The sequence below is a fragment of the Watersipora subatra genome, chromosome 3 (genome assembly GCF_963576615.1).
Source record: "Watersipora subatra chromosome 3, tzWatSuba1.1, whole genome shotgun sequence".
In the NCBI taxonomy this organism is placed as follows: domain Eukaryota; kingdom Metazoa; phylum Bryozoa; class Gymnolaemata; order Cheilostomatida; family Watersiporidae; genus Watersipora; species Watersipora subatra.
In genome coordinates this window covers 6,075,328-6,182,357 of record NC_088710.1, presented here as the reverse complement: position 1 = coordinate 6,182,357, position 107,030 = coordinate 6,075,328, and the positions used below count along the sequence as shown (strand labels likewise).

Genomic DNA, 107,030 nt, shown 5'->3' with positions numbered 1-107,030 from the left:
TAATCAACCTGGATTGTAGTGCGTAGTACGCGTGCCTGTCCACAAATCGATATATTCAAAAGTTGATTATTCATTTAAAAATAATACATTGACAATAGAACAATTTGACTTAACACTGATACGTAATCGCACTAATTTGATAATACGATAATTTATCTATTTACTACAAAAAGAGCGAATGTACCAAGCTTGCGAGAATGATCTAACGCAATTTTGAGGCATGAGATATTGATCTCTTGGGCAATTTGTCACCATTGGCCATACGCGCCTCTATTTGACATCATTGCCTGCAAGGTTGTTTCTAGCTTATAGACTTTTTTCGCTGAAAATAAACTCCGACGGAAAACGACCACCCCTCGTCGTACTCAAACGTTTTTGTTACTGCTCAATGTAACTTGCTAACATGGCCGGACGGGCAGCTGCTCCAACGGAGGGTTTGCTTGCAAAAGTTCGAAGGTTTAGAGATATAATAAAGTTCAATGGCGGTTTTAAAAAATCTATGGGAATCTTATATCGGTACAGTAAACTTAGTATTGAATATTTATTTTTTTGTTGTTCACCTGTTCATTTCTGGCATACATATTTGGCTATTTGAACCAAAAATGTTGCAACCACATTGCAGCTGCCTTTCAGAAGTGATATACATGCATACCTGCCAACTCTCGCGCATTGGGCGTGAGACTCACGCAATCACCCCAAAGAAAAAATGAAAATGCGTGAGATTTTTGCCCCAATCTCCACAATTTTATATATACTATCATTGATACATCAATTGCCCCAAAACCAAATCTCACGCATTGCCCCACTCTTGGGTTAGCAGGTCTGTATACATGTATATTGTAATATGTTTTTCTGCTAGTTATCAGTAGTTGTTTTTAATAGCAGTAATGTGAATGTAATAATAAATTTGGATAATGAGATGACACAGTGGGCGATCTATGTAGATTATTGTTCTTTCAAGTTAATCAAGCTTTTTGTATTGAAGTTATTATATGCCAAGAATTTATTACGTATATCTAAATTTATTGCGCATTCAGTTGCATAAAAATATTAATGAGCACATTCATCATTCCTGGAATCGGTTTTCTCTTTATCATAATAGCATTTGCCTTATCCATTTATTTTTCAACTTTCGTGTGAATTAACATCTCTTAGGGAGGTCCATGACGGAGTGATGGTATGATATGGTTGCCTTCTGCTCTATTCATTGTATTTGGAATACTGAGTTTTAGCTGACATACGTGAGCCGACCCTAATGAGATTAGGTGTATCGAGGCGAGTTCACTACTGTAAGCCGAATCGGGTGTTTCGGATTGAGCGGATTTACTAAGGCATACTTATTATTGAGACAAATTATCATAGGTCTGATGCTAAACCAACTTTTTTCATCCATCAGTACATTTTAATTCTGATAGCAACCAACAGCAAACAAACTAGCTCAGGTAACTCCCGAACTTGCTCCCAACAAAGACAAACATCAACATCTCTTATCTACTTACAATGAAATGGTCAACCATTAAAGTACAAATGTTGTAAGCTAGCCTACAGAGAGAGGTTAAGCATTGTGTCACACAGTAGATGTGGTGACACCCCGAGTTCTTATATATGACCCCTTGTGAGGGTCTATCAAGAGAAGACTCAAACTTTTCATTAGATGTTGTCTTTATTGCAAGTGACTAATGAATAAATGAAGCCAGCAGCATGTCAGTCCTTATATACTAAAAACATGATTCCAGTAATTTCCAGAAAAACAGCATTATTAGTCAGTTGCTAAAAATAGAATATTGCGTAATAACTGAGTAAGTGAACTGTGTTAATAAATAAATAGTATGACTCAACCATGGATTGCGCAATACTACATCAGCCATTTAACTATTGCGCAAAATGCATGTACAAAGTTAGCAGTTTGATGCAGATTATATTGACACATTTTTCTGCTTCTTTTAATTTTTCATAAAGAGACTAATTGATGAGATCTTTATTTACAGCTTCATATCTTTACTAAATACAGTAGACACTCCCTTAGCCTTTGCTTTTATAACGTAAATTCTACATAACTTAAACAATTTATGTAGTGAAGTTTCTGCTTCGGACTACATAAAAAATTCCATATATAGGCCAAATGTAAAATGTCAAAATAGAGCATGAACATGTTACATAAACATGTCAAAATGAGAACAAATAGCCTTGCAGTTATCCAGAAATACTTGAAGGCGATCAATTTGTGCAGGTGTTAGAGTGTCGGTATACCAAACTGCATGTCATGAGTTGTAGCCGCATCGAAAGCTAGCTTTTTTTCCTAATGTTGAAACCACCCGACGGATAGACGGACGATCAGACAGACGCCTCTATTATTGCGTATAAAAAAGAAACTTTTTTCATTTTAGACAAAATATTATTCATTATTTTTCTTTTGCAAAATAGATCGTGCTGTCTAGAAAAAATGGAAAATTAGTGTAAATGAACATTGAAGGTTTCTGCTCTCCCACCTTATTGTAAAATAAGTTTAATCATGGACCACAAACCAACTGAAAGTGATAAAGAAAATGAGAAAAGTTGTTGATACAAACCAATATTCCTACAGTTACTGTACAGTCATTAAATTAAAAAAACTGAGTCTAGTTTTTTCCTTCTTGAAAGGCCAAAAGGGTGAGTTTGGGAAGATTGTAGAACGGATTAGGCATTTTACATATATGTTACTGTTTTTATAACGTAAAATCCTTATAACGTAAAGGTTTCCAGAATAAATTATTTATGCTTTAGGAGCGTCTACTGTAGATCCAATCTGCAAGTCCATATATATTGTAAATAGATCTTTCTTTATCTGCAAGTCTATCTGTCACCAATAGATGATTTACCTTCACCTCATATATTTCAAAAACACATGGCTGAATGCATAAGGAGAACGTAAAGTCCCAAATGAAAACCCACCTGTATATATATCGTTATTTTTACATGGTTGAATGCATAAGGAGAATGTAAAGTCCCAAATGAAAACCCACCTGTATATATATCGTTATTTTTACATGGTTGAATGCATAAGGAGAATGTAAAGTCCCAAATGAAAACCCACCTGTATATATATCGTTATTTTTTCACACAGCATTTAGATTAATCAAGACTGCTGGACCAATCAGTGAATGACATCAAATTAATTAGTAATCTTCGAATTGAATATAGGATTTTCTCACCGAGTTCGCGGCGATCAGTAGTTTGTCTGTTTCTCATCTTCTCTGTTACCTTGTGAGTTTTGAACCGTCAGAGCCTTTGCTATTTGCAATTGACATCGGCTGGCCTTTACGCTGACAAAAACCCACTGTTAATGCATGTAAAGCTTTGATTATGAATCCATTATATGATTTGTCTATACACTGGAAATGGTTTTAACCCAGAATTACATCAAGTTGATATATTAATCCGAATATGTCAACATATATAGTTCTAGATGAATGCCCAGCACTGCACGGGTAATAAAATAATTCTCCAATGAATTTGAGTAACCTACCTGCTACACTAGTAGTCTAAATCTTTACTATAATAAGAGCTGGGTCTATGTTGAATGCCCGGTTTATCAAGCCAGCTTAATAATCGTTACGTTATGCGTAATGATTAAGTGTGCTAGTAATAACCAATAGGATTTTCCCAAGCGCTTTGAGCTTGTGTCTTTGAACCGATGTAGATAGTATTTGCACCATTGTTCTTTGAAAAGGCCAGTTGGACACGTAGTCTAGTGGTTTAGTACGCATGTCTGCGGGCATGGAGGTTCTAAGTGGAAATCCAGAACAATGCGGAGTTTTCATATATCTAAAACTTTATCGTTATTACTGGACAGACGAACGACAGACAGTCAAACAATGAGATTTATATATATATACGTATTCACTCAATTTTATTTACTCAAGTTGAGCTTCTAAAAACACCCAAAGCATCTGTATTTCTCACAAAGTCGTTCTTGCTTCAGCTAGCTTTTTTAATCTAGCTTAACTTAGCTTTCTAATCATAAAATGTTTTGGCGTCTTTTAGTTTAAAAAATAGGTGTGTATCGCTGTTTAGCGACCTAGTTAAAATATAGCTCACTTTTTATTTTATCTTCCTGTTTGGTTTCAGTTCGAGAATTTCTAGTGGTGTGTTTGTGAGGAGTCCATTTGAATCTGTTGTGTTATTGTATCTCTTCTTGATGCTTTTGTCTATTTTAAATCTACTTCATTTCCTTCGTATACCATATTAATCTTGTAAATTGAACAACCAAATAAACGGGCATGAACAAGTATCTATATCTTATACAGGACAGATGAACTCAAGATCGGAGAGCTGGTAGGAGAAGACAAATATGGAAACAAGTACTACAGGAATGATGAGTACTTCATGGGTTTGTATTCTGCATCTGCTTCGGGGTCGAGGGTTTCATACATTAATTCCATTAGTTCGTCCGCAAACTTTTCGCTTGAGGGTGTTCACTTCGTCGGGGGTTTGCTTGTCTTAACAGCTATTTGTTTTTACGTACATATATATTAATAGAACCTCTGCGATTGCTGTATATAGCCAAGTTACAGACATCTTTTGCTTATCAGAATACAGATATGTTGCTATCAAGCCTAAAATTTAGAGTGTTTAATTATTTTTAAAGCAGGAAAATGTGTAATTGTTTGATTTATAAAACAAATGTTTGCCATATAGGCTTATATAGACTATTTTATGAATCCTAAACAGACTGAATCCTCTAGTTTTCGACTGAATCGTTTCTAGTTTATTCATTTAAATAAATTAAAGTAAAACTTAAATAAACTGGAAGCTTCTTAAAGGTTGACTTGCAACAAAATTCACATTACCGATATTTGATATGAAAAGATTCTTACTCTGTTGTGTTGTAGGTGCAAAATATGTGGAAAGATGATTTCAAGCTCTTAAAAGCTCAAAAACGAACAGAAAATCGCAGCCACACGAGACCGCCGTAGTTTGGATTCTCTTTCCAAAACGGCTCAAATGTGATGTAGTTGTGAGAGATGGCTTCTGTTTACACTTTCTTGCAACCTCATTCGTCAAAACATTTTCACAAATATACTTCACGCATTCAATAAAACTATGTCTATTGTTCTTACGCGTCTATTTTATCGTCATTGTAATGCTGTCACTTTTAGCAGCGATATCTTATAACTTACCGTAAAAATTCGTTTAATTTTTTAGCCTTAGCTTGAAGGAGTACATATCATTGTCTGATAATCATGGCGAGCCTGTTGGTCACTTGTGATAATTGACAAGTGCTGCAGAAATCATTTCCGAAGTATTGGGTCACATGATCAGATTACGACTTGCCGATTAGACCAGGCCGAAACAAAACTGTAAAGTAGCGAGCATCTATATTTGATACGGGGTCTTCGGTAAAACCCGAAGTGTTTGTCATAAACTAGTTCTACGATAAGTTTTATATTGAGCTTTCTATTGGCCTTTCAATTCACGTAAGAACATACGTGACAAGACGATAACCAAATTTCATGGTTACGTCATTGAAATAAAGAGATTCCAATCTACGGCGGCTTTTCGTTTTTGAGCTTTTAAGAGCTTGTAATCACATTTCCACATATTTGGCACTTACAACATAACAGAGTAAGACATGGTGAATCTTTTGATACCAAATAACTGTAATGTGAATTTTGTTGCAAGTCAACCTTTAAGTATTCATCTCAACAGTCTCATTTTGAAAATGCACTCTTATCACTTCCTTGGTTTAATTGAACCATTAAAAATACAGTCTGTAAGTTTTCAAAATAAGCTTGTTTTATGACTTTTATTACAACAAAAGAATAGAGAATCCGGTTATTTTAAATAAGGAATAACCGTATTCTTAATTTGTATTAAGAATGCGGTTATTCCGCGAACAGTGATATCGCGTGATATTATTCAGTGATATTCAAAAGATTCTCAAATTTATCTACTTTACAAGCAATATCCAGTTTGAATTCAACATTGGGCTCTGGACGTGGTAGCCATCTTTGTCAATTTAATTTGAATTTAAAACTAAAAAGTTTTTTTTTTCTTGTCAGATTACCAATAAACTTATGTAATCAACGACAGTAGAGGAGTTGCCTACACAATGTGGTGAATAGGAATATGCATGTATATATTCAGCAGTTTATTAGTCAGTGAACTAAGTGTGTTTTCAGCACAGCAATAGCCTTGGATATAAGAATTTAGGTTCTACGTGTGCGCCCGCAAGTGCTTCCTCACAAGAATGGTTACCACTTTGAAAGATGGTGCTGCTATAAATATTGTTTTCTTCATAAACAGCCCCTTCTTCTGCACCTGCCTTGAGCCAGTAATTCAGCTTACACTGATTGTTGTATGCAGACATGACTTGTTTGAGTGTCTTATAATTGTTCTGTAGCGAGGAACAAGTGGGTTGTGTTCAATAAAAACATTGGAGTCAACTACAACGCCTCACAGATTCCTCCTGAATGGTACGTGTCTACGCATTGGCAGTTTTTTGTTCATTGCGCTGCCTTTGGCTGTGATAAATTGTACTTTGGTTATTATGCTATTAAAAGGTTTTTACGCTGCTTCTGTTTTTGTCATTTGCGTATGTTGCTATCAGAAAGCATCAGAGTTTGATAGCATGCTTTAGGTTTGATTATGTCAGCTACTTGCCTTTCTGGTCCTACGCAGAGTATACGTCTGTCATAATTTGATAGAAATTTTTACCATGAACATGTGAAACGGAATTTGGTAATGTGAGTTCCTCTTTTCGTAACCAGTTTCGTACATTTTTAATTGCCGTGTTTGTGATTTTTTCTTGATTCACAGTGTAAGACTTGCCCAAAATGAGCACACATTAGTCTGTTAGAACATCAATTTAAAGCAATAAATTTGATGTTACAGCTTTAATTAATTCCAGACAAGGCTTGTGGCTTTTTTAAATATGTAGCCGTGTGTGTATTCATATTGGCTCGTGTTTTCTATTACTCAGTGTCAATGCCAGTAGTGGTGGTGGCACAACTCCCAATAAATTGCTGTCTGTGTCTTAGTAGCAGTACTAGTATTAAAAAGCAGTGAGTACATGTAAGCTTTGGTGGCTGCCTTAAAACTTTCATTTAGAAAGAAGTCTGAGCGACTTGAATAGAAATATGTTCATAGCTCGAGTATGATTGCAGGCATCGCTGGATGACGGATATGACAGACACTCCACCCTCTGTTCAGCCTCTTACCGAGCATAAATGGATGGGAGAGTATAGAGAGAATTTCACAGGCACCAAGAAACAATATGTGCCATACAGTACAACCCAGCCTAAGATTCAGTCCTGGCAACCAAAGAACACATGACCTGTTTATTTTCCTTCACTTTAGTATTTATGTCTCAGAGGTCCTTGGAACTTTACTGTGGAAGAACTTTACTCATTCTGTGGAAGTGTCTTGACTGTATGGTACTCATGTGTGTTGATGTCCATTGTGTATGTTTGTAAAATTCTATTGATAGTTGATAGCCGTTCAAAAGGATAAATACATTCTCTAGTAAAGGAGTTATCTTCTTTCATAAGAGAAGATTGATTTTCAAGTTTCCGTAGCAACCACACAGAAAAGAATCAGGCTATTGTTACTGTACTAAGACACAAACATAGCGTGTAGGTTTTGATAAGCAATCCAATAGCTGTACCCTTGGTAGTTTAGCTGAATCCTGAGCAAACTGCAACAGTATAAGAACAGCAGTGAGAGAAAATGGCCCAAACGGTACCAATACGGACGAATAAATTAGACCATTGTATTTTGAAATTGTCATGCATCTGTAATATCTGGACTAACAGCGCTAGATGTTAATAGAAAATAGAAAGACACTTTCAAATTTCTCACTTATAGATTGGTAACATCAATGGCGCTGGCAATACAGACTGAATTATTTTAGCTGTTCTGCATCAGAGAAAGGGGTTTTGCATACTGCATGCAGGTTTGTGATAATTACCACGCATATAGTAGCACAATCAGTGTTTCCTTCAGTATGTATGGCCATGCATTAAGCCAACTAGTGGTTGCGATCATCAATCACTTAGGTGCATTGAGAAAACACTTTAAAATGTGTGTGTTTTTATTGTTTGCAAAATGGATTAAGTGTCAATGTAGCAAAAAATGGAGTTGTTTGCACAATTAGATAATTTATATTTGCTGATTCTTTGCATTTGATTTTTGAAGGCTATATGATGGGTATTGTTAAGTTGCTTGTAGTATGTATTATATATGAGACAGGCAAGAGTTCAGGATGTGTCTGTTTGACTAAACAACAACTGAACACAAAGTACTAACAGCTATGCAGAATAATGACAGGACAATAGACTATAGCGGTATTAGTTGCGCAAATATGTAAAATATAGCTCCTGCGAATTACAACAAGTGATGATTTTATAACAGGTATACACAATGATTTGATGCGTGTTTTCTCTGACAAACTAGACAACGTTCTACTCAGCAATATATCAAAGGTCTACTAAAGCCAGAGCTCTGGAGCAACTGTAGGTAGCATAGTTCATTGTTTCAGCACCAGCAAAACTCTCAACTAATGTCATTTCTATACAAAACTGCCATTGAACAATTCATTTTTTTTATTAACTCCCCCAAATTGAAGCTTAGACTAAATAAAAACCTGATATTTTCTTACCTTTTCATTCAAAGATGTAATATATAAGGAGCCCAGACAAATAGAAACTTTCTGAACAAAACATAACACCAGGATTGAACTGCTATCAGATGTTGGCATAGCTCCTTGTGATAAACCTAATCTACTAGATGAAGGTTAGTAGAAGGCTAGTAGAAGAAGATGTTGGGTCTTGCTGTCGATTTAAATATATTCCTTACAGAATCAGTGAACCATTCAGAAGAACCAGAACCATTCTGCATTCAACACAACCAACTTTCAAGCTGTGTATATTACACAGCAGCTTGCCATTTTACTTCTAATATTGCAATTCTCCTATTGCAGAGGAGAGATATAAACATATAATCTTTTCCTTTCATTATTGCTGTTTGTTGTACATAATAACATTCAGTACATTACAGCTACCATTGCAGCTACCCTATTGTACTGCAGTGCCATTTGACTGCCAATATTGCATTTCTCAACCAGCAGCACCCTTTTTTTCCAATATCACTTTGGTCGTGGGCTGTATGATAGAGGAATTTGTAGTTGTAAGTATGTCTATAGCTACGTGTAAGTACATGTATGTTTTTTTAAATGTTTGTATGTAAATATATATATATATATATATATATATATATATATATATATATATATATATATATATGTGTATAAATATATATATATATATAAAAGTTATACTTATACACATTAGTAAAAAGAGTGCTCAATGTTTTGAGTAAAAACAGGGCTGATATAAAACTATGTGTACTAAAAAACTACAAGCTTTGTTGAAACATTTTATTACTTAAAGTTTCGTGCGTTAGGCTTGCACTCTTCAGATAAAATGTTAAAAATAATCCGCTAGCAGTAATGTTGTATAAAAGCTAAAGGCCAGAGTCTTAAGTAATACTGTTTCTTAGCAGGTATTTACTGGCATGACGGCGACTGGATAACATTTCGTTGCGCTTATTGAAGGTGGCTAATTGAGGCTTGCATATTATGTAATACTTCTCCCATTTACAGAGTTCGCATTTCTTAGTGGTAGGGCTATAAGATCTTGCAGTTTTTAAGATTGACCATTTGATGTTGTGGTCTAGTCCACTATCCTTTAGTTGCCATATATGTATATTTACTTAGCTCTGTGGCATTCCTCTTTGATGAATGGTTGAAGGAAGCCCTATGATTGGTATATCTAGTCTTGAAAGTATTTTGTGTCAAGCCGACGTATGTCTCTTCTGTTCTGTTGTTGGTGGTGACTGATGCTTGGTATAATACATTCTCTGTTAGGCACTTGCCTTCCATAGGGCAGCTGGCTTTATTTCTACAGTTACATGTCCTGGAGTTGTCATCATCACGAGTAGGTAATAACAAAGCTTTATTGTGAGCGTTGATCTGGCTTTTAATATTGGACATGCACCTATAGCTTAGTTTGATTGTGTTGGCATTAAATAGTTTATGCAATTTATGTCCAGGTGAAAATTCTGTTCTTATGATGTTCAGGAACTGCTTTCCTATGTTGGAGGCAACATTCATACTATATGGCGGGTTATACCTTATTATATTCCGTCTTCACTTTTGCTTGTTATTGGTGGTCTGGTCGGATTCTGGTGAATATGATAGTTTGTAGTCATACCCACTTTGTTGGAGTGCTTGTTGGTATGTGGGAGTTATTCTTTGGAAACAATCCTTACTTGAAGAGAGTGTTGACAATTTCTGATTTATTGCTCTAGGTATGTTCTTCAATATGCATGGTGGGTGGTTTGACCTTGCATGTACATAGATGGGTTTATCTGAAGGCTTTATATATGGTCTATATTCTCCATTTGTTAGGTTAGGTGTAACATCCAAGAAATTTACAACTTAAGCTTGTACTACACTTAAACTACAACTTGTAGGTTAAATAAGCGCAACGAAATGCTATCCAGTTGCAGTCATGCCAGTAAATACCTGCTAAGAAACAGTATTACTTAAGACTCTGGCTTTTAGCTTTTATACAACATTACTGCTAGTGGAATATTTACTTTTAACATTTTATCTGAAGAGTGCAAGCCTAACGCACGAAACTTTAAGTAATAAAATGTTTTAACAAAACTTGTAGTTTTTTAGTACACATAGTTTTATACATATATATAGATTTACATACAGACATTTAAAAAGACATACTTACACGTAGCTATAGACATACTTATGACTAGAAATTCCCTGTCATACAGCCCACGATCAAAGTGATATTGGAAAAAAGAACGGGTACTGCTGGTTGAGAAATGCAATATTAGCAGTCAAATTGCACTGCAGTGCAATAGGGTAGCTGCAATGGTAGCTGTAATGTACTGGATGTTATTATTTACAACAAACAGCAATAATGAAAGGAACAGATTATATGTTTATATCTCTCCTCTGCAATAAGAGAAATGCAATATTAGAAGTAAAATGGGAAGCTGCTGCGTAATATACACAGCTTGAAAGCTGGTTGTGTTGAATGCAGAATGTATATATATACATATATATATATATATATATCTATATATATATATATATATATCTATATATATATATATATATATATAAATTGTTTCCTCACCCCGGATACCCCGTATGGGTGGTAAATTCTGCTTTAACTCGGGTCTCCTACCAGAGACCTGGGAGTTTGAGCAGTCACCTCAAGATCTTAGCTGTTCCCAATAGCGCACTTTTTTGCAACTCACCTGAGTTGATTGTTGTTGGTATTTGGGCAAGCCACATTTTATGCGCTGGTGTTATTGCGCCCAGTGCCCCAATGACTACTGGGATTACAGTTGTTCTTACATTCCAGCATTTTTCAATCTCTTCTCCAAGAGGGAGATATTTCTCTACCTTTTCTTTTTCTTTACTGGCTATATTGTAGTCATTGGGTACTGCTACATCTATTATAGTAGCCCGCTTGTTCTCCTTGTCTACCACCACTATATCTGGTTGGTTTGCTAGAACATGCTTGTCAGTTCGGGTGTAGAAGTCCCAGAGGATCTTAGCGCGGTCATTTTCATTGACCTTACCAGGAGCTTCCCACCAGTGTTGTGGTTTACTAAGGCCATACTCATCACATAGACTTCTATACACAACACCTGCGACATGATTATGCCGCTCGGTGTATGCGTTTCCTGCTAGCTGCTTGCATCCACTGATGATGTGTTGGATGGTCTCAGGTGCATCTTTGCACAGTCTGCATCTAGGATCGTCTCTAGTGTGATAGATTTTCGTTTGGAGTTGCCTTGTTGGGAGAACTTGCTCCTGGGCTGCCATGATTAGCGACTCTGTATTGGCCGTTAGGTTTCCTTTGTTCAGCCACAGATATGTCTGGTGAAGATCGCCAACCTTAGATATTTGTTGGTAGTAAGCACCATGAAGAGGTTTCGTGTGCCAGTCAATTTCCTCATCATCAGGGCGTAGGTCCGTTGTAAGAGCAGCCGATTGAAATTCAGCTAGCAACTTATCTGAAATGGCCATGGAGGCTGCATATGCTTTGATGCTTTGCTCGTCCTCTTTTACTGTCTGCTGTACACTTTTGAGTCACCTACCGCCATCTTTCCTATCAAGATACAATCTAGTAGTATCAGATTTTGGGTGGAGTGCTCCATACATGGTCAGCAGTTTACGAGTTGCTGTATCTGTTTCTTTGATGGCTTTCTCAGTCCACTTTATTATGCCTGATGGATATCTTATTACTGGCAGTGCGTAGGTATTTATTGCCATGACTTGGTTCTTGGCATTGAGCTGGCTCCGTAAGACCTACCGAAGGCGTTTCTTGTATTCGGTAATGGCTTTGTGACGTACCTCGGCTTCGTGGTTGATGTTGCTTTGCATAATCCCCAAGTACTTGCACCCTTCTTCTATATCTTTGATGGTACCCTTTGGCATTCTCAGGCCATCTGTGAGCATAGAATGGCTTTTCTTAAGAATTAGCCTTTCACATTTCTCAATACCGAAGGTCATTCCGATGTCCTTGCTGTATACCTGAGTGAGGTGTATTAGCAAATCAATGTCCCTTTCTTTGTTAGCGTACAGCTTGATGTCATCCATGTAGAAGAGGTGGTTTATCTTGGTACCACTCTTAAACTGGTACCCATATTGAGTCTCCTCCAGCATATTGCTTAGAGGGTTTAGGCATATGCAGAAGAGCAGCAGTGATAAGGAGTCACCTTGATAGATGCCTCGCTTAATTTGTACACTCGCCAGCTTTTTGCCATTAGCCTCCAGTTCCGTCTTCCATTTGGTCATTGACATCTTGATGAATGCCACAAGAGCAGGGTGAACATTGTACATACTGAGGCACTCAAGTATCCAACTATGGAGAATTGAGTCATAGGCCTTTTTGTAGTCAATTCAAGCTATGGCAAGATTGGTTTGCCTTCTCCTGCTGTCTTGACAGACCGTCTGATCCACCAGTAACTGATGTTTGGTTCCTCGGGTGTTGCCCCCAATTCCTTTCTGAGCACTGGTCATATAGTGACTCATGTGCTCTTCCAGTTTGTCTGCAACTATTCCTGAGAGCAGTTTCCAAGTGGTGGGCAAGCACGTTATTGGTCAATAGTTTTTGGGAATCGGCCCCTGCTTTGGATCTTTTATCAGAAGTACAGTTCGTCCTTTGGTCAGCCATTCTAGATGGTCACCTTGTTCTATTAGGCATTCCATCTGCTTAGCCATTCTAGTGTGAAGTGATGTAAATTTCTTTAACCAGAAGGCTTGAATCATGTCATGGCCAGGTGCTGCCCAGTTCTTCATACGCTGCACTCTGCACTTGATGTCCTCTTTGCTGATGGTGAGTCCTTGCTGAGCCACAGTGTGTTGATGGCTCTCTTTAAGCCTCTTCAGCCAATTTGCAGTGGTGTTATGAGTAGTCTCTTTCTCCCAGAACTTTGAAGTGCTAGATCGGGGAGGCTCAGACATTGGCCTCTGCAGTTCACCTTTAAACTGGGAATACACTCTAGATGGATTATTGATGAACAGTTTGTTCATTCTTTTGTTATCCCGCTCTTTGGTGTACCGCTTCAGTCATGCCGAGAGTGCTATTAGCTGCTGTTTGGCAGATTCTAGAGCTTCTATTGTGGCTTCCCTTTTTGGACGCTCCAAACTGTGGTTAGATCTCTCCCTGAGCCTACTAACTTTCTTGCGCAAGTCCTTGATCTTATTTTGTAGCCTCAGCTGCCAGGATGGAATGGCTTGAAGCCTTGTTGGCGGTGGCTTAATACCCATCTCCTCCAAGATGACGGTTGCCGTACTGTAGATTAAGGCATTAGTATCACTGATTGATCCAGTTGAGATCGACTCCAGTGCCAAGTTAATGTCTTCTAACAGCTTCTTAGGTATGGCCTTGCTAACTCTTCGTAGTGGTACCCTGCTTCCATAATCATTAGCAGCTGACATCTTGTTGATGATAATTTCCACAAGCTCTCTCACCCTTGGGTCAAGGTCCAAGTGCATGTCTTCTTCAACCCGTGAGTCAACACATGATCGTGTATGTACAACACACACTGTGTGCATATCAACACACAGTGTGTGTTGATATGGACTCCTCATTGGTTGAGGTTACTTGGGTGAACTGTTCCTTAATTTCATCTACCTCATGTTCCGATATGAGGTGCCGCTTGATTATGTTACTTCTCTGAGCTACAAGTTGCTTAGCGGTTAGTGGTAATTCAGGGCGCATTTTTATCCACAGTTGAAGCATCCTTCCCATGTAGCCCCACTTTTGAGGTTCACTCATAAAGTAGCACTGCATGAGGTCTGTATTATCAGTCTGAGTCCATTTCATCCATTTTGAACCAGTAGCCCATTTTTCACTGCCTTGTCCTGGTTCAGCTACAGGCAGCGCGGACCTTGTTTGACCGGGCGACGTCCGAGCCGGCATGGCTTTGGTTATTGCACTCATCATAGAGGTTGTAGACATTATACAAGCAAGGGTCTTGTATAACGTCCACCAAAAAAGTGCAGTTGTTGGGGTTTGAACCGAGGACCTAATGATCACGGTCCCGATACCTTACCAACTGCACTATCTGTCCTGTATATATATATATATATATATATATATATATATATAAATATATATATATATATAAATATATATATATATATACATATATGTATATATATATATATGGTATATATATATACCATTTATATATATTAGATTACATATATATATCAGTATCGCGGAAGTTTGATCTCGGAATCTCCCATTCAATAGGCAAATATCTTACCAATTAAGCAACACAAGATTGTTGAACTCATTGGGCAATATATTTCGCTATGTGGATAGAAATACTCATTTGCGCAAGTCAATAAAGCTTGCTCTCACAGCTTTTATTAGTGAGTTTACTAACTAGCTTACTCAAATTAGCGATCGGCAATGTGGCAGGCTAATGGCAAGTGGAAAGCAGCTACATTATCTGTCACTGTTGATAGGCTGATTTTTAATACTCGTGCAATACCGGGCATTCCGCTAGTATGTCTATACGTATTTATGTAAATGTGTATATTCAGGTAAAACAGTAAAATGCAAGGTAAGACTTACATTAGTTGTAGCTGATGTATTTTAACTTAATTTTTCAAGCAATGAAAGCCAAAATGTGGAGCATGCCTGAGCACATGCATTAGTAAACGAAAACAAATTGAGCACATAGAAATAAACTGAAATGAACTCATGGATTAAAATCAAATTGAAATAAAAACGATTTATGATACATATATATCATAAACGTATTAAGTATTAATTCCTTTTCAGGCGTAACATGAGGTCAGATATATTAAATAAAACAAAGAAAAGTAATTCGGTTCAGACTCATCCTGCATCAAGTGCTGCACACTTGCATCTAACATTGATTCTTCCAGTTTACTATTGGCGATGGTCAATATTAGCTAGATAACTACAGTACGTACATAAATATATAATTAACAGATAAACATATGTAAGATAATATAAATACATGTATGTAGATTAATTACTTTATAAAAGTCAAAAGCATAGTAAAAAAACAGGAGCAGTCATGACTGAAGTCATAAAAATACAACAAATCCCACAAGGTAAAAACGAAATGGAAGTCCTAATAAATCCCAAGCTTTTTAATGAGAGAACAACTCCATAGCATGAACTTGTACAAGATAGGATGAGTTGCCAAGCACCCAATTTTGGCTTTTTTTCTGTGTACACCATTTGGTGGATATTCTTCATTACCAGTGGCTGAGTGCAGAGTTATCATGTCAAGGTCAGCACATCTTACAGAACTATGCATAGGGATTAATATAGTGCTTATGGTACTTTTTTTACCACAAAATTTTCTATGAAATACTTCTGGGTTGTTACTAACAATAGTATTGGATACCTCACAAACAGCAGATCTATTTCACTATTAAGTAATTCGGGAGGAAAAAAGAAAAAATCTTCAGCTAGGTCAAAAGCAAAATTGAATGCAATTTATCTTTTTTCCAATTTGAAAAAATTAACAATATTTCTACCTGGCTTTGCCAATGTTGATGCGAAGTGAAATGATTATGGCTTGATTTAGTCAAGCATTTAGCAAAGCTGTGGGAGTATCCATATGCCCAATTATGCTTGATCAGCTGACGAATAGCATCTGTTATGTAAAAAGAGCGATAGGGTAGCCAAATGTCCCTACTAGATAAACTAATGGTGCTTTTGCACTATCTATAAAATATGGCTGTCTTAGCTAGAGCTAGTCATTACCAGGTAATCAAGTGAACATGAGAGGTTTACAAGGAGTTCTGCTGGCAGTTTTCCTCAATGTTACCAGCCTTGTGGCTGGCTCCATTCTTCGTGAAGGACTCGGTGTAAAGCAAGTAAACATCTACAAAGCTCAAACTCGATACATATATGACTTGCTAGTTAAGGAGTGTTATTCCGACCTTCAGCAAAAACGAGGAGTCCGATTGGATGATTCAACTCGGGTTGAAATTCAAAAAGGCCTTTACGAGGAGTTGTTGCAAGAACTAGTTGATTGCAGAAAAAGCAAGGCAAAACTTCTATCGAAAGGGCATTCTTCAAACGAATACACAACAAAGGCTCTCCTCACCAAAGTGAACCCTCCCAAGGCTAATCCTATTAAGGTGAACCCTACCAAGGTCAACCCTACTGCAGTTAACCCTACCAAAACGAAGCCTACCAAAGCTTCTTCCGGTGCAGTGCATCCTACTCTGACTGGGTCTGTTCCAAAGGTGACTCAGCCTCTTCCAGAGTCCAGTTCAACTACTACTGGCCAACCTACTGTAACAGAAATCCAGCTCACACCATGTCAGCGAGCAGTCAATTACACAGAATCGTGGAGAAAAGATGACCAAGGATCTGACATCATGCCAGGAGGAGCGTATAATTGTGACCTTCACTCAAATGACACGGAATGGTTCAGATTTTCAGGAGCTGCCGGAAGACGAATGCTGAACACATGCCCCAAGTATCGGAGCTGTGGTACGGTAGTACCCTATTGGACAGACGAGAGAATGCCTAAATGGCTGCAGGTAGAGAAGACGATGACTGTGTACGGCGCCTGGCATGACAACTGCAAGCAAGCTGAAATTCAGGTGAAAGTGATGAGATGTTCAGAGGATGCTGACGATTTTATTTACAAAGCAACAGCGGACAGCCTCTTTCACAGTAATTGTTTCCGCGGTTTTTGTGGAATGGCCTAAAATGGAATGAGCTAATTTTAATAAAGTGTTAATCTAAAACTTGCTCCTAAAGTCTGAGTGTTTCATCAATAGTTTAGTTCAAGCCAAGACTAATAATTCACTGAAAGATAACATCTTGGCATCTGTTTGGCCCCCTCAGCATGGCTAACCTTCAAGGCTGATTGACTGTATGTCCTGATGACTTCCTACTCGGCACACTCTCTGCAGTCTCTATTCCAGCAGCATTGTTATCCTTACGTAAGATAGCATAGTTCACCATTTATTCATTGTTGCTTACCTTGTTGCCATGAATGGGTCTCTTTAGTAAAAATGGTACAAAGACAAGTGAACAGAAACTTGAGTGCGGCTACTTTGGCTTCTAATCAGTGTTTGCAAGCATGAATTATTGTTCAGCCTGTGCTCATATGTAACACATTCCCTGCTTTAGTCAGCTAGTTCACTAACTTGGATAACTGGTCTTTTTCTTTTCTCACCTAAGTGTGCATGCAGACAGGTGGTTTTTAGATAAACCACTATGGGGATCCCTCAAGCCGCTTTCTCAATCGTGTCAGGCTACTCTTGCAGTTTCGTCTATTCACATCTATTCTCCATCAACTGTAACAGTAAATTTTTTCATATTGTTTTGAAACAAATTAGAGCATTGCACAGCCCCTGTAGGTATATAAGTTGTCAAGTAGCTTATACTAGAGTCTAAAAAGGGCCAAGAGATGGCTAAGCACCATTTATGTTGTTTCTTGCACCTCGGTGTAGAAAAACAGCAAAACTGCATTTGGTCTATTACAGAAGGTTTATAAACCATTCTTGTTGGTTTTTTCGGCAAGACGGGTGGTTGAGAAAATTACTCCCTCTCTAGGTAATGAGCTATCAGAGTTGCAGGTAGTCAGTGCATCTGTAATTTTAATACAAAAGCTCAATCAAGTGGCTGATTTATCTACTCTTACAGAGATAGGTCTCTCAACTCCCATGAAGCTTGTATAATATAAAAACAAAGCTACTACACAAGATTTGCAAAAGTTTGTAGAGTTGGAGTTATCCCTTTCAGATAAATCTAAACATCTGGCAACATTAACATAGTGCATTTGTAGAATTGACCACCATCAAAAGTACTCAAGAGAAAAGATTTTCTGCTTATCCAGTTGTTTCTTTAGTTTATGACATTGCTAAAATTTTATATAGTACAGCGACTATTGACTCATACTCTTTAATAACTAACCAAATTCAGTATTTGTTATTCTGTCACATTATTTAATATATTCCAGTAAGAAGTAACTCCCCAAACTTTTACTTTTGCATTCAATTTAGGCTTATGGAAGCTAAATTTTTTTTAGAAACATCCATAAGTATATTTATTTATTACAATCAAGCCACTATGACAATGCCTCTTTCTATCAGCTAGAAAGCCAGATAGTTTATGAAGACGAAATTCTAGTGCAAATGGTTGGTCTCTACGTATTATCACACCAACAAATAGAAGAGTGAAGGAAAAAGATAAGACGAAGAAACACATGTACTTTACAAAACAGATGCGTAAGCTCAGAGAATTTCCCATTTTATCTCATAAATGTAAATATGCTTAGCTCAATTATCTCATATAGTTATGAACTCTCTGCTTAAGTGGGACCAACTATGAACAGACAAATCCTAATGCTTCCTCTTTCTCGTTTCTGCAACCTGGTTGGTCAATGATTTATTTGTATTTAATATTACAGTACTACACACAAGCCACTGCAGTGCTTTACTGTCAACAGTGAAGCACCTGCAGTGGCTGGTGCTTTTCTCAATTATCAAAATGGAGCATCTTAGTTAAATACAATGGGAAACCTTTTCCAGTTTTACCACGCATGCAAGATATTATAGCTATTAGATATTTTTGCATGTCATGTAAACTAATGTACGCTTAAAGGTTATGTTTTAAAGGAATATTTACTATTTCAACTCATGCATTTTAAGCTTGACAAGGCTAAGAAAAGAGTTTATTGTATAAGAATATAGGAACTTCAAAATCAGCAGCGCGACAGTTCAGTCAAACGCTCCACAGAATATGCAATAATATAAAAATAAAATGAGTGTCATACAGTTAGGCTGCAGATGGGTACAAGTGCAACTAACAGCAAACAAAGCGTATAAATATCTAAAGTGCTATCATTAAAACAAGACGAATTATCAATAAAACGATGTCGAGAGGTCAAATAGGCCAATTCAAAAATATGACTGAACACACAGAAGCATTGCATGCCCAACGAATGTAGACTCTGTTGTCTTCTATGAGTCACCTGCGGGTGTCTGATCTAAGCCAGATAATCCTCAAGCTACAGATAAACAAGTACTAAATAGTCAATACAGTCTCCGCGAGTAGAATTACTAAGATAACAAGTTGGTGTAATATTTCTAGACTACAGAAGTATTAGCGCGATTAGGAAGGGGGTATGGTGTAGCACCCGGTACAGGAGAAAAAGTGTTATTTGTGATGTATTAATGGAGCTATCTTCATATTCTAATATTCTCCAAGACATCCCCAGCCATCAGATGACTGTCCTTTTGCTTGCAACAGGTCTGGCAGCGTCTGAGTACCACTGCCTTACGTTAGCCAATGCCTCATTCAGCTTTTCACACCACTCTAGACGATCAATTTTGGTGTCCATACCAAACCAGTACCTGTAATTAGCACCAACACTTCTCCTAAATCACACATGTCAACTTGGCATGAGCGAACAAGATGTCAATGTGAGCTCAACCCATTCGCTGACATCTCACCGACAAGTCAATACAAATCGACACTAAAAGTAAATGCTCAAGACTGGTTTATGTTATTCTAGTAGCGATTGTTGATTTGGAGTTGTCTCACCCTGACAATGTGAATAAGTAATTTTTCTGCAAGGCTTCACAGCTCTGCGCTCTACCAGTATTTACAAAATTTAAGTTATATGTAGTCAATTACGGATTTACTGAAAGCGGGTAAACGAAGCTAATTTTATTATCACCCCTGATAACTCCCTCTTAGAAGCTCAGACTATTATCATACCATCTTAAACAATCATTCAAATGGGATGCGAGTTTCCACGATACACTACAACCTCAGGGGGTTACACAACCCCACCCGAACTATATTTACTCAATCATCCAGATAACATCATAGAATGCTCTTGGCAGAGTAAGACATGCGCAGTTTGCATTTTCTTTGTGTTTCGTTACCCTCCTTTACACATAAATTCCTACACAATCGCCTCCCCAGATTAACTCACACAGAGTAGTCCATACTGTTACCACATACACATTCAACTCTGGAATGCTGCCTAGACACTTAGTTGGTTTTATATTTTATGCACATTTTTGATAATACATGTAGAATAAACTACAACAATAATAGATATTTCTTACAAAAAAAAGGTTTACGGTTGTCACCAGAAGCAAGAGTAAAAACACAGGACGAATTAGAGTCGAATACCGAGATACCACAGTATAAGGACTATCTGTGGCATTCCACGTAGCAGGTACAAACAGGTGCTTTTAGTCTAAACTAGCGGCTAGTCATGACAACTTACTGGTCATACACGAGTCTATCCTTGACCTGTCTCCCATTGGCCACATCAGACTTTGTAGCAGGCCTGGTAATGACCAGCTCGATGGTGTTGGGGCGGGCGCATTTGTCCCGGGACACGAGACCAACAACTGATGTGACACAGTTTTTCAGTGCCAGCTCTCCAATTGGCTCCTGAAATCAGAATACATTATAAATAGATGAATAATCATTCATCTAAACATCCTATGTTTAGAGGAATGATGAGAACTACTACGGCCTCTTATTCACCAAATAAATGCATAAATGGGTCTGAATTGAACATAGTCAAACCTCTGCATACAATATTTTCAACATTTGGTATAAAGTCTGCGTAAATGTCTGTCTCGACATACAAAGTAATTTCGAAAAAATGACATCCAAAATCTCTTGAATCATTACAAGTTTGTCGGTAAATTTAAAACAATGCAGCAATAAAAATTGAATATAATGAAAAAATATATAAAACTGATGTTAATTTAGACTGTATCTGATGTAAGCTAGAGTAAGTACTACCACTTACTCTAATACTAAACTCATGATTTTACACTCAATTTCTCATATAATTCCATATAGAGCATTTGTTCTAACACTATACGTAATTACAGGAGATACGAATCATGGTTTGTCAAGTGCTGGAACAAAACACAATGTATCGCTATATGGATATTTTTTTCAACATATAAAATTTCGGTAAATTAAGAAAATATTTTTGCTTATAATTTAGTAGAGTTGCCCGATTTTAATATCGGAATCGGTGCTGATATGGGTGTTAAGTATCTGAATCGGCCGATATTTTTTTAAAAAATCGTAAACTTCAGATACTTTTTACAGAACAACTATTTAGCAGAAAACCGTATTTTAGCCTGCTATACTAATAAAAAATCATCAAGTGCAAGTTCCTTACTTTTACCTAATGAATTCCGAGCCTGTCACACAATCTATTTCACGTCTATGCCTGATAAACATCCACACAGCTGAGGAATCTTTTGGCTTTAGTCAGGACGTAATCACAAAGTGCAGTATTTCCCAATTACAGCGATATGATTTATTGCAGCCAATCATGAAAAAGAGAACAATGATGAGAAACAAGAATGCGCTGTGATATTTCTATTTACTAGCATTATGAAAGTAATTTAAGCAGTCGATACATAAAGTTATCTATCTCTCTCTTGATGCTGACGATATGATGTGTCATTTGTATCGCATAAAATAACCTCAGTGGCTTATCGGTACTGTATTTTTTTTCCATCATCTGTGGCAAACAAGTCCTTCTTCAGTACGACTGGCTACATCGATAGTGATAGAAAAAAGAAACGTCTCACTGAGAGCACTGAATCACTAACGGTAATCAAAAGAAACATTTATTTGCTGTAAACGTGTACAGGCGCAGCAGTTCGATCAGCAATAGAAGAGACTTCGTTATCACAGAGAAAGCTGTACCACTAACAGTAATTATCATTATTAATAACAAATTACAAGAAACATGGACTGTTTTGTTACTAGATGCACGGTATGTCAGTATGTGAATATATATACATGTATATCTTTTTCCATAAATACAAACAAATAAATACATCAATATTTATATTTTCTTTGCATTATATTTATATTTGCAATATATTCATAATAAAATGAGCAACTATCTATGCAACATAAAAGATCTGAATCGGATTATTTTTTAATAAGAATCGGTATATCGGATTGGTATCTGAATCGGCTGGTGAATTTAGAATCGGGGCATCTCTATAATTTAGTAAGTTGAGGTTTGACTGTATAAATAAATAATAGACTTCAAGACAACTTTGTAAGGAGTCGATGCTATGTGAAGGTTCTGTAGCCGTCAATATGAAGTCAACTGCAAGGAACTAGGCTCTTTACAGAACTTAGGCTTTCATTAACATTCGTCAACTCACCTAGTGAAACCAAACTTTAATCCCTATGGGACCATGAGAATACTGTAAATATGATAGCGCGTGGAAATATATCCCTTAGAGTAAACAACTCCGTTTTCAGAAAACTTCTGATATTAAAAGATAAACGAATATGTATTAAAAGAATACCATCTCATGGAAAGTTATTTATAGATTTTTAAGCTCCAGACCAGCTAGTAATTATGTTTTCTGTAATACGCTTGAATCAGAAAAAGCTGATTTGGCTACGACACGGAACTAAGGCTATTCAACACTAGCAATAGGTCTATACAAATATGTGACAGGTCGTGTCATTTTCAATACAAACGAGGTCAGATCACAAAATTGTTTTTTAGCCCAATGTAATAGAGAATTTTCTCAGCTTTTCAAAACTGTTTTCAGAATTGAAATTGAAGCAACTTAACCTGAGATACAGGTTTTTATCGAAGAAGGTGTTGGTCAATATGGTCAACACCACAAATTGAGAAAATTGTCTTTAAAGTTGATGGATTGAATTTTAAACAGTATTATTTGTTGACGTTTTGCAATGTCATAGCAACCGCACGCTACAGACATTATATTTTCATGAATGTTGAGATCTATAGGGAAGAGAACATGGCGAACGATATGAAATGGGTCCCGATGATGTCACTTCAACTCGAATACATAAAACAGTGAGGTCAAGGTCACATGTGTCATTGAAAAGGAGCACATTGATGCACAGTAAAGGAGTTACTACCAAATTGTGTTGCACATTTGCACATGATTATTTTGAGCATAAAATTGATGCAAATGTGTCAGTGTTAGAATAATAATCCAATGCACTCACAGAACTTTTACTGAAATGAATGCGTTAGCGTCTTTAGGGTAGACGATCCATGCTTCTGAGCCCGGGGAGACAATTTGAGATCAATGTTACTTGTTTAGTAGCTAAATTAGATTCAAATTAAAGCAAGTTAAAATTGATTAAAATATTATCAAAATAACATGAATATAATATAATAATATAATATCAATAAAAAAATAAACTACTAGCACTGCTGCTACTGTCTGAATGACGTTTACGTTTCCGTATCGGGGCGATAGAGCTAGCCTTAGTAGACTTTCTAGTAGTCTTTTTGGATTTTGCGGCGGTTGAGCTGTGATGTATTGAGTTGACGTATTGAGCTGTGATGGCTGTTGAATAGGCGCTGGGCACACAATATCTCTTTTGCTCTCATCACATAACTCTCTGATTTCTTTGAAAAGATATTGCTGACGTTCAACACTCAGACAAGGAGGCGGAATGATTTCAGGCCACCCTGACCTGGCTGACTCTGCAGACATAAGCTGTATATCTTCACTCTCCACGCTATTGGCATGCTTTTTTACTTGGACACTGCCTGCAGCAAAACAACGATTACTGCACACACTGTCTATTAGTATTACACTTACATGTATTGTACATCATTATTGAATTTCTCTATGTTGTACTTTCAAAGCCAAAATTCAGGATGGCAAAGAACACAAAACAAAGTAGGCCTATACCTAATCTTTCCACCGATTAGATAAACTGGTGGTAGCTCTTAATTCGGCTGATCTTTTTGCTTTTTGCATGAAAAAATCCACTTCAGTCCTTTATTGGAACAAGCACAATGCCATGATCATCCATGACAAGCTGGGTGCTGTTTAGGCGAGCCAAGCCAAGCCATTTACTACCTAATTAAATTAAACTCAGATTAAGTAACCAAGAACCTTTAGATAGTTTCTGTATAAATAGCGCATGCAAGATTTGAAAATTCTTACTTCACTAATTGACAAAATGAGAAACATACCTCACCTATATCAGAAAGAGAGGAACTCTGTTAGTTCTGTATTTCCTTTTTAGCAGGCCAAAGCAGTAATCGCAGCTGAATTTCGTGTGACCTGCGACGAGAAAATTCAGTTCAATCTCCTTGTACAGCCCGTTTGCAACGCGCCAAACCAAGTACTGTATTACTGCGTTGTTTTTATTCTGGCCATTAAAAAGGGTTTGATATACATAATTGTACCAATACATTTTCAATACAAACATGAAACTTCAAAACATTGGTTGTTGCTTGCATACCAACAGTTGTCAGCGTGGAACAAAGCTTTCTCTTCATCCAGGCAATAGGTTTCTAGATACTGATGAATATAAGATATGACGATGTTGGCTCCTTTTGTCGAACAAGCAGTCTCATCAATCAGATAATTCACTTGTGCAGGGAAGGTGTCACAGACCACTCCAAATAGCGCACACATCCGAGTGGTTTTGAAATAGAGTGGCCCAGGTTGCTGTGGGTTGGCAGGGTAGTGGACCTAAGAATTAAACAAAACGAAAATTTGTTGTTTTTCTATAGACATGCAAGTACATTGTACATTTACTATTCATATTTTATTTTTTAAATGTATATTTTTGCTTATAAATTTGATCGTTTTTATAATTCTTAATTAGCATTTGCAATTGCGAATTGTTAAAACTCAGCAATTTTTCAACTTAAAACACTACATTCATAGCTTTATACCTTGTAATAGTCGACTAACTAATGTTATAGTTTGGGCTGCGTGTGCGTTATTGACGAAAACATGAAATAAGATTTGCGTTTTGCAACAAACAATGTTTTAAAAAATGTTTTTGACCTACCTGCTGTGCATACTCAAATCCATAGTGAGCAACATGAGGTCCAGTCTAAGGAGTGTTGGTACCAAGCTTCGAACCTTCTGTTAGATACTGTCGTGACGACAGGATCTCTAAACTACGAACGTTATCAGTAAAACTTGGCGGAAAATTTCCATCTAATCCATCATTTTCAAGATCTAAATCGATCTTATTGTTTCGAAAAACACTATTACATGCTTCTCTACCCTGTAAATTTAAATAATCCACATCGACCTCCACAAATTCTTTCTAAAAGTCACCACCAACGATATCGCAGTTAGACATTTTAAAACACGATACATAGACTGGATAACCGGAAATGAATTTTCGCCATTTTTGTCGTCCTTAGCAACCACTTCAAAGTCTGCAAAACAGTCTAATAAAGCATCCTAGCGCATCATACGCCTCAGAAACTGATTCCTGACATATGATTCGCCCTAGAAAAGTCACGACCTCAAATTCCAAAAGTCTAAGCTGCATGGACCAGTTTCACTTTGAGAGCCTATTGCGCGCTATATGAAATGCCGCGTTTGTATTGAAAATGATACGCGCTGTCACATATGGCTACTCATCAGTTGTACAATTCTATAAAGCTAAGAAAAGGCCAGTTTGATGAAGATAGCCAGAACAAACAGCTAGAGACAAAATAATGCCAGCCCGGCAACAACATATCATTTTCAAGAGCCTAGTCATAGCTGTTCCAGACCTAGAGCCTACCTTTGTTTTCTCATCATCAGGGTATTTCCAGTAGTGTATGCAGTTGTTAGCGAGGACACACCATCTCCTATGCCATGCCCCAAATCCTCCCACATCCTCAAACATATTCTACAAACACGGCAGGCTACTGGACACCGACCTTACATAGTTAACAAATTTAAAAATCATTACGGAATGAAGGTTATAGAGTTATCTGTCACCCCTCCTTTAGACTGATATACTATTGTTCATCATTTTAATGAAACGATATGAAATATCTCCATGTTAACTGCTGTATAGACTTCCCGCCAATTTAGGGTACAGGAAATGAACACCTTCTCAAGCACTGACACGCAACAAGGCTAGCAAACTGAGAGACACTCAGACTGGTAAATTTTAATACTACACCAAGTTAATTCTAAAGAGACTGCGAATTTCCGGCAGAATGACTATTGATTCTAGTAATCAAAAAGTAGTAAAATACACAATCCTAACAGTGATACTTATAAATTCAGTGCAACACCCAACATTCGCACTAATATTAGTCTAACAAGCAACGTACGATGAAGCCCTTGAATACGATGTTGGCCTCCATGGTGCATCGCAGAGTCATATGCATGGTGCCGTGAAGTGGTGAAAGGTAGGGAACCCTTGACAACTTAAAAGATGTCTGATGTACAGAGTCCATAGTGAGCACAAGAGACGTGATGTGGGTGAAATTTGTAGTCCGTACACTTGATCCACTTCCTGATTGTGAAGCTTCTCTGCCTGCGGAATAATAACCCTTGTTTTCAAGAGAAAGCCCACACCCTTAAAAGGTTGTATAATACACTCCGACACCGGGATGCATACTACAGGCTAACTACTAGCGGTGTACTATTTAGACCCTCGAAGGACAATATTGAGGGGAAGGTTGCAGATCTGAAGACAAAGAAAACTGATGGATTTATTTAAGCGTTGCATTAGCCCGGACATGCTAAAGTAGCGCTGCAAGCAAAGACTTACCCCTTGATTTACCTAAAAGGACAACGTAATAAAATATGAGCCTTATCTCCCCTTCAATAATTCCTGTCTCAGTTGCAAGCAAGCAGTTGTTCATCGACAATGGGTAGCCACATGCAACAGCGAAACAATTAAATACCTACTTCGTGAGATGGAGGTCGACTTGTACTTCTTGTCTTTCTTAGCTGATTGTTTAGATGTCTCTCTACTGATTTGCTGTAATAGGAGAAAAGTTCTTGAGTATGATATGAGTTGACCTCAAATGAAGATGGATGCCCTCACATATTGCCATACCTAATTACATTATGTATAGGATATGACACAGACTCTTTCAACTACCATGCGACAAGTGCATAACATAGACATACCATGCCATAGACCTCTAGCTCATAGCGGAAGTCATTCATGATGTCATTGAGCTTGATTAGATTAGGAAAAGTGAGGGTTCCTCTCATGAGAGCATCGTGAGTAGACACCATCTGAGTGACAATGACCTGAGGCCCAGCTCTCACCATCAACAAGAAGTAATGCACGGTATCGTCTGTAACGAGCAGATGGTATCGCATACACCAAATAACTGCTCTCGACAGGCAGCCATTTTATTAAAACTAAATAAACACCTTCATGACCAACTGATTAAACTTTTCATGGCAAAGTAGCTGCCAAGACAACATCGATGTAAGTAAATGCATGAAAACTAGGAGTAGCCAACTCCGATGTCTCTGGTATGTCCCTCGTAGCACTAATAGCTACACTGCGAGAGACATACGGCTTCGCACTGAAACTAAATCTGGTACGCTTACTTAACGCTAACAGAATACGGTAGTCAAACTCATGGGTTTGTATGCTTCATAGCAGACCCATTCAAGGAGTGGATCAATTCAAGGAGTGGGTCCATTTAAGGAGTGGAGCCATTAAAGGAGTGGAGACGTTAAAGGAGTGGAGCCATTAGAGGAGTGGATCCATTAAAGGAGTGGAGTCATTAAAGGAGTGAATCCATTCAATGGGTACGGCCATTCAAGGAGTGGAGCCATTAAAGGAGTGGATCCATTCAAGGAGTGGATCCATTCAAGGAGTGGATCCATTCAAGGAGTGGAGCCATTCAAGGAGTGGGTCCATTCAAGGAGTGGATCCATTCAAGGAGTACGGCCATTCAAGGAGTGGAGCCATTCAAGGAGTGAATCCATTCAATGAGTAGGCCCATTCAATGAGTAGGCCCATTCAAGGAGTGGATCCATGCAAGGAGTGGGTCCATGCAGAGAGTACAGCTATTAAAGGAGTGGATCCATTCAAGGGGAGGAGCCATTTAAAGAGTGGATCCATTCAAGGAATGAGTCCAAATCAACAGTCAGCAACACAAAATACCAATCGAAGGATTAAATAAGATCTTATCAATATTAGTGATTAATGCTCCTGTACCTTCGGCAGTGCCTATCTTCTTTACGAAGTCATGTTTTAGAGGCAGCTGTATATTACTTATGGTGAGTGAGCCCTTCCCTTTCCTCTGTGGGTAGCCTTGAGGATTAGACTTAATCCTCTCTATCTCACACAGATACGCCTGCCTGCGCTGACACGCTATGAGCAGGAGACGGTTACACTCCACCTGTAGTAGAGTGTCAAGGGTAGCCTGATATGACTGTATCAGCTAACATACAAGCTCAATAATTATGGCAGAGCGTTGTATGAAATCATTGGTAGCCATATAGTTCCCATTGGTCACCACAGACATGTAAAATATGTATGTACTTTCGGCTCAGTCAAACATTTTCATCTATGCCATTTTATTTGAATGAAAAACAGAATTAAAGAACAATGAACCATGTTGATTGATATAAGGGCAGCACCTTGTATGGAAGATGAGGTAAAGATGTATAGATTTGGGTACCTGTTCGGTAGAACCAGCAAAGGAAGAACCTGTCTTGCAACACTGATTGAGAGCGTTGCTCGCTTGACCTATCACATTCTGCTCTTGCTTTACAAGCTCTTGCAGTTCCTACCAAACAGATACGAGATCGAAAAAAGCCCATGACGACTTTTCGATACACAAATGGTAAATAATACAACAAAGAATTTATTTTAAATAGGGTCATCGATCACTGACCTTGACCCGCCGACGCCTATCAGAGTCTGACAAACCAGTGGAACTTGAAGATGTTTCCTCACTCATTGCGCTGTCATCTGTATCGTAGACCGAATTTGTACGAAACGCATCAGCAGGAAGCCTCGCCACACTCTTGGTTTTCTGTCTAAAATGGAGCAGAGCATAGTGCCTATAACTAACCTTAGTAGTAGAGTATAGCCACTATAGCTAACCTTAGTAGTGGAGTATAGCCACTATAGCTAACCTTAGTAGTAGAGTAAAGCCACTATAGCTAACCTTAGCAGTTGTGTATAGCCACTATAACTAACCTTAGCAGTAGAGTATAGCCACTACAGCTAACCTTAGTAGAAGAGTAAAGCCACTATAGCTAACCTTAGCAGTAGACTATAGCCACTATAACTAACCTTAGCAGTAAAGTATAGCCACTATAGCTAACCTTAGTAGTAGAGTATAGCCACTATAACTAACCTTAGCAGTAGAGTATAGCCACTATAGCTAACCTTAGTAGTAAAGTATAGCAACTATAACTAACCTAAGCAGTAGAAAACTGTCAGAAATACTATAAGACAATTAGACATGCTTCACAAGCATCCTAATTCCTTAGACGAATCAAGTTTGCAGATTGCTCATTTCCGTGTTTGTTGGACAGATATTGGTGTAGAGGTAACGACTCAAGAAATTTCAACAGACTCTACCCGGTGATAAACATATACCTAAAGAACCTGAACCGATGCCCGCCCTGCTCGCATTTGGAAGGAGAGACTAGCACCAGTCTGGTCTACAATCTAGCTGAACCATCTTCCTATATACAGTCAAGCTACTACCTAAGTAGTTCTGTTGGTCTGTTTAAAACTCATATGCTGGAGCAAATATTTATATATCACTACACTGTAATTAGTCGATTCTTTCCACAGACCAAAGGTCTATATAAATATATAGTACTTTATTGGCAATAATTTCATTTCACAAATAGAAATGTTTTTCAAATTAGGCCATACAATAGTAAAACAAAAAAAAATCTACAAACAGAAAACAATCTACAATAACACTTTAATAAATACTTCAGATAATGACACGTATTTTAGGTGTCGAAAATGGTATTAGTTTCAATTTTACATAGCGAGTTGCAAAACTCTGATGGTGAGGTGGTAGTCAGTGGAGGTTTGACCATATACACAACCAGAGCAATAAGAACAACAAATAATCATCCCAACCTGTACTGGTCGATGCTGAACACGGCTCCTGGGCTGGCCTTGCTAGACGAGCGAGTCTGTCGTCGTGGAGACTCATCGATGCGTTTCGGGGGTTCCATCACAGGTTGGTGCCTAACAGGCTCAGGACTTATCTCATCATCGCTCATAGCTTCATCGAGGAAGTCAACGACATCTCGGCTGCATTCAGAATACTGCCCGCTGGCGACGAAATGGTAGCTGTAGGAGGAGACGGATGAGCCAATAGAGCTGCCACTTACCTGCCTCATGCCATCTACAAAATGAGAAAACAGAATGGCACGATGCATGACAGCATACAACTGTTCCACTTATTCCATTAAACCATCAGATAATATTAACACGAGTGACTGCATGACTATCAACTCTTACCAAAGCTATCAACACTACTCTCATCTCCCAGCCGTGGTATCTTGCTGGGAGAAACCCTATCATGGTCTACTGGAAACAACTTCATGTTGGGAGTCATCTCCTCATCGCTGCTTGAGTCATATCCGAGGGTAGGCAGTTTACAGCTGGATCTAAAATGAACTACAGCTTTTTACGCCAGACATGAGACACATCTTCTGGACGGTAAGCGAGCATCAACCAAGGAAGTTCCAAGACAGCGGCTAGTTTAAAAGGAGCAAGATGTTAAACTATCTCTTATCGCAAAAGATGTTACTGAATATAATAGTTCCCTGTTACATTTATAAGCAAACAAATGCACCAGTGCTCAATGAAGTACATTTGCCGCAAGGATATGAATAATATTGTTTAGGTGTACTATTAAAAACATCAATGGCTGCCACAGCAGGCACCGCAGCATCGTCTAACTACTATTGTCATTAGTGTAAACAAACTTGTCAAATTTGTTTAGACCACGAATGTAAGCGCCCGACTTCTTGTTGCTCATAGCCTGAGTATCTACGCCTATTCAGCATCGCTCAAACCTGGTTCACATGAAAATCACAGCCTAACATAACATATCTATCACCTTATAGTCAGTCACTGATCGCCACATAAATCGTAAAAAGAGCAACACAAAAACTTGCTTGTAAATGATCAACAACCAGTGGGAGCACATGCACACAACAAGAACAGAGGAAACAGAAAGTACTTGCTAACAAAACTAAATCTTTTATGTCACAACATCGCAGAAAGTTCTAGATTCAATAGACCATCGTACAATAACAGGTTCCATTCAAATAGCATTCATTATTGGGTGCTATCTCTACCTACCTTATTAACCAAGTTTTTTAACTAATATTGTTCTCTTCCCTTTTGAAAGGTTTAAAAAAGAATCACTGCAAATTTGAAGGGACAAGCTGTCTCGTTAAATCAAAACTTCAAGCGGTTTCTAACAGCTAATCGATATGATACAGGCACATGACAACTAAAACGACATATAGAACTAACCTTCGCTTAACCTTTTCACTTTGAGGTGAATTAGACCTCTGCCTTTCAACAGTTCTCATGGGGGACTTGAAGGAGACCTGCCTTTTGCTGGCCCTCTTCTCTTCGCCGCTGCTGCCAGCTGTCGCTGAAAGAATTAATACACTTCGCTATAGATTATAATTCCATTATCAGTTATGATGATGAAGGTGAAGCAAGAGTTGTCAAGGTAAACCTAAGAATAATCTACTTGATGGCCATGTAAGGGCATTCTGAGCGGAGTAGGTAAGAACAATGACTCACCATTATTGGATGAGCTGACAACAGGTACCTCTGAATCACTTGCAGTGAAGTACTGATCTTCTACAATGCGCGCACAAAAATGGGAAAACAAGAAGTAGATATTCTTAACTCTTTTGTTGTTATTTCATAATCTGCTCTGATAAGTGTCTCACTGGTAATTTATTCCTAATTTATCTCAGCCTCGGCTACAATTCTTCCATCACCACAACAATTGAAACAATAGATTCCAACTAACATTACTACTAATACGAGAAGCATCTGACTGCTTGTCTCTTATAATTCATATTAAAACTGCTAAAATCAAGTCTGCATCAAAAAAAGGAAGTCTTCGTGAAATTGCGTATTTCCTCTGGACAATACAACCCCCAAGTTCTCTAAATACTTGAACCTTTTCAAAAAGATTTCCTATGGATATTTCTGTGATTATGACAGCTCATTCTCGACACATAGTCAACTAACTGTTTCAACAATTTTAGTTGTATTTTTTGCCGTTACGTTTTGCTACAATTTACAAAAATAAAAAAAATTAAAATATTTTCGTATAGTAGAATGATCATGACGCAGCTACTGGTGATATAGATTCATGGCTGATCATACAATAAATTTAAAAACACCAGATTATCGATTGAGATCATCTCAGACTTCAATGAAATTTGTAACACTTGTATACACTCTGCAAATAGTTACCACCTACCAAGACTTTCAACGGAGGAAGCCAAAGGCTTCGCTACAGATATGTTTTCTTTGGCGGCAGGCATAGGCGACACCCCTGTCTCACTCTGCAGCAAACCGTTGTGATTGAATCTGTTCTGCAAGTTGCTCAGTTCGGCCTGTCGTGCCCTCCTGTCCTAAAAGGCAAACATTAAATATAAATCTCAAGGATATTTACTGAAGTCAGTCGAGCTCCCTACACGCATGTACATTAGTGCGGCGCAGGCAGGTAACAACGCATTTTATAGACTTTAAAGTGAACGCTCAACAAGTTAATGAGTAACAAAAATATTTGAAAATGAAAACAAACTGTTGAACCTCCGGTTTCTACAAAAAGGAAACTAACTTTTGAATCAAGGAAATATGTGTCAGTTAATCAGTTGCATTAGAGACAACGAGATTGCAAAACAAATGAAAAGCTCCGTCTGCTTAATAAAATAATATTTAATTATAAACCTCTTTACGGGAGCTTAGTCAGATGACCAAAGACAATGATAGGTCAAGTAATACAACCTGCGGACACTTCCGCTAGTTTGTCCAGCCATCGCCTACAACTCACTTTTTCAGCAGGATCATGAGCTTTCTCCTGGCCCTGCCTTAACTGGTCCTCAGCCTGTTGCTTCTGACAGGGTGTATCAGGCAACCTTGTAGCTGATCGAGTCCGGTACATGACTCTGTTGTGCTCAGTCGTCACCTTCTGTTGCTCAGCTATTTTCGCCTCCCATGCACACTTGCGAGCCGACATCGGTGCCTGCAATTCGAAAACAAATGAAACTATTTCAAATTGGAACAGAATTTAGCAAACCTCAATCAACCGCAACAAGCCAGCTCATGACAATTACGATACAAATTAGCTTTTTGGCTTTTAGATGACATAAATTCATCATGACGGCAAAATGCTAACTGAAGTAGCTTTAGTTTTTTACGATGATAAAAATAACAATCTAAAATAGTAACGACAATATCAAGCCAACTGCTTCCAAGTTTTCCCACAGATGTTGTTTTTTTTATACAGTATTGTTTTACTGGTCATGCCTGAAACTAGACACACTTTAGGAGTTTCAGAGAGAGAATTAACAGAACCAGACGTATCAATAATAACAAATCAAATGAATACATGGGAAACAATCTCTTAAAAGCCAGCCAGAAATTGTAATATAATATAACTACTTATTTAGTTCATTCAGAATATTTTCACACGTTCAGACTTTCAAAAAAAGTTTTGCAAATAAAAAAACAAACTAGCGGATTATTTTTAAATATGTTCATGTGAATCTCCACATTTACAACCTTGCAAAGCAAATCAGTTCATTGACAATTTCCCCTCCATAAATTCCTGTTTTGCAGTTCATAAAGAATTGATTTAATGTAAACACTCTACTCCATCATTAACTTAGCGGTAGTGAAAATAATTATAGACAACTGTGGAGTCTATGATTCTTTATAGACCACGACTTGTTCCTGCATTTTAGTACTGACAAGAGAGCATAACTTCACATATGAAGCTGTTGTCAGGAATGCACAATCAGCAACACAACATTTGCAATGTGCTCAGGGAATTCAAATACTGCACAGTACGTGCCCCACCTTGGTTTCAAGCCAACAACTCAAATCCATAACTAGATGGTACCCTGGTAAATGACTAAAGCGGAAAGGAATTTGACATTTTTGTTATGCAGGAAGGACTGCTAGCTTGCTGCCAGAGAATAATAAGCCAATGTAATATGAGAGAAGACACAAATGATGTGTGAAGATAATGAAAAGGGTTAGTGCATGCGAGGAGAAGCACCAACACCAAAAGTATTGTTTGTTACAGAGTATTGTGTGTTACAAGTCTGGGAAGGGGGAGCAAAGGCCATGCTTAAGTTATCCATGCCATCCTCTAGCTATATTTCCTACCTTGGTAAAAGCATCGTCTTGTTTCTGGAATGGTAAATACGTTATGACACCCAACAAATCTGGAAGCCATGTAATATGATAAACGCCAAATACATAGATATGAAAATGTAAAGGAGAAAAGAAACAACTCCACATCAACTACCATTTTCCATGCAAAGTGTAACTACAGCACTCACCCGTGACCACTCATTCTCTGCACTGGAATCTCTAGCTGCTGACTTATCGCTGTTACGAGCAGGTGTCTGTTCTGAGACAGCGCTACTAACTGGTTTCTGCCAAGGTGCTGAGACTACAAAGAACTTGCAATGACATTATCTTTGCTAAAGATGCTCTTATAAATGACATAAAACAAGTAAAGAATACAGATTCTGGCAACTCACTGAACCTACAAAGGATTTCCACACACTCTTTAACAACGGTAAAACACTTCAATAATTGGGAGACTGCTGCAGGTGCCAACTGGACAGTGGTGTGAACTAAGAATGCTCAATTTCATATGCATCCTTCCATCAGCAACTATATCAATTGTTTTTGACCAATATGTATAGCTATACCTATGCTAAGGCGACTTGTCTCTAAAACTGTTTAATCTATGTCATAGCAAAATTATCTATGCAAAACTGTTAAATCTATGTCACAGCAAAATTGTCTATGCAATCTGTACAGCAGCCCACTAATCTAAGAACAAAGGCTATGATATAGCAGACTCATCCGAGCAAGAACCAGGACTATGCTGCTGAACACTGACCTTGACAAGAGCAATTATTAAGCTGCTATATTCCAGGAGTAAACGTCTTTTCCACTAGTAACTATAGCAATGAATGCTAAAAAGAGCCTAGCCAACTGTATCTAGATAAAGAGAGGCTAACCTCCAGTCCTCTCCCTTTCGGGAGTAGGAGCAGCGCTACGGCTCCTTCTTCTTGACCTCCCTCTGGTATCTTGCTCAGGACGAAACTCGGCTGCCTTAGCTTGGCTACTGGCTGACCCAGCAGTGAAAGAGCCTACAATGAGAGAGATCACTATTGGACTTCATATTAGCAGTTGTTGAAGGCATCAACAGAGCTCGGGATCGAAAACCTATCATGACAGCTGCAAGTCTCTGAGCGTCATGACAGATAATTAATATAAGTAGACTACTAAGTCATGATTGGCTAAAAAAAATTTGATTTGCAAAAATAGCACAAAAAATAACGCAAATCTAAATATTTCCGTATCATGAAGTGATCTTAACGCAGGTACTGCTAGGTGATATATTCCTCTATGCCTCTCATTCCATCTCCAGATGCTCCACTCCCAAAGTAATACAATAGCAAGCAGAACAAAGTGGTCAAACCTTTAGTAGCAGAGCCAGGCACGACTGCCGGCGTGTTAGCTTTAGCTCCACGCAAGGGAGTTGCTTGTCTCAACGGGGTCAGTGCATCGCCTGCCCTCTTCTCCCACATAGAGAATCTATCTGACACAGCCTTTTGGGTTGGCTCATCATCCGAGTGTTTTCTGTTAGACTCAGACACCTGTGGTGTACTATCTTTGACCGTTGGGGGGTTGGCTGGCCTAACCAAAGAACCACCAGATAAATGACCAAAAATTTTTTACAACTAGCCTTCTGGTTTCACTCAAAACAAGCCAGAACTAAAAGATGGCACATGGCATGTTCTCCGAGCTGGTACACTACAGTGGAATCTCTAATAAAATTATTTCGTTGCGGAAATTTTATAAGTAGAAACTGTTTTAACCCTCTGAGGCCCCTTGTTGCACTGGTGCAACATAACTTTCAAAACTGAATAGAGCAACTACAAATGCTTTATAACCAAATATTATTCTCAAGTGGCTTCTTACATATCTTTATGTAAACCCAAACCCAAAATTGTTAGGATTTCATGATCGTGATGTCACCACATAACTCTAGAACATTCCGTGGAATTGAAAGTTGACCACATGTGAAGAAAGCAACTTTTTAGGCATGGATTTCTAGCTCTTTGAGGTAAGTTGGAATAACAAATTTTCTGTTTTGGGTACTATGTTGACCGTACTTTTACACACATAAAATGTTTTGGAAAAATAAATTTTGTTTTGCTATCTATATGAGCTCAAAATTTTTTGTGCAGGAGTGCAACATTGGGCTCTGCATAGCTAAGCTGCAAACCAAGGGATTAGTATGGGACATTTTAATTAGCCATTGTTAGGGCTAATGCTCTTCATTCTAGTTGTTGTGCATAATACTTAGTGTTGTAAAGATGGTAGTAGAGGCACACTGACTAACATTGAAGTACATGTAATATTACCAGGTTACCTTCACTGCTACTACCAGTACTTCTGCTATGATTGTAGTCATTCACTACCAAAGTAAATTGGTATTTCAAAATGATACAATACTATGGAATTAGTTCACTTGATATAGCATGATAGTTAGGTGTGTAGGCTTTCTGTTGGGCTATTTTAGGTGTTATATGAATGATATTGCAAAATAGATTGCCTTAGTTTGTAGATACAAAATTCATTCAAAGTCATAAGGAGCAGAGTTGATGAAACGAGTTTGCTAGACGAGCTCTGGAAAATGTGATCATGAATAGATGCCTTATAGAATGAATGTCTGTAAATAGAACCCAAAGAATGTCACTCTATAGATGAAATGATGAGTCAATACACTGGAAAGATTCGCCTTTGCCGACAATACATAAAGCGTAAGCCACATCCATGGCGCTTCAATATTTAGGGTCGAGCAAGAGTCAGTGGCATTTTGCATGACTTTGAAGTATACTAGGATGGTGATGGCAAGCGGTTGGAGTTGGGCTAAAATGCTGATATTGTATTCAAGCTCACATCTACTCTATAAGAGAACTGGAGGTACAAAATTTATGGAAACAACATGTTTATCGGTCTTCCCTTCATCCCTGAGCTAAATAAATATAGGATGTTTTATACAGGTACTTTTTGAACCAACAGGGTTCTTGAATGCAAGCTCAAAAATGAAAAATTCTTCAAACGAGAGGGCAGATGTTCCTATGACAACTATGTGGATGAGGTCAACAATGTGGTTGCTGTCAGATGGTGTGACAACAAAGCTGTCACCTTTCTCTGCTCATTGACTAGTGTACAGCCCCTTGCTCAAGCCAAACAGTGGGACAAGCCATCAAAAGAGCATTTCTTCTACAACACGTCTGCTATAATACAATCATATAAAAATATGACAGGGAGTGATTTATAGGATTCAATTTTAGCAAAGTTTTGTTTGGCTATGAAGAGTCGGTGATGGCATCTCTACTTGTATTGGGGTTTTTAGTGGTAGCAGTAATCAATACTTGGAATATCTACAGGCGAGATAGTCGCCTTCTCAAGCTACCAAAAAGTGAAATACTAAAAAGAAAATTTTAAGCTGAGGTTGCTGACAATCTCATCCATGACAATGCTGCTGCTAAACAAGGATGACCATCTGCAGCAGGTGATGCCAATCTATGACCTACAACAGCTGGAAAAAATAGAAGTTCGAAATTAAAAAAAACGCGAAGTTCCCTATTACATTTTTGCTCATTGTCCAGTAAAGGTTCCAAAGAGAGGTCAAGAAAACAAATACTACCAATTGTCAAAAATGTGAAATAGTTTCTGCTTTCTTGATGAAAAAAATTATTTACGTGCCTATCATTGCAAGCGAATGGAGAGCTAGAGTTACATTGAAACAGTTGATATTGCTCCAGTATTTAGTCCATCTGTACCAAACAGTGATGTAAACTGATATGCTTGTGATCTATGTATATAGTATATATATATAAATATATATACCTGTATATATATATATATATATTTATATATATATTTATACATATGTATAAATATTTATATATGCTATATATATCTATATATGTATGTATATATATAAATATATATATACATGTGTATGTATATGTACATGTATATATATAAATATATATACATGTGTATGTATATATGTACATGTATATGTATGTATATTGTATATATGTACATATAGGTATATTTTATAGATATGTATATGTAGATATGTAGATTTAACATTTATTCATTCAAAATAAAGATATTTTACTGGCTCAAATACTTCATAACATTATTGCCTGTTGCGGTAATTTATATAGCATTGAAGCCCAATGTTGCGTGAGTGCAACATTTAATATCTCAGGTTAAGGTAATAGTAGAAAATAGAAAAATTAGAAAAACACTCATACATGTATCTGGAGGCTATCCAAGAAGTTTGAAAATTTTCAGAGCAAAACTTCTGTGTGTGGGCCTCAGAGGGTTAACCATATAAATGCCATAATCCGTTCCAAGCAATTTTTAAGAAGGCAAGTAAGAAGATTTATTTACACCAACAGAAACTAACAAACTGCGCTATCATACAAAAAACTAACTTGAATTGTTAGAAACGAAATTTGTCCTACTTTGTATGCAATACATGATAACTCCAAATTGTGCAACTAATGAACCTAAAACTCTTGCCATTTACCAATTTTCTCTAGCACCTGAAACTGAGTGAGACGCAGTACACATCACACCCATAGGAAGCAAACAAGTAAAAATATGAAACAACAGCCAAAATACAAAAGACGTTCTTGCCTTTCGCATCAAACATCGTTCGTAAGTCAAATCAAAATTGCTACTAAAAGAGGCTTCGTAACTTGAAATTTTCTTATGCAAGGTCTTTTATAAGTAGAGATCCCACTGTAATTTCACAGCAATATGGCTCAAGCTATGCTAAACCTTGCTGCAACTTAATCTTAACCAATTTACAAATGAGTTACTCACATCTTAAATCTACCTGTTCTCACGATGACATTGGTGATTGATTACAGTGTTCCTGATATGAATTTGCCATGTCAGACGGCATTTGACAAGCTGACCAAACATGCTTTCAAGACAATATCTTCATCCTTCACTTAACATTGCAGGCTATCACGTATACTGTTGAGTAAAAATGCATACAGTACAGTGTAGACAACTCCAAAGATATGAGAGAAAGATGACCGATGGCCTATGTATACCTGGATGGAGTGACTTTAGCCTTAGATGAAGCCGAGCCAAAGGTGAAAGCGTCTGTAACACTGGAACTTATCTCTTTTTGTAACCGAGGTGATCGACGGTTGGAAGCTGGTGTTTCCTCCTACAAATAAGTACCGCAGTTAATGGCCAACTAGCCATATGCGTCTCTATGTTTACTGTTCTCATACATCCACCTACCCAGCTAAGAGTAAATAGTATCGGTACTATTTCTATCAGCAAAGAGCAGATAGAAATAGCACCGATACTTGCCCATACAGCATCTCTCCTCTGTAAGCCTACATTTCACCTTGACACAACACAAACAGATGTCTAATGGTGTACCGACAGGAGCGGATCACCACACTCAAAATTACCACGAGGCCAGTTGTTACATCAAGCTCGACAGAATCATCACAAAAAATGACAGGACGAGCATAGCTACTTTAGTCACATAAAAAATGAGAAAGATTAAGAGAGGATACATTCCCGGAAGGCAATAGAAGTTAGCAGTGAGCTAGTATATCATTACCTGGAAGGTACGCGGAGGTTTGGGGGGTTTACTGGCACCCGTAGAGCCAACGGGATCAACTGGATCAGTCACTTTTACAGGCTTCTTTTCTGGTGAGTCACTCCTACGAAAAAAAAAGAAACTCACTTCTATAAAGCATATAAAAATGTGAAGGATACAATACTGCATTAATCTTATATATTAATCTGGAGTAGCGGAATTCCTTATCCTGTTGAGATGTCGCTAGAATTTTTGCTAAAATGTTATTTCTAGCTTAATAATTCGTACAAATCGCTAAGCTTCATCGCTATATATAAATCTCAGTGTTCGTTTGTTATAGTTACAGCAATTAAGATCTAAGAACAAAAACCTGCTTCACAATGAAATTGAACTCAGAAACACCTGCTCTGCAGACAGGTGTACTATGCAATACACGACGCTGTCCTTGCCATACTATCGTGTAATTGTTCACATACTTACTGCGACTGCCGATCTGAGAGACCCTTACGTGTAACGATCACAAGCTGACTTCATGGCTATTATTATAGTAACGATTTACACTAGCTTAAGTTACTAGCTCAAGTTATTTAAATTCATTGGATAAACTCAGCCAACGACAACTACAATACCTGCTACTGCTTAGAGGCCATTTTTTATTACCCGTGCAACGCCAGACATTCACCTAGTACATGGAAACCTTTATTTGATCGCCGTGGCACTCTATTTTTCAACTTTTACCTTAAAGTGGCTCTTTAATGGAGGTGACATTCAAATAAAGGATGCGTTGTATTTTTCAAACACCTCGTCAGAATATTGAGAAAATATGTTTAACCCAGGGTTGGAAAAAACCAGTGGGAGTTGTTATGGGAAACAAGAGAGAAAACATATAGAAATTTCAGAATGAGTCTTAAATCAAACATGAATGATGAAATACAGAGCAGAAATCTTATCACATAAAGTGAATATTTTACATACAGCTCTATGTATAAGTAGGAACTTTAATCCCAGTGATTAGTCATGTGGTAGTGTAGAGCAGAGCATAATGTAGATGCATTGCTAGTGTTTGCAGCAGTGGCAGATGACTCAACTTCTATCGCCTGAATATTAGCATCACTGCCTAAATTGGTGTTTTCAGCTTGACATTTTGCTACGTGAGCTTTGAGCTTATCTGCGTGACCTCGCATTACGACAGCACACCTATTACGTTTTGCCTTAAAACCTTTCCCTTTCAAAACACAACAAACTTGATAAACTGAATTCTAACAATCCAACGACTTTGGCCCAATAAATGAAATATTAGTTTGCAAACTTGAAGCTTTTGTCCAAAAGGATCTCATTGTTTTAATTTCTAATAATAAGTAATCCTTTCTCACTGGCCAGACTTGAGAAAGTATTCATTCATTATTAGAGATGATGATTGGATTAGTATATTTCATATGGTTTTTATATTTCATCAGTAAAGAGATCATCATATCACTTGATAAAACCAATTGAAAATGAAATTCACTAATTCATTGTTGTGCTAGGATTTCATGTTGTTTCAACTTGAGCTCTGCCGTCAATTTACTACTGTGTCCTAAATAAACTTCCACAGCTGATAATTACATATAATTGAATTTCTACCGCACATGAACCACTAGGAGCTTAAAATATTATGTTTTTCACAAAAATAATGAAAAAACCATTTTTTTTGAGCTGGTTTAAGGGCGGAGTGCAAAATGATATGGCAATTTTTGAATTTTTTGTCAAATTTTCTATATTGCAGATTTATGAAGCACTGTAAGCAGTAAAATGTGCTCTCTCAAATGATATGCATTTTATTGACTTATGAAACTAAGGCAAAACTCTACAATAAGCTTGTTATTGACACCCTGTCATAATACAAACCGCAAGAAAACCGCAAAACTTCGACCCTTACGACCTCTTTATTTGCATAATAAATGGCACCTTTTCGGCCGATATCAAATGTAATCCATATACCAAATGAGAGCTCAACACCGATCTCTCCAATGGTACTGTTTACATTCACGTTCAATCAACCAATAAAGAGATAGAGCCTTTTTCTTCCCGCCAAAAGGAATCACGTTGAAGCAAATCAAACCAGCTGGTTTGATTTGCATCGGAGCTGCTTTTTTTATCAAATGAAATCGACGTATAATAAACATTGGCCAATGAAATGCCGGTGACGTAGGTAGCGATTGTAAACATCTCGATGCCAGCGGTTAGTTCATTCCTTTTGTCTCTGACCGAGGTCCTAGCTACGCACGTTTTACAAAGCTCTTACACACGTTCTACTTTTATATTTAGATTTACATTGAAGACATGGTGAAGTCATATTCAGCCATTGCGTTGGGAAGAAGAAAAGAAAACGAGTCTTTCCATCTAAAAAGACTGATGAAGAGGTTAGCATTATCGCTTTGCTATTTTTTATTAGTAATTTTTTCGATTCAATTTTTAGTTACTACGACTAGTTTTAATTCGGTACTAGAAATCTTTTCAGCTACTATCCCATTTCATTAGGCTAACCAAACGATTCACATAGTATCCATTAATAAATATTGGTTATGTATCGATGATACCGAGTTGATGTTATGCTATTCGATACAAAACATACACGTTGAAAGTTTTCTATTAGGCCTTTCTATCAGTGGTAAAGTTAGCTGTGGTGCTTCAGTATGCTGTATACATCGCAGAATATGAACCCAAGATGAATATGACATCTAAAATAAATATGCAAAAAATAATTATCTGCAACTAATAATTTCTAAACATAAATGTTTATTTGTAGAGAGTTGATGAGACCACAACACCGCCGAGCACATCTCTTCTCTCATCAGCACCATCCACATCTTGTGCTTCAGTTTGTGCTGATCCAGACTCTGTTGCTGCTTCAGATTCTGTCGCTGCTTCAGATTCTTCTGCTGCCGCTCCAGTTTCTGCTGCCGCTCCAGTTTCTGCGTCCAAGCGCAAGCTGGAGACTTTCAGGGAATATCCTGCTAGCTCTCCTATTTCTGCTGGTGCTGACACCGCTTCTGGTGATACCGCCGCAAGCAGTGTTAGGGCAAGCAGCTTTAGGGTAGTGAGTATGGAATTTTTATATAGCTTAGTTTCCCATATAGTGTGTTCCGTCTGTTGTAGTACTAATGTAGGGTTAGTTGAGACTGATAGGGTATATGGTAAGTCTAGTTTGTTTGAAGTAGCTTGTAATGATTGTAAGACCGTAGTTATGTCGCAGCACGCATCCCCGAGTGTGGTAAATGGTAGGGCTTATGATATAAACGATAGGTTTGTTTATTCTTGTAAGAGTAACGGGGTAGGTTATGAGCAGGCGTGTAGCTTTATTTCTGATTTAAATTTACCACTGCCTATCCACCGTACTTCATACTTCGCTAAGTTACGTAAGTTAGCTACTGCATGTTCTACGGCTTTAGAGGATCATTTTAGAATCATTAGGAGTATTGTAAAGGCAGCGTATCTAAAGCTTGAGGAACGTAGTACTGATGTAGATACTGTAGATATAGCTGTAAGTTACGACGGTACATGGCAGAAGCGTGGTCATACTTCACACAATGGTGTGTATGTCGCTATAGATGTTCTTACTGGATATGTTGTAGACTTTGAAGTGATGTCAAACTACTGCCGGGGATGTGAGAGAGGACCGAAGAAGGATGACAGTAATTACGACGAGTTTTGGACGAAACACCAAGATGCTTGTACGAAAAACCATGACGGCTCGAGCGGTGCTATGGAGAGAGAAGCAGCAAAGATCATCTGGTAGAGATCTACAACAGGGCCTTTACGATATACTGTTTTTCTTGGTGATGGTGACAGTGCAGCGTATGATGCGGTTTGTAGTCTGAATGTGTATGGTAATGTCAGCGTCAAGAAGGAGGAGTGCATAAATCATGTTGCTAAACGTTTGACGACTCATTTGAAAAAACTCAAAGTTTCATATAGTAAATCGGCGACGCCTATTTCCGGGAAAGGCAAGTTTACAGAAACCTTGATGGCATCTTTGCAATCTTATTATCGCAACGCCATCAGTCGGAATCCGGGTAACATTGATGAAATGAAAAGAGAAATTTTGGCCGCGCCGTATCACATCACGTCTGATGCCTCGCACCCGCAGCATGATTATTGCCCTTCTGACAGCTGGTGTTGGTATAAGAATCCCAGCATGTCACCTAGGAGACCTGACTTACCGAATGCGATGTTGAGTATGATCCTGCCTGTGTATGAGAGATTGTCGGACGAGAGATTGTTGGAGCGGTGTGCGAACGTGACTACGCAGAATGCGAATGAGTGTTTGAATGGGGAGATCTGGCGACGTTGCCCGAAGACCCAGTGGCATGGTAAGCGTGCGGTGACAGTGAGTGCGACGATGGCTGTGATGGTCTTCAATAGTGGTAGGACTGAAGTATTTAGGGTACAAAAGTATTTTGGTTTGCTTGTAGGTGAGAAGTCATTGCTGCATGCAAGAGCCAAAGATGAGCACAGAATCAAGAGAAAGATGGTCAGTAGCAGCCAGAGGAAGTCCAAAGTACGTCGCAGAGTTACTGAGCAACAAAGACAGCGGCAAAAAGAAGGAGTAACCTATGCAGCCGGAAAATTTGGTGCCCAATTCAAAGGTATGGTGAAGTGCTAGTTAGAGTATTATACATAGTAGTATTCAATAGTAGTCGACGGAAGTACATGTAAAAGTATTTAGAGGGCAAATGTATTTTGGTTTGGTTGTAGCTAAGAAGAAATAGTTGCATGCAAAATGAGCAGAGATTGAAGAGGAGCATCAGCAAATACAGAATAAGTTAACATCGTGGTAAGATTTACTTTCTCCTGCAAGTCATTCGCTTTTTCCTTATGAAAGATTCGAGGAAAAAGCCAATTGCTTGTAGCAGTAAGTCAACAGCACGTCGCAGAACTACTGAGCAACAGAGACAGTGGCATAAAGAGCAGAAGTTGAAGAGGGAATCGGTAAGGTTTACTTTCTTTCGCAGTGGCTCAGTTTTATACTCTTGAAAAGGTTGAGTAAGGTATTGAAGCACTGCGGAACTAAGTCAACAGCACGTCGCACAACTACTGAGCAACAGAGACAGCGGCATAAAGAGCAGAAGTTGAAGATAGCATCGGTAAAGTTTACTTTCTTTCGCAGTCACTTGGTTTTATACTCTTGAAAGTGTTGAGTATAGAATTGACGGGACTGCTGAAGTAGGCCAACAGCATGTCGCAGAATTGCTGAGCAACAGAGACAGTGGCATAAAGAGCAGAAGTTGAAGAGGGAATCGGTAAGGTTTACTTTCTTTCGCAGCGGCTCAGTTTCATACTCTTGAAAAGGTTGAGTAAGGCATTGAAGCACTGCGGAAGTAAGTCAACAGCACGTCGCACAACTACTGAGCAACAGAGACAGCGGCATAAAAAAAATTTTCAAAGTCGTTTTTCTCATATTTGTGCTTTTTCTGTGACTCCATCTGCTACCGGAGACTATAGAAAAGAGAAGACACGAGATATTGTCATGAGATTTTACTCGTATATTCAGATTTTTGTGTAGAGTCAGGTGATAGTAACAGATTTTGGCTAAAATCAGCACCTTCTTTGTTATTCAGTAAACTACAGGTCAGTCTTGTCATATCGATCGGCATAAATTTTTTTGTAGTCATTATCAAAATTCTGTTTCTATGGCTGCTAGGAGCACATTCTGAGCTTCAATTTGACACCAAGAACAAGCATTTTGGTGTAGCAGCTGATTCACAAAATCGTCAAACGTGAAGCTCTAAAAATGTTGATTTATATCTTATTGATCCATATCTCAAAAACTGCTGCATCAAACAATGATTTTTTGTGTGGTTGATAAGTACCTAGCTTCCAAACAGTGTGCAAAATTTCAGCTTTCTAAGTCCATTTTTAGCCAAAATAGGTTTTAAGCTGGATGGCCGATTTTCAAAGTCGTTTTTCTCAAATGTGCTTTCTCTGTGACTCCATATGCTACCGGAGACTATAGAAAGAAGATACGAGATATTGTCATGAGATTTTACTTGTATATTCAGATTTTTGTGTAGAATCAGGTGATAGTAACAGATTTTGGCTAAAATCAGCACCTTCTTTGTTATTCTGTAAATTACAGGTCACAGCCTCGCCATATCGATCGGCATAAATTTATTTGTTCAAAATTTTTTTTTGTAGTCGTTATCAAAATTCTGTTTCTATGGCTGCTAGAAGCACATTCTGAGCTTCAATTTGACACCAAGAACAAGCATTTTGGTGTAGCAGCTGATTCACAAAATCGTCAGATGTGAAGCTCTAAAAATGTGAAGATGTGAAGCTCTAAAAATGTTTATTTATATTTATTGATGGACATATCTCAAAAACTGCTGCATCAAACATAATGATTTTTTGTGTGGTTGATAAGTACCTAGCTTCCAAACAGTGTGCAAAATTTCAGCTTTCTAAGTCCATTTTTAGCCAAAATAGGTTTAAACCAAGCCAACCCTGGTTTAACCCTTTCACGGGCGAATTGAATGTCATCTATACTTTGCAGTCTCCTTCGAATGGTACGACATCAACCCTATTGTGTGCAAAAAATTCGCTAACTTTTCTCCAACTTGTCGTAGATCTCTAAATAAATATGCTCGGAGAAGCTAATACGTCTTTACCAGTTGACATCTAATGCTTGAAATTAACTTTTGATGATTTTATAGCCTGCATTAAAATTTGTTGGAGCTTTGAAGTTTTTTGTTTCAATTTAAATATTTATGTCTAATTTATATCTAAAAAGGTTGCATAAAAGCTCATTTCCCTCATCGATATGTTTATTACAGTTCACAGCCAAAACTGGCTTTTTATGGACAATAGAACAGGAGTTACGAGCGTCAATCCATTGTAAGCCGAGTTCAGATAACTGCCATTTATAAAAATTTACGCGATGCACTTTAGAATGCATGTATACACTTCTCACATGAATATATAGAAACCACGTGTAATCAAAATAGCCTCACAAATTTTAGCCTCAAAACGCGTAGTTGCACCAACTTCATCGGAAATGCGTAAACTTTTTTCACATAGGCCTACATTGAAGTATCAAGACCACTTTAAAAATGAACTACTATTAGCTTGCTATAGTTACTAATTATTTCTATGGTGTTGCCTTTAAAGTTTTAACGAAAAAACTGTAAAGACTTGGTGTTGAAAAATGGACATTGATACGAATAGAAAGAATTATTTGTTATTGTTGTAATCCCATCTTTACGGGTACCTTTTGTAGACACTTGTCTACTGATGACTTGCTATTATGGGTTCATAAAGATCAAGAATCTTAAATAGTGGCAGTCAAATAAAAGTGGTGTTCAAATAGAAGCGACGATTAGTTAAAGGGTGGAGCTCTTTTTCCCAATGCTTCTCCCGTAGCAACACTTAAATACAGGTGACGTTCATATAAAGGTGGCTTTCAAATACAGGTTTTACAGTAGTTGAGCCAACAGCTACTAGCTAGCCAGGCAACTAAACACAGGCAAACTTAATACAAGCATAGTTTGTAATTTGCAGTTGAGACTAACATAACTAAGGTAAAACAGAAAGTACGAGTAGACTTAACTGACACGGTAACCTTAAGAATACTTCACTCGCTTAATGTTTGAGTATATGACTGACTTAATGGACTTGACCCGTAACATACTTGACTGGCTGGGGATGAGATAGATCATCTTCCCAATTATTTATCTGAGCGGCAAGCATCTGTAGCCTCCCCTTCCTCGTAGCTGGTCTGTTCTCCTCTATGGGTGACGCAGCAACTTCATTTTCTATATAATTTAGAAAACGCAGAGTTGAGCCTTACTAATTTAAGTCGAATAAAGAGGACTCGGAGACTATCTAGCAATGATATCAAGCATTGTACCTCTGCATGATTCTATGGCGTATGCTCTTACCAAAGATTAGCATAAGTTGAAAGCAAGCAGCAGTTACAGCGGGTAGTTCAGCAGGAAAGTTGATCTATTAACTCTTTCACGACCAAATTAATTTCTTTACTTGGACATTATTACATACTCAGTAAATCCTAATACTTGACAAAGGTGACAATAAATTGTCACCACTTTTGAACCACACTGTCTATAAAAATATTTTGATACCAAGTTAATCAACATAATCTTTTACACCAGCTGATGCCATAAAAATACCACAGATGTGTTGCAAAATGAGGTTGAACATTATTTCAGCCATTTTTGCTATGAACGTGAGCGTGTCCGAGTCAGACGATTTATCAATGTTATTACAGCTTACAACAGTATTATTACTGGAAAAATTACACTCCCAGTACATAGTACTATTGTTCAATAAAAATTATCCAAAGACCCTAAATATAACATTAATAAAACCTTCGAAGTTGTAGTGTCTGACACGACTGGTCATGGCTAAGAAAAATTATGATAAAAAGTTTTTGCAAAGCAAAACTATGCTCAGGATAGGTTGCGAACATATTTTCTGTTGGCTTAACACATTCGGATACCGTACTTTTCAGACTATTAGCCGCTACTTTCTTCTGATGTTTTGAGCCATGCGGCTTATGTAAGGGTGCGGCTATTCTGTGGTTCTTTCTTTCACCCCTAGGACGCACTAACCGGAATCTTCGGTTAGCGCGCCTCTAGCACTAACCAAAGATCCCGGATAGTGCTAAAGGCGCACTAAACCTAGCTTCCACGGAAGCTAGGTTTAGTGCGCCTCTAGGAAGCTAGCTTCCTAGAGGCGCACTAAAGGAAGCTTCCAAGGAACCTAGCTTCCTTGGAAGCTAGGTTTGTTGGTCCTAAACCTAGGACCACCAAACCTAGCTTCCAAGTAGTTGGATTACAAGAGTGCACCACCACTCCCAGCTTTGTTTCGTTAGGCACTGAGTTAAAGAGCGTCGATTAATACCTACCAAAGTTGCTGCCGTGTTAAGAATCGCTGTCCCGAGTTCTGCGGCATATTAATTTTTTTATTATTGTTTTTTTAAATAAAGCAGATATAGCTTATATAAGAGTGTGGTTAATAGTCTGAAAAGTATGGTAATTGTTTTCTTTCATTTAAGTACAGATGTGATGGACTAATTAATGAACTACTCACTAATCAGAGAGGTTTTGCTTACTAAAGCTGCAGCATGTGGCTCTTGGCCATAAGCAAACGCTTTGTCGAGCCGTACTATGCGGCTCATGGTAGTGAAAGAGTTAATATAGAAAGGATAACTCCACCATTTAGTGACTAAATGTTTGATGAGATAAAGAGTGCAAAGAAATAGTCCGAGCTATAAGCGCTTCCAAGAAACAAAGATTGTCCAAAAGCAGAACTCATTTGCTTTATTAGCCAATTGGAACCAAGTCTTGTATGTGAATATATGAACAAACTAACATACCAACTACATAAGTTGGTTGAAACTACTAACTACATAAATGAACTTTGGCATACTGCCAAACCTCTACATACCAATTTTATTATCTTGTAAAAATATTTTGTATGACCAAATCAAAGTGTGTTGGAGCAAATATTATTATCAAAATTTACTTTACTTCAATTTGCTCCACAACTCAAATATTTAAAAATGAGCTAATAATATATAAATATATTAAAAAAATGTATTGTAAAAACTATGTAAAACTAAATGAACAAACGAACAAATTATACATACAAAACTAAAGAAATAATCGATAGAAAGAGGTTGTCGTTGTCATTTAGCCTTTACGTTAAAGAAGCCTAAATTGAGATCTAGTCTTGGTACTAGAGAAGTTGCATGGTGTGCAGATAGTCTAACTCAGACTATTTGAGCTATAGGATGACCTACTTGCATTTTTTATTTTCAAATTTGATATTCTCCACGCTTTACCTTTAATTATTATGTGCAACTTTTTAGCTTATTTCTGGCAATCCTTTTTTTTACATCAAACCACTTACTTTTTTATGTCATGATAACTACTAGACATTTTCATATATCATTTAAAGATGTCTGTTTTTTTTTAAAAATCATTTTTATTAATTAAAAACAATTCCTTTATCGGCACTTCTACCTCGCCAACTAGTCTTTGATATTTGTGATTTTCATACTATAAAAGGAAGGTATGAAACAACATTTGATACGATTTTAAAACCGTAAGGCAATGAAGGATAATTGTACTGCTAATGTACTGGTACACAAAACTGATGTTTCGAGAAACTTGCCAATCGGAAAATATTTTGGGTGTTGAGCCAAAGACTCACATTTTATGTTACATCTGAAAGAAATCTGTGTTAGAGTGATTTTAAATTTAACTGTGCGCTAATCGTCCAGTCAAGGTCATAAGATAGTCAACTGTATACAGAGAGAAAGAGAGTGTTGAACAAAAGAATAACGGAACAGGAGGCACAATGCTTGTTGTCAATGCTACTCATATACCTTTCGATTCAGATCTCTGTGACTGCGTGACTGACTCTAACTTGGGCGAAGACTTTCTTCTTTTCTCCTCGCAATCTACATTCATCATTACTTGGACAAGTATAAAATAACTCACTGACATCACCATTTCAATAGTAACACAGAGGCTGGGTGAGGACTGAGTAGTCAGCTCACATTTCGTGGACTCCATGCACTGACCAAAAATAGCCCAAATCCAAAAAAACAAAAAAGTAAGCAGATGAGATATATGCTATTCTATAAATTCAGAGCTATTTCCCGGTGCAATTAATGCAGGAATGCCCACCCAGTGCACTCCCTACATCACCATGTATAGAGGGATAGAGGGCTAATACTTTCATGGTCACCAGCGCATGAGGTGCCTAAGGAATGAATCACACCTGACTATAAGAGCTCAAAGCATCATTTCAAAGGTAAATTAAACACTGGCGGCAAATATACACACAACTAGAGTGAAAGAAGAGAGCATCAAATATTTGACACGTCGTCTAGTTTATAATCTAGCTAGCATTTGCGTATATCTTTAAGATGAGTATATCTTTTTAACAAACTTCAGTCAATCTCCTCTGCCCACCTACTTGAAAACTGGGAAGATTTCATATCGATGCTGCATTGGGCAATTACTGCAGTATGTTATGTTGGCATACCTCGGCCAATCAAGTCGAGCTAATCAGCTTGTACTCGCACCTTGCACATAGACTAGATGCAACAGTGCTAAACGTTTATAATGACCTACACTTAAAACGAATTTCAAAACATATCATGGAAGTTTTGATCAAATTACACGATATTCAACTCTACACCTATAGCTAAAACACCATTTCAATTAGTTCACAATGTTTCATGTTAATGTTTAAGAACGTTTAATACATTTTTGCCTATTGTGAAGTGCATATAACTGGGGCCAAGATCTACACAACGAAACAACTAATTTGCCCCACAGTGCCACAGCTTGTTGATTTGCTTACAAATCAATCGTTAGACCGCAAGGTCAGACAACCCTTATCATAGAGGGACAATATAAAACCTGTGCTACAGGTATATGTTTGTGATGATATTAGAATTTGTGTGAAGCCAATATTCAATTCTTTAGAGTTTCGACAAGTGATTTAGACCCATTGCTGAGCATGCTCTTGGCAAAAACCATGATAGATAAATTGGAGAACAAATTATTGCTGAGCCTGATGACAGCAACTCTAATTAAACACTTTACTTACCATTCTGTTTGACTGGTTCATCTGGTACATTTTCCACGCTAGTGTCCGTTTGTAGAGGGTTACGTTTCTTAGCCTGAGACTGCGGAGTCGACTGCTGAAATCTATTATGCAACTGCTCCCGCCTTTGTCTTGTTTTCTCCAAGAGTTTCTAAAAACACCCAGAGATACTTTTAAGTTACACTGTATGACTTACAATAGTGAAACCCTGTTGGCTATACTTTTTATTCAGAGTTTATTAAACGTACCTGAGTGAATGGGTCCATATCTGATGCCAATGAATATTCTATACGCTTTCAGTGAGAATCTAAAATATAAAAAATTAGTGCCTCAATATGTCGGTGTTCTCAATTTGTTACAACTTTGTTTAGGCTAACCAGAAAAGAGGTTAGTAAGTACACTTCGTAGTTTTCAGGGATTTAATGTTGTATTAGCTCATCATTGCTGGAATCAAACTTCAAATATAGCCTGAGATACATTGCTATAGACGTTTCAAATGATTTACAGATAAGTTGGTTAAAATTTGTTCCATTGTTTTCTAGAAATGTTTTTAAGGCTTTAAAAATGACTCAATTCAATTCTCATCAAAAAATTAACAATTCAATTCCGATTCTTTTGCATCATTTGTCGTGTAAGAATCGATTCAATTCACAATTCATTGCAAAATGCCACAATTTAATACTCTGTTCTTTAGCAATCCTAACTCCAATGACTCGGTTCAATTCTCTCAAATACACAAAATCAATTCTTTATCAATTGTTACTAAAAAAATGACAATAATCCGCAATCTCTCATTTAGCTACAAACATTAACTCAGTCTATCGACTGTTTGTTTAGCACATATCAACTATTTCGCTAGGGATTTTATTGCTTTTTCAGGTGGAATTAAGTCATGCCAACTATTTTTTGTTGGCATTTTTGCTGTAAAAGCAGATTTTGTCATATAACTTCAATTTAAAGTTTGTTATAATCAGCAAAAAATTATCCACAAGAATCAATGCATTTGAAAAACAAAAGGAATGTTTAATCTTTTTGTAGTTTAAAGACACTAAAAATATTTAACATTGCTTTTGTTGCTGCAAAAGTAAAACACTATTGCTTTTGCAGTTTGACCAAAACACAAACACATATCTACTATAACAATTTAGTAGTCAAACATATATTTAGTCTAATATTGAAGAATGTCACTAGAAGTAAATTTAGGCCAATGTTTACAATATTTTTTTCTTTCATCCTATACCGGAAATGAAACAAGATTGAAACCACAATTTTATGCTGTTTTGTGAGTAAAGGAAAAACTGCATAACTGGTTCGTTTTTGGCAACATAATAACCTAATTTCTTAAACCTAATGCGGCAAAGTTTTGGATGGATCTGTTAACACTGTAATCATTGTATAGGTACAACTGCGAGTCGCTATAAAGGCTGTTTGGCAGAACGAACAATATTCGCGAGCAGTTACAAAGCTTATAAATAGGCTTATTGTCTGTGCGCAGGCAAACCATAGAAACATACTATCCATCGTTTTTTGACACCATCAATTAGTTTGCACATGCGGTCGTTCACGATAAAGCCGCCATATTTGTAGAAAACGATCGTTCTTCTTTTATTTACTAGTACTTTTTGGTGTTGTTTTGATACGATAATAAAAAAATTGCAAACAAAAGCATCGTTTTTAAAAATTCATTGCAAAAGCTTTGTGTTTTTAACGATATAATTGTCTATAAAGATGGCCGACAAGGATAACATGACGTCACGAAAAAACGAAGCATATCCGTGCGTAGTACATATGTTATCGACCAGTAAAATATTTGGAGTGATATCAAGGTCTTGCGGGAATGCGTGTGGCTGACAACATGGGACTGATCTGACATCACTGCTCGTGATGGATTTTTTCTCAACGCAGTAATGATAAAGGGAAACATTGATGTATTTTGATTCGATTCGTTTTGCTAAATGAAAATCGAATAAATTCCTCCATAGTGACAGTAAAGACTCAATTAAATTCTTACTGATATAATTCTATGAGTCAATACAATTCTACAGTTAGTAAAAGATACTAGCGAATTGATTCAATTCAATTGTGAGCTGACCCTTGGGGCTTAGTCAAGCAAGCATGCTAACTCGAGTAACTATATTTGTTGTTTCCCTCTAAAGGCTGCGTAAACATAAGAGACTATAATTATTACTTATAGACAATAAACACGACTTTTGACTTAATATTTGAGGACATCTAGGCATGTCTTTCTGAGCAAAGCATAAAATTTAATTGACTCCATTAAATCTCAAGGTAGTAGAAGCTGATGACAAGGAGGTATTTGTTCTTAGAGTTGTAGGATTTACTATTAAATTTAAAACTACCGCAGCAAAATTGAACTAATGACTAAACAACCAGCGGTTAATGCAAACTGCTGCTCAGCCCGAACTAAGGATACAAACTCTTTACTAGTTTAGTTATATTTCTTCTATATATATTTCTATATATATTTCTTATACACAAGTTTGCTAAGTAAATTTTAGTCTATACGCTAAGTTTCAAAGAAGAGACACATTGAATTTTTTTGCAACACCTGCTAATGGTTCAGAGTAATAAAGAATGGTCCATCAAAGTGTTACAGGGTTTTAAAGGTTGACTTGCAATAAAATTCACATTACAGTTATTTGGAATCAAAAGATTCAACATGTCTTACTCTGTTGTGTTGTAGGTGCCAAATATGTGGAAATGTGATTATAAGCTCTTAAAAGCTCAAAAACGCAAAGCCGCCGTAGATTGAAATCTCTTTATTTCGATGACGTAGCCATGAAACTTAATTATTGTATTGTCACGTGATGTTCTCATGTGAATTGAAAGGCCAATAAAAGCTCAATATAAAACTTATCGTAGCACTAGTTTATGACAAACACTTCAGGTTTTACCAAAGACCCCGTATCAAATATAGATGCTCGCTACTTTACATTTTTGTTTCGGTTTGGTTTAATCGGCAAGTCGTAATCTGATCATGTGACCCAATACTTCGCAAATAATTTCAGCAGCACTTATTAAACAAATTTTTACGGCAAGTTATAGGATATCACTGCTAAAAGTGACAGCATTGCGATGACGATAAAACAGACGCGTAAGAACAATAGACATGGTTTTATTGAATGCGTGAAGTATATTTGTGAAAATATTTCGACGAATAAGGTTGCATGAAAGTGTAAACAGAAACCATCTCTCACAACTACGTCACATTTGAGCCATTTTGGAAAGAGAATCCAAACTACGGCGGTCTCGTGTGTCTGCGATTTTCTGTTCGTTTTTGAGATTTAAGAGCTTGTAATCACCTTTCCACATATTTTGCACCTACAACACAACAAAGTAAGACATGGTGAATCTTTTCATATCAAATAACTGTAATGAGAATTTTGTTGCAAGTCAACCTTAAAGTGAGTAGTATATAATCATTGCACGGTGGAACAGATGGGATCTCATGACCCAAGGGTCAAACAGTAAATTATTACCAATAAGAATTGTTTTTTTTAGCAACATTAGGATTATTCTACAAAATAGGCCAAGCTCTATGATGCTCAATTGATGGTAAAACTGCTACACAAAATATAGTTTATTAGGCTTCAACTAAATTAGCTACTCTATGCAAAATGACATGCTGTTGGTCGACAAACCCTCGTACAACCACTTCACTAATGTAACGTTGATAAACGTGGAACCAGTTAGTCTGTAGTTTCACTCCAAATTGAACAAACACTTCAACTGACAAAGTATAGAGCTCCTGGCACACCAGTGGGTCACATGCAGCTGGGAAAGGAATGTTCTAGCAGAAACTAAATGGTTACAGTACACCAATCGGCTGTTGCAACAGGCCTGCCAGCTCTCACGCATTAACGCCCGTGTCATGCAATTGCCCCTTTTACCCAAGGAAACCTGTTTTTTGCCCCAATTTCCAAATAGCCATATGGAGTTATGTTATTTTTCGCTGTGGTGTTTTTAAAGGATATGAAAATTTATCCCATTTATCAAATCCTCGCGTTTTTATTGTCCCCAAAATACTCTCACTCCTTTCTCCACTCCAGGGTTGGAAGGCCTGTGTTGCAAGCAAATATTACTTGCAAAGTAACAAACTTGTGTACACAGACTAACTAGTGCTTCTGAAAGAGAAAAAACTTCTGCAAATGCTACAAAGGATATGGCAACCGACAAGAAAATTAAGTGTTATGACCAAACCTGGCGTTGAACGTGGATATTTATACATAAACGTAACTTTAAAATCGATATTTTCAATGCTTACAAAGTCTTTGGGGTTTGAAACTTTTTATTTGATAGTAATACAAACCGAATGTTTTTATTACTCCCTTTAAGAGTTGCTAGGGTGAGCGAGTATATCCAACGCAGTAGTAGCCTAGTAGAGACGTAGAAGAAAACTTTGTTTCAAACACATAACAAAGCCTTTTCGTTTGAAATTTTTGCCATAGCTTACATTCAAACTATCACTCGTTCCTACCATACCAAAGTTGTGCAAAGCAGGCTTCAAAGAGTCAACAAACCGATGCCCTCTGACACAATTCGAACAAATATTAGTTACACAAGTGCCTTTTAATTTTAAAGTTATGGATCTCGATATGTTAACTACAAGCATTCTATTGAACCAATAGTGTACATATACTATCTTATAACAACCTGTTTTAACATTCGCTGACATAGTGTAACCAACAAAGCAAAACAAATTACTAAAACCATTCAATGCATAAACGAATCTTTGTTGCACAAAGTCGTTAGTAAAAATGGAAAAAATCGTTCAACTCGCGGTTGGACTACCAGAAAATTTTGCATTTACAAACTTTGTTTACGTGCAGCATCTAAATTCTTTTCATTCTACGCTACTTTGTGAGTATATATGCCTAAATCTCAATTGATAATCGTTCAGCATTATTACCATTTCGACGTATCCGGCGCATGGAATGTTTTTGGCATTTGAATATTCAGCGCCGTTGAGGGGGAATACTAGCCTGCTTTGTACCCTGTAAAATGCCGGTCTACCGGTAAAGTTTGCATAAAATCTCGACGTTCTAGTAGACGTGTATTTTAAGCTACATTTTAATCCGATTTTCATGCGAACGCACGTGGAACCTGCAATAACATCATTTCGCGTAGATTTAGTCTGCGGTGTAACTGTTCGGACTAGTAACATCTTGTATCGGAACGTACTACTTATTAAACTTCACTTCTTCGGTGCCATAGTAACTAATTTCATAATTGCGATTTGATCTATGTTTTTATTTAACATAATTAGCTTTATTAAATGGCAAAATATTTTTTCGTTGTAATATTTGTTACTTTGCTGGCTGTAAAACCTTCAACCAGTATTATTAACCACAAATTTTTCCGAGGCATCGATGGTGGACTCGAATGTGCAAGTAAGTTATAGATTTGTTTTAAAATAATTTTTTATTAAGATAATTTTGATTTTGCTAGTTTGAATAAGAGTTCTTTGTACGCAAGCAAAACTGGAACATAATAATCGTTCCCAAGCAACCAGGCCAGTTTGTGATATTAGAGATGGTCTATAAGAAGTACATCTATATCATTAAAGTATTATATTATTATAGTACCATTAAAGATTGCTCATATATATTAAAAGGAGAGGTGACTCTTCATTAATGAAAATGAAGTAAAATGAAACTGTTCATTGATAGATAGCAAAATCATAGATAGTTTTTGCTGCATTTGTTGTTAGTAGAAGGCAAGCCGAAATCACAGTTTTTTGCTTATTTGGATTCTCGGTTTTTTTGCTTATTTAAAATCACAAGCTTACATTAGATGATGTAACATCTAACCATACCCAAGATTTTCGTTCAGCAGCTTCAAAAGTATTTTGTGACAAATTTTTTTTCACATTCAATTGTTTTGTTAGAGTATATTAATGTATAGTGGTTAATAATAAATCAAGAATATGCATGGATTAACAAAAGTTGTAAACAGTGTTTAAACACATATAGGGTTGAAATATATTGATCATATGATGTCGATATGATATTTTAAGGCGTGATACACTCACAATTAAGGCATGGTACACACATAATTACAATACCCTTCAAGGCTTAAACAATTGTAACACTGTGATAACCACTATTTTGTCTCGCGGTTGCTCTCTTAATCCTTTCTTGGTTGTTATCAAGCCCACACTGATAAGTGATAAAAAGTAGATGCTACAAAGTTTGGGAAGCAATCGATTTTGCTATATACTTTAAATTTTTCTGAAAATGGTTTTAAAAAATGTATCGAAACATTTGCGTTAATTAGAAGGTGAAACTGCTTAATTTATAGTCCCGTATTTTCCTTTAACATGTTTTTCTTTTTTTGTTATAATTAAGCCTAGGGAATGTTTGCATAAGATATCAGTCACTTGGTGATGTGTTTTGATCTTTTAACGAAATTAATGCATGTAGTGAGGGTGGAGTAATTGCTTGATAGGTTATAGAAGCGATAGTTTGTTTTTTTTTCTTGGACTTTATGATTGTCTAAGCTATCCCATTTTTTTCTAGAGTGCTTTTTGTTGACCCACCACCTTATTGCTAAAAGTATAATTGTTAACCATTGTTATATTGAATATGTTAATAGATACTAAACCTACATCATTGCTCAAGCTGTCTTATGTCACTCATAATGGTTGACAGATTAATATTAGTGTGCTGACCCTAGAAGCAGCGTGCTGTCATATCATCTAGCGAGCGCAAACCTTATAAGCTGCTTTGTATCCTTAACTCATATGCACTCATGATGTCCAAAGGTTAGATCAGAGCTGATGCTCTGTGGTCTCGTATTACAAAGCGCTAATCAGGTTCAATGTTAACTGCAAGCCTCATTCTTTTGTGGTGGTCTTACAGCTTGTACAGTTCTGCTTGGACTTCTCGACCAACTGGCCGAGGTGAATAATCAGACAATAGTTGAGGCAGCAGATGCATTGTGTTTGAAGCTGCCAACGGAATTCCAGAAGCCATGTCAAACTGTGTCAGATATATTAGTACCGATCGTAGTTGAGATGTAAGTATCCGTTGCAGTAGGTAAATTTGTGACTGATTATTACCTGGTCTCCTTTCACTGTTAGCGCCTCGCTGCCTCTTGTCCTTGCTCTTACCCCCCACGAGTTCTGAGACTCGTCATCACTTTTAAAATTACCTACCGGTAAAGTGAAAAAGCCAAGAAAACAGTCGATTAATTGCTCTGTAAGCCTTTTCACAGTTTAGATAATTGTTGAAGTTTACTGCAATTACTTCTGTCTGAGCTTAAGTTGAACTCAGTCATCATCCATGTATGAAGTTAGAAATTGCTTGCTATGAAACTCTCAACTTCAGCTGATTGCATTTTATTTTGTGAAATTTTTATGAGCTCGTCGCCGCAAACATATCTTTTGGTTTTCATTCTTACTGTATCACTCTGTCCTAGTTATGGGACAGCTAAAGAAAAACTTTGCGATTTATTAGTAATTTCTTTGTGGTCTCGTCCTGTAATATTAAATCATAAACTTTTTTTTCTTATCGTCTCCCGCTAACACAATCACCTTTGTGCCGTTTATGTTGCTTACATTCAAAACTGCCTAGTTGTGACAAATTCTTAATTTTCTTCTATTTAGATCTGAAAGGACTACTATTATAGAGTCCAATGCATTATTGTATTTTAAGTGATTGTTTAAATTTGATGTCTAACCTAGATATTTTATACCTAAATATTTATCATTTACAATGTGTTGAAACAGTACTATCTACCAGCCCAGCTGCTAGAGTTGGCGGGTTACTATATAGGCTTGGCTCATTCCTAGACCTAGAACCTACATGCATCCAAGCAACTGTTGATAAGAGACAGCTCACTTGTTTACATTCATGCGCATTAAGGCTAATATGTCCCAAAGCTATCGGGTTCACTCTACTTGGCAAGTGTCCAAATTCCGATGGCAGTAAACCCATTGAAGACATTCATATGCATAAACAATAACAATAGAAAGTCCAGGCTGCAAACCCGCTGTAGTTTGATCTCACCTTATCATTCCTTCATGCTGTTTTTGTTTTACGGACATAATTTCGCATTTTGACACAGCCGCTGCACTTAATTGATTTTTATTCATGGAAACTTCTGGAACTGACTTAAGTATAATTTTGATGATCTGCCAACTTCTAAAGGTCAAAGAGTATAGTCAGAGATAAGTTTTGTTATCTGCTTTTGTTGGGAAGTTGTCTGCCCTGGAACCATTTTTGCAACATTACTTACAACATTAATTACCTCATGTCCTACCTCTTTAAATTAGATTTATTTTTTGATTCTTTGAGGCTTGAATATTCACAGATGAAAAGTATCTATTCACAGTATTTATGTTCATGGTATCTAGAGACATGTGGTCTGGCTCGTAGTCCTTGAGATTTTACTATGTCAACACTTTGTTAACTTGGTTTCCGTCATACAGTACTTCAAATGGTGTTTTCATTCAGGGTAAAACACAGGGTGAAGAGTAAATCCAAAGCAACCTTTGCATTTCTTTGACTTTTTATCCGAAGGTCTTTAAAGATGTCAGTAAATTTTATTAAAAAGTATTGGTATTTTTCTACAATTTGCGATTGCTTTTGATTTTTGTGATGATCTGATTGTCAAGATGTTTCAAGATTATACTCGATAAAACTTGATTGCAATTAAAACCCTCAGATCAAGCGAAAGTGCGATTATTTATGACATCTATATAGTTGCAAAGAGACGGAGAGAACAGAGACTGTAACACTGCAACCTGAATGCAATAGCTGATATGAACTAGCGCATTGATATCAACTAGCTCTCGCTACGCTTAACAACTGTCTTTTTTGCTCTTGTTTCCCTTCTGAGTGTTTTAACTGTGATCAAGTTTTGTCAATTTAATCTTATTACCTTCTGGCAGTCAGATTGCCTCAAGTATCAAAAACAATCTTTAAGATAGAAAAAATATCGATACATTCTGCCTATTAAAATTTTGTGCAAGACCATCTTTGATATGCAGAGAAAGCTCCCTCATCGCAACTGCCGAGGGAATCATCAGAAAGCATGGTTAGCGCTTGCATTAATACAATATCTTTAATCTATTGAGTTTTTAATTTAATTTAGGGAATTCTGATTGTTACAGGCTAGCGGAGAGTGCTAATCCGGATGATATTTGTCGAGGCCTTGCTCTTTGTTACACTAAAAAGGGAACACCACCGTGTGCCCTCTATAAGAAAACACTCAAGGTATATGTTTCGTTCATCTGATCCAGCTGCACCTACAGTTCAGGTGGCAGCGTATAATAATAATATTAGTCTTTGTCAGCACTCTGCTAGTGTAACTACTAGCTATCGATTATAAAATAACAGAACATTCATCATCATCTTGTAATGGTCTTCTAGTATTGATTTTTTATGGCTTCACTGGGGTTGATAATAATTAAAGAATGTGAGATTTAGTTGCTCAAGTCGGTGTGTTACGCAATATTAATAATTTATTATAACAATATATAATATGGAACTTATATTATAGCGTTATACAAAGCTAAAGTTAATTTGTTTCCATATAAATTCAGTTTAGTTTTAGTAATTTTTTGCTTTTATATAATTTTGTGATAGTAATAACTCATTTGCTTTTTATTCATCATACAATCACGTTTAATATTACAATATGTCTGTCGCCTGTCTCACCAGATCACTTGCCATTGAGCATTTTCAACCTGTCTCACCCTGTCAATTCCAGCTCCTTGTCACTTGTGACATCGTGTCGCCTTGTAATAACCTTCTCACCCATAATATTGTATTCGGTTTGTGCTGCACTTACTATAATAGACCCGTGAATAGACAAACAATTTCGTACGATGCAAGCTGCACCAGCAATACATCGATGTCGGTTGATTTATAGCAAATTGGCATTGCTTTTCAGCAACTGTATATTTTTTATCCGTTGGTGGTATCGCCTGACCACAAGGAGACACATTGCTCGTGTAACTGAAAAGACATAGCCTTGCTAAGTTCTCTGTTGATCATAAATTCAACTCACAAAATAGAAAGAGATATGTGACAATGTTTATTAAACATGTCTCTTGCTACAGATGTCCCTTGTTAAACTTGTTACATTATGGAACCAAGGCTATTTTACATCGGCTGATGGATTCGTGTTTCTTGACGTACAAGTATTACCTAACATTTATTTTTGTTATGCATTTCTGTTGATTCACAAATACGATTTAGCCTACTTCTGACGGGCTGAGGTTATATAATGGACATTTGTAATTAGGCCCACTTACAGTTACAAACCCGTGACAAATTCATGCTTGGCTCGTGCTGCAACCCCTACCCATAGTATACATAGCCTATCATTGTTGTCATAATATCCTTTGGTCATGGTAAAACGGTCATCTGTATTTTCCAGCTAGCCTAATTTTAGAGTGCACTCTATAAAACAGGAGATTTTGAGTCAGGAATAAATTCCTTGGCATTGCAAAGGAATGACAATTGTATTTCACTGACTATGATAGTCATTGTTGTCATGACTCATCTCATCTGGTTAATAGGATGTTGGTGATCTGGGTAATAGCATGCCACGATCATGAGAGGCTCACAGCTCTCGTGACCGCGGCTTGCTTTCTGATAAGTATTGGTTCCTTGAGTGTCCATCATATTACTAGCTGTCTTATTAAACCATAACTGTCACGAACAACTTTTATCGTATTTATTAGGTAAATCAGACACGCTGATTCCGATTTTGTACTCAAAATAAAGATTAGTCCACTAACCTTGAAAGTCATGTAGGCTTTTTTAAAGCGTTTCTATTATCTAAATCCAGCCTGTAAAATAATTTCAGTTTTTTATGAAAGGTATATAAACTATTTAAAATTGCTCGTAGCTTGTTACATGAGGTTTAAATGGGCTGGACGCCGAAAAAAATGAGCTCAAAAAGCGCGGTTTTATCACAAGCTAGCGTTGTTATCACACTTTTTTTAATATGCAATGCTAAATAGCTTATCTACCTTTCAGAAAAGACTGAGATTATTTTTAAGGCTGAATTTAGATATTAATGGATTTTAAAGCACCCATTTCTATTATTCTAAATCGGTCTAAACATTCCTATGTAACTTCTGTTCCTAAAAAGCTAAGTTACGTCACGTATTTATGGGCGAAGCTTGTTATGCCGATAGTGTTGTTTTCGAGACCGACATCAAAACGCTGTAAAAAAGCCTTCATTACTCTGAAGGTTAGTGGACTAATCTTTATTTTGAGTACAAAATCGGAATCAGCGTGTCTGATTTACCTAGTAAATACGATAAAAGTTGTTCGTGACAGTTATGGTTTAATGTCCACACTCTTTAAAATGGTACCAGTCTAATAGTAGGGATGACAACTTGCAGCATTGTCAATGTGAAATGTTTGCTAAATACGAGTTCCTCTATACTTGTAGTTTGATGCCAAAAGAATAGCGTACTATCAGAAGAGAACGAGGAAGCATCTGCTGCACAGGGTTAGTTATCTTCTTGGTTAAGGCTGACACACACTAGAGGCAGAACAAGTAACCTTGTCTTATTACTAGCATATATCTTGCAAAGCGCACAGGATGCGTCGAACATGAGTGTAATATTCTGTCCTCAACATTTATAAAAGTCAAATATATACAAATAGAAATAATTTTTTTTGAATAATTTTATTTGTGCAGCAACTGTTTTGCAAAATTGCGTTATAATAGTTTGTAGAGACTAAGCTTTTACTGTATATTAAACCGATTTCTACCAATCATTCTGGATTTGGTTTGAAAAATTGTTTTTTGGTGAACAGTTAGCGGATCATGACAAAGCGTTAGGCAAAAATATCCAACAAGCAAATGGGTCGCGATCTTGGTAAGTCGGGTGAAGTCGTATTGAATTTGCGTAATAGCGATTGCAAGTTAGTAAACTCAATTCCACGTGCATTTGTTGTGTTTTGAAAACTACATTTATTTAGGCCAATCAAAAATGCTCTTTCAAAATCTGAACTCTGTTTAACGAACAGAAGCTTAAAACAGCCTAAATTTGCCTCGCGAAGCCGTTGCTATGCAAACCGGAAATAACAAAACATGGTGTCGCAAAAGTTGAACGAGCGTTTTTTTTCATTGACTCGAGTGTTAATAAAGAAATAAATGATACCTTCGAAGAATACTTTGGCAATGTAACTGATACAGAATCATAATTATAATATAATAATATCTATAAACATTAAATATTTACAACTTTCTAATTTAGATATTCAGATTCAGCATAAAATTCTGTCCTAGAAGCTAGGTATTTGTGTAATTACGGTTAAATTTAGTAGTGGTTGCTATGGTGATTCTTACTGTAAACAACTAGTTACGTGACTCAAAACTTTAAGGGCCATTTTCTCGGATTCGCGTTTCAACTGTTTTAAAAAGATATATGTAGACTTTTGACTATAAAATCAGTTCTAATTAACGTAGAAACAAAATTCTTTCTGCAGAGAATTGTGTAGGCTTTTCTTTGTTAAGCTGAGCTACTATCTAAATTTTGATATTTTCCAACTTAACCCCACTTTCTGAGATCATGACCCAAATTCACTATCGGCAGTGTCTCTGCCTGCGAGTTCATTTTATTTTTCCTTAGCCTTGGTTCAAGCGAAACTACCCTTAGAGAAAGGGTAGTTTTCACTTGAGGCAGACGTAGGAATGTTTGATATGTTTTATAGGCTAAAACACTTAACTAATCCCATCTCAAGCTGACAATTATATAAAGTATAATTATACAAGTATATATATTAAATATATATATTATATATATATTTCATTTATTTAGATATTTTTTTCGGTTCTATCTGGAACCCTTTTCAAAATAGTCTGGATATTGCTACATAGTCTGGGGTATTCCTCCATAGTCTGAGGCAAAGCTAGTTAATTTGAGGGGTGAGAAAGAGTCTACCACCAGCTGGATTTCTTCTAAAACATTGTTAACCATAGATTTGATATGACACGCCTTCTCAGTAACTTTCCATAGTGAAAGAGAAGATGTTGCATCACATATATTTGGGTCTATCCATAAATAAATGGATTTTTTGGCAAAATTTCAAAACAGTAATTTCATTAAAATAATGCTTCACATATGAAGTATACATACCAAACCCTAAAATGGACAATAATTGTGGGGGTAGTGCTCCTCTATCGTGTTTTAATAGTTTGCTAAAGTTAGTGTATATGCACAAAATACTTTATAGCCATAATGGCAAGATAGGGATGCTTGTACATGGTATACATAGTACTATGAACACAAATATCTAATTGTAATGGATTTCACAATGGCTTTGCTGACCGTTAATGCATAAATTAATATTGTGTGCACTGATCTATTGGTGTGGGACTCTTTTATCAGTTGGCCTGTTTTGAGTAACAATGGTGGCAGGAAACATCTATAAGTTTCTACTACACTTGTATTATTAGTTCAAAATTAGTACTAATTTGTTTTCAATGCTAACTTTATACCCTGTACCTTTAACTAATTTCAGTTTTGCTCAAAGTTGCACATATTTCCAAAAGTTGCGTCACCGCTGTTACACTGTCACCATTGTTACACCCCTCAACTCATATAATTATAGGATTAATTTGAGTGAATTTCACATTTAACAGTAATTTGTGGTGTTGTTGATGTTCTCATGCATGAGTTACTCATTATATTGTAAATTTACGTCATTGTGGGAACTTAACAAGCTTCTTCTAGCAAGTTAGCAAATGGTTGCTACCTTACAAATGTATTACTAAGACTTGCGACTCCGATACTGATCATGGTTCAAAATTTAATCAAATCTACTCATGGGAGTAACTTGTAACAAGTACTTTAAACAGAATATTGTTAGGTGGAAAGTCTGCTGGTCATTTCTGCTTTCAACATGGGTAAGACAACATCAGCAGAGCAGATGCGTAAATATCGTAACAAAATAAGTCAATGTTCAAAACAACAGACTCGATATTTGACTGCCCAAGCTAGTCAGAATCAAAAGAGTAGAACAAAAAGAAGAGCTCAACTTACAGAAGATCAATTGGAAGAAACTCAAGAAAAAGCAAGAATTAGAGTTTAGCAATACGGAGATCGGGAAAAACTTTTGAAAGTAAAATTACCAGGTACGGACATTCATTTTTTTTCAAAAAACTTGATGCTTTACTACATCTGCGTACATCGTGGATGTTTCAAGTTAATGTTTCAAGTTAATGTTTCAAGTTAATGTTTCAAGTTAATGTTTCAAGTTAATGTTTCAAGTATTTTGTAAAAAAAGAATTATTGAAGCTTAAATACTTTTTTTTGTAGCGATTCCACTTCCAGATTTTGCAGCCCACAATCTGAAGATAAAGCTGTAAAAAGATTGATCGAGCACTTCTAAACAGCTCAAGCAAAGGTCACCAGACTGTCCGTAAACTGGCAATGACAGTTGAACTATCATTGTCGGAAGATGGCATTAGAGATGAGAAAAGATAAAATAAAACAAAGAAATAGAAAAGTAAAAGTTCCATTGAAAAGTTTCAACTTTTTACTTTTGATCCTGATGACCATGTAATTAGTGATCCAGAAAAAGAGTGCAATTCCGAACCCATCAAAAAACTAGCAAGCACATTGAAAGAAGGTGATTTTGTGCTAACATTGCTGCCTGGAATAAAACTTCTAGGTAATATGTAGGAGTGGTAAAAAGTGTAGCTGCCCTCGAAGCTGAAGTGCAGGTTTTTTAAAAGAGTGGGGCTAAAAAACACTTTTGTTGTTAATACAAAAGATATATCATGGGTAGAATTTCATCACATAGCCAAGTCACTGTCTTGTCCTACTTTCTCTAAAAGAGGTCAGTAATGTTTTACAGAAGATTTAGAGCATGCAGAATGCTCTAAGACATTTTGTTAGTACATTCTCACAATTACATGATCAATATTCATTTTTTCATCTTACGTTATTTAAGCTTAACCATGTTTGTCATGTATTATAACTATTACATTATTATATTTTATGCTTTGAAACCAATAAAAAACATTTCAAGTTAAGGCTTGTCTATATATATATTGTAATCAGTAGCTTTTATACCATTATTGATCTCATTACAGTGAACTTAAATACTTATAAGTTTACAGGATGTAAGAAGCGTAACGATGGTGACAATCGAATGTAACAGCGGTGACATGTTTACAAGCATGTAGTTCACAACTACCATCTAATATCTGGATAAAATTTAGTGCATATGTCAGCAAGCTTCTTTAAAATAAGACAAATAAGTTTTTATAATTGTGCTTCCCACCAAATCAGAGAGTTTTAAGGATAAGCAACTAGCTCTTCAAAATGCATATTTCTCTGATGTAACGCTAGTGACACACTAACTAAAAGATTTCTCAGTAAAAACTAACTTTAGTGTGACATATTATACATCATTCAAAAGAGCTTGTTGAGCTCTATAAGAATATCTGATTTAAAATCATTTTAAATGCAATACCAATATTTTATAAATAAATTTCTGCTCTAATTGTAACAATGGTGATTATGGATAGACCCATTTACACACTTTTTACACAGACAGGCTAATCTAATAGCTCTTGAGTGCTATAAACTTGGGGATATCAAAAGGCAGCGCTGCCGACGAGCGACAGCTCTCCATCATACGAAAATGCTGCGATGTACAGATACTGATTACTTGACCTGTCCTTACGAATAGCCATTACATGCGCTGACTTGTTTACATAGCTATCACATGCACTGATTTGTTTACATAGCTATTACATGTGCTGACTTGTTTAAATATATCACATGCCTGCACTACTCCATATTATGTGCCTTAGCATGCTTTCCACTGAAGGATTTAACAGTGTCATATTTACTGATAATGGAACCCTTTAGCTCAGGTACAGCTAAATAACACTAACAATTATTTACGGCGAAAACACTGAAGGTTTTAAGATTCACAGCGAGTCAAACTTCCACCAGTTTACTTTTGTATTTTGTCATAATGGGTCTATTTTCTTACCTAACAGTTTTGAAAGAAAAACTACTAAACAATCATACAAAGATGGAATGGATGGATCATCTAGAACTAAGGTTTGGAATGAATAATGCTGGCACGTTTCATAAATAAAATATGAACATTAGACTTCAAAATATGCAAAAACTTGAAAAATTTCTCAGTTTGATAAATTACCTTTGCCAAAATAACTTGTCGTTGGCTTTTACAGTGGAATGTGAAGTTGAAGGATGAGGGAAGTTGGAGCATATGTGAGCTTCCTGTTATAAATCTCCTCTGCGTCGCATATTCCGAGTAAGTAAGCTTTTCCAGTCCACCTCGCATTAGCCTTTGGTCTTACATAGCTTTAGAGTATGTTTGCTTATTCAGGTGCTGAAAACAAATCTATGGCCACATAACTGGTTTCATCGCTGCAAATTTCATCCTGCCAGAAAGAAAATTACACAGATCTCTCGAAATGCTGAGTTTAGTCAAAATTCAATGACTAGTGTTAGCACTGAAGATACCAGTGTTTGTGGTTATCTACCCCTGACTGTTCCTCAATTTAGTTTTGGCAGACAATCTTGTGGTAAACGCATCTGTTTTTAAAAGGTTCATTGTTCTTTCAGTTAACCTTTAAAATTTCTTAAACTTTTGCAGATTTTATTTATTACTGGGCTTCTTTAATGTCTTCTAAAACATAATAAATGATAATAATACATTTGGCCACCAACCAAATTGATAGTGGTATTTCCTTAGCATCCCCTAGGGTGAACACTAACATCTCCTAGGGTAAACCCTACCATCCCCTAATATGAAATCTCAGTTTTTGCATAACGCAGAGTTCAATGGTGTATAGTGCAGTTTATAGTGATAAATAGGGCAATATGGACGTACATTAGTGTGATGTGTCATATGTGCGTGGCATTTGAACAACACATCGATGTTTGATACTTTTTATGAAGTCAACGTTACAACAGATTCCGCCTAGCAGGAAATCTTGGATGTTTATCAAAATTTGCTACAAGGTTCAGTTTTGCTTTAAAAAATAAACCTGCCATCTCCCTCCTCGCACACTGCTTCACTTCAGTCCTAGAGATTCAAGCATGTACGCGCAAACAAATTTCTTGTTTGTAGTAAAATGGCAGAGCTAGAGTTTCGGATATGCAGTTTTCTTACCTTGTTAAAAATTTACACACTTTTGTTTGTTAAAGATCTGTTAGGTTAAACACAATTTACTTCTCTTTTTACAGCGTGACAATAACTTTTAGCAGTTTGTAAACAAAATGGTGAAACACTCTTCCTAAGGAACTCATCAGGCTTTTGAGCAAAGAAACATGTCTTAATATATTTTTATTTTTCAATTAGCATTATTTTTCTTTATTGCTAGAAAGTTTTTTTATGCAAAATTCCACAAACAGATTACACATATTTTAATGGAGGATTCTAAAATTGTTCCTCATGACTGTAATATGAACATCACCAGTATAACATGATGGCTACAGATATTGCTTGCAGTGTCTTCGATAAGCAAGTCCCATTTTATGATGATGATAAGGATCTCCATTCGACTGAACAGGTTGGTTTCTTTAGAACAATTGGAAATTTTATCCCAACTTTACCGTATATCTGTATATTGGTAATTCTAAGATTGTATAATGCGGCATAACGTTGAATGATTGGTTTATCATGCACTGTTTTCAAGACACTCATGATGCAGGAGTTTGTGTCAATCTCCCGGTCATTCGCAAGATAAAAGCGAGAAACATCTGAAAAGCCAAGCGAGTTTTATTACCAGTGGTTGGAATTTACCCGAGTTTTGTTTGAGCAGTTGGAATGCTGCCAAGCATGACACGACTAAGAGTGCTAATTATTGACCTTTGGGTCAATAGTTAGTGACGTATTCTTGTTGCTTTTTTATTAGCAAAGCGCTTTAGTTGATCAGCATAATATAAGGCGATGTCCATTGAAACGCTGTCGCACAGTAACTCAACGTGCACACAACTCCAAATCAGCATGTGATAGAAACAGTGATTATTACCTACTGCACTTGTATAACGAAAAATATTGATATTGCAGGATGGTGATAGCTTGCATTAAGTTATCACACGTTATCTGTGTTATCACGTTTGTGCGTTGGCATTGTGCCATATGATAACAGTGTGAAACTTTTTTGTTTTCACCAGAGTGTAGTCTGCTTGTTTGGTCTTTTTACATTTTTCACATTTGTGTTGTGTTGTGCAGACCTTGAGAGGAGTTTCCTGGAAGGGTAAGGACTGCGATGATACGGATAAGGATGTCTACCCAGGTAGAAAGTAAGTTAAAACCATGCGTACGCACATCGCTTATAAATGGTATATGTAGATTAGTTTGCCGCATGATGTCACTAGTTAATGTGAGATTTCAATGTACTTCGTAGAGCCAGCTGGAGTAATGTTCAGTGTTTAATTCTTTACCATATCTTCTGCCATTTGACCTTCACATAGTCAAAGAACATTAAATAAATGATAAGCTTCTGGCTCATCATAAACTTGCCACAAATCTCTGCGTTTTATGCTTTTATCATGGCATTTAAATTTTTTTGACGATAACTTGTCTTTAAACATATTTGCATATTGGCTAGTTAGTTTTTAATATTATAATGGAAACATTCCTGGATACTTTGTACGGATGGGGTAGACAACTTCTTAATGTTGTTGGTTAACTCCATGTACATAAAATAATGTGGGTAGGACGCCTCATACATATTTACAAATTGTGAATTGAGCCTAAAGTTGGATACAGCCCTTCATATGCAAACCAGTATATACAGAATGATTGTGGAACTTTGCACAAAGCGTATGTTCATGTCTGAAATAGCTATGCGTTTACATTACTCATGTTTGATGTGTATTGCCAAGGATGGTAGAATAACGGTTAAAAACTTAACTTGTTTATTATTTGTAGACCCAAATTACTCCATGACGTGTCTTATGATTCGAATTGCAACGGCATTTGGGTAATTCTATTCTCTTGTATTTTAGTCTGTAGTTTAATTTGTTCGTATCTTTTATAATAGTTAAAAAACTAGATATTTTTGCGTTAGCAGGCTGCTTAGGATGTCTATGTTGTGGTCTTAAGTGTGCTACATTTTATATATTGCATATTGTACACTAGTCCCTCTGTGACACTAGTCTCTGTGTGACACTAGTCCCTCTGTGACACTAGTCCCTCTGTGACACTAGTCTCTCTGTGACACTAGTCCCTCTGTGACACTAGTCTCTCTGTGACACTAGTCCCTCTGTGACACTAGTCTCTCTGCGACACTAGTCCCTCTGTGACACTAGTTCCTCTGGCACACTAGTCTCTCTGTGACACTAGTCTCTCTGTGACACTAGTCCCTCTGTGACACTAGTCTCTCTGTGACACTAGTCCCTCTGCGACACTAGTCCCTCTGTGACACTAGTCCCTCTGTGACACTAGTCTCTCTGTGACACTAGTCCCTCTGTGATACTAGTCTCTCTGTGACACTAGTCCCTCTGTGACACTAGTCTCTCTGCGACACTAGTCCCTCTGTGACACTAGTCTCTCTGTGACACTAGTTCCTCTGTGACACTAGTCTCTCTGTGACACTAGTCCCTCTGTGACACTAGTCTCTCTGTGACACTAGTCCCTCTGTGACACTAGTCTCTCTGCGACACTAGTCCCTCTGTGACACTAGTTCCTCTGGCACACTAGTCTCTCTGTGACACTAGTCTCTCTGTGACACTAGTCCCTCTGTGACACTAGTCTCTCTGTGACACTAGTCCCTCTGCGACACTAGTCCCTCTGGCACACTAGTCTCTCTGTGACACTAGTTCCTCTGTGACACTAGTCTCTCTGTGACACTAGTCCCTCTGTGACACTAGTCTCTCTGTGACACTAGTCCCTCTGTGACACTAGTCTCTCTGTGACACTAGTCTCTCTGCGACACTAGTTCCTCTGGCACACTAGTCTCTCTGTGACACTAGTCTCTCTGTGACACTAGTCCCTCTGTGACACTAGTCTCTCTGTGACACTAGTCCCTCTGCGACACTAGTCCCTCTGTGACACTAGTCTCTCTGTGACACTAGTCCCTCTGTGACATTAGTCTCTCTGTGCCACTAGTTCCTATGTGACACTAGTCCCTCTGTGCCACTTGTTTCTGTGTTATACTAGTCTTCTGACAGCATACATGTAAGTCCTTCTGTGATTTGAGTCTATCTTTGTCTTTGATCTTTGTCTCGATGGTTTTTATATGTACTCACGGTTGACTTTTAAGTTTTTCTTAACAATTTTTTCTAATAAACCCAGAGCCTTCTATTTTTATCTTTTTAAAATCTCAATGTAATATATATTTTTGTAATAAGGACAACACTACTAACATCATCGTCACAAATTCTTGGATAATATATATATATTGACATGTTATATCACTTAACTGCATTACATCAAATATGCAAAACTTGAATATTCATTTGCTGTATAAAATCAGGGGTAGATTTAAGCTCATGCAAAGCTGAATTAGGGTGCAACGAGAGTTAGTAAAATTCTTGCTTCTCTTTCATTTGTTGAATAAGATATGTCCTGCATAGCAGTGTAAAATAATAGATTAAACACAGAAAATCTATGTACAAAAGCTCTTTCATTGTAATTTATTGGATGAAATAAACAGCACATGTTGGCTGTACACTGTAAAGTATTTTGATACAGGGATTTGACAACCAGACAGGAAAATCATATGAAGAGCAGTTCTGTGACGGCACAGGTCAGATAGGAGTGGTAGTAATAGGAGACTCTGTGGGAGCCCATTTCCACGCCCCTCAGGAATGGTTCGATCCACAACTATTGACAAAGGTGCCATATCACAGTTTACGCTGTACAGGTTTTAGGCAGCTCATCCCATTCAAATAATATTAAGATATTAAAAAAATAGTTTTTTTGATTGTAAGCTATTGCGCTTTGCGAATGAATATCAATTCTGGTCTCTGTAGTCACTTTTGCATATGTGAATAGGAACTTGGAAAAGGTAGAGTTGCAGCCTTTTTGGGTTCTATATGTGTATTCCGGACGGATACACATGACTACATATTGAAACAATATATATTGTGGTATGTGATAAGCATTTACAGTGCTTGGTTCCACCCGTATCCATGAACTTGGAGTTATCCTCTACTCACTGATTTTAGGTATATGTGGCTGACACAGCAATCAACCCATGAATGAATCCATTATAACAATTTGGTATTCATGCAACAGGCAAGCGTCCAATCATTAAAATATTTAGCAAAGATTTTTGTTCAGTCTTCACTAATGCATTGCCATACATGCCTTTATCGACTGTTGAAGTATCCAACCAGGCCCAGTGTTCATGTCCCTTAGTGTGCCCCAATCAAGGTGAAAAAGTACCACTTCACATACATGTATATCCCAAGTATATACCCCTATGCCTCACATATATCCCAAGTATATACCCCTATGCCTCACATATATCCCAAGTATATACCCCTATGCCTCACATATATCCCAAGTATATACCCCTATGCCTCACATATATCCCAAGTATATACCCCTATGCCTCACATATATCCCAAGTATATACCCATATGCCTCACATATATCCCAAGTATATACCCCTATGCCTCACATATATCCCAAGTATATACCCATATGCCTCACATATATCCCAAGTATATACCCCTATGCCTCACATATATCCCAAGTATATACCCATATGCCTCACATATATCCCAAGTATATACCCCTATGCCTCACATATATCCCAAGTATATACCCATATGCCTCACATATATCCCAAGTATATACCCCTATGCCTCACATATATCCCAAGTATATACCTCACATTCCCTTTGCTTAGGGAGTTTTAATAACACTAATAACTAGATGTCCAACGCTAATAGCCATAGATGCCTAACACTAATAAATTATACATCCAACATTAATAGCTATAGATCTGCAGCACCAATAGCATAGATGTCCAACACGAATCTTTTATATATGTAGATCTTAGTGTTTGTTTGTTTTTTGTCTTAATCCCTGTGTCCAGTTATAGCGGTTAAAATGCAGCTATTAAAAATCCGATTTGTGGAGGTTTTCAACCAGCGACATTCCAATCGCAAGTCTACAAACAAGTCCGTCTGACCACTAGGCTAAGCCCTTCTTATTATTATTTCTAACACCCTTACATATAGGTATATCCTTATCACGATTGCACACGCTAAATATGCACTCATTTTTATAAATTCTTTTTACCTTTTACTATTGTCATTTTGTAAGAATTTTTTTAAAAATTTATGTTTTTCCCCATTAACAATTTTTTAATTTGTAATGTTTAAATGTGGTGTTTCAATTACAATGTGCCATTACACTCCTATTTCCGGGTTTGGTAAAAGCTTTTTCTGTAAAAGCTAAATACTTTTCAAATGGACAATTGTATTATCTGGAAGGGGAATTGCCTCTACATTCTCTCTCCATTTGGTCAGAAAAAGTATCAGGCCAAGACAGTACGATATCTCATTTTCTTTCTTTTGTACCAGTATCGAGAGGTACCAGTATCGTCCATCAAAATCATTTGAATACAACGAGCTTCTGCTGCAACAGCAAACTTTTTTATACACATAAATCTATGTACTCATTATTTTTTCTCTTAATTTATTTAAACTGCACAAAAACACTTTTCTCCTGATAGGAAGTTTACAAGTTAGAATGGTGTATATTGTATGTGTTACATAAAAATAAGTTATGCAAAGACTTTTTATTATCCAGTAATGCCGGGCATTCAGCTAGTAGCCATATACGTCTAACACTAATAAAATACACATCCAACGCTAATAGCTAGATATTTCAAACACCAATAGTCATATATATTTATCACCAATGGCCATATATAGCCAATCACAACAAACACAAGGCTATGGATACATTACTTGGTGAAATATTATCGGTTTGTGCAATAAAATGCATTTGTAAAGAAACTGTCTTCATCACCTTCACAAACTTGTTACTTGCTGTTAGATGAGTACCCTAGGACACTTATATTTCGCTAGTATTTGGTTTCGTGAGTAGCTCACAGAGTAAAATTTCGAAGCAACTTAATTTCGCAGCTCTGATGAGTGCGAAAATATAGTGATGTGAAAATAAATGCAGTGGAACAAACATAATTAGATTCCTCAGGTTCAGTTCACCGATAAAAAAAGTTTCAATTTGCGACTAGTTTGTAATTGTGAACCGCAGGTAGAATGGTGTGGGCAAGGTCGATCATGCAATTTGATCGCTTGCTGCCATTTGTTTCTTGGACTATCAACAGGCCTGTTTTCACTGGGGCAGCTGGCCGGCTGAGCCGCCCCAACTTTTTGGGAATTTTTTACGGTAAGTACAGTCCAACTCGAATAACTCGCCCTCAGATAAAATGTAACATTTTATCTCAAACACAAGGTCAACTCAAACGGATTTGTTTGGTCAGTTCCAGCGCAACGATAAATTCCTTCAGATAACTCGACCTCAACATCATTTATTCGAAAAGTTATTTGCCCAACGGCCATGGACGCGGTTTTTATCGCTGTAGAATATCACTTCATTCCGAGCCATAGAGACAAACATCAACTTCTAGTAGTTCTTAGGCATCATTATTATCATCATCAGAGGCAAAATATTTTTATTAACGACTTTTATAAAGGTTTGCAGAAGATTAAGTTTTATCAAACACCCGCTTGGCCATGTCCCATCGAAAGCGTACAAGCCTCCGAATGAACTTAAAATAAAATCCGCAAAATTGATCTTTGTTAAAACGCTCAAAAGGAAAAGATGTCTTTTTTCTGAGCGTTTTAACTGCAGTCATGTTTTGCCTATTTTAATTTAAAAACGTCTCGTCAATCACATCACTTGAAACAAAACAAATCTCAAAAAATGACAAGTTATTGAAGAGGTGTCAGTGGTGAATCCAAACCTTTCCAGAGCCATGCTGCTTGTGTAGTACTGCGAGTGTCAGTGCATGTGTCTTATTTTCTTTCAACACACGGTGCTCACTGCATTGATTGATGTCCCCAGCAAACGATAACGCTACTAATGCTTGTGCATTGACATCAAATTCCTATCATCATAAATCATTCCTAATGGGAAAATAATCATAATTAATTGCAAAATAAATACGTAATAAATTTTGACAGTCAAATTATTTTGTTGGTTTATATTTTAACGATGCTATAGTGGTCGTCAAAAACGTTAAAATAAATGTCGTTATAAAATTCCATTATACAGTATTAATGAACAAAGCTATTTAGTTTCGCTTTTTCGCTCGTTTGTTAAGATAGTTTAGTTTCGCACATGAAACTTTCGCGAGAGGATGACACCGCGAAAACGCGAAAGTAGATGCTGCAAATACATAAGTGTCCTAGGGTAGTTCTTGATAACATCAGCCCTGTAGCCCTGCTCACACGCTGCATTAGGTGTCGAGAATTCGGTTGACATTCTCTCACTCTGCAGTCTTGTAAATTGATGGGCAATACTCTACTGATGTTTGCTATTGGAAATCTGCCAGTCCGAATTTTTCTTTCTCATCACATTTTCTTGCGTATACAGGAGACAGTTTGCCTGCTCTTTTACAGTTCAGAGCAGGTAAATTCTGCAATATGAATAGAATAACTACTGTTCTGGTTGCAGGCATCGCTACACGACCTGCCGTTTGCTCTTGAGAATGAGTTAGACTGGCCACAGCTCTCTCTTGTTACCGGCTACATGAACAGTACCTGGAGTGTGGCTCCGGGACAAACTGATTCTCTCTATTATCGTTTGTTTAAGAGGAATCGCTGCAACCATAGGAACTACCAGAACCTTGCAATAAATGGTAGGATGCCAGGGCATTATATTAGGTGGTATTCTAGTCTGTTATAGTTAACTCGTTTCAACAAGAGTTCCATCTCGATGCACAAAGTTAACCTGTTTCAATATTTATTTGGTATGTCGAAACTATCATATATTTGAAGAAAGATTTTGTGTATATTGTTCCAGGTCACAAAAAATAGCGATAAATGTTCCAAGCAATAACATATGACACTAAAACAAATTTATCATTTAAAACTATTTAAAAATCTAAATTTGCAACCTAAATTTTATACTACAAAATCCAGTAAAGTAACAGTCAGTAAAATGAAGTTTTTATTGGTAGATTAGAGATTCGTGAAGGAAACAGTAGGCCTACAATGTGTAGGTTTAGGTGATGATTAAACGCAGCGTAACTTACTTAGACTTACACCAGACAAGTTAAATTAACAAAATTTATGTTTAATGATATTTGCATTGTATTTTTAATTTTGCCAGTTTTTTTACTTTCGTGATTTTAGAAATTTCAGGTGTCATATGTGGAACCAAGTGTTTGCAAAAATTTTACATTGTATGTCCAAAAATCCGTACTTTAAAGGTGATCATAAGTCGAGGTGTAACTTACTGCGATGCTGTGTAAGTTAAGGCTGAGATAGTAGATACCCGCAATGTTCACATATGGGCTAGTCAATGAATGCATTTATAAGATCTTAAAGATTTGTATCTACATGTATATAGGTCGAACATCGTGTTGCTGCATGTTTTGTAGGTCGTGAATCAAAGGATATAGTAAATGTGACAAGGGAGCTGCGAATTGACAAAAATACTGACTATCCCTTACTTCTCATTGTAGAGCTTGTTGGCAATGATGTCTGCAACAAGTATGTACACATTTTTGGTTATGATATGCATGCGTAGGTTGTTATACTTATTATAGGATGCTATATGTATGTGTAGGTTGCTATATGTATGCGTAGGTTGTTATTTGTATGCGTAGGTTGTTATATGTATGTGTAGGTTGTTATGTGTATGTGTAGGTTGTTATATTTATGTGTAGGTTGTTATATGTATGTGTAGGTTGTTATATGTATCCATAGGTTGTTATATGTATGTGTAGGTTGTTATATGTATGTGTAGGTTGTTATAGGTATGTGTAGGTTGTTAGGTGTATGTGTAGGTTGTTATATGTATGTGTAGGTTGTTATATGTATGTGTAGGTTGTTATATGTACATTTTGGTTTGTTATATGTATGTGTAGGTTGTTATATGTACATGTAGGTTGTTATATGTATGTTTAGGTTGTTATATGTATGTATAGGTTGTTATATGTATCCATAGGTTGTTATATGTATGTGTAGGTTGTTATAGGTATGTGTAGGTTGTTAGGTGTATGTTTAGGTTGTTATATGTATGTGTAGGTTGTTATATGTATGTGTAGGTTGTTATATGTATGTGTAGGTTGTTATATGTACATGTAGGTTGTTATATGTATGTTTAGGTTGTTATATGTATGTATAGGTTGTTATATGTATGTGTAGGTTGTTATATGGATGTGAATGTTGTTATATGTATGTGTAGGTTGTTATATGGATGTGAATGTTGTTATATGTATGTGTAGGCTGTTAGGTGTTACTTCTTGGGTACTCTCAGTTATCACAGTGATTATGTACTCTCAGTATTTGTCTGGTTTTAATAGTAGTTTATAAAATGTCAACACATTCATATCATAACAAAAAATTTTGTGGTATAAATTCCTTTTCCAGGCCATTTTGCCTTGATTTGTTAGGTTTACCAGCAGCCTCATCGATGGTTTCTTGCCTTTTCAAATCTTATAGCTCATTTTCTACTTCCGCGGTTTGTGGTATATTCTTAGAAAAAAGTTGATCCATAGAAAATTAAGTTGTGAACTCTGCTGTAGTGACCGGGTGGGTTAATATGTTGCTCAGGGAGAGTTTGGAGAGGTTAGCTAGGTTGTAGCTTGGCAGCTGGGCTGTTTCCTCCTATACTGCAGCTACTGCCATGGCAGTACCATTTTTTGAGGCTCAAAATCCTGGAATTCACGTCATTTTTGCTTGATTTTAATACTTTTGCTGCGAAAATGACCAAAATTTCGTTTATCGGTTGCATGGGGAAACAGCATTTACGTCGCTTTTATAAAGCTGCCGTCTCGTAATGCTAGTAAGTTTTAAATATCATCAACAAGATATTAGTCAATAAATTAAGATATGAAACTATTATCCGAAAGGCGTTGCTTTGTGCTAAAGAAATCGCGCCTCCTTGGAAAAGAATAAAAGCTGGAAATACCAGTCAACATCAGCTCGACTTTCAAAACGGTAAAATAAAATATTATTTGATTCTCCGAATGTAATTGATTTTTGGTGTGATTAGAATAACAATATTTCAGATAATAGAAGTGATGTAAACTTTTTAGACTTTTATAATACATGGAATATACAGAGAAAAACGATCGTTATGGTAGCTCGCACGGCAAGGTTATAGCGTTGGACTCTACCGAAAGGAATGCTTCCAAGCAGTTCTTACAGAGACAATTGTACATGGTTGTATTTTTTGTAGTAGTAGATATGTAAATTAATGCTTATGTACAAAAGATTTTGTTCATAGAAATAAATTAAGTTTGAGCTATGCATGTAACATGCATAGCTCAAACTTAAATCTACTAGGTACTACTTGCTCAGTATTATAGACTACTATAGTATAAGTACATTATTTTTAACATGGTGCTCTATTGATTTTACTTTTTAACTCTACAATATTATTTAATTAAATTATTTCATAGGAGACTACTCATCTCCTACACCATTCAGCATTGTACTCGGTGATAATTCTACCTCATGCTAGCTGTGGCCAACCCCTTTAGCAGCTCTCATTCACATTATATTTTTAATAAGCGTTAAAGACAATCTCAATAAACAGTTTTATATTAAGAAAACTGGATTATAATGTCAAATTTTTTGTTAGAACATGTGCCCCATCAGGAGCAAAGTGTGCTAGATTTGCACCATTTTGACTAGTTATACTAAAAATTTTCTCGGGGGAGCACCCCCGAGCCCCCCTCCCCCACCGAAAAGGCGCTCGGTACCCTCTTGAACTCTCCCTGCTGTACCATTTTCAACCAGGTGGATACTGCCCTGCTTGGCAGCTGTTGTAAATTACATTTCTATTTGCAGTAAACCTAGCGATGAGACACTCAAGTATATGACCACAGACAAAGAAATGCATGACAATCTCGTGCAGCTGTTTGAGGAACTTGTAAGTACAAGTGAACAAAATGTCTGAAATTGCTCTGGTTTGTCATTTGCTTTAAGATAAATAAAGTCTCTCTACGAAATCTGTAAAAGATAATGATATCTGACGCTCTGATGTTCCCACTCTTAAAAACTTCGGCTGCCATATCTTTTGAAAACTGACACGTTTACTGTCGTGTCATTCATACGGATTTAGTATTTTATACCATTCCAGTCATCTAGAGTGCCCTTAACATCAAGCTCGAATGTTCCTCTTATGAGCCACCTAATCAGGTCTGTCACATTCTTCATGCTCGTCAAGCTTGTATTTGTCAACCATCCACCATCAATCCTATTTATAGAACAAGATTGTACCTTCTGGCAGCAAAGTACTTATAGTAGGAATGGCTGATGGTGACTTTCTCTTCAAGTTCCTCGAAAACCGGTACCACCCCTTCGGCAGGTTAAGACAAGATCTCAAATATCCAGACATATATGACTGGTGGAACTGCATGCGGGTAATTTATTTCATGTCAAACTCTATAATACATTTCGAAAATGAAACAGGGCGACTCCAAACTCAACTGACTCCAAATTGAACTATAAGCTTGCACGTTTTAAACAGCAACTCCAGTTCATGCCACAAAGTTGCCTGTACCTGTTACTATTAGCTAGCATAGAGTAGGCTTCATTTCGGTTAGGGGGATCTGTTGTCATGTTAGTACTAGACTCTGATCTTGGCTATCATCATGTTCTTGCAAACACTTCATTTCCTGTCATTCACATATTGATTATTACAATAGAAGTATCCTTCCATAAATATTTCTCCATAGATCTTTGTAGTAAACTCATAGTCTCTTTCATTGAGTAGTTGGTATAGCGCATAGTAACATTTTATAGCTCATGGGTTCCTTCATAGAGTTGTATAGTTCATGGGTTCCTTCATAGAGTTGTACAGCTCATGAGTTCCTTCATAAAGTTGTATAGCTCATGAGTTCCTTCATAGAGTTGTGTAGCTCATGGGTTCCTTGATAGAGTTGTATAGCTCATAGGTTCCTTGATAGAGTTGTATAGCTCATGGGTTCCTTCATAGAGTTGAATGTATGTATCCTTTTTGAAGTTATATAACTCATAGGAGCATCATAGCATTAGTATCTTGGTGTGCATAAGCGTTATGCCAGATAACAAGTTTATTATAAGCGTTTATCATTTTAATGAACTCAGTATTTTAACAAGAAAAGCCAGATTATGATATCACCCTTGGCGGATTTGTGGCCATTATTCAAGGCATTTTTGTATATTGTTTAACAAAGGGTTATAATTTTATATTTAGTGTCAGGGCTATCATCAATTCTTGTTACGCCTCATGCATAGGTTCCAACCTCAACACGAGACTTCTATGTGATCATGTGACTTCTATGTGATCGTGTAACATTTGACGTTAATATTAATATATACACTCGGCTTTCATTTTAGGTGACTCCGTGTATGGGCTGGCTCAACAGTAATGCCACTCTACGTAACTTGACCACACAACGAGCAAACGCTCTTAGTCAGGTGATGTCAGACCTCAGCAGAACTCATCAGCACCATTGGAGCAACTTGGAACTCAACTATGTCAAATGTCCTATCACCACAGGTAAGAAACGTTCATTCTGAGCGGAGAGTCTTTGTTGTGTTTTTATAACAAAGCATCACAAGTGATACATATGTTGATACCTTTTTGGAAAGCTTGGTGTCGCTATGATTTAGCAAGACTGGTCATGTGACTAATCATGTGACTGGCCGAACGACTCATCGTGTAATCGGTCACATACCTTCTAGAATATTTCACAATGTGAATGAATAGCGTTAATAATTTTTTATTGCTGTTTTAATCCTTTCATGAAGGTCAAGGTCAGGCTGTAGTGTTGAAGCACATCTTAGATATGACAGCATCAATATCTTCAAAATTCTTAACAACCATGACTGTTCACAGAAAGCGTTGAAGTGCTTTTAGGTTTTTGCCTGTTGGGAATCGGAAAACTCTTTTGATGAAAGATTCATCATTTTAGGGTCAGATTTTGATTGAAAGATCCTTTATGTGAAGGCACTGGGAGCAGTTACAGTTAGCAACCACAGTTGACCCTCCTACTACATCAACCTTCTTTTACATAAATTCCACTTAACGTAAATAATTTATATAAAGATTTTGCTTTGTAGTACATCAAAAGTTCTATATAAGGTAAAAAGTCAAGTCAGTGCAAGTTCTCAAATTCGATTCGAGTAACAAGAGTCCTGTAGTTAGCCTAAAAAGTAACGCTTTCTTGCCACGCTTTGGAGAGAAAATAATGTATAGGGGTGTCTCTATCATACAGCCTATACTAGCATCCTGGCAGTCTGGTGTGATATGAGAGATCGTCGGATGTATTGAAAAATCACAGAGACCAAGTAGCTGCGCAATTAGTTGGAAATACCTAAAACTGGTGCAGGTATTAGAGTGTCGGTTTACCATGTCATACGCCATGACTCAGAGTCTCATTAGAAACAATCTTTTATCCTAACGTCTAACCCTGATTTCGAACAAACGAACAGACACACAGATCTTGCTCCTACCATAGTAAATATATATTTTTGTGCTGTCTAGGAAAAAAAATGAGATAAATCGATTTAAATTGATATTGAATGTGAGCTCCCTGTTGACTTAAGATAAAATTAATAATACTATAATAATAATACTATAGTTGCTGTAGCCATTGAATTAAAAAGTTAAATTTAGTTTTTTCCTATTTGAATAGAAAAAAGGGTGAGTTTGCCAGAATCTCAGAATGAATTAGGCAACCCACACGTATTTTCCGGTTCGTATAACCCCTCCGGGAGGGATTGTTTACATTGTACAAGGGTTTACGCTAGTTACTTGGCTGTGATTGGCTGGGACTATCAAAGATTTAAAATTTGTTCAGACATTTTATTTAAATCTTTTATTTGTTCATGTTATGCTGTTGAATATATTAAATTGGGAATTAAATGAATTAAATTGGGAGGTGTAAGCTGGTTAGCTACTCTCACCAAAGTAAAACAATGTGAACACCCGTGACTCTGAAAGCTACACTCGGGAAGGAATATAGTTGTGTGAGGATCTGAGAGCAAGTTTAAAGTATTGCAGATCTTCTCTATAGCGTTCTCTTACGACCATTCCTATTTGTTTAATTAAAGCTTGTCAATTGTCTGCATATTACAGGAAGTTACACAACGTCTAGGAGTCACTACATTGTAGTGTATTTCTTAGGCGAGGCGGAAGTAGGTATTTAATGTTTGATAGTATCTGTGTGTATTATTCTAGTGATAACTAAGTACCTCGTGGAGCATGGACCTGACAGTGGATATCAACTTATAGAACCTGTAGATGGATTTCATCCTAACCAGGTGAGCTGTAAGATTAGGTGCTACCAGCTTTGTTAACCCTTAATTCTTACTAGTTCAGAGTCCTGAAATGTTAGGCTTTCTCATCAGCTTTTGTACTGAAAATACTCTTGAACCTTGAAAAACACCCTTTAAATAAAATATATGAATAAATAAAATCAAATATAATTATAGATATAATATATATACTAAATTAAATAAAATTATAAATTTACATTTTATAATCCCACAACCAAACAAGAGTGAAGCGATTGATTGGGAGATTTATGATAAATGCACATGTGCACACAACTCCCGAAAAATTATCTGTTAACGGCCGTCACCAAACCCTTGCAACGAAATCCCATCAACAAATTTAACTATTTTTCAGTAAAGTCGTTTAAGTATAATAATGATACAAAACGCATATAAACCTATTTAAATATGTTACCAAGCCTTTGAAAGGTTTCGGCAAATTTCTAAAACTAACCCATCTGATCGGATTATACATAAATAGACAGATTTATTAGGACGAAAATCGCCACAAAACGCTTGAAAAGCTTGGTTTAATAAAAGTTAAGACCGGAAATTGAAACGCCGAGCAACAGAGAATAGAACGATAAAGTCTTGCGCATTTCACGAAAAAAAACCGTGCACTTTTCACCAGTCTATAGCATTGTCGAATTACCGAAGGTTTCAACAATTAACATAGGAGTACAGAAATCATTTCATTCTTGCCGATTTCAATTTTTTCATTTTCAATTTCATTTGCCGACACATTTAAGTACTTTCGTATTCTAACTGATGTCCAACGCAGTAGAAGTAAAGGAAATGACGATGATATTTTTTAACGGTTCTTATGAGATTATTATTACAATAATTAATTATAAGTTTGGATGACTACAGAACAATGACTACGTAGTACAGATTTTCTAAAAATCTAACGCAATGTAAGTAAAGGGAAAGACGATGATATTTTTTCTAACGCTTCTAATGAGATTATTACAATAGTTAATTATAGGTTTGGATGACTACAGAACAATGGCTACGTAGTACAGATTTTCTAAAAATCTATATAAATATCACAACTTCGTGATGTTGTTAGCTATGACGTTTTGAAATGTAAACAAAATTGTGCATTGGTTTTATATTATTACTATATTAATAATATTGGTTATTCTAATAATATCAGTCCATTTTACTTCTAATATTGGCCAATACTGCATTTCTCTTTTTGCAGGAGAAGAGATATAAACATATAATCTTTTCTTTTCATTATTGCTATTTGTTGTATATAATAACACCCACACCCAGTACATTACAGCTACCATTGCAGTTATCCTATTTGACTGCTAATATTGCATTTCTCAACTATCAGTAACCTTTCTTTTTTCCAATATCACTTTGGTCGTGGGCTGTATGACAGTGGAATTTCTAGTTTATATTTATTTAATTTGTATACTTACTTTATAAATAAATTATAATTTTTTAATTAAAAAAAATATATAAATTAAATATACAGATATAATACATTAGATTAAATAAAGTTATTAATTTATAATTTATAAATAACTTATAAATTAAATATATAGATAAATAGATCTAGATTAAATAATAGTTAAAAGCTTCCAAGTATTTTAAAGTGAGACTGTCTATATCGATGGTATAACAATCTTCTAATATGGTGTCTGAGTTACTAGACCATTGCTGTATTAAAATATTCTATTTTTAAAAACTGTAGTCTGATGCGGAATTATGCGGTTGTAGCTATTATGCATGGAAGCCAACTCCTTTTCTTAAGCATTGCTATTTAGAGGGTAGACTAAATGTTAGCATGTGGTCCTGGGCAACTTGTTTTCAGGTTTACTGACAAGTAGGCCACTCAATAGCGGCATTACTAACTCGTGTCTTGTAATTTGACTTTTAGGTAGGACAGGCGCTGTCTGCTGCCGAAGTCTGGAGACATATGGAGCTTAACCTTTCTCATTATCTGGGAGATATCAACAAGAATAATGATGCAATCAAAAAAGTATTCAAAGACCAAGGAGGGTATAATTAGAAGTGACATACCACTCCCCATTCTCCCTTTTTCTAAATCTTTCACAACCAAAATCTTAGGCAATAGCTCATCACTGGTGTGAGCATATTCTATATGAACACCATAGTTGGTTCGCTGAGTATTTTCAGAGTGATTAATACATGAAAAATTTCTAACGGCAGCAATAAAATATATTAGGTTAATTTTGTAAGAATAGTTTATTTTTGGTACTTTGCTTGGAATGGCATCAGAATTTGTCTGAATTCTTGCAGATGATTTGTAGCCTGTGTGCATGGCTTTACAGAGATTCTTTAGCATCAATTTCTTATTTCATAGCCGTTGTTAGAGCTGGCACCAAAGATTACCCATTATTGCAATGGTTTGAAACATCAGGATTCCACATGCAAACGGTGTGAAGTACGTTTGAAAGCTCATATTGGCAGGGTTATTGTTACGCTTTTGTCTGATTGAGTATTTGTTATTGATATATTGATTTCTTGCTTGATGCAAGTTTTAGGGGCTTCCTCCTTGGACAGCCTTGACTTTTTAGTCCCACATTTGTGTAGGATGCAATCAATTGTTGACTCAGGCTCTCTTTACTAAATACATATTATAACATTTTAATCAAGTACAGCCAACTTTACAAGTTTGTTTCTAGCCAATTAATATAAAACCAGACTTTTTCTACCTGTTGCAAATAAATTTCAACACAAACATCAGACACAGCTGTTGGAAAAATAGCCTAGACAGGTATGGTAAGAGATAGCACAGGCGGATGAATGGAAAGAAATAATCTAGACAGAAGGGTGAAGAGAGATGGCTTAGACAAATATGTTAGGTGGGAGTCTAGACAATATCTGGAGAAAGATAGCTTAGACAGATGTTTAGTAAGAGATTATGTGGTTTGGTAGAAATGACTGAGCTGCCACTTATAAAAACAACTACAATATTATTATTTTGCTTGGCTTGCAAATTGTACATGGGTCAAGTTACGCCGATGTTTTGAAGAACCACATGCTATCATTAGTGCATACCAAAAAAGCTTACATCCATTCAGTGCTAAAAACAGCTTTCTAGCACTAGGCTTTTGTTTTTTATGTATTTCTCATTTTGACCTTGGTGTGAGAAAACAAGTTAGTGTTTAGTGCACAAAAAGTTTGACCTTGGTGTTGGAAAACAACGGTATAAGCTGAATTCACTCTACTTCCATTTTTTAAGTTGGTGTTTAGTGCACAAAATGTTAGCTTTGGATCCAGCAACAAATTGAATGTCTTTACTTACAAACATGTACACACTGTTCATACACTATTCTATCTGTACTAAATAACCACATCCACATCAAAGATGCATTCTAGTGATGTGCAAAAATTTTACTAAAGCTTTGCAAAAGAAAATATATAAAAAGACCACTTGGTTGGAGATTACTTAATGTTATTTGGTGACCGATCAAAGAAAGTTATTTTTAACATCTATTGTTCCACTTCCTTTGTAGCATCAAATCATGTATGATTTGATTTTTTTCAATTTTGCAGTTAACAATCCCTCCACAATTTTCACCCTTCCGTCAATTATTTTATTTAAAAAGTTGCCATCAGCAGTCCTCCGCCGATTTTGTAGAAGTGACCAGCATCGCTGGAACATGATGTCAGTAATCTCTGAGTAGTTTGAGAGATTATACGTCCAGCGGGAAGCCTTTCTGTTTATACACTTTCTAGAACTTTTGATATCGTTAATGAGGTAAGGGGACTAAACAGTAGGGGTGTATTCCAAAATGGGCCTATGAATCGTGAATTAGCAATCTTCGGGGTCATACATTCATCTGTTGCTTTTTTGGCGTAACTAAAATAATCAACATGTAACACAGTGAGAATGAACATCAATCATAAAAATGGCATTGTGAAAAATGTCAACGTCCCTTCAACTACGTAATTTTTCATGCAAAAAACTCATAAACATGAAAGCCACCAGATCAGCAAGTGGTCTTCAATTTTTATGATTGATGTTGTAGCTGTTTTTGTGATTGTTCATATTATTTTAGCATAAGGTAAAAAAATTAACACATTTTACAACTGAAATGACAAAACCTTTGAAGTCACAAACATAATCTATACTTGAACTAAGACTTTTATCGCATCATATGTTAGACAATCTAAACATTTCAAGACAATCTATAGTTTAAAAGCATCAGTTACAATGTCGAGTCACCATGGTTGATCCGTGTTGTGCACATATGTTGTTGATCCGAAAAAACGAACATTATGTTTAAAAATAAAGGTCATTTTTTAAATTGATATCTCTTGGCAAGACGGATTTTATTCCAATGCTTCTAGTATCAACGGAAATTAAATCTATTTGCAAGCAACATACAGTTGGAACATTTTTAATGCCGCAGGCGTTATTTGTATAGCATAAATTCTTTCAATACTCTTATTGCAAGCACTGCTGTCTAAAAGCATTAAATGACTGTGGATATATTTAGGAACTTAGCCTGGACCTTAGCCTACCCACAAAAATGCAAAAGATCAATGCATCGCAACATACCGGACGACCTCTAACTGAACACCCTCTATTTGAATGCCACCTCTATTTGACCGCCGGTATGAAAGAAGGGTTGAAAGATAAAGTGCCACCCTCTATTTGAACGCCACCTCCACTTGACTGCCACTTTGACTATCTTTGATTTTTATCAACCCATAATATCAAGTGATCAGTAAAAAAGGGTCCACAAAATCGTATCAATCATGAATCGTTTACATTATTAACGATCTCTCATAGTCTAACTCCAAAACCTTTTACTTTTTTTTCGTTAAAACTTTAAAAGCAACACCATAGAAATAATTACCAGTAACAACTGCCTCAGGCTAATAGTAGCTCCTTGTTTATCGCAGTCTTGATACTTTGAAGTACACTATAAAAACTGTTTGCAAGTTTTGGACCAAAGGTTACGTGTAGCGAGCAAAACATTTACGCGTTGCATTTGTGCTAAGTGCAACGCATAACAGTTTTGGGCTGCCAAAAATTGTTTGGAAGCTAATATCAACTAGTTCAGCAGCACAGAAAAAAGAGTTGAGATCAGATGACATTTTAGAAAGTATTGGACAATCAGAAGATGTTCATTCTATCGAACGCAACAATCATAACGCAGCTATCATAGCAAACGATGCAGATACAGTCAAACATGGATAACTCGAACTTCAAGGGACCGAGCAAAAGTGTTCGAATTATCAGAGCGTTCATGTTATCAGAGCACTGTCACAAGTCAATATATTTACTAATTTATTAGTAGATACATGTACATATACAAACTATAATATAAATCAAAAGCACAAATGGCTTGTTTCAAATTAAATGCTTCCAATGTAAAGTTTAAAACGTTTTCATGAAAAAGTATAGAGATTTTTCTATCACTTGAGATTGGTTTGTTGTTTGAGGTGATGTTATTGCCAGAACGTTTTTCAGATTGACATTGGCAAAACTTGATCGTTGTTGAAATGCTCAAAAGAAAAGACATTTTTTTCTTTTGGGGTTTTACCCACGATCAATTTTGCCGTTTTTTCTTGAAGTTTATGCAGATTACCTTACTTTACCTGGGATTCGTTAAGAGCAACACTCCGAGGCAGTTCAATTAGAAGTTTTACGAGGTTTTACGGTACATTCTATATCACTCACGCTTTTTTAATAGATACTTATTGAATGTACACACATATTCTGTGTTTAGGTCAAACGATAGTTTTTTTGTAGCTCAGACAACGTATACGTTTAATTACAAGAATTTTTAAGACGATTTAAACATTCAACATTCCGACGTTGATTCAACACGGAATCAACGTCGGAAAACTATTCATCACGGGCTAGCTGGGTTACGCCACGCACTCAAGGATTTTCGCCACGCACATACAAAACAAAAACAACATGCGATTTTTGTTTTGTATGTGTGTGGCGAAAATCCTTACACGCGTGCCCCGGCTAGCCCGTGCTATTCATCGTATCGCAGTATAAATCAAATTTCACCAAACTTAGAAAAGTCGTTGACAAAAATATTTTGCCGATGGTGGCAATAACAACGCTTATGAATTACGAAAAGATGAAGTTTACCTCTATGGCTTTGAATAAAGTGATTTTCTAAAGCGATAACAACCGTTTCGGTAGCCGTTGGGCAAAAAAACAGTTCGAATTAACAGTGTTGAGTTCGAGTTATCTATAGCAATTTATCATTACGTGGGAACGGACCAAAGGAAATGTTCGAATTAACCATGTGTTCGAGCTATCCGTGGACGAGTTATCCATGTTTGACTGTATTTTTGTTTTAAAAATGTTAATTCTTGTTCCTGCATGTAATATGTGTGGTTCACTTATGTCACTTGTTCATGAGTATATATCTGAAGCATTTGATAGACTATCATTATATATAACTTATAAATTTGCATATTTATAGCATATTATTTGATAGCATGATTGCGATTATCTAAACTCAGCTTACAATGGGTCGACACTCGTAACTCCTGTTCTATTGCACATAGAAAGCGAGTTTTGGTTGCAAACTGCAGCAAACATATTGATGAGTGCACTGAGCTTTTTTGCAACATTGTTAAATATAGATATAAAATAAAAATATATCTTCAAATTTACAATGAATTAAAAATTGAAAGTTCTAAAAAATTGCAAAGCAGGACACAGGCTATATTATCAATAATTATTTATCATCACGCGTTAATTGCAAGCAATATACATCAACTGGTAGAGATATTTTTCGGTTTCTCAAAGCATATTTATTAAGAGATCATTGACAAGTTGGAGGTAAGTTAGCAGACATTGCATTAAAAGGTTTGATATCGCTCCACCAGAAAAAGAGGGCAAAATATAGGCGACATTCGGTTTGCCCGAAAAAGGGCTAAATTTATCTTCCCAATATTCTGACGAGCTACTTAAAAAATATACCGCCAGCCTCTATTTGAACGCCGCCTCCAATTGACCGCCACTAAAGTTTAGGGTAGAAAAATAGAGCGCCATGGCGTTCAATTAGAGGTGTTACAGTAACTTAGTTCAACCCACGTTTTAATGCAAGGACCAAAACAAACATTGGAAATAAATTCTTCACACTATTAAAAAAGTTTTTGAGCACAGACAACCACCACAATATATATTTAATTGAACGTTGTGTAAATCAACTACTTGGCAACCCCTAACAGCAAACACACAATCGAAACTGCCCCAAAATATCTCTATGTCTTGAAAAGAAGGTAGTATACAAAACAACAGTGATAAAAATCCACCAATTGACAGAAAATCTAATAGTTCTATGTGCGGTTTAGGCATCATGTCTGCACCACCACCAGAAAAACGAGACGAGGGCCTATCACAAAACCAAATATACAAAAGGAGTGCACATTGATCCTTGACAGTTTTCAGTAGCGACGCTTGTGTTTGACACATGTCTACACTATAATATATTGGTTCTAAAATGTATATAACACAATTGCTATAAGTTCTTACTATTACAAGCACTTCTAGAGGTGGAAACAATAGGTAAATGCTTAGATTTTTAATCTTGCCAAGTCATAGATTTGTCAGAATATAAATTCTTTTATACTGGTAGCATGCATGGAATCTCATATTTTGGTTTTCACACAAACTCAAATGACGCTCTAGATCAACCTTCCCATTTTGCTTTAAAAGCAGCTACAGAAAGAAAACCCTGGGCTTAATGTTTTTTGAAAAGCTAGGTATTTGGGAGACTCAAAGCAAATGACAAAAACTTGACAATGCATCAGGTCAGTCGTTGACCTCTCGGGGAATCTTTGGCAAAGCTTGGAAAAGTCAGAAGCAGATTAGAACACAGCTCATCCTGTTGAAACCCAACCTCCTCACAGAACTCAGATTCAATCGATGGTGCACAGACATGCTCTGAGTGGAGAGTTCAGTCCTGTTCCTGCACAGATGCCCAGTTTAATACAATCTCAGTGCACCAGTATATAATAGAGGTATTTAGTATTTTCTAAATTGCTTCCGGGAAGTACCTGACAACCATTCTTATTGCAACCCAGATAGAGCTACTAACTACTGATATAAAGACTGCATTAACCAGAAGAGTGAGGAGCCAAGTCAGTGGTGGAACGACATGCTATTGGAAATGGCTGAAATCTCGAAACAAGTGCTCCAACTCTTAGGCCTCTCATTGGAGCTCTGACATTAACCCACTTGAGTTAACTGGAGTAAAGGAAACAATTTTTTTTAAATTCACATATATTATTTACATATAAATTATAAAAATCAAAAACTTAACATTGTATTACCAGGTTATTCTCAAAGTTGTAAATAAATGCATAAATATGTTTATACAAAACCTACTAAAATGACCTTTGGTTAGCTGATGTACCAGTCTAAGCATTATTTAAACCACCCTTTAATCTCATTTTAATATAAACATGTATTCTTAGCATTTTATTTTCTAGCTGACAAGTTATGTTCCTGTAATAAATACCTCATTTAACTATAATTCATGGAAACCACAAAGCTGGTTTTAATAAAAACTGACACAACATGCATTCATGGTAAGATTCCAGCCTATTAAGTATAACATACTCATACTGTGTCTTCCCATGCCTGTAGACCTTGTAAAAGTCTGCAATTAAAATTAAACAAGGTGTTAAGGCACCAGGCTAACCAGGTTATGCAAATATTTCGTAACATACAAACTGTTTTGTAATCTAAGGCGTAGCTCTACGGCATAAAACATGGATGCCCAGAAAAGGTAACGAACTTATGTGTAGTGTACACTTCCACTACAACTACATAAATATGCAGTGTGTTGAAAAATGAATTGATCACTTTGCCCTGCTGCAATGGAGTCTAGGAAAATTGTACCAGAATTTAAAAATTTTTGCCGTGAATGTTTAACAAGCAATATTAATGGGGTTCTTACTCGCTGTGGGTAGTCAATATGTTTATATACAAGTTGTAATTGACTTCGGTTTGAGTGTATTCTTCTTTCTAAAAAAATATATAAAACATAATTACATCACTTTGTTGGTGGGAGTGTACGAAATTATCAATGCAATGCTTAAAGATCCAGACTGAGTCAGCACAGTTTATATTGCGGGAAGGTGTCTCACCATGATGTCTTCATCAGCAAAAGAAAAACATTTTTGAACGCCAAAAGCGCTGATAAAATCTGTAAAAGCTTCTAGAAACTCTTGTTTCTGTTCCTCTCCTGTGAAGGTGTGCTTTGTTTCTTGATGAACTACTATATTTTTTATTGAATTCAGTCTATTTGCCAAACGCTGCAGTTCTGATCGTCTCTTTTCACTTGTATAGCTCGCAAACAGTCTTATCAGCTCAAACATTGGAATAGAGTGACTCTGAATAATAGCTTCTGAGTAAAGGGACTGGTATAGCTCCTTTTTAAGCGCTATCATCATAGTTTTATCAGCAATCAATGATATAATCAGTGCTTCAGTAGACTCTTGATGACTTGATTGAAGGTTTTTAAACATACCTGGTTGATCTCTGCATAGTCTCACCACTTTTTCCGGCCAACTGTAAGACATATAAGCAATATAAATTTGATTGAATATCTTCAAAAATGATTCATACTGCTCTTGCCTTATTTGTCTTAATTTCTTTCTCTGCCACTCTGTCAATAGACGTCAAACATTTTCTTCATTTTGTCTTAGTGAACTACCATAATCTAGAGGAGTTATCTCCACAATGAACTTGTAATCTTCAAGTGATGCTGTTGACTCATTGTCAGACGAAGCGGATTCTTGGCCTGAACCTCTTGACTGATGATTTTTCATGATATTTTATAGATCATTTTCTGGGTTTCTATACTCTCAATAGCTGAGCTATTTTAACATCATTAGCAGTTGCGACAACTCCCAAGTCGTTTAATTGTTGCCAGTTGGCTGGATTCATATTGTTTTTAGTGATTTCATCAAAGCTGACCGTTTTTTCAACTTCTTTTTTTAGCTCTTCGTATTGTTGTCTTATAACAGGTTTCACTTCAGTGTTTTTTGGTGCACTTGAAACTCTACTAAAATTTTAAGTAACTATTTTGGCTCATTAAAAACCATAAATTGAAACACGCTTTTTCATAAAAATACTATTTAATAAAATTTTGTTGAGAATAAATTGAAATTAAATTTACTGCTGCTAAATTCTTTTGCAATATCAATTATTTTGATTCCTTGTTTTATATCCAAACAACAATAATTAAATTCACTCAAGGCATATCTCTGACGGATTAAAAAAATTATTTTTAAAGCAGTCATTAAGCAACAGATTCTAACTTTGGATAACCTAATCAACCTGGAATAAATGTACATTGTGCAAGTAGTAATGTACCACGTAAAGTAAAATTTATGCAATAATAATAGTAAGAATTCGCAACTTCTGTTTCACATATTTAATTTGAACTTTAGGTGAGTTTATAATATTCCATATAGTGCTTTGCTTTATATATTCAATAATCTTACAAGTTGATATAGCAACTTACTAACCCTAAACAGTTTTTCAAATTTTTTTTCACGCAGTCTCTACTATATCACTCTGAATAGACACAAAATTTAAGAAAGAGAGTGTTAGACTAAGCTTTCCTCATGTCAAATTATTATAATATTATATATTATATTAATATTATAATATAATTATAATAATTATAATATAAATATACTATGTCAAATATTATTATAAAGTTTTCATTCTCTTGCTTTGCTCAAAATTTATAATGCTTTTTGGCTCATACAGTAATTTTAGAAGACTACAAATCTTGTGCCGATAGGTAAAACACTAACAGTTTTTAAGCAAAATTACTAAGCAAGCTGATGAACCCTGAGACATGTTGTTTTCTTTTGTATCAAATAGGATTTGTTAAAATAGGTATGTAGGTGTGTCTGTCTGTCTTGGACTAACTAACATTAAAAACTAACATCACTATAATTTTTATGCTCATCATTGGTTTGTGGCAAAATTCTCACAGAAACACAATAAGAGGCCGCATGAGTGTTGCATTTATATAAAGAGAAAATCTCTAAAAACTTATTATAATTAATTTCTTTGCTAATGCTGTTACTAATTAGTTACCAATTATTGTAGGAAACTTAGACATTGATACACATGATCAAAACAATGCATACACAAAATGAAAACTACATGAACTAAAACAAATTATAAATAATTGCTGATACAATTCATGCAATCAAATGGAGTTTTATCAAATGACATCAGCTATTAAAATAATACATAATACATAAAAATCGCAAGCAATTTATATGCTATTCTAAGTTAGCCACATCATAATGACTAACAGAGTTGTTTATCTTATTGCTACTGTGTACAAGTAAGTGATGTTAAATATTGCTTTCAATATGTATTACAGACACCCACAAAGAGAGCTTTTTTAATACAAACATAATGACCTCTACTGACAGATGTGACTATCAACCCTAGCTCCATTCAATTATGTTGAAAAACTAAATAACAACACTTAATTCAGTTGGTGTAACATCTGAGAGATACACCTTTGATTACAGCTAACACTCACAAATAATCTTTTTAACTCTTTGCTTTTTGATGCAGTCAAGACATTGGATACTCTACCTAACCTTCGAATGCTACAAGCGTGTGCTACCTTGAGAGTGTTGCAAGTTGTTCAAGTTTTAGATCAGTCATATATACCTTCTCATTGTACTACATTTCTCAAATTAACAACTGTTCACCAACTAAATAAGGTAAGAATAACCAAGGGTTAGACCACAAGACTTTATGCCAAAAAACACTGTCCATGCTTATGGACTGACTTTGAGAAAGTGACTTCATTCATTGTTGTTCAGCCAGTAGTTATTCTGCAATGCAAAATGCAATTGAAAGACACTTCTCGTGGTGCACATCGGAGTAACTGGCATTGCTAGACAATGTCAATATATGTATTACTAAGCATAGCAATTTTTTTTCAAAGCACTGGTTCTAAAATGTTATCAGTAAAACAATAAAATACCGTGTCAAAAATGTGCTATTGTATTAGCTTAAAAAAGTGTGACTAGCAAAACCAATCAAACCGCATACATATACATATACATCACTATTTTATCATGGGTATGTTAGATAGTAATTCCTACCACAATTTCACTAGCAACTCAAACCCACAAGTTCTTACTAGAGTAGTCTTCTGTACCCACACAAACAGCGTGCATCGGCATATATAATGGTAAATTTAGTGTTGTGAAATGTGAAAGATTTGAAAATTATAATTATCCAGATTAGTTGAATTTTTAGCTCCTAAACTTTGCAAGATTTGAATAATATTCAAAAACTTCTGATTGGTTGCTTAAAGCGTAAATAATACAAAGTACAAAACACTCCCGAAGTAATTATGCAGAGCTGGTCCATAAATTTCCAAATACCCTCATATGCTTTGCCACATTTTGTTAATTTATCAGCATGTGATACATGTAATGATGAAAGTTCACATGTCGGCATGTACACCACTGCTTCATTTTCTGCTGACCTCAATAGATACCTAAAGCATATTATATATACCTATTCAGTAAGGAGACATGAGTTATTGAATCAAAAACTATAAAATTATATAATAACAAAGTTTTATGGGCATAGATTGTGAACTATTATTAAACCATCCGCAATTTTTTACACTATATTTAATAAGAAGTTTTTATTTTATTGGATGAGATGGAATTTTAAAAGTTTTTGGGAAGGTAATGTGATTGTAAATTTATGTGTTTTATTAAAACATGCAAAGCTTAGACCTCAAAAATTACAATTCTGTAGCAATTTTTATGATTTAGGCATGTTTTTTTAGTTGCACCAAATTATGACATGTAGTGCATGTATATATAAAACTAAATTCAGCAGATTTTCTAATTATAGCTATTTCATTTCTTAAAATACTAGTTGGAAATATGAATCATAATTTGGTGACCAAAAATCCAGATGAAGTTGTAAAGTAGAATTTCAACTCTTTCATAAGTTAAGGTATGTGACTCAGTGAATGCACAAAAACAAGTAATATTTTGACTACATCTGTCCACCAGAAATTAAACTGTTTGTGACAAGATGCTTTTCAATGTAATCTCATATCAGTGAGCTCAGATTCAGAAAGTTCACTTATACCAGAAGCCTTGGACCATACTGTTCATTATACATAGATATTACTCATCATAAAGTATTCACTACTAATAAACATGATAATATTATTATCATGTTTATTAGTAGTGAATACTTTATGACCTGCTCTTATCTATTGTTTGTAATAATACTAATGGGAAACAACTATTGATAAGTGACAGACTTTAACAGAAGACTTCATACATCAACTGAGCTAGCTTTAGAATAAAAGGGAACTGGAATGTTTTTATACACATGTCTGTTTTACTAAACACGTACATTTAAAGATGATCTTATCCAACATTTTATTAAAGTTTTTTAGAAAGTATCAATTTTGTTTGTTTGAGGTGATCTGCTGGTCAAAATGTTTCAAGATTAAAACCGACAAAACTTGATCGCGGTTAAAACAGTCAGAGTAAAAATATGGACAGAATGATGTCACTAGCAGTTATCGCTGCGGTATGTGAAACCAGACAAGTTATTGCGTTCAAATTGGAGTGTTTTGAGTTTCTATTTTGTCAGACTCTTGAACTATGGATGCTATAATTGCACTTTCACTTGTTCTGAGCATTTTAATTGAGACCAAGTTTGATAAATTTTAGTTATAAAACACCTTGGCAATCAAATCACCTCCAATACCAAAAACAGTTGTGAATGGTACATGAAATAATCAAATTTTTTATTATGCTGATAAGTTTGAATATTGAAAAAAAAAACAAGAATGATTCAGTTGACTTGTAGCTGTACTATATTGTAGCTTTTGAGAATTGTTTAGCATAAATAAATCAACTGAGTTGTCTTTCCTGAGGTTACCTAGTAGCACAACTCCATAATTACTGGCTGTTTGTTATGTCTTTACATAAGCCTTATCCCCTGCCAAAAGGCTGCTCAATCAAGGTGCACGAGATTTTTAATTGGCATGTTGATATTTTGAGCCTGTCTGCCTTATTACAAGTTAATTGGTAGATTGTTTATAACCACTGGTAAAATAAATATTTTATGCAACAGAATTTATAATGTGTAGCTAGCAGAATATTTTTGTATGTAAAATACCGTCTAAAGAAATGATTACTCACCAAAAAAGCACCAAAGACTTACTCACCTCAACATTTTAAATACAATATGAAAGTAATAGTAAGCCAGTAATTAACATTAATTTAATGCTATTCCAAATTTCCGCAGTCGGTAGAGATGCAGCTAGATAAAATTTAAGTGTGTTTCTAGAAGCGTTGCAAATTAAAAAATTTAAATTGGTGTTTATTGATTCACTATGTAAAACTCATACAACAGAATAACACAGTTAAAATAATAATAAAGAATGCTCATGTGTGTGAGATATTGAGAAAGACATTGTTTGTTAATTTTTGAAAATATAAATAATTGTATTTGATTACTTAAGAAAATATGTGTGTTGCGTAAAAGAAGTACATGTATTTGTAAGTCAGTATGTGTGGGCACAACTTCCGGTTGCAACGACTTTTCTCAGGTGCGAGATATTAATAATTTAAATGTAATACCACTCACTTTGCTGTAAAATGTCATGTTAAGTGAGCAAACGTATCAACTGGAAAACAGAAAAACCTATAAATAAAATATGAATTATTCTGCTAGAGATTGTCTTAAAAGTCAGGCACTTGTGGAAGAGAGCAGCATCTTGTAAAGATACTGGTAGTCCTTCTGTAAAAGAGAAAAAATTATAAATTTGAATCACTAATAAAATAAGATTAAATTGTTTTCACAGCGTATATTATTGTGAATGCAACTATATAAACAAAAAAGAAGTAACAATGATGTCAAAAGTTCAAGCAAGTGCATTTTGTTTACTAAAAATCATTAGCAAACATTGTAATACAATATAACTAGCGTATCCACACATTAATACCACTTATAAAGCAGTACGAGTAATATGACTGGTTCAGTGATATGAGAGTGGTCATTTTAAAACTACTCATGCAGTGGTATTAATAGCATTTAATAAGTAATAATATAGTGTATAATTAGCACCACTCGTGGTGTGATATTAGCTAATACCACAGTATGAGTGGTAGGAAATAACTTTTTGCCTTTTGGACAAATACTATACAATTATCATATATAATATATAATATTATAATATATCATTATAATATTATTGGTCTTTCTGTTTTGTAAACTTTCTAACACTCGCGATCATTTTGTTTAAAATATGTTGTGTTACCATAAAATGAAAAGCCTATTAAATTGCTATAGCCATAGAAAATCCATGGTGACTGCCAAGCCAGTACAGGAGGGGGGAGGAGGGGGGGTTTGGTTTGGGTTTGAATTGCTACCACACCTCAAGTGGTACTAAACTAATACCACTGCTTGAGCGGTTTGAATTGCTACTACACCTCAAGTGGTACTAAACTAATACCACTGCTCGAGCGGTTTTAAACAACACTATAATTATGTCGCTGCATTATAGATATTTTATAAAAATTCATCAAAATAAATATCTCTGTATGAGTGATGCTAATAAAACCACATCATGAGTGGTACTAATAATACCTGCTAATGAGTGGTATTAGTGGTGTCATCTAAACCACTCATTTAGTGATACTAAGGTACGAGATGACCTCAATATAACAGAGTTATTAGTGGTAGTGTAAGACTGTCCCATACAAACATTCATCACTTTATAAAATCTTGACAGAAAAATTCTTCATAAATGGTAGCTTTACGGGAAGTTGAAGATGTGCCAGCTATACAATACAAAAGCAAGATTTAAATTAAGCTGTTGACATATGAAGTCAACTAGGAGAAATTAGTTTGATTTTGTTTTAAGTAAATATGCTAAGTGCAACAGTCAAATGAACTTGTTTACTATATCTTAGAATGGCTTGTTACTTACCAGAGTAAATTGGGAGATGGAGTCCTTACTTTGCACAGCCAGGACGGCACCATAAACATCTACCAACATTTCAGCTCTAACTCTTTCAATAGCATTGTAAGCTGCCACAAAAAGTCTTGCTGTACCCAATCTTCCTCTAAAATTTTAAAATATAAAACCTCTGGGCAAATGCTAGATTGTGTTTATCTACCTTACTTGGACCCACATTTGAAATAAAAAGCTGAGTTGGAAAGATAGATCTCTGCAGTTTTTCTATTGGTGCGCTAGTGTTTTTAAAGTTGCAACACAAATAAAAAAATATAATTTTCTAGAGTTTTCAACGGTTTAAAAATGGGCGAGTGTCTGTGCAATGTTTTATTGCATGTAATTTGCAGCTGAAACATTGAAATTAACATAAATAACAACTCAAAGCAAAAGGGATTGTTTAATATGGTAGTCTATAATTAGCAGCAGGAGAGCCTTACTGGCAGTTTACAGAAGAACATACACAGTTGTGGCATCACACAGTTACTTAAATAGTATATATAATTATATATATAAATATATAATTATATATATCAATATATATGTATAGATATATATAAATATACTTATATACATGTTTATATTTTTACATGTGTATGTTTATAAATATGTATATACATAAATATTGTCTATAAGTATATAATTTTATGTATATATTGCATATAAACATTTATGCATATACATGTATATGTATTTATTTATATACATTTATGTATATACATGTATACGCATTTGTTTTATTAAAATTTTATCTTAAGTTTTTAATAAAACAGGTAATATAAAAATAGACCTGTAATTATTGGGATGTGTTTTGCTACCTTAGTTTGTAGTGAGGAGTAACTTATGCTATCTTCAAACAGTTTAGGATTGGAGTGTTTTATAATTAAATTGGTGATAGATGTGCGTGATAATATAAAGTCGAGGGAGAGAGATTTTTTTACAGCCTAGCAGAAAACGTATAACACTCTTTTGCTTTTATCATGTTCAACAGATGTATCACTTTTATTACATCCTCTAAGTTCTGCTCAAATTAAAATTTAATGTTAGATATTGGTACTGGTTGTAAAAAGGATTCCAATGCTACATTGAATTTAACAAGTTTGCTGCAAGATCCACTTCAATATTAATAAAATGGTTGTTAAAACATTAAGAAACCTCTAAACAACTTGTAATTTTGTTTGTTTCTTACATTTATAGTTGTGAGACATCAGAACTTAAAAAATTGTGTTTCTGAAATTTGCATAAAAAATTCCATTTGTTTTTTACACTGTTTATCCTTTTTAAGCCTGTCATCATAGCATTTCGACTTTGCCTGTAAAATTTTTACAATGAAATAATTTCTAAATTTACGGTATTTAATAAAAATTGTGTATTTAAAAGTTTATGTTTCAGTTTCTTGTGTTGCTTACCACCTTTTCAAATGAGTTTAAAGCATCAACATTCTTCGAAGGCCTTAAAATAACTTTTGTGAGTAACTTGTAACTGTGAATAGCTTTTGCATAAAGCTTAAAGCCATTTGTGCTGGTAAATCTGCTCTAACTTAAAGGAAACATTAAAGCTTCAGTTAAGATTGCTACTATTGCAACTCTCATTTCAATTAAAATTTGTATGCTTTTATTTGAAAAATGTGTAGTCATTTTGTAATTTATTGTTAAAAATGGGTAAATGCAAGTTGGACTTGAATAATTCAATTTATGTAACCACCCCATAATGATAAAAAATTTCTAAATCAATTGTACAACAAAATATTATCTTTTCCATAAAATTTGTGATGAGATGTTTCAGAAGACTCTTCGTGCTTTTGCCTTGTCTGGTTGGAGACAAAATTATGTTGCAAAAACCAAAAGTAACAAGTATTATTTCGTGCTTTAGAGAATTTTGTCTAAATAATTGTCTCGATTTAGACCTATATTAATGTCACCCACAATCGTTATAATGAATCAAAAGTTTATAAACGATGTGCCAAGGTTACTAAGAACAACAGGTAAGTTGCTAAAAAGCGAGCGATGATCATCAGCACTGAAAGTGAAACACAAGTAATCCTAACCTCTTATTTGCCCTGCTGATTCTACTTACGATTCAATGACACATATAGTGCCTTCTGTGTCAGCTTGAATCTGATTCTCTACAGCCCTCTGGTAGTAAAGTAGTGAGTTGTAGTCTGGCTGACCATCCAATTCTCCATCAGCCCAATTGTTTACAATAATCAGGTTCACAGACTTGCCCTGTAGTCAGAGTACAATCAGACTGTCACATTATGCTACAGCAGAATAATGTTTTCATCTGACATGTTAGTGTGCATCCACTTTTTATGTTTTATCTTTTACAGTAGGTATTGACATTTGCGACTCAATAGTTTTACATCATTTTTGTTGACTCAACTTTATACACACAAAACTATCAACACAGATATAGGCTAAAGATTTTAAACCGATCTGCTTGTACTAAATGTGGTACAGATGTTGAACTAATGAGCACAAGCATACTTGAAAGTGTTTTCTGTTCTGCTATTAAAGAATTTTATGTCAATGTTTGAATGCTGAGCATTGGCTGTCTAATCGAGAAACATTGCTTTGTTATTGTGTAAAGCAGGTTACTGTAACCCAAACTAAACTGGTTTATGATATTGCAATGTTTACTGTAAAAAAAGTTAAAATATGCTTTAATAACATTCCAAAAAGGTTACATACCTTATCTTGATAATTGCATATATATTGATATTTTTTTGCTAAACATAGAACAGCATAAAAGGCATTTAATAATCTACTATATAAATCTCTGAATCTGCAGTTCAGTTGTCCAGCTATAGCTATTTAAATATTAAAATGAAGAATTCGTATCGCAGGGATTTGATCTTGCAGTCACCCGTTCATCAAGCAAATGCGTTACCAATTTAGCTATGCGAGATTGACAGATACTTTAGGCGATATAATGTATGTCGCTATGCGGGTTAAAAAACGCTACCGCTCTCCGTTGCGGAGCAACATCATTCTCTGTATTAGTAAGAGGCGTAGATCACTAGTTTACTTAAATTAGCCTTTGGCAATGTGCCAAACTGATGGCAGGGGGCAGGCAGCTACATTATAAACTGGTTTTTAAATACCCATGCAACCTTTGGCATTTCACAAGTCTTGACTAAAATAAGCATAATTACTGCCTGATCAATGCCACATTTAGATCTTACAAAACAGTATGTCACTCAGAAACTAAACTCAAATATTCCACCAAGCAGCTGGGCCTACTACCAGGCATCAGCTGCACCACTTCTTCAGCTTGCTGCATTGTTGAATAATTGTCATATATTACTCATGATCATCTCTCACTGCAAGCAAGACTGTCATCGTACTAGTGTTATTTTTATATAAAATTGCTTAAATTGTCTGAGTTATGGGAGTAAACAGAACAACTAGTGGTATGCCTTAACATACACCTTCAACAACAATATATAAACTTACATTCAATTTTAACTCAACCACTTGTATCAGCTCATTACTCTCAGAAGTTGTCCTCTCAACGAGAATCTCACCAACAGTTATAGATGTCTTATCGACATCAGGAATAAATCCAGTTGTCTAAAATTTTCGATGGTGCAATAATATAAAGTAACAAACAAATTAGAAAAAAGGACTATTAGATCAAGTATTTTATCTATGCAATACTTACCGTGTCAAATAGTCACTGTACACTAAAATAGTAATCTAGGAACATAAACCAGTGTGTCAAAATATTTACCTAAAGCAAATAAAATTGAAATAAAGAGTGATGGCCTAAAAGTGCGCTATGGTCAGGGACTGACTGTGTTTAAAGTACATTTTCTTTTCCAAAAAAAAAGGAGAATACCATAACAAATAGTTAACCCCTGAGCACTTACAACATCTCAATTCATAGCTCTAGCAGCTAGCTCTCCTTGATTTTAGTGTAGGAGGCAAAATGTGTTCATTTTTGCACAGGTTACTGCATGGTCTGTCATACGAGTGCAATCAGATATGCCTTTTGAGTTTCTCTTTCTTGCCATTGTGTTCTCTATGCATACAAACCTTTTTGCAAAAAAACCAGTATTCAGAAAACCATGTAATAGCGCATTTGCACTCCGTGCTTAAAATGGCTACTGAAAAACAGTCAAAAGCGGCACAACAATATGCAGCCAGAAAATGTGTAGTGACAAATGTTGACAGCTTTCGCGCAATAATTGAATGACATTAATGACCTATTTCTAAATGAAGTGTAGCAACAACCAAAAGTTTACACACACATGTTAATATACAATGGGAATTACCCTCTCCTGTACATATATATATATATATATTTACTCCACAATATTATCATCACAGCGACTACATACTCTATGAAGACATCGTCCTGGTTGGATAACAGCATGTATACTAACCAATTATACTCAACGAATATTAACCAATCAGAAATATTATACCTAACTACATCCCTTTTTTCACACACGCGCACAGAGGAATGGCGCCACAATTATCTACTACATTTATTATATCCTGGATTATATAGTTTAATCACACTACTTCCCATCACCATGGCTGAAGGTGAGCGAACTGAGCAAAGCAGAGAACTGGCTGCTTATGAACTATTCACTGGACACAAGCCCGACTTAAGTAACACCTACCAGTTTACACACGCGCACAGAGGAATGGCGCCACAATAATATACTACATTTATTATATCCTGGATTATATAGTTTAATCACACTATCTCCCATCACCATGGCTGAAGGTGAGCAAACTGACCAAAGCAGAGAACTGGCTGCTTATGAACTATTCACTGGACAAAAGCACGACTTAAGCAACACCTACCAGTTCACACACGTGCACAGAGGAATGGCGCCACAATAATATACTACATTTATTATATCCTGGATTATATAGTTTAATCACACTATCTCCCATCACCATGGCTGAAGTTGAGCAAACTGACCAAAGCAAAGAACTGGCTGCTTATGAACTATTCACTGGACTCAAGCTCGACTTAAGTAACACCTACCAGTTCGGCTCGCCGTGTACTATATACAAGGAACTCAAACCAGGTGGTAAATTAGATTCACGCAGTGAACCCGGCATCTACCTCGGGGTAAACCAGCGTAGTCAAGGACATTATGTACTTAATAAAGCCACGAGTAACATCATTACTTCGCATAATTTCCGAATCACGTCGACTCCATCAAATGTAGCCCCACCGAACGACAGCACTAACTCGTCAGATGACCAAACCGACCAAACTGATAACCACATACGTATCACACCGGGCGCTGTCGAACCAACAATACTTGATGTCGATACAGGAAACCCTGTACCGCCACGACAAGGCGAGAAACGCGCTACACGTAAACCTTCATACCTGAACGAATATGTATGCTACAAAATCACCACTTCAGACCTCATACTTATACCATTGACGTACGAACAAGCCATCGACTCTCCAGAAGCTACAGACTGGAAGAAGGTTATGCGAGTTGAAGTGGACTCTCTCGTAGAGAACGACACGTATGAACTCATATCACTACCTGCCGACCGATCAAAAACAAAAGGCAAGTGGGTATACACACTGAAGCAAGGGAAGACAGAGGGCGAAGTTCAATTCAAAGCTAGATATGTAGCTCGAGGCTTTTCACAAATCTATGGCGCAGACTACGGCGAAACGTACTTGCCTACAACTTGTTTTACATCTATCCGCACTGTACTACAGTATGCCGCAAACAATAAATTACTTCTACACCAAATGGACGTAAAAGGGGCTTATTTAAACGCTCCAATAGATAAGGACATATACGCCGAACAACCACTGGGTTTTATTCAGACAAACGACAAGGGAGAACGACTCACGTGTCATCTCCAATGATCGCCGTTCGGTCTTAAACAGTCAGGGCGCAACTGGCATATTACTTTCACAAACTATTTAATATATGTATTTACTCCAAAATATTATCATCATAGCGACTACATACTCTATGAAGACAATCGTTCTGGTTGGATAACAGCATTTGTACTAACCAATTATACTCAACGGATATTAACCAATCAGAAATATTATACCTAACTACATCCCTTTTTTCACACACGCGCACAGAGGAATGGCGCCACAATTATCTACTACATTTATTATATCCTGGATTATATAGTTTAATCACACTACCTCCCATCACCATGGCTGAAGGTGAGCAAACTGAGCAAAGCAGAGAACTGGCTGATTATGAACTATTCACTGGACACAAGCCCGACTTAAGTAACACCTACCAGTTCACACACGTGCACAGAGAAATGGCGCCACAATAATATACTACATTTATTATATCCTGGATTATATAGTTTAATCACACTACCTCCCATCACCATGGCTGAAGGTGAGCAAACTGAGCAAAGCAGAGAACTGGCTGCTTATGAACTATTCACTGGACACAAGCCCGACTTAAGTAACACCTACCAGTTCACACACGCGCATAGAGGAATGGCGCCGCAATAATATACTACATTTATTATATCCTGGATTATATAGTTTAATCACACTACCTCCCATCACCATGGCGGAAGTTGAGCAAACTGAGCAAAGCAGAGAACTGGCTGATTATGAACTATTCACTGGACACAAGCCCGACTTAAGTAACACCTACCAGTTCACACACGCGCACAGAGGAATGGCGCCGCAATAATATACTACATTTATTATATCCTGGATTATATAGTTTAATCACACTACCTCCCATCACCATGGCTGAAGTTGAGCAAACTGAGCAAAGCAGAGAACTGGCTGCTTATGAACTATTCACTGGACAAAAGCCCGACTTAAGTAACACCTACCAGTTTACACACGCGCATAGAGGAATGGCGCCACAATAATATACTACATTTATTATATCCTGGATTATATAGTTTAATCACACTACCTCCCATCACCATGGCGGAAGTTGAGCAAACTGAGCAAAGCAGAGAACTGGCTGCTTATGAACTATTCACTGGACAAAAGCCCGACTTAAGTAACACCTACCAGTTCACACATGCGCATAGAGGAATGGCGCCACAATAATATACTACATTTATTATATCCTGGATTATATAGTTTAATCACACTACCTCCCATCACCATGGCTGAAGTTGAGCAAACTGAGCAAAGCAGAGAACTGGCTGCTTATGAACTATTCACTGGACAAAAGCCCGACTTAAGTAACACCTACCAGTTCACACATGTGCATAGAGGAATGGCGCCACAATAATATACTACATTTATTATATCCTGGATTATATAGTTTAATCACACTACCTCCCATCACCATGGCTGAAGTTGAGCAAACTGAGCAAAGCAGAGAACTGGCTGCTTATGAACTATTCACTGGACAAAAGCCCGACTTAAGTAACACCTACCAGTTTACACACGCGCACAGAGGAATGGCGCCACAATAATATACTACATTTATTATATCCTGGATTATATAGTTTAATCACACTACCTTCCATCACCATGGCTGAAGTTGAGCAAACTGAGCAAAGCAGAGAACTGGCTGCTTATGAACTATTCACTGGACAAAAGCCCGACTTAAGAAACACCTACCAGTTTACACACGCGCATAGAGGAATGGCGCCACAATAATATACTACATTTATTATATCTTGGATTATATAGTTTAATCACACTACCTCCCATCACCATGGCTGAAGTTG

At 36.3% G+C, this 107,030-nt stretch overlaps 3 protein-coding genes across 4 annotated transcripts; 2 read left to right on the top strand and 1 right to left on the bottom strand.

Moving 5' to 3' along the window:
- The first annotated feature begins 385 nt into the window (after positions 1 to 385).
- On the top strand, positions 386 to 7,511 carry LOC137391092 (NADH dehydrogenase [ubiquinone] 1 alpha subcomplex subunit 12-like). The gene is made up of 4 exons (XM_068077449.1): positions 386 to 516; positions 4,287 to 4,369; positions 6,383 to 6,455; positions 7,146 to 7,511. The coding sequence occupies exons 1-4, from the start codon at positions 404 to 406 to the stop codon at positions 7,312 to 7,314; spliced, it is 438 nt and encodes a 145-aa protein (XP_067933550.1). The 5' UTR covers positions 386 to 403; the 3' UTR covers positions 7,315 to 7,511.
- Positions 7,512 to 19,252: 11,741 nt separating this feature from the next.
- LOC137390186 (anillin-like) lies at positions 19,253 to 56,848 on the bottom strand. 2 transcript variants are annotated; one of them, XM_068076470.1, is made up of 27 exons: positions 56,801 to 56,848; positions 52,119 to 52,177; positions 51,874 to 52,021; positions 50,639 to 50,713; positions 47,918 to 48,041; positions 40,273 to 40,375; positions 39,746 to 39,864; positions 36,070 to 36,287; positions 35,606 to 35,737; positions 34,913 to 35,025; positions 34,737 to 34,760; positions 33,397 to 33,588; positions 32,821 to 32,974; positions 32,127 to 32,186; positions 31,848 to 31,971; positions 30,822 to 30,970; positions 30,435 to 30,705; positions 29,221 to 29,365; positions 29,005 to 29,112; positions 28,539 to 28,722; positions 27,488 to 27,660; positions 27,263 to 27,335; positions 27,123 to 27,134; positions 26,680 to 26,885; positions 26,139 to 26,246; positions 20,836 to 21,005; positions 19,253 to 19,948 (listed from the first exon to the last, which is right to left on the bottom strand). In XM_068076470.1, the coding sequence occupies exons 2-27, from the start codon at positions 52,134 to 52,136 to the stop codon at positions 19,816 to 19,818; spliced, it is 3,336 nt and encodes a 1,111-aa protein (XP_067932571.1). In that variant the 5' UTR covers positions 52,137 to 52,177; positions 56,801 to 56,848; the 3' UTR covers positions 19,253 to 19,815. The 2 variants fall into 2 exon arrangements, with proteins under 2 accessions (XP_067932571.1, XP_067932572.1); XM_068076471.1 differs by lacking the exon at positions 27,123 to 27,134.
- A 222-nt stretch (positions 56,849 to 57,070) lies between these two features.
- Positions 57,071 to 85,967, top strand: LOC137390233 (acyloxyacyl hydrolase-like). Its single transcript, XM_068076549.1, has 16 exons — positions 57,071 to 57,281; positions 58,752 to 58,908; positions 61,007 to 61,109; positions 63,304 to 63,363; positions 68,077 to 68,159; positions 69,363 to 69,423; positions 70,089 to 70,159; positions 70,791 to 70,842; positions 72,555 to 72,698; positions 76,521 to 76,704; positions 77,449 to 77,560; positions 79,868 to 79,949; positions 80,287 to 80,442; positions 81,401 to 81,563; positions 83,247 to 83,329; positions 85,233 to 85,967. The coding sequence occupies exons 1-16, from the start codon at positions 57,167 to 57,169 to the stop codon at positions 85,362 to 85,364; spliced, it is 1,758 nt and encodes a 585-aa protein (XP_067932650.1). The 5' UTR covers positions 57,071 to 57,166; the 3' UTR covers positions 85,365 to 85,967.
- The last annotated feature ends 21,063 nt before the right edge of the window (positions 85,968 to 107,030 follow it).

What these genes read in the sequence shown, in the direction of transcription:
- LOC137391092 (XM_068077449.1), top strand. Translation starts at nt 404, where the DNA reads ATGGCCGGACGGGCAGCTGCTCCAACGGAGGGTTTGCTTGCAAAAGTT. An exon ending in TCTATGGGAATCTTATATCG is followed by an intron (nt 517 to 4,286) that starts GTACAGTAAACT and finishes TATCTTATACAG; the next exon opens with GACAGATGAACTCAAGATCG. An exon ending in GAATGATGAGTACTTCATGG is followed by an intron (nt 4,370 to 6,382) that starts GTTTGTATTCTG and finishes ATTGTTCTGTAG; the next exon opens with CGAGGAACAAGTGGGTTGTG.
- LOC137390186 (XM_068076470.1), bottom strand. An exon ending in TTCCTCCGTTGAAAGTCTTG is followed by an intron (nt 32,187 to 32,820) that starts GTAGGTGGTAAC and finishes CGCGCATTGTAG; the next exon opens with AAGATCAGTACTTCACTGCA. An exon ending in AGCTAGAGGTCTATGGCATG is followed by an intron (nt 27,336 to 27,487) that starts GTATGTCTATGT and finishes CTCCTATTACAG; the next exon opens with CAAATCAGTAGAGAGACATC.
- LOC137390233 (XM_068076549.1), top strand. Translation starts at nt 57,167, where the DNA reads ATGGCAAAATATTTTTTCGTTGTAATATTTGTTACTTTGCTGGCTGTA. An exon ending in CCAGAACCTTGCAATAAATG is followed by an intron (nt 76,705 to 77,448) that starts GTAGGATGCCAG and finishes CATGTTTTGTAG; the next exon opens with GTCGTGAATCAAAGGATATA. An exon ending in TGCAGCTGTTTGAGGAACTT is followed by an intron (nt 79,950 to 80,286) that starts GTAAGTACAAGT and finishes TCCTATTTATAG; the next exon opens with AACAAGATTGTACCTTCTGG.